The sequence below is a fragment of the Nelumbo nucifera genome, chromosome 4 (assembly GCF_055504915.1).
Source record: "Nelumbo nucifera cultivar China Antique chromosome 4, China Antique-T2T, whole genome shotgun sequence".
In the NCBI taxonomy this organism is placed as follows: domain Eukaryota; kingdom Viridiplantae; phylum Streptophyta; class Magnoliopsida; order Proteales; family Nelumbonaceae; genus Nelumbo; species Nelumbo nucifera.
Window position 1 is genome coordinate 16,799,914 of NC_142652.1, and position 130,684 is coordinate 16,930,597.

Below are 130,684 nucleotides of genomic sequence, written 5' to 3' on the forward strand. Positions count from 1 at the left end.
TTGAACCTTAACCCTAGCCAGTTGAGAAGTGGTGCTATGAGAGTCATGTTTATCCCTATAAAATTATACCCACGTTTTATTGGAAAGAATTATAAGAGGTTCAAAGATATTTAAGAGGGAAAGATGAATTTAATGGGAGAGGGGAGATATTACAAACATTAAGGTTGCGTTTGTTTGTGATACAAACATCGAACCGGGGTATTTATGTACTCTGGTTCGCGTTTGTAAGCGTTTGTTTGTGATGCATATATGTATCTAAAATGAGTGCAAAGTTGTATTTTATGACATGAATGTATCGATCGAAGAGTGCATTATTGCATCGATTTTTTCGATGCAATCTTGCTCTCTTCGCTCGACGATGTAATTAGGGTATGCATTTTCTTTCGACTGTGTAAGAAAAATAGCCGTTTCGGGTGAGAGGAGATCTACTGTGCCACCGCCTCCCCCCCCCCCACTGCCTTCTAATGGTACTTTCTCACCTCCATCTCGGTCGGCAATCAGTATCTTGTATTTTTTTCTGACTTGTGTTTTGCTATTTTCATGTTTTCATGTCGTCTGGTTGCGGGGTTCTTGCCGATCTGATAGGAGGTTGAAGATCTTCACTTCGATCTACACAAGGTAATGTTACATCTGTCTTGAGCTTCACAGATCCGGTATTTTGCTTCGACTAATAAAGGTTTTCATCATTTTTTGTTGATTCTTTCTCAGACCTAGCCAAGTTTACACATCTTCCACTTTGTCTTCAACACTCAAGTACGTGCACGGTGAAATTCTTCTTCTTTGTTACTCTACTTCCTAATTAATCATTTTTTATGTTATCAATCTTGTTTGATGAAGATATCTTCTTAAATATGTGTTATTTTCATTTGAAGGTATATGTATGATATTTGCCTTTTGAATATGTGATCCAGTCTTTGCTACAACTAGTCAAAGACCCCTATGGGGCCTTTCTTTTTCCTTGTTCTAATTTTTGTGACACAAAAGATTACGAAACTAAGTACTAACCATGGACCTGGCAATTAGGATCTACATCTCCAAACCAATGGCTTCATTTGGTGGACAAGCCAGGGTATTGGACTCTAATGCCATGCATTCTTTAAGGGATTGAAGGGAGAGATTGAATGTTCAAAATAATGCAATATTAAATTGATTTGTACTGAAAATAATGCAATATTTAATTAGTTCATGAAACTTTACTCATGGTTCACTGTACCCAATTATTTCCAAATTAAATTAAAAAGTTTGGGCCAATGATAAATTAGATATTTGGGATGACAATGCATCAAGTTTTATCTAAGCACATTAGCAACACTGGATTATTGAGAATTTGTTCAAGTTTTATCTAAGCACATTGACAGCACTACAACCCATGAATTACTTTAGGAAGGTAATTGAGAATTTGTTCCATGTTTTGTTTCACTACAATCCAAAGAATAGTTTTTTTTTTCCTCGGCATATTCTTTGTAGCCTTTGTATAAATCTTTTAATTTGTCTACCAAAACGGCTGCACAAAGCTAAGCTGTCCCACTAGCAACATCTAGTCCATTCCATTCCAGGAAATGGACTGAGTTTGGAAACCAACCTGGAAAAAATTAAGAAATAAATATAAAAGTATGCAAACAAACTAATGGATACACCACTATAAATTAAGGACTTATGATGCATATCTAGGTCTTCATAAATGATCTAACCTATCTTTCCACAATCTATGTAATCCAACACTAATTAAATCATTCATCAGATCATAGTTTGGAGCAACACTACTGAAAATATTACCAACCAATTTACTCTTTTCTTCTTCCTTTACCTCATTGACATAGAAACTGATGCATTTTTATAAAGATAGATAGTCTAGCCCCTACCAAATAAGATGCATTTTTTAATACCAGTCCATTGCATCAGAAAAGTCCCTTTCTATCTTCATATGATTTTGATGTTTGGATCTAGTGTATGAAGGTGAAATATTAAGGAGGGGGTGGTTTAGAGTGGGTTGGCTGCTGATGTAAACATCTTGTTCCACTTGCTGCCAATTTGGCTAGGGGGGAGGCATGGATAGAGCCAATTCTTGTTGTTTGTTGGAACATTACACAGATATGTCCCAACAAATTAAGGTCCCAACATAGATATGTCCCAAGATATTTATATCTTGAAGATTTTAGGATTAAAGGACCTAAAGTAAGGGTCCACTGGTACCCAGGTAACTGTTGGTACCTTCACTTGAATATTGAAAATATAATAGTAGCCATGATAGCAATAACTGAAATACTCAAATTCTATGATACTTGAATTTGATAGCTTGGTAATGAACCAAACTAGGCCCAAGACACAATCTGCAGTTGTCCTGCTTCTCAGGCCAAGCTGGAAGCAAGACAAAGATTAAACTGAACTCCCCATTTGCCTCTGGTTTTATCTTTGTAAAAATTCCTTACTATTGAAGTTAGTTGTGGTAGATCCAATTTTTTAATAGGGTTATTCTTAGGGTACAGGCTGAGATCTTATTGATATGGGTCTATCCATATTACATACATCATACAATTTACAAGTGAAGAATCAACAACAAAATGAAAAATAACTCTACTTCTAAAGGATAGAGGTTGATCATATACGGTTAGACTTCTACATAAGCATTGGCTTATCAGATATAGTGGATAAGTGTTGCATGATTCAATTTTTCCCTCACAGTAAAGATTAGATAGAACTAGGGGTGAAACCAACCCTAACCTATATAAAGCCAATCTGCATAGGCCCACACCAATTTTAAGGTTTATATTTGATCGGCTTTAGCCAACTTAGTTGGCTACCCTTGGAGTGGCTAATAAGCTTCAACCTGAAATTGCAGTTCATAATTGTTTTGAACTTTATCTGACAATTCTTAATATAGATCACAAATTTGGTAGGGTCTCATGAATTCAGCAAGGGGGATACCTCATGATGCAACATTTACAGCTTGAATGTGCAAAGTTTACAGCTCTAAACAGTGCTTTCATTGTAATAGTACTCTAAACATTGCTTTTTCCTTTTATAATGACCGGTTCCTTTCATAAATATATTGGATAATTCTCATGGGCTCTTTTGACTTGTCAGTCAAGCATGGAGGTAACACATGACACTATGGCCAAGCATAGGCGGATCAGTGCGGCCATTAATTCCATTATGACATATCTTGCAGTGGTTGTCATCGTCAAACAATATACTGAATCAGCGAGTTGAAGGGTGTGGGAGGTCAGAAGCCTAGGGAAGGGAGTGTTTCTTAACATTGTATTTAGTAGTGAGTCATCTTTTTTATCTCATATTAGGATGAGAAAGCCATGTTTTGATTCCCTCTGTCATTTACTTGTTACCCATTGTGAACTTCGGCCAACCATTAACACATCTGTCGAAGAGCAAGTTGCAATGTTTTTGCACACTATAGGGCATAATGAAAGGAATAGTGTCATACATGTTACCTTCGGGCATTCACAAGAGACTGTAAGTCAATATTTCCACAAAGTCCTGCATGTTGTACTTAGATTGTACATTTTGTTGGTTATACAACCTACTGGAGAACAAGTACCACTAGAGATTAGGAATGACTCCCAGTTTATGCCATATTTTAAGGTATGTAATAGATTACTACATTTTTTACCTTAACACCTCCCTAGATCATGAAATTAACATAATTTAGTTAAATGTGGGACTGTATAAGTGCAATTGATGGGAGCCATATCCCATGCAAAGTGCCTGTTGAGGAGCAAAGCAAGTTTCGTGGTAGGAAGGGGAAAACAACACAAAATGTAATGGCTGCAGTGACATTCGATTTAAAATTCACTTATGTATTGGTTGGATGGGAGGGTTCACCCATTGATGCCACAGTCCTATATGATTCCTTGCGAAGGGAATGCAAATTCAACATCCCAAAAGCTAACTTAAATTGATACTTCATCCTTTCTAATACTCAAATAGTGGACTCCATTGTCTTAACTAATTGCTTATTGCCAATGATCACTCAACGGAATATAAAAAAATACTACTTAGTAGATGCCGGATACAGAAACATGCCAGGCTTCTTAGCTCCTTATCGAGGCATCAGATACCACCTCAATGAGATATGAGGGTGATTGCCGGAGTCCCTTCGGGGGTTTTCAACCATAGACATTCATCGTTGACAAATGTAGTGGAATGTGCTTTCGGTGTTCTGAATAAGCGTTGGGAAATTCTTAATGCAACACAACATTTTGACTTCGACACACAGGTCAAGATAGTGATAGTTTGTTATGTGCTTCACAACCATATCATGGAAGTTGATCCACATGACCGGTACACTCGAGAAGGGATCTGTGAGGCAGACAGGCAAAATACATCCGATGGGGATGAATTTGTGGAAGAAAGTGCCAATGTAGATTCTCTTGCACTAAGGCTACAAAGAAATGAACTAGCAAGGTGGTCCACATTTAGGGACCAGATTGAGTGAGACATGTTTCGGGACTGGAGGAGATTGCGAAGATGATTAGGAGTTGTAGTATTTGGATTAATTGCACATCATCATTGTTAGAACCAATTTGTGTCAATTGCAGTTCTTATAATGTTTAAAACATCCAATTTATTTGTTTTATTAGATATCCATGACTTACTTGTTAGACGGTTTAATATATCAACAATATTGTTTAAACACCATATTTCTGTATTGCACATGCTTACTTTTATGTTGTTGATTACTAGAGGTATTTTCAGTATTTCTTTATGATGATGTATGTACATGTCTATGTGTTATTTATTTACTGCATGAAATTGAATACTTTTGACTAAGGATGGTCTCTAGTAAAGATACAATAGGAACATCTATCAGTAATAGGAAAGATGGCAATAAGGGAATGATGTGTTGTCTGTCTCTCAAACTATGTCTAGCAAGGGTGATCGAAGTCAACAAGTAAGATGGAATGATGCCATGGACAAGGCATTGATTGAGCTACTTGCTGAACAAGTAACATTGGGCAATAAGATTGATAAGGGGTTTTGGACATCTGCAAACACATCAATATGCAGGGGGATGACTGTCCACTTCAATATTGATATGAGAACACCCCATATTAAGAGTAGAATGAGAACATTAAAACCCATATACATGGAAGCCAAGAAGCTGCTTGAGACTAGTAGTTTCGGCTGGAATGAATCCAAGAATCAAATCATAGCTGACCCAGTTGTTTGGGAAGATTACATCAAGGTAAATGTGGCATATTTGTTTTTTCTAATTAATGTTTAAAAATTAGCAACTGGTAATGATGCCATCTACAATGCATGCCAATCCACTTGCACTGTGTGTTAAAGGCAGGGTGATGGAGATGTTTGAGGAAATGCAAACAGTTTTGGGAAATGATCAGCCTACGGGTGATAAGGCTATGGCAGGGTTTGAGTCCATGATTGAGTGTAATGCTGATGTTGATGGTGCTGAAGAGGATGTCCCTGAGTTCAATGATGATGCAACAACCCCACTAACTGTTGATGAATTCATCTGTGAAGATGGCACTCAATCAGTCTCCAACAACAACTGGAGGGCAGGTTCCTCAAGCTCAAAAAAATGAGTGCATGGATCAAAATCGAAGCCCAACCAAGACTTTATTGATGCAATTGACAGAATGAATATTACAATGTAAAAAATTGCATCTGTACTTACGGTGGAGACTGAGATAGATTTCTTAAACCGTTTATCGAAGGAAGTTATGGACTTGGAAGGATATGACATCCAAGTCCAGAACACTGTCTTTGAGTACCTAGGTGAATATGAAAATGAAGCAAAGATTTTCCTTGCGAGGGACAAGCCATTTAGGGCTCAAATGGTCCCATCCATCATATCTAAGATGACTGGTTTTGGTGGAATGTAGTAGTACATCTTCTCTTATTATGAAGTTTAGACAATGAAACTTTAACACTTCTACCCTTTTTGTTATAACTTAGGTCGATGCACTTGCTGATAAAACATATTAACTAGTTGGTGGCAACTATAGTAGCTTTTAACACTCATTTTAATACTTACTTATACACTGATACTTTTGACTTATTGATATAATGAAAATTTCTTATTATATCTCTTTGTTTGTAGTATGTTATAATCTGTCTGTTGCTTTGCAATGTTACTCACATAAGTTTGTCAAAATGATGAAGTGTATAGGATGAAAAAATCCTATGTTGTGTTCAAGGGGAGAAAGCCAGGTGTGTATGACTCATGGCCCGAGTGTCAAAAATAAGTTGTTGGGTTCAAAGGGAATTCTTATTGTTCATATAACAATTGAGAAGAAGTTGAAGATGTATACTATAAGTATTGTGAAGTATAGTTGGATACAACATATTCCTCTGAGAAATTTGTTGCAGAGCCATCCACATCAACAATTAGGCCATATTTGATAGGAGGCATCATTGGATTCTTCACTGGGATTGTGGCATGGAGGTTGTTTAATTAGCCAAACCGACCCAACCCAATGATGCCACAATTAGTCGTCCGCCGCCACCTCCAGCAACGTTGCCAGAGGTGGCCGGAGGTAGAGGTGGCGGCGGTGGCACTGATGGTTTCTCTGTCCAACGCCGCCACCTCCGTCTACCTCCGCCTCTGCCTCCAACAACGTTGCCAGAGATGGGTGGAGTCAGAGGTGGCAGCGGTGGATGGTAGAGGAATGACCACTAGTGCCGTCGCCGCCACCTTTGCCTTCGACCACCTCCAGCAACGTTGCCGGAGGCGGAGGCGGTGGCAGGTGGTGGCGGGCGGCGGCTCAGATGAACAAATGGCAAGAAGAAGAAGATGAACAGTGTTTTTGCCTTTTATTGATATTATTTTTAAAAAGTTAATCTATTTTTTATTTTTTTTAAATATATTACTTTAATTGATATTAAACTCCAAAAGTTGCCCTTATATGCTATTACCCCTTTTTGCAAAGCATGTTAACACTCAGGATCACCTGCCAACATAACAGATTCCAACCCTCTATCAGCATGATCTCACACGACACATCTCATATATAGCAGGTCCTATCTTATGGTGAAATGTGCCGTATTAAATCAAGTTAACAGAGGGTTGGAACGTATTTTGTTGGGGAGATTGATGGTTCAGCTCAAGGTCAAAATTTTTAGGCCCAAAGTATCGTTGGGAGTAGGTGCCAGCATGGAATTGATGTCAATTCATGGGCGGGCATTAGTGTATGGAGTGGGGGTTTTGGCATTTTGAACATCAGTGGAATTCAAAAATCTACATTGGCCCTGTCCGTACTTTTCCATATTTTGTTGGCAAAAGTTCTTCACTTGCATGCTAGAGGGTAAATGGACCTGCATCCTTATCTTAGTGATGGGTTGATTAGTCCAACCAGCTTGATCAATAAGGCTGTGTTTGGTTTGAAGGAAAAAGTAGGGAAAGGAAGGGAAACCTTTACAAAACTTGTATAATTCTATCCAGATCCGACCCGCTGACAGTACTACCGTTCAGCTTAAAAAAAGGACCGTCCAGCAAGTACTCGTGGCAGTTTCAATTTACAACGGTCAGCGTGTAGTGAAAAGAATACATCCGGAGACCGGGATAAGATAAGCTTTCTTCTATGTTGGCGCCTTGGCGGTCTCAGACTCAGACAGAAGGGCACAAGCAAATACCACATCCCGCCACCATATTTCTTAATTATTACAGGTTTTGCACATCAGTACATCACTTAAACATAAGAAGCTTAATCTAATGGATAACGTCGATTTCAACATTGCTTAAACCCTAATCCCTCCCTCCCACTTTCTCGTTATATTACATATACTCTAAAGATTTACCTGGATTTCTTACAATTGTTACCGAGATGCAAGTGTTAGCTTGCAATTCTCCCCTGCAATATCGGCGTTTCGAAAGTCCGAGACGTTTTGGTCGAAGAGAGATTTGCTTCGATGGAGTTTCGTCATTTTATTCTCAAACAGATGCGCAGACTGATTCTGTCGACAATGTCTCTTATAAGCCTGTCCATATTCAGAGGTTATCCGATTCTGTTCTCAGAAAAAGCCCCAATTCGCTATTGCTTAGCAATTGATATTGCCTATTTTCGTTTTTAGTTTATCGGTTTGCTGGATTGTATAGTCCTTGTTTTGCTATCTGAAACTGGGTAATAGCTCTTTTTTTTTTTTTTTTAACTACTAATTCATGGCCCAATCTGAACTTGAAGTAGAGTTACTTGAACGCTTTATTTTTATCATATGCAATTTTTTAATCGATTCTTATCTTCATTGAGTTTTAGTGGTGTTGCTTAGTATTTTGGTCATAGATGTGTGCATGAAGAGACCGCTGATGTATGTAAAGCACAAACATCTATGCGTATGATGAACTTGTAGATAGATGGGTATATAGGCAGAAGGACTTAATAATCTTTTCTTTTATAAGATAAAAGGTGGGTGGGCATTTGGTGCAGGGAGATTATGTACGTGTACCTGCAATTGTATAGGTGTTCTCACTTCTATCTCTTTAGTAATGAATGCACTTACGTATGTAAATGAGTGTACTAACTACTAACAAACATGACGGATATGTTTATATGTAGGCTGGATGAAAGTCACACTAAGGATTTCGGTGAAGTAATATGCAACAGCATTCCTTTCACCACTCGGCGCATGTTGTTTGCAAGTTCATTTATGTGCTTATTTTCTCGTCCTTCAAGGTATTTCTCAGGTTCGCACTGTTCGGTACCTAATTCACATTGCATTTCCTTTGTGATTAAAAGAAAAACATTATGTAAAACAATCATTTATTTTTATCTTATGTGCATCTTGGTTAGCATAAATTATGTTGAATGGTGAAATTCATTATTAAGCAGTTTAAAGTTTTCTTTCAAAGGTTCATAGTTTGTTTTTCGCCAAATCCCAACAACATTAGGTTTGATTTGGAAATAGGCTACAATTATACTTCCCAAAACAGATATACCACAACCTTGAGTAGGATTTCTCTACCTGGTTTGTGCCCATAAAAAATCAGTTCCCTCTCAAGACATAATTGATTTCCAAAGCTCAAAAACGTTTATAGGTCATAAGTAACAATTGTAAGATAATGAATTGCAAGGAAAACATGCAAGTGCTGTTATAACATAGAGGTTCTCATTGTACAATTTTTTGTTCAAACCTTCTGAGCAGTTTGCTCCATCTGGAAGATGTCTTATACAACTAAGTAAGAACTTCCTAGTTTGACAATTTGACCAACTTTATTCTTCGGACCTATAAAAATAAGTCAGAGCAAAATCTGGAAGAATGTTCATTTGTCTGGTGATTAAGACAATCTGACTGGGCCATAGTTGTCAACACCTTATGATTTATGATAAGATTCATGATTTGAATCATGAATTCTCAGGGTTTCAATTCAAATCTCATGTCTTAATCCTTTTCTCAAAAAAATTTACAAGTACTACTTGAATCTTTTGGTATGATTCATGAATCTTACTGATTGTATGGTTCATGTGATTCAAAATTTCAAATAAATCCAATTGAGACCCGGTCCTCTATTTTCTCATTCCTCTGCTTCTTTTATTCTTTTTTCAATGCTGTGTTTTAAAATGCTTATTTGAATAAGAATTATTTATGTTATTTAAGACATATTTAGAAACCTTGTTGAAATTATTTTACATCATATGTTGCTTAGTGAGCCATTATATCCGGGTCAGTTTATTTTCAAGTTAAATTTAATTATATCATCTTACTTTTCTAGTGTTTTTTAATTTTTTTGACAGTTTTTTCAAAACAGAAAAAATATTATGGTTTACGATAGTATTCATTCTTTGATTCAATTCAACCTTCTCTACGATTTACAATATGATTACAATTTTCATAACATTGGGCTTGACCAATTTCTTTTCTAAGATGTTTCGTATAGGCTGCTGAATTTGCATTTTTGAGTAGATAGCAGTGTTTGACAATATATGGAGGAATAATCATTTCTAGATTATTTCCAATATTCTTAATTAACTTCAATGGATGGATGAGATCCCAGCATACTTGTTTTCCATGGATTAAGCACTTCTTTTGCCTGTATTTGATGTGTTGGTCTAAGTTGGACTCCATGCATATTTTACTGAATGTATAGATGAATTAATCAATATTGAAAATCAGTTTATGCCTTTGCATAATTCTTTTATCTTGGGCTCCATGGGGCTACACAACAGGGGGTACCCTATCCCTCAAACCCATAATCCCCAACCCTGGTTAAGGCGGTATTATAACCAGGGACCTTGGTACTGCACAATTTGAGTTTCAAACTTTGCACCTGGTGTTCAGAACCTGCAATGCGCAGCAGCTTGGGTAGTTCTGTTTTGATGATCAAGTTTTTTTAAGAACTTATTTTAATCTTGGAAACCGCATAAGTGCATGAAGGGCCATATGCATATTTTACTTCTAATTTTTCTATTTGGATTACAGCCCATGCTTTAGGAGATCCATCTATGACGATTGAAGAAGTAACACCTCCCATATTCTCATCTGGGATGCTCTTTCCTTCTGAGGTTCATTCAGAACTATATCAGTAAATCATTAGAATGCTTATTTTTATGGAATCATACTACAACCCTATGGTATCTTGCTTGCATTTCAATGGAAGGTGTTACTGATATATAGCTACTTGACAGGAAAGAATTGTTAAACTCTTTGAGAAGAACACTTTCTCTGTTGTCAACATTTTTGATGTAACGTTGCGCCCTCAACTTAATGTAACAGGCGTTGTTGAGGTATTTCCTTTCATTACACTTAAAATCCCCTTTATTGCCTTTCAATGGTATTAAGAAAGATCTGAGTAACCAATTCTAGTTTGAGTTGGTTGTATAGGTTTGTAGCTGTGTATCCTTATTCTGCTACATGGAGTGATTTCATGATTTAAAACCTTGACATTCTCTCCTACTTATTTTCTTGTACCAACATCTATCATTCTCATAATCTCATTATGCATTATGCCAGGTTCCTGAAGGAAATGGTTCTGGAGTAGTCTGGGACAAGCAAGGGCATATTGTGACAAACTATCATGGTAAGAGCTAACTGAATGAGTAAATACTTTATCATGTACGAGTATGATAAAAACTCATTTATGAGCTCCATTAAATCAGCATGCATCTATCTATGGTTCTTTGGTTTGTCCTTTCAACTTATGTGAAGTCCTGTGTATCTGGTTAAGTTCTTCAATAATGGCATATAAGCCCTTTCTTCTTTTACCAACTTACCACCTAGTTACTGTGTTCATTTTGTAATTTATTATCAATCTTTATTAGTGGGAGAGAATTTCTCTTGCAGTAAGGTTTGTCAGTCTGTCATTTTCTTTTGTTCTATCTGAAAATTAGGCAAAAACTGATTGATCAAAAAAAAAAAAAGACAAAAATTGCAACTAAGTACATATAGTTGTCTCTGTTTTAGCATACAAATCAATGGTAAGTTTGACTTTTAAGGTGGTTATCAACCACATCCTATTTCTATGCTTACTCCATTTGTAAATTAAGTGGCTCTAGGATAATAGATTGACTCTTCTTTTTCTTCACATGATGTAGTGGTTGGTAATGCTCTCTCAAGGAATCCAAATCCTGGACAAGTTGTTGCACGGGTTAATATCCTTGCATCTGAAGGGTGAGCCTTACAGTGCCCTGAGTTTCTTTCTGAAAAAGCTGAACTGTATTTAAGTTGATGATTTCATGAGGTAGAATATAATTTTCATTTGTGATTCTAGTAGTTTCCAGTTTTCTCACTGATTTTGCTTTTTGAAAGGGTGCAAAAAAATTTTGAGGGTAAGTTGATTGGAGCAGACCGAGCTAAGGATCTTGCTGTCTTGAAGGTTACAACTTCTCTTTCTAAAAAAACTTGAGAATTTTCATGATAATTTAAAATGCCTGTTAAACAGTTTGTTCTTGAGCTTTGGGAACAGTTATTGAAATTTTGTTACTTATCACTGATAATCGATAAAAATGACATTATTTATTACTCATGTTAATCAACTCAATGATTCACAGCATCATTGAGTTGCTTGATGTTCTCTTGCTATAATTGTTTTTATTTATATATTTCCCCAAACTTGTTTGACTTGGAAGTTTGAAAAAGATCCCTTCTAAGAGGGCATAAAATATGTTATTCAATAGTGTAGAGAACATTGATGTGGGCCCCACAGCTGTGGTACCACTCTGTCCGTAGGGTAGAATGTATCTAGTCACAGCTGTGGTTATTTTGTTGTTCTGTTATTTCTAGTTTCAGTTTTATATTGGTTGCTATTTGTTAGCAGTTATGATGTAAACACCAAGGGCAGATATGTCCTTTCATGTAACTAGCATAACCTATATATATTAACTTGACGGCGACAGAATATTGACATTCTGTTCTTCTCCTCAAAATCTGTGTTCTATTGCTCTTCCATCACTCTTTCTTCTACATCTTCACTTTCTCTTCTCATCGAACCTAAAATCTCTTAGTGATCAAGACTGAATAGCAGTCTTGAAAACCTACATGGTATCAGAGTCAAGTTAGGGTTTTTCATGTGAGTCTAATACCAGCCGACCACATGAGAATCTCCTAGGACTGAAAGCTGAAAAGGAGGAGTTCGCAGACTGATTCTTGGAGATCGCCAGAGGTACTAGCAGTTGTTGGAAACTTGCTAGGGTTGCAGAGTGTTGGTGGTCAGGAAGGATCAGAGAAGACTAGGGTTCAGGTAACCCTAGAAGGCAGCGAACTATTTTTTCCTTGTAAGTTGTTACTTTTTAATAGAAGTTCTTTCAGAGAAGATAGGTTGGACCTATCTGGAGGGGAAGGCCAAACCATTCTAGCTCTTTCTCTCTTCGATTTCCTAGGGTTTTACATCAAACCCTGGACCGAACTGTGTTTCTCTCTACTCTAGGGTTTGAAAGTGATCTGCGGCAAGCTCTAGTGGTTGACTGAACTCTGTGATCTACCTAGAGCTACTCTTAAGTTGATTGGTAGATCCGATCAGATTCTAGGGTTTCTTATTAATCCTACTGCAAGCTCATCTATACAGTTTGGACTGTGCGACTGAATTGCTTCCTTTCAGGACTGATTAAAACCCTAACTTTCCCTAGCATATCAGTTTTGTTTTAAAGCTGTTCTCAGAGTTCTAAGGGGGTTAGAGATCTACGGACAGCTACTGCTGTGTTGGCTAGTTGGTTTTAGATCAGAATTACTTCGGTTTTGTGCACATACACTGAGAATACAGATCAGGCTTATACTGTTTTGATTGTGATTGGTGATTCAAGTACTGTTTTGAGACTTGACAGAAATGGAGTCTAAAATTCAGGCAGAAGGCAGTCTTGGGAACATCAGTTATGGTGGTCTTTCTGAGATGGGTGGTCAGATTACGACCGTAAAGTTTGATGGATCAAACTATTTGGAATGGGCCCAATCAGCCATGATGGCTATTGGTGGAAGGGGTAAATTAGGGTACCTCCTGGGAGATATGAAAGAACCTTCCAAGGGAGACCCGACATATACCAAGTGGATGCAAGAAAACTACTTGGTTATGACATGGCTGTGTAATTCTATGCAGCCTCGTATTAGCCGGAATTATTTGTGGGCAAAAACAACTAAGGAGATATGGGATGTTATGAAAGAAACTTACTCCCAACCCCTTAATGTTGCCAGAGCATATGAATTGAAATGTGAAGTGAACACCCTTAAACAAGGAGAGAAACCGGTATCGGTCTACTTCTCTACCTTGAAGTCCCTGTGGCATGAGATTGATCACTTAGAGACTCTTGAGTGGGAGAGTCCCAAAGATGCTCAGACCCATAGAAAGCACATCGAGACAAACAGAGTGTTTGAGTTCCTGGCGGGACTGAACTCAGAATATGATATTGTGAGGCAGCAGATTTTGACTAGAGACAGTGTGACTCTCTCTCAGGCTTACTCATTTGTACACAGTGAAGAAACCAGAAGGAAGGTTATGATGCAACCCATATCAGCCTTTGTAGCGGCTACACCCAAATCAGGGGGTGATTCAGAGAAGGATAGGAGGAAGGAAGACAAGAAGGATGTAGTATGTGAATATTGTAAGAAACCCAAACATACAAAAGAGACATGTTGGAAACTGCATCCCCACTTGGTTCCTGCGAAGTTAAGAAACAAGAAGGGCACTGCTCATGTAGCCATGAACACTGATTCAGCATCCTCATCTGGCACAAAAGGAACATCTTTGGAGACCTTAGCTGCAGTTCGGGCTGCCCTAATATAGCTAGAAAAGGAGGTTGGAAATTCAGCTCAGCCACCGCAACCTCCATCAGCCCCTGTCACATCTGCCTTCGCCCATTTAGGTACTCGAGCTTCAGCCTATCATGCCTCAGCTCCAGGTACTACTGAACCTTGTTGGGTAATAGACTCAGGTGCATCTGATCACATGACTAGCTTGCCTTCACTGTTTACTACTTACCATTTGTCTTCTGGTAGGGATAAGGTATCTATTGCTGATGGCTCCCTGGTTCCTATTTCTGGGAAGGGTGACATCAAGCTTTCAGATACTATCTCCCTATCATCTGTTTTGCATGTGCCTAAGCTTGATACTAACCTTCTTTCAGTCAGTAGTATTACCAAGCATATGAACTGCTCAGTAACCTTCTTCCCTGACCGATGTGTTTTTCAGGACTTGGAGACGCAGAAGGTGATTGGGACTGGCCGTGAGACGAATGGGATCTATCTGCTCGGGGAGCGGTTTCGTCAGGGAGAGTCAGTAGAGAAGTTGTCTTTTGTTTCTAAGAGTGTGAGTCCGGTTATGCTTTGGCATAACCGATTAGGTCATTTGTCTTTTCGATCTTTACAGAGTCTGTTTCCTACTTTATTTGAGTCTATTGAGTTGTCTTAGCTACAGTGTGAAAGTTGTGAGTTTGCTAAGCATTGTAGAAAGCCTTATTTATTGAGTAATAAAAGGAGTGATAGTTCTTTTGATATTGTGCATACTGACGTTTGGGGGCCTTATCATATCCCTTCCATGGGTGGGTACAGATATTTTTTGTTATTTGTTGATGATCATACCCGCTTTTCTTGGGTTTATCTCATGCGTTCACGAGATGAGGTACCTTCCCTGACCCAAAATTTTCACCAAATGATCCTAACCCAATTTGATGCCAAGATCAAAGTTCTCCGATCTGATAACGCAAAGGAATACTTTGCTAAATCATTGACATCTCTTCTTCATCATGGGGTTATCCACCAGAGCTCTTGCCCTCATACACCTCAGTAGAATGGAGTTGCCGAGAGGAAGAATAGGCACATTTTGGAAGTGGCTAGAAGCCTCATGTTTACTTCCAATGTCCCTATTCGCTTCTGGGGGGACGCTATCCTCACGGCGGTATACCTTATTAATCGGGTCCCTTCCAGGGTCCTTGATATGCGATCTCCTTTTTCGCTTCTACACCCACGTGAGGACTTGTTTTCTATTCCCCTTAAGACATTCGGTTGCACTTGCTTTGTTCAGCTTCTCGGACCCCATCCCTCCAAGTTCGAACCCAAAGCCTCCAAATGCATCTTCCTTGGTTATGCACAAACTCAAAAGGGTTATTGCTGTTATGATCCTGTCTCCGGGAGGAAGTTTGTCTCCATGGATGTCACTTTCTTTGAGGGGACACCCTATTATCCTCGGGTTGCCCCTCAGGGGGAGAGTAGTGAGAGTGGGGGTTTGAGTTCTTGTCTTCAGGGGGAGAGCAGTGAGAGTGGGGAAGTTCCTTTACCTATTCCATTGGGTGATGAGAACTGCAATGGTGAGGGTGGTCAAAGGGATCAGGAGTTGAGGGAAAGCTGCAATGGTGAGGGTGGTCAGAGGGATCAGGAGTTGAGGGTTTATCACAGGCGGTGCAGGCAGGTTGATCCTAATCATCAGCAGTCCAGACCAGCTCCAATCTCATCTGCAGCTCCAGGTCCAGATACTTCAGTCCCAGAGCCCACAGAGACTTCCCCTACAGATGATCTTGACCTTCCAAATGCAGTCCGTAAAGGGAAACGACATTGTACCACATCCACAACCCACTGTATTTCCCATTTTTTATCCTATGATCGCCTATCTCCTACCTACAGGTCCTACCTTAGCTCCATTTCCAATGTCCCTATTCCAAGAACAGTGCAAGAAGCCCTATCCGTCCCTGAATGGAAAGATGCAATGCAAGTTGAGATGGATGCTCTGTTGAAGAACAACACCTGGGAGGTAGTTGATTTGCCAAAAGGAAAGAAACCAGTTGGATGCAGATGGGTATTTACGGTGAAGCATAATGCAGATGGATCTATTGAGAGGTATAAAGCTCGGTTAGTTGCAAGAGGGTTTACACAGACTTATGGCATAGATTACTTGGAGACATTTGCACCGGTAGCCAAGATGACTACTATTCGAGTTCTCTTGTCCCTTGCAGCAAGTCACACTTGGCCTTTATACCAAATGGATGTGAAAAATGCCTTTCTGAATGGAGATCTGCAGGAAGAAGTTTACATGCGTTTGCCTCTTGGCTTCTATGATGCAGAAGTAGGTAAGAAGGTCTGCCGGCTCAACAAGGCTTTGTATGGTTTGAAACAGTCACCTAGGGCTTGGTTCGATAGATTCAGACTAGCACTTGTGAAGTTTGGATATGTACAGGCCCAGTCAGATCATACCCTATTCATCAAGAGGGTGGAGTCCTCTTTGACACTGTTGGCAGTATATGTTGATGATATTGTGGTGACAGGGAATGATAGCCATGAGATTGAGTCTCTTAAACAGCTTCTTCACCAAGAATTTGAGGTGAAGGACCTTGGTGTACTCCGGTATTTTTTGGGTATTGAGGTTGCTAGATCCAAATAAGGGGATCTTTATATCTCAGAGGAAATATGTCCTAGACCTGTTGGCAGAAACTGGAAAGTTAGGTGTCAAGCCTGCAGATACACCAATTGAACAGAATCACAGGATTAGTGCCGAGAGTGGGGAGCTTCTTGAAGACAAAGTTATGTTTCAGCAATTGGTAGGAAAGCTCCTATATCTCTGCCTCACTCGGCCAGATATTACTTATGCTGTTAGTGTTGTTAGCCAGTACATGCATTCTCCTAGAACCACACATCTTCTTGCGGTAGAAAAAATCTTAGCCTACTTGAAGAGATGCCCAGGTAGGGGTATACTTTTCAAGAACAACCATCACATGAAGGTGGAGGTTTATACTGATGCAGATTGGGCTGGGAGTGTTGATGACAGAAGGTCTACCTCGGGATATTGTGCCCTTGTGGGAGGAAACCTTGTCTCCTGGAGAAGTAAGAAACAAAGTGTGGTCTCCTGGTCAAGTGCTGAAGCAGAATACAGGTCCATGGCCAATGGAGTGGCTGAAATCCTATGGCTAAGATCTCTACTTGAGGAGTTGGGTATTGAGTATGAGAAGCCCCTGATGCTGTACTGTGATAATCAAGCCGCCATTAATATAGCACATAATCCAGTACAGCATAACAGAACCAAACACATTGAAGTTGACCGCCATTTTGTGCGAGAGAGGGTCTCATCTCAAGAAGTATGCCTCCCTTACATCACATCCAGTATGCAACTAGCCGACATTCTTACTAAAGCCGTATCAAGAAAGAAGCTAGAGGCGGATCTATCCAAGTTGGGAATGATGAACATATACTCCCAACTTGAGGGGGAGTGTAGAGAACATTGATGTGGGCCCCACAGCTGTGGTACCACTCTGTCCGTAGGGTAGAATGTATCTAGTCACAGCTGTGGTTATTTTGTTGTTCTGTTATTTCTAGTTTCAGTTTTATATTGGTTGTTATTTGTTAGCAGTTATGATGTAAACACCAAGGGCAGATATGTCCTTTCATGTAACTAGCATAACCTATATATATTAACTTAAAGTGGCGGCGGCAGAATATTGACATTCTGTTCTTCTCCTCAAAATCTGTGTTCTATTGCTCTTCCATCACTCTTTCTTCTACATCTTCACTTTCTCTTCTCATCGAACCTAAAATCTCTTAGTGATCAAGACTGAATAGCAGTCTTGAAAACCTACAAATAGTTTTTTGGGATTTTGTTTTTGCACATATGTTATGGTTAAATATTTAATTGGGAAGGTCAATGGCTTGAGGTAGTGAGAAAAGATGTGGAATCTTGTTTTGACAAAGGGTGTTGCTTTCAATGGAGAGGAATTTGAAAATAGGGTTCTTTTAACTATTCCATATGGTTGGGGTAAGGCTCTTTCTGAGTTGCGTTGAGTTATGATTAATATGTTGGTAGTCTTGGGTAAACAGTAAAGAAATACCTCCCTTGACTTTATTTTAGAGAACATACTTATCTCTCATCTATAACTTGTTATAAGTTTGTCATTCCTGTTGCAGTTGTTTGTACTTTTAATGAAGAACCTTACTTTATGACTCATGTTTAAAATAAAAGAAAATGATGTTGGTGTCTAACTATTACTTGGATTATATAAAGAGATGTTTGGGAAATGTAGATATTTTGTATTCTTACATGCTTGGAAATGAAAGCCTATCATATAATATTGCAAATATCATAGATACATTTTGGGATATTGCGGTCTTTGTAAGTGCTGTGGAGTTTGTGATACTCCCTTAGTGCTAGGCCTTGTCTTAGTTGAGGCATCTTTGATTAGGCAAGTTTGAAGGACTCCTCACCTAGCTGAAGTTATATAATTTTTTAATCTCATTTTTCTTTCATTGTGTAAAATATCTAGTTATACATAGTTTTCAAGGCGCCGAGGCAAGGCTAGGTGATAGGGGGCGCCTTGTCGCCTAGTTGCCTAGGCAGGCATCTAGGTGTTGCTTAGACGATGAGATTTTTTTTTTTTTTGAATTATAACCTAGGGTAAGGTAATTCCCTAGGTTCCATAGCAAGCAATAGCCATCTTTCACTATTATTTGTCTATAATCTTCATAAAAATGTATAAACTTCATTCAAAACATAGAAAGTCAACATATTGATAAAAAATGGAAGAGAGAAAAGAAATTTCAGAAAAGAGTAAAAGAAAAGAAAGGATGAAAGAAGAAAATCACTATGTGTTGATTGGACAATTTTGAGTTCTTCCATGCTTATTAGTTCAGGTTTTGAAGTCTTTGAGGGCTCAAGATAGTATACATCTTGATTGAACCCTAACAAATAAGAAAAATAATAAAAGGAAACTAGTATTTTAGCTCAATTTGAATAATTTAGCTTAATAATGTCCATTTTATAATTATAATCTTGATTGAACCCTAATTACCTAGGCATCACTCTATATTTTAACTGTTACCTTAGTATTACCTGATTGCCATAGTTAGGTAGTATATCATAGAAGTAGTCTCTATGTTATATGATCATGGTTTGTTCTTGTATCATTTGGTGTAGCAATAAAATGCATGCCTTTGTTGGGTTATTTGGTTTTTCATTTGATTGATAGCAACATGTTTGTGTTTTATTGGATGATCACAAGAAATTCTTATGACTATGTGGACTCTTGAAAATCATATCACCCAGTCATGCACTCATGGGTGATTATGTGAACTCATCCCTCCACATAGGCTACCTTTGTATTTTTAATATTCCTAGTAAGGTAGTGGATCCTAGAGGTAGTCTCCATTTTATCATATGATAGTGGGTAGTTCATGTATCACTTGGGGTAGCAATAGCAAGCATGCACTCATTGGGTAATTTTGTTTTTCATTTGAGTGATAGAATGTCTATGTTTTATTAGAGGGTTGCAAAAAAGTGTTGTTTACATGTGGGCCAGTTGAAAGCAAATTGCCTAGGCATGACTCACAAGGTGATTTGGTTTTAAATTTGATTATTAGCATGCTTGTGACTTATTGGAGGAGATGGGATGAGGATGGTGTTAACCAAGAGGAGGTGTTTATAGGGGAAGATTAGTTTCTTTCCTCTGCTAGACTCATCTTGCACGTGTTGCAGCTGGCATTTGTGGAGTTCGTTTAGGATCTAGTTCCGAAGGAGTTAGTTTTTTCTTTTTTTTTAGAGTCTTCTTTTTTGCTGGCTTCTTTTGTTAGTGTAAGAAGTGTCTAAGTTAGTCTGTTCTTCTATCCGGTGATTTCTTATCACCTTCCTTCTGCATTCTCTTTTTTAATGGATTTTCTTATTTACTTTCAAAAGTAGTGTGATCATGTGAACTCGTTAAAATCAAATCACCCAACCATGCACTCACTGGGTGATTTGCTTTTCTTTTGATTGATAGAATGTTAGTGTTTTATTGGAAGGTCACAAGAAAGTATTGTGACCATGTGAGCACATCACAACACATGCTAGGCTACCTTGGCATTTCTTGATTGCCATAGTAAGGTAGTAGACCTTAGAGGTAATCTTTATTTTTTTTTCATATATTTGGGGTAGGAAAATGGCATGCACTCATTGGGTGATTTGATTTTCATTTGATTGTGAGCATGCTTGTATTTTATTGTAGGGTTGCAAGAAAGTGTTGTGACCATGTGAACTTATTGAAATCAAATCACCCACACATGCACCCATTTGACTTTTCATTTAATTGATAGCATGCTTGTGTTTCATTGAAGGTCACATGAAAGTGTGTTGTGGTCATGTGACTTGTCATTCAACATGGTATTTCTAAATTGTCATAGTAAGGTAGTAGACCTTAGAGGAAATCTCTATTTTTTCATATATTGTAGGTTGTTAGTGTGTCGTTTGGGGTAGCAACCATAGAATGCAATCATTGGATAATTTGCTTTTTTGTTTGATTAATAGCATGTCTGTGTTTTATTAGAGGGTTGAAAGTAAGTGTTGTGAGTGTTTGTTAACAGGTGTATTATATGTACTGTACACAGGCTTAGTACCCGCAGGGGTATTTTTGTAATTCTGTAGACATATTGTTATGTACGGCCAGAATAGTATAAATAGAAAGCTTCACTCGACTGAAGCTAAGTTTTGTTGAGGCCTTAACTCAGTTGCCTCTTATTCTTCTTCCTCTTCTCCTTCTTCTTCTTTTCTCCTTCTTCTTTTCTTCTTCTTCTTGGTCTCCTGCTCAACATGGTATCAGAGCAGGCCCGTCCAGGCTTAGAAAACAACTAGCTGAGGTCTCTCTCAACTGCTGCGAAGGAGCTATAGTATTGATGCTTGAAGACAAGGAAAATGAAGCTTTTCTAGTGTTGCGGTTAGTCTTCACTGCCGAGGGGGCTCTGCTACAAGTATGCTGACTGTTCAACTTCCTAGCACAGAAAAAGGGTTCGGCTACATGTATTTTTTGTTGGTAACTGGGTTGCTTCGGCTAAGAGGACTGTAGAAATCCATCCCAGATGTTCGAAGGAAGGCTCTGACCTGAAGGGAAGTTCGAGTTCATGACTGTACTGCCTATTGCTGGTACAGAACCTTTTTTTTCCCTGTTTATGGCTTCTTGCACGACTGTTAATGTCCCAGAATCTGAGTAGGGACTGTTCCCCTTCCTCCGATTGTATGTTGCCCTAGTCTGCTTTCTAAGGGGCTGTTGATGAACCTTAGAACTTGAGTGACTGTTCGGTTGCCCTGGAAAGTGGATATCAACCGATTAGGTGTGGTGAATCACCACTTGTATTGCTGTTCCTACTGTGGTTTTTTTTTTGGGTTGAGAAGCTGTATCAAAGTTGTGAACTGTAGGTCATTCAGACCTAGTTACACTGCATGTGCAGCTCGTATATTGTTCTGTGGACTCCTACACAGTGTAGGTCATAAACCCTAGTACTGCAGCTGCAGTGTTTGTGCTTGGTTCTCTGTGAGGCCGAAAATCAGCAAGTGTCTAGTTGTGGACTGTTGCAACTCTGTAAGACTGTGCTTTGATTTTGTGTATTTCTAAACTGAGAATCATGAGTAGTGAAGATTCAGCTACATCCGAAATCTCCACAATGCTGAATGGAATGAGTGGGAACAGTGACCTATCCTTCTCTATGGCTGTTGTTCCTCTTGACGGGTTAAACTACCTAGAGTGGTCAAGGGGGATCAAGCTATACATAACTGCAAGGGGAAAAGTAGGCTACATAAATGGAAGAATCAAAGAACCACCTTCTGGAAATGTAGAACATGATAGATGGGATTAGGAGAACAATATGGTTATGTCATGGCTTTTGATCTCCATGCAACCGCAAATAAGGAAGAACTTCATGTGGGCTGAAACTGCAAATGAGATCTGGGATCAGGCAAAGTGCACATATTCTGAACTTCGGCACTATGCCAAAATTTATCAATTGCAAGCAACTTCATCTACTTGTAAACAAGGGGAGAGGAGTTTATCAGTTTATTACTCTGACCTGACAACTGTTTGGAACCATTACCAGAATATTGAGTGGAAGTGTGAGGAAGATGCAAAATTGTATAAGAAACTTGTCTCACAGCAAAGGGTGTTTGCCTTTTTACATGGTCTCAATCCTATCTATGAACCCATCAGAGTACAAATTCTAAGTTCTAAGGATCTTCCTTCAATTCAGGAGGTTTATGCACTTGTCCAGTCTGAAGAGAGCAGAAGGAACTTGATGAACAGCACCGGAGGGGATGCAATTGTGTTGGCGGCAAAGGGGGGTCCCTCTACTAGTGGTGGACCTTCTTTCAAGAGAGGGGATCTCCAGAAGAAAGCAGAAGATAAGGAAAAATTGTGGTGCACTAATTGTCAGAAGCCCCTACACACCAAAGATACTTGTTGGGATCTCCATGGGAAACCGAAGTGGGCTTAGGATTTACCTAAGAAGCAAGGCTCAGATGGTATTAGAAGATCCGGGCAGCAAGGTACCAAGAAACACCACATGGCCAATATGGTTACTCGAGAGAATCAGCCCTCCACCTCCACTGTGACTCAACCACCACATGGCCAACATAACTACTTTGGATCCGATCCAAGGGAGGATATTGTCAACTCCTTCCGTGACTATTTGGAGCTTTATGGTAGAACAATTCGCCAGATGGATGCTCCTCCCACCACCTCTCTTGCATCCACATCAGGTAATCCTGCCACAGCTTTCCATGTTGCTTCTCACGACCTTGACGCTCCATGGATCATTGATTCTGGAGCGTCAAAACACATGACTGGTATGTCTTCTTTCTTCCAAACTTATCACCCTCTTTCCAGAAGAGATAAAGTGAGACTAGCTGATGGATCATACTCTCCCATAGCTGGTCAAGGAACTCTCTCTCTTCCCCTTGGCCTTACTCTTTCTAATGTTCTTCATGTTCCAAAATTTCCTATGAATTTGTTTTCAGTCATTAGTGTTACAAATTCCTTAAACTGTTCTGTGACTTTTTCCCCTTCCTATTGTGTGATTTAGGATCTGGCCTCGGGGAGGACGATTGGTAGGGGTCGTATGGTTGATGGACTCTATATGCTGGAGAATACGGCTGGCCTTCTTGGTACAAAGTCTATGAGTCAGTTCAGAAGGATGTATTTATGGCATTGTCGTTTGGGTCACTTGTCTTTTGAGTCGTTGAAAGTTGTTTTTCCAGAACTGTGTAAGTCCGTGTCTGTTTCCAATTTTTCTTGTCAAACGTGTCAGTTAAGCAAGCATTGTAGAACTCAATTTCCTCAAAGAAATAGTAAATCTGAGTTTCCTTTTCACATTGTGCATTCGGATGTGTGGGGTCCTGTTACTTTACCTTCTGAGAGTGGCTACAAGTACTTTATTACCTTCATTGACGATTATTCCAGATACACTTGGGTATATCCAATGCGAACCCGTGAGGAAGTACCAAAAATTATCCAAGATTTTCAGCGGATGGTCTTCACCCAATTTCAGACCGAAATTCAAATAATTCAATCAGACAATGCAAAAGAATTTTTTCATAGTGACCTCACGGAGTTCTTTGCTTCACATGACTCACTTCACCGGAGCTCTTGTGCCCACACGCCACAACAAAATGGTGTGGCTGAACCGGAAGAACCGTCACCATCTTGAAGTGGCACGGGGTTTACTACTCCACATGAATGTTCCCAAACGTTTTTGGCTTGAGGCCGTCCTTTGTTCTACATACCTCATTAACCGAATGCCCTCTCGTTGGTTAGAGTACAAAGCTCCACATTAGCTTCTCTTTCATAAGGCCCCTCTTCTTTCTATTTCTCCTCGTGTTTTTGGTTGTCGGTGCTTTGTCCAAAACCTATCCCCCACCCGGGGAAAATTGGACTCTCGTGCTATCCCGTGCATATTTCTTGGCTACTCATTTTCTCAGAAAGGGTATCGTTGCTTTGATCTTGTTTCACGGAAATTCTGTCTCCATGGATGTTACCTTCTTTGAGGATGAGCCCTTCTTTCCTGTTCCTCCTCAGGGGGAGTGTAGGTATGAGGAGAAACTGGTTCAACTTCCTCCTCTCCCTACTCCTTCTCCTTCTCCTTCTCCCCTTTCTCCCTCTGATCCTCCACCTTTCCGTGTTTTTTCTCGTCGTCGTAAAGGCCAATCAGGTTCAAGAGTTGAGGAGAATCCAGAAGCCGTACCTCAAATGCCATCAAATTCCTTGGGGGAAGATCATACTCACTCAGGTAACTTGACTCCTAACCTCCCTGTTGCTAATGATCTTGACCTTCCCATTGCCCACAGGAAAGGGGTTAGGTCGTGCACCACCAAACACCCAATTTCCAACTTTCCTATGAGAACATCTCACCTTCATTTCATGCTTTTCTTACCTCCATTGACAGTATCCCTATTCCCAAGAATGTGGCAGAAGCTCTCTCGGTTCCAGAATGGATGAAGGCCATGAAGGAAGAGATTGATGCTCTTCATAAGAATGGCACATGGGAACTTGTTGGTCTCCCTAAGGGAAAGGATCCAGTTGGATGTAAATGGGTGTTCACTGTTAAGCATGGGGTTGATGGAACCGTGGAGAGGTATAAAGCTCGTTTAGTGGCAAAGGGTTTCACTCAAGTATATGGGGTTGATTATGCAGAAACCTTTGCTCCTGTTGCCAAAATGAACTCTATTAGAGTCATTTTCTCTCTTGCTGCCAATCTGAATTGGGATCTACATCAGCTCGACATCAAGAATGCCTTCTTGAATGGTGACCTTTAAGAGGAAGTTTATATGGTTCAACCCCCCGGTTTTTTGGCTCAAGGAAATAAACAAAATGTGTGTAAGTTGAAGAAGTCTTTATATGGGCTGAAGCAATCACCAAGGGCTTGGTTCAACAGATTTTATACTGCAGTTTAGGAGAGGGGATACAAGCAATGTTAGTAAGATCACACACTGTTTGTAAAAAGAGTAGAAGGTAAAATGGCTGCCCTAATAGTATACGTGGATGTTATAATTGTTACTGGTGACTGGAAGGATGAAATTCAAAGTTTGAAGGGCTTCCTTGCCACTCAGTTCGAGGTGAAAGATCTAGGACCCGGCAAATACTTCCTTGGGATTGAGGTTGCCCGATCAAAAAGGGGTATCTTCATCTCCCAAAGGAAATATGTCCTAGATTTGCTCAAGGACACGGGAAAGATTGGGGTTAAACCAGCTGACTCTCCCATTGATCCCAACCATGAGTTAAGTGACAGTCAAGGTGAACCACTTAAGGATGTGAAGCAATTTCAGAGGCTTGTAGGGAGATTGTTGTACCTCTCTATGACTCGTCCAGACATAGCATATGCTGTTGGTGTCCTCAGTCAGTTCATGCATGCACCTAGGTCCACCCATCTTGAAGCAGCGGAGAGAGTACTACGGTATCTTAAGAAGTTCCCGGGTGTTGGTTAATTATTCCAGAAACATGGACACTTGAGAGTTGAAATTTACACAGATGCGGATTGGGCTGGATCTCAAAGTGACAGAAGGTCTACTAGTGGTTACTGCACCTTTGTAGGAGGGAACCTTGTTACTTGGAGGAGTAAGAAGCAAACCGTGGTAGCTAGATCCAGTGTTGAAGCTGAGTACCGTGCAATGGCACACGGAGTAGCCGAAGGTATGTGGATAAAGAATCTATTGGGAGAGTTGGGTTTTCCAGTTGGTAAACCCATGACTCTACTCTGTGACAACAAGGCAGCTATCAATATCGCTGCCAACCCGGTACTACATGATAAAACAAAGTACATTGAAGTTGACAAGCATTTTATCAGAGAGAAAATCATCACAGGCGAAGTATGCACTCCATACATCAGCTCTGAAGACCAACTTGCAAACTTATTTACAAAAGGGCTAAACCATTCCAGACATCAAGGTCTCTGTGACAAGTTGGGCATGATTGATATCTATGCTCCAACTTGAGGGGGAGTGTTAACAGGTGTATTATATGTACTGTACACAGGCTTAGTACCCGCAGGGGTATTTTCGTAATTCTGTAGACATATTGTTATGTACGGCCAGAATAGTATAAATAGAAAGCTTCACTTGACTGAAGCTAAGTTTTGTCGAGGCCTTAACTCAGTTGCCTCTTATTCTTCTTCCTCTTCTCCTTCTTTTCTTCTTCTTTTCTTCTTCTTTTCTTCTTCTTCTTTTCTTCTTCTTCTTGGTCTCCTGCTCAATAGTGTTTAAACACATCGAAACCAAATCACCCATACAAGTACTCACTAGATGATTTGGTTGATTGCATGTCATGTTTTATTGGAGGATCAAAAGAAAGTGTTTGTGACCATGTGAACTCATTGCTCCACATGTTAAGCTATCACTGTATTTCTTGATTTGTCAAAGCAAGGGGTGGACCCTAGAGGCATATTTTCCAAGGTGTCAAGGCGACACTAGGTGATGGCTTTTTTTTATAAAACCTGTCTTTAACTAATCACTATTAATTGTTGCCTAGTTGTCTTGGTGATTTTTTTTTTTTTGAATAAAAAACATGAATCCTGGGGTAATTCCTTAGGTTCCATAGCAAGCGACAACCATCTTTCGCTATTAATTGTCTATAATCTTTATAAAAATGTATAAACTTCATTTGAAACACAGGAAATCAACATATTCATGAAAAAATGGAAGAAAAAAGAAATTTCAGAACATAGAGGGGTTGAGCCTCTATTTTTGTCCTATGAAAAGAAGAAAAGAAAAGAAAGGATGAAAGAAGAGAATAATCAATATGTGTTGATTGGATAAAATTTTGAGTTCTACATGTTGATTGAACCTTAACAATGAGAAAAGTAATAAAAAGAAACTAGTATTTTAACTTAAACTGAATTATTTAATTTAATAATGTCTATTTTATTCTAAGTTGGTCCTTTGCCCCATCTTGGGGTGCCTTGGGTGGTATCCTCATAATCTGGAAGAATGAGGAAGTGGATTATCAGGAGGAGTTGATAGGACAATACTCAGTATCAATAAAAGCCAAGAGGATGAGTGATGGAAGGATGTGGGTGCTGACTAATGTGTATGGCCTGAACTCATATAGAGAGAGGGATACATTATGGGGAGAGTTAGCTGCAATTAGGGGCCTGTGGGATGGTCCGTGGTGTTTGGGTGGGGATTTCAATGTGATAAGGTACACAAGTGAGACAAACAATCCCAATCAGACCATAACAACAAGTATGAGACATTTCAACTCCTTGATTGAATCCCTAGAATTGAGAGAACCTATCTTGTTGCAAGCCTCCTTCACATGGTCAAATTTTCAGGAAAGTCAAGTCTTCTCAAAACTGGACAGGTTTCTTTTCTCTTTTGATTGGGAGGAGTTGTGGGGAAACTTAACACTAAAAGCCCTCCCTAGAGTAACCTCGGACCATTGCCCTCTAAGCCTCTACCAAGAAAACCTTATTGGAGGCCCCACATCCTTTAGATTTGAGAATGTGGCTGCAAGTTCCAAATTTTTTGTGAAAGGTAAAAGATTGGAGGTCAGAAGGTGGAATAGGGGCTAGAGAGAAGGTGGTGAGATTCACCAAGAAGTTTAAAAGATTGAAGGAAAAGATCAAGGAGTGGAACAAAGAGGAATTTGGAAATCTTGAGGTATTAAAGGAGGATTTAGCTAGGAAAATAGAAAAGTTGGATCAAAAGGAAGCCAATAAAGAATGTGGGCCGGAGGATAGAGCCGAAAGATGGAATTTAAAAGTGCAACTAGAGGAGATCCTAAGGAAAGAAGAAATTTCTTGGAGACAAAAATCAAGATGCAAATGGCTTTTGGAGGGGGATGGAAACACTAGATTTTTCCACTCCCTAGCAAATGGGCAAAGAAGGAAAAACCAAATCTCTAGTATAGAGGTGGAGGGAAGAGAAATCAACTCAAAGGAGGAAATTGAAAGGTGCTTTGTGGATCATTTTAAGTCAATCCTAGGTTCCTCTATTGAAAGCAACTTGGAGTTGGGAGAATTATAGTGGGATAGAGTGCCAGAAACCAAAGCTGCTATCTTAGAAAGAGCCTTCAGTGTAGAGGAGGTCCATGAAGCAATCTTCTCGATGGACAGATCAAAGGCTCCAAGGCCGGATGGTTTTTCAATGGCTTTCTATCAAGAATGTTGGGAAATCCTGAAGGATGATTTAATGGATGTCTTTGTTGAGTTCTATCAAAATGGGAAACTCTCTCCAGGAGCAAATGCAACATTTATCGCTCTAGTGCCAAAAAAGAAAGAGGCCAAAACCCCTAAGGATTACAGACTGATAAGTCTTGTGAGTAGCATGTACAAGATCATTGCTAAAGTTCTGGCTGGTCGGTTGAAAACAGTTTTGCCATTTGTTATTTCACAAAACCAATGAGCTTTTGTAGAAGGGAGACAAATAGTGGATCAAATCTTAGTGGCAAATGAATGTGTGGTAGCTAAGAAAAAACAAGGTGGCAAAGGTTTGGTTTGTAAATTGGATCTAGAAAAAGCTTATGATATGGTGGATTGGTCCTTCTTGTTGAATCTCATGGAAAAGATGGGTTTAGGTGAAAGATGGAGAATGTGGATCAAAGAATGTATTATCTCAGCACACTTCTCTATTCTCCTAAATGGGGTAGCAAAAGATTTCTTCTTGGCTAAAAGAGGACTGAGACAGGGTGATCCCTTATCCCCATTCTTATTTACTATTGTGGCTGAGGTTCTAAGTAGACAAATCATCAAGGCTGACCAAGAAAATCAGTTTAAAGGCTAGAGGATTGATAGTTCAAAAGTGGTGGTGTCTCACTTGCAATTTGCAGATGATACAATCATTTTCTATGAGAGTTGTGGTGAATCCAGTTTGAGGAATCTGAAAATTTTGGTGGACAAGTTTCAACAGGCCTCCAAACTAAAAGTAAATTGGGGAAAACGTTTTGTAGCTGGAATAAACATAGGGGAGGGTGACATCCAAGCCATGGCAAATTTGCTAGGTTGTGAAGTGAAAAGCTGGCCCTTAGAATACCTAGGTTTGCCATTGGGGGGAAACCCAAAAACTGAAAGTTCTTGGAAGCCAATTTTAGAGATTCACAAAGAAGTTGGCAATGTGGAAGAGAAATTACATTTCCCGTGGGGGTAGAATCACCTTGATAAAATCCACCCTAGCAAACCTGCCTACCTATTTCCTTTCCACCTTTAAAATCCCGGTGAAAATAGCAAGGAAGTTGGAGAAGATAATGAGGGATTTCTTCTGGGAACCTGGTGATGAAAAGAAGGATCATTTAGTGAAGTGGGAGCAAGTCTGTAAACCTAAGGAGCAAGGTGGCCTAGGTATTGAGAACATCTTACAGAAAAACAAGGCCCTTCTAGGGAAATGGCTATGGAGATTCCCTTGTGAAGAAGATAGGTTGTGGCACAGGGTCATTAAGAGCATTCATGGTGAAGCAGAAAACAACTAGGATGCAAAATTAGCCTCCAATGCAGCTTTGAACTTCCCCTAGAAGGCAATCTTTGAGGTACTACCAACTTTTCTTCAATTATTCATCTCGGTGTTGGGTGTGGCAATAAAGTTTTATTCTGGGAAGACCTTTGGGTTGGGGATTTGCCTTTTAAGGATAATTTTCTGGACCTCTACTCTTTATCAAACCTTAAAAACAAACCTGTTGCTAGGGTTGGCATACTTTCAGATTTGGGTATCTCTTGGGACTTTGGCTTCAGAAGGGGGCTAAGGGAAAATGAATGTGAATCCCTATTGCTTTTGCTTTCAACCCTTGAGAAGGTCTATTTAGACCAAACTACAGCTGATAGTAGAGTATGGTCCCCAACTCCTGATGGTTTATTTTCTTGTGCCTCTTTCTTCGGTCTGCTCACTCATTCTAATCCTTTGGGGGTGAACTTTCCAGTGAGAGAAATCTGGTGTAAACCGATCCCTCCTAAAGTGCAAGCCTTTTGTTGGGAAGTGTTCCTAGGGAAGGTTAATACTTGTGATGTGCTATAGAAAAGAAGGCCAAATAAATGTCTCTCTCCTCATGTGTGTGTCCTTTGTATGGATTGTGGTGAAACCCTACCCCACTTACTCTTATCCTGTTCCTTTGTTTCTTGTATTTGGGAAATTGTTTGTTCTCTCTTTGGATGCAGATGGGCTCCTCCACAGGATGTGGTAAGTCTATTCAATCCCTCCCTCCTGAGGCAACAGAAGAAAAGAGGAAAGTGCTTATGGAAGGCAGCAAGAGCTTCTGTGGTTTGGACTATATGGGAGGAAAGAAACCAAAGAATTTTCTTTGGAAAAAGTAAATCAAAGGAGGAAGTCATTGAAACCATAAAAATCAGAACTGCACATTGGGTGATGACCATGGATCTATTCAAAAACTTCTCTACGAATGAGATTCTAAGAAGCTGGACTGAAGTAGCACAGACAGATGTTCCCAAAGAAGTTGTGAGAGCGGAGTGGAAGCCACCTGCACTGAACAAATTAAAACTAAACTTTGATGGGAGTTCCTTTGGCAACCCGGGAAGGGCAGGTATAGGAGGTGTTATTAGAAATCATCTAGGTGAAGTTGTGGCACTCTTCTCGGGACCAATAGGTATTGGTGATTCAATACAGGCGGAATCGTTGGCTCTACTTCAAGGCTTAAAGATGGCTGAGCAGATTGGTACAACAGACTTAGAAATAGAAGGAGACTCACTGCGGGTCATTTCTTGGGCTAAAAAGATTACATCAGCACCTTGGAAGCTATTTACATACAGAGAAATTAACATAATTGCAAGGAAGTTCAACACTCAGTTTGGCTGGATCAAAAGGACTGCAAATGGGTTGGTGGACACTCTAGCAAAACAGGGGGCTAATAGATCTACCTTGTACTGGGCAGAACTGTAAATGCTTTGTAGTGTTTGCAGATTGGGTTAATGCTTTCTGCAACCAATATCTATTGTATTTCAATATTTCTCTGTTATTAATAAAATCCTTTTGCTGATAAAAAAAAACTAATGCCTATTCTATTATTATAATCTCAAGAAGTTAAGAATATAAAAGTATCCAAGAGCAACATGTAAAAAATATCTTGGTGATTAAGTGAGGCAACCCTCAATGAGTGCCTTATCGCCTAGGTGGTTTCCTTGACAATGGTTATACTTCAGTGTCATTTGTTTTTGGATTTGTACAATTTTTAATTCCATTTGTTAATCAGCTACTTCCCTGCCTTATTGCTATAACAACACCATGCCATTAATTCCCTAGATAAACAAAGAGGATTTATTTTAGACTATACCAAGCTTTTAGCTATAACATGTCAGAGTTTTATAGCATCATTACCATCTCATGCAAAGAGATATGTTTTTTATCCATACATGTAATTTTATAGACTGAAAAGCTATTACTTTCATGGATCTAGTTCTCTTTTATCATGAATACAAATACGATAGTTACTAATGAAAAAAATAAAAGAAATGATGTATAGCATCTCACTTGTATCTTGGGTTATAAATATTTGAGTAATATACTGAAAGTAAATGTTGCAAATGTTTCTTGACATGTTTGTGATACCATATTAAATTCTCTTGCAGATCATATAGAGATTCCTTTTCCTTGTATATCAGGAATTTTTTGTCCCCTAAATTTCCATTTTCCCTTTTCAGTTATTGTACAGGGGTGATTTCTCTGTTGGGTGCCAAGTACTAGGATTAATGAGGATTACTTCGTAAACATTGATCTCTTTATATTTGCAGTTCTTTTGGTGGATGAGTGTTGCCCTTTCTATATCATTTCTTACCTCTTTATATCCTTTTTTCTTGATAATCTTTTAGTGGGTACTTGGCAAGAAAAGAGGAAAACTTACATATGCTTAATCATCTTTCTGTCAAATCAGAAGAGAAGCATATCCACAGTTGCTTCTGGATTTGATGAAAATAGCAAAAAAAAGAAAAGCATATTTTGTCTGTCATTTACATCAAAGGAATCACAGATTTTGACTAATTCTTCAAATGTTATCAAGAAATGCACTAATTTTGCATTTGGTTTGTGGTATGGAAATGGAACTGATTATGGATATCATTTTGTTGTCTTGGTGTTCTTATCTTTATTGTTACAGGTAGAAGCACCTGAAGATTTGCTAAGGCCAATCATTGTGGGGCAGTCAAATTCTCTAAAAGTTGGCCAGCAGTGTTTAGCAATTGGAAATCCATTTGGTTTTGACCATACCCTTACTGTTGGAGTTATTAGTGGATTGAATCGTGATATTTTTAGTCAAACTGGAGTAACAATTGGTGGGGGTATTCAGACAGATGCAGCCATCAATCCAGGGAACAGGTTTTCCAGGAAGCTCTCATTCTGATGAAACTATATATATATTTTGAAACTGAGAATTGAAAAATTGAGTTGCTCATCTTCATGTGACAACAAGAATTGTTCATATTCCAAAAAAGTTCCTAGGTTACATGATTTGCTAAAGATCCCATTATTGACTTGCTTTTACCAAAATTTAAGCTTTTTCCTGCAGATTAAACTTCAATTTCTGTTAGAATTAGGATGGCCACTTACATTTTACAAATTTAATCTTTGACAATCAATTTGTCTCTCACATCTTGAGCATCATTCCTTGGAATTATGGGATCCTTTATTTGCATTTGCAAATGAACATTTTTTCTGTGTACATGCATTTGCCTATATCTGTTTCTTATCTTTCATATTTTTTGCAGTGGAGGCCCTCTACTGGACTCAAAGGGGAATCTGATTGGGATTAACACTGCAATATTTACTCAGACAGGTATGGTTCTGATTAATCAGTTATTTATTCCTAAAGTTCCATTTATTTCACTTTAAATTGCTAGGGAAGAAAATCAGATTGAAATATTTGAGCTATATTTTTGCCCCTTTTATGGGGGAAAACTCCGTTTTCTATGCATTTACAACAAGACCTGCTAAAAATGGTGGAAAACAGTTTTTTTTTTTTTCCATAAAATGGGTGAATATAATAGCAAAAACATTTCAATCTGAAAAAATTTCTAGTCCCTTTTACATTGTGGCCCCGTTCGTTTGCAGGTAAATATGCATGGGAAAGTTGGTCAATGGGCAACTTTTTCCCATTGACCAACTTTCCAATATTCTTTTTGCATTAAGCAATGGGCCCCACAGTAAACCCTTACTTTCCTGGGTAAAACTTACGCATCTCCCAGGTGGGTAACTTTCCCAGCTGGGAGAAATTTTTACAAAACCTGATGGGACCATTTTACCCATTTTAATAGTTACTTTTTGTGGGTAGAAATGTCATTTTATTATTTACCTGGGAATCCTAAAAATCAAAAGAACCTGGGTAAGTGCACTTACCCAGGTAAGCTGCACTGTTACAAACAAACTGGGCCTGAAAGAAACAGAGCCTAAGACTTTAGGCTGTGTTTGTTTTGAAGGGAAAGGTAGGGAAGCCTGTACAAACCAAACATAGCCTGAAGGAATAGAATTTTTTTTACTCTGAAAAATCTCAGTTAAGTTTTTGCCCTTTCTATGGCAAGAAGTTTTCTGCCCCTTCATTGAAACAAGTACAACCTAATTTAAAAAGAAGTTAGAGAAACTGCAACTTCAACTCATTTATAGTCATATTGAGGGGAGTTAAATCGGCGCCAGTCAATTTTGCAAATAAATTTGCTCTAACAGGATGGTTTGTTCTGTTAGGTGATGGGTACTAACTGCCCTAGCATTCTCACCAAAGATACTTAATGAGGGACTTTCCAACTGAAAAGTTTCTATAAACCTAGGGACTAGGGACTACTACTTAAGATACTCAATTTTCCATTTTTGTTGATATGGCAGGAACATCTGCTGGTGTTGGTTTTGCCATCCCATCTTCAACAGTACTTCAGATAATACCTCAGTTGATACAGTTAGGCAAAGTAAGTTAATCCCCCTATCTAATTTGGCAACAATACTTCAGATACCTCAGTTGATCCAGTTTTCCATCCCATCTTCAGATAGGCATAGGAAACTGATTTCTATTTATTGATTTATTTGGAAATTTGAGCTCCTCTGCTTTAATTTTGCTTCACAAACTTTGCCTCTTGGAACTATGGCTACATTTTGCATCATGCAGTTGGGCCATTATATGTATTCCTTATGTCTTGCACGAGGTCTAAAAGCTGTGGTTGTTTTGTGGCCCATCTGTGTTTTAGGTCATTCGAGCTGGTTTGAATGTTGAGGTTGCTCCAGATCTAATTGCAAATCAACTGAATGTTCGAAATGGGGTTCTTGTTTTGCAGGTATGTGCAACATTATAAATTCTATTAATCATCTTATCATTCTAGAATTAACGGTTCTATTTGACAGGTTCCTGCAAATAGTCTTGCAGCTAAGGCTGGTCTACTTCCAACAACAAGAGGCTTTGCTGGCAATATAATTATTGGGGATATAATTGTTGCAGTTAACAGCATACCTGTAATTGCCTTTTATTCTATCTCTAATCTTTAGTATAAAACTTGGTTTATTTTTCTGTTATTCTTGACGAATTCTTGCATTTAGATAGAGGTCGGCAAGAAGGCAGACCTGGAACTGTGTCCTCTGGCTTTTCTACATTAGAGGGTCAAGACCAAAACTCTGTCAGATCTACCTGAAAGCAAGGTTCAAAGTATCAATACTTATCGGCCTGTATCGACCAATACGTATTGTGCCAATGGTTTCCCGATACGCCCCTCCAGGGGTTGTATCGATACGTATCGACCTCGCTTAAATTGAGCCCTTCCAAAAAGGCCTTGACTATTTTTTTTTGCCAAAAAACACAACTAAATTTCATTACTAGAAATATCAAGTACTTACATCCTGTCCTCCATCAGTACCTCCTTCTGCAAGTAGTTCTTTTGTAAACTGTTTGGAGGAAGGGCGTGAATTTTAATGAATATTGTATGTGCTTTTGGCTGGACAGGTTAGAAACAAAGCAGAGTTATCCAAGGTTTTGGATAACTACAATGTGGGGGATAAGGTCCTACTCAAGGTTCAGAGGGGCAGTGAGAATTTAGAGTTGCCTATAATTTTAGAGGAGAAAAGTTCCTAGCAGAAGCGAAGGCTGGTTCCTCCTTCAGAATCTGGACAGTTGATTCCAACAGATGGAGGGTATTCGTTTATCATTATTCTTTCGAAATGTATTCAATTGAAGTTTTGAATTATACAGAGGATAAACGCCGATTAATGGGTAATGTAAATTTGGAAGATGGGCTAATATAGTAATATGAAGAAATTGCTGTTTGTTTTTCTGTCATTAAGGTCTCTAATATTGAAGTGATGTCTTCTTATAACGTCTTCACCTTTTGCTTGTCAGTATATCTCTTTTTTAGGTCTATATACTTCCATTTCCTCTCGATGAAATGGACCTCTGGCTCTTTGATATCGTCGAGCTTTTTGCCATCTTTTTTCTTCTCAGAGATTTAACGCAATGCTGCCTGCAAGCAAAATCAACCATTAGGGCATGGTTAACTATATACCGATTGATTAAGTGGAGTAATTTCTACTCTTCAATTGCTAAAATTAGTTCGGTTGTCAAATTTTCGGTCTAAAGTTCGATGGTTTCCGCAAGCCAGAGAGGTGTAGTTGATGCAACGAGTTATGTACCCCCCCCCCCCCCCTCTCAATCTAATTTAAGTCGGAAGCACTCTGTCTCTCGCATGAGAACCCAATCCAATTCATGTAAATCCCTATGTGGGAAAAGCTAAGTCATCTTCTCCGGCGAAAAACTGATCGTTTCTCTTATCGGGACCTTCTCCAAATCCACGCCCAACTCATCACCACTGGCTTCCATGTGTACCGGTCATGGCTTCTCGCGTTCTTGGAACTATGTGCATCAAATCCTTCAGCATTGGATCATGCAACTGCTCTTCTGCGCCACATAAAACACCCTGATGTTTCCCTGTGGCGTGTTATGATCCGGCGATATGCTTCGGATGTCAACCCACACCACTCTCTCTCCTTCTTCAGAGACATGCTTCGGATTAAAGGGGATGCCCATCTCGATCCATTCATCTGTGCTTCAGTGATCAAAGCTTGTGGAAAAGTAGCAGCAATTCGAGAAGGAAAATCGGTTCATTGTCAAGTTCTTAGGATTGGACTGGATTCTAATGTCAACATACTGAACACTCTCATTCATTTCTATTCAAATACAGCAAACTCTATTAGCAGATGCTATACCCTATTTGATAGGATGCCTCAGAGAACCATCGTGACAGTCAACTGCATGATTTCTGGGTGCATGAAAAACGAGCTCTTCGAAGTGGGTTTGAGATTATTTAATCAAGTCCAGGGCGGTTCCTTTGAATTGGGAATGAAGCCGAATGATGTTACGTTGGTGATTTTGCTATCTGCCTGTGCTGAATTTGGTGATTTGGGCATTGGAAAATCCCTCCATTCGTACTGCTGCAAGGCAAACCTCTGTTTGGAAATCTCAACCTGTAATGCACTGATTAATCTATATTCCAAATTTGGTTTCATGGAGGAGGCTACAAGGCTGTTCGGGGAAATGCCCCAGAGAGATTTGATCTCATGGAATACCATAATCAAAGGGTATGCCGAGAATAACGATTGTAGAAAAGCATTAGCATTGTTTAGGGAGATGAGAGGTGGAGACCTTGAAGGTGATGGTATAACTCTGATTAGCTTGCTTTCTGGTTGCGCTCAGAGTAGAGATCTTGACATGGGTAAGTGGGTGCATGCTTATCTGAAGATACGTGGACTGGCTATCACCATTCCTGTTGGGACTGCTCTGATTAACATGTACTCAAAGTGTGGTTTGATAGATTTTGCTAGAAGAGTTTTTGACGAGTTATCACATAAAAACATTGTATCATGGAATTCAATGATACATGGTTATGTGGAATGCGGGCTTTTTAAAGAGGCTTTCGGGCTTTTTGATCTGATGCGATGCCAAGGGCTGAAACCGGATGAAATAACAATGCTAGCTCTGGTATTGGCTTGTCGGAATTCTGGACAACTGAATCATGGCATTCAAATCCATTCTTACATAGAGAATAGTGGACTTAATGGGAAACCCCTTCTGGATAATGCTCTTATAGACATGTATGCGAAATGTGGGAGCATGAACAGAGCTAAAAGAGTCTTTGATAAGATGAAGATGCTTCAAAGGGATGTATTCTCATGGACATCGATCATTGTGGGACATGCCATTAATGGTCAAGGAGAAGAAGCTCTTAATGCTTTCCAGCAAATGCGTGCGGCAAACATTAATCCAAATGCTGTCACGTTCATTGGAGTATTGTTAGCATGTGATCATGCTGGCTTGGTGGAGGATGGGTTTCACTTGTACCAGAGTATGCTTAAAGTGCATAAAATTGAGCCCAGCATAGAGCACTATGGGTGCATGATCGATATGCTGGCAAGAGCCGGCTTGCTGGAGGGGGCACATGAGTTTGTTAAGAACATGCCAATCGAACCAAATGCAGTTGTGTGGAGGATGTTAATTAGTGCTTGCAGGATTCATGGGGAGGTTGATCTTGGATTGAGCTTGGTGGATGGGCTGTTAGAGACGAAGAAGTTGCGAGGTACTGAAGAGTATGTAATTTCTTCTAATGTTCTTGCTGAAGCAGGCAGGTGGGATGATGTTCTACGTGCTAGAAGGTTGATGCTAGCACAACAAGTCATGAAAAAACCGGGAAGAAGTTCAATTTCAGCTGTGACAGAGTGATTCTGGTCTTGTATATTGCCTCTAGGCTCTAGCTATGGTCAAACACTTGAGCTTGTGATGGTCGCCATTGATCGACTATGCTTCTCGTTACAAATTGATTTCAAAAACTGCGGTGTATAGTTGGAATTGTGGTACCCCCCACAGCATTGGATGCTTTTAACCATTCGGTCGGTCGATCGGTCGGTATTTGGACATTGCTATGAAGATTCTGATCTGAGAACAGAAATGGTCATGGTTTTTAAAACCGAACCGGTCAGGGGTCCGGTTATCGGTTCGAATGGTCCAACCCTTCGACCCGAACAATCGGCCCATTCGACCTGAACGGTCGGCCCGTTCTGACAAAAAATAAAAAATTAAAAAATTGAAAAACGGTCAAAAATGTTCGAATGGTTTGAACGATTAACTGGCTGATTCAGTGGTTTACTGATCAAAATCAATGATTTTAGGAAAAAAACAATTTTGAGGAAAAACGGAACTGGTCAAGTGACCGGTTTCCAGTTTTTCCTGTCCGACCGTCCGGTCTGATCCGGTTGTGAAAACCATGGAAATGGTTATGGTAAAAGCATAATCACATTTACTTGGACCCCTCCAAAAGATTCTAGTCCTAACTGGACACAAATAACACTTTCGACTATTTTAGTGACATTGGGACTTAAAGGTGGATAGAGAAGGGAGAGAAAAATAACACTTTTGACTTACTTTTAATGTAATCATTTTTTCTTGTTAATCGTCCCTTTTAAAAACATAAAGTTGAAAATTTTGTTTGAATGTTTCAAAAACCATGGACCAATGTAAAATCTCTGAATGTCAGGCTTCAATTGGAAAATTTTTAAGCAAATACGCCTTAATATTCGTGCTCTGAGTGCACTTCACTCCATCAAACGCAGCTAGAGTATGCTTGGATACCATCTGTAGAGGAGCAGAGGCAAGTCATGAAGAGTTAGCATCATTATCCATAAGACTTCATTGATATATCCTTTTCAAAAATAGAATAGAATAAAATAAAAACTTCATTGATATACGTATTTCATTGTCAGTAGACTCTTTCTCCTTCGTAGCCGTAGGTGAGAAGTGTAGTGAAGATTTTGAGGAAGGTTGGTTTCAAAAGAGGTCTCATTACATCACTTAAACCGAACTACCCAAGCTAAAGAACGTAAACACCCTTGTGTTGCAACTCTGCCATTTAATCCATGTGATCACCAGTAGTTTAAACATTTTTTCAAACAGACGTGGTTTAGTTATCCAACATCGGAAGGATTTTTTTCCCTCCGAGAAAGGAGCCAAAATTTTCCCGTCAGGCACCTAACCAACTGTATTCTTGGAATCGGTGAAATAAAAATAAAAATAAAAAACAGTGTGAGAAGAAGTATTTGGTTGCAGTGCAATTTTATTTGCACTGGTACAAATGCATGGGAGTGCAAATTCTCGTTTAATTTTGTTTTGGGTTTTATTTTATTCTGCTTTATGTTTTAATTTACTTCACTAGGAATGACTCCCGTATTAAGTATGAGACCACTAATCTGAACTATTTCAATTTTTTAAATTATTTATATTAGACATTTAGGTTAGGCTTTTTATTTGATTTAAGAGACTTACCATGTTTTTATCTAGAGAATGACCATACTAAGAGGCAACTACAATATCATTTAATTTGAAATTTACTATTTCACTATAAAAAATTAAATTAGAAAAATTAATATGGATCTTACATCTTTGTAATTGATAATTTATTTTGATTTACTTTGTTTGAAAATCACTATTAATTTATGTTGTTTTTAATATGATTTAAGAGATTAAATGAGGTTTTATTTGTAAGCAGTAACCCACTTTAATTGGTATTTACTATAACCCACTTTAATTGGTATTTACTATTTATTTGATAAATTTATTTCTAAAAGCTAAATTAGGTTATGCTTCCACAAGAACTCTGTCCATGTCTACCAATATAACATCGCATCCATACATGGAGAACATCTCATCCTCGTAAATAATATTATACACGGGAAGATACTCCCAATACACGGGGGGTAGTGTGCTGTGGGTAGAAGATCCGAAGTTGAAACTCACACCATTTGTATTAATTGTTTAGCCATTTTTATGAATTTCATTTATTTTTATTTTTATCAATTTAATATTTTTAAGTTAAATTGTTTGTTTGATCATTATTTTTGAAATGGTAAGTGTTTGAATAAAATTCCATTAATACCATAACATTTAAAGTAACCACTTTTTAGGGATTAGGATGCTACGTGTTTGAATTATAAAAAAGTGGAGTTATCACTTTTTTCATGAATGGACAATGACATGTGTCTTAAGGATGGAGGCTGTTGCCCGAAGACCTTCCTTTAATATATATATACTGCAATCAAACAAAATAAGCTAAAATTTAAAACAAAAATAGGTCAGAATTTATACTCTAATCATTTACACTGCCATAGTTTTGCATTGCAACCAAAACGCAGCCTTAGGAGGTAAACATGGTTCAGCCATCCAACTGCATTTTACCCTCCTATCGAAAGAAAAGCTTGAATGTAGTAAACATTTTATTTTATTTTTTACGTTCTTTGCATTCTAATTTAAGATACAAAAACAAAATATTGCTAGCCAATTGGACATACAAAAAGCACCATAAGTTTATCTTCTTTAGAATATATAGAATATGAATGAAAGTTCTCATTCCCAAATCATGGTAATTACATCTCTCCCGAAGAAAATAGTTGTATGGAGACCATTCCATCGTCAACCTCAAAAACATTGCTTTCCTTTCAACTATAATATGTATTTGTTTTTTTTTTTTTTTTTTGAAAAAAGAACCTTCTCTACAGAGTTGCAATGCATGCATTAACGATAATCAAGAAAGCACTTGTTCTCATCTTCCACACCTGAACTTTTGCTCACTGATGGCTCCCACGAAAAACTCCCATTAGAAGCACCACTTTGCATACCTTCTGCCATAAATTGTTGTAGTTGGCTGCTTTCATGTTGCACCCTCCCACTTATCTCCAAGCACAAGCCGTTACTTGGTCTGCTGTTCTTTTGCTTCCCCACAGAGGGCTTCCTACCAGGGCCAGGGTCTACAAAAACTGGTTGAATTCTGCCGGTTGGGTTTGGTTTAATACGATTCAACTCTCTTTCATCACGTGGCCGTAATATTCTGTTATCCAATTCTAATTCTGAGGCTTCATCTTCATTCATCACCACCTGCAAAAAAGGACCAACATAGTCTAAATGATTCAAGAACAAGATGTGTTTGTACAATTAGAGGAAAAAATATGTTTGTGCAGAACACAATTTTATATTGTAGATATCCAATTGGCTCTGAAAGTAAAAAGCTATGACAAATATATTTATATTGAATATCTTTCTCTGGTCATACTCAATATCACCTATTACAATTTCCACCAAATTTTCTGGCCAATTAGTTACATGTAGGTTATTTCAGTAGATAATCACAAATAACATGGAGAAAGAAACAAGAAAAAGATGATTTTGATCCAAAGGCTGTGCATTGGAAATTCAAAATATTAGCAAGAAAGAAGGTTTTGCAACACCAAAAGAAAACACCATACTCTAGTTTAATAGTCCATTTGGCAAAAGGAAGAAAGATCACAAGATACAACCTTACGGCCAACCAAGTCAAATGTCACAACTACTTTACTACGTCGAGCTCGCTCAGCTTCTTCAATCTCCTGTTGTTTCTTCTTTAAAATTTCCTTTTCCTGAAACCAAGGATAAATAAACTAGTATCAAGAAAACCTTGTAGCATGTATATAAAAAGAAGAGCACATAAAAGTTTTAAGGTTTAACATGATTTTCTTGCAGCCATAGATAAAATTAAGACTTGATGAGGAAAAATTAAGCTCCCTACCAAAAACAAGAAAAAAAAAAAAGTTGCAAACATTAAGAAATTCCCTGTATATATATACTATATACATGCAAACATTTATAGGCCTAAAGCCAAGAGGTCTCCAAGTAAGCTTAACCTATACCAGCAAGTTCAGATTGAGGAGAGTTGAAACTAGTTGTCCAGCTTATATGGGCTTCATATGGTACCTAAAAGACTTTTTCCAATCAAAGCTTTACAAGATTTGACTCTAAAAATAATTTTCTATACACACTGCAGGTATTATTACACTTCAATAGGAATTATGAGAACTCTATATTGAACCTATTGACTCGATAATCGGAGCCTTCTTATTTCTCCTTTATTTTGCCTAGTAATTTCCATGCCTACACCCTTATCTCCATAACTAAAAGTTAGCCTTAATACCCTTTCAGAACCTAGTAACAAGACCCTCAAAATCACTTATCATTTTCATCTAAAATCTTCTGCTTTCCCACTATCGGGTTATGTGATTATTTCAGAAGCTTTAACTCTCACAATTCATCTAGAAGAGAGGCTATGTTTAGCAGTCATCATATCAAGCCAAAAACCAACTTGAAGTCTTGAACTAAGACCATTTTTGGAATCTGTAACTCATCTGTGTATTTGTGAGGTGGTAGGATATTCCAATTTGTGAGGTTTAATCCTCATGAAATCTCATTCTTTCAAGAAAACATAAAAAAAAAATCAGAAAAAACATGTATTCATAGAAGAAGTGTGTGTATAATATATATATATAAAGAAGAATCTGTGGATGAATTAACCATCATGTAAACAAGGATCACAAAATACTAACAAAACAAGAAAGCCAGTAATTTAACAAAACCTTCAAAACATATAAAAAAGCAACTAAATACATTCTTACAAATCCTTTAAGAGTAAAGGATAACTCTTAATATAAAACAAAACCTCAAACAGTGTGACAAATCCTTCAAACGAGCCTCAAGGCCAAACACTGACATGCATGTGTATGTATTGTGAAGCAAGTGAAAGCATAGAAGATCAAGAATTTAGAATGTTTAGGGAAGTAGTTGTCGACAGTTCTGGCTTGGAACACTATTTTGTTAACTGATATTTACAAATTTGTTTACATAATATACATACATAGGTGTGTGTGTGTGTGGTATTGGTGGTAGTACAGTGGTCCTTAAATTATGTTACTGTAGTATTAATTGGTGGTTGGTGTTAAATTAGGTGACCTGAGTATGAAGTTGGCAAAAATCATGGCACAATGCTTTTCAGGAAGATGCAGTTTGGAATTGACATCCAATAGATATTGACACTAATTCTGAAATGCATCACATCTCATTTTCCATTATTAAAAATCTTTTTTTGGATGTAAGTTGGGAAGCTGCCTTGCAGTTCTTGTACATGCAAGGCATGTCACAAATACGTGTAATTATATAGGGTACAACAAATTAAATACCTCCGGTGATAGCCAGCTATTTCCCTCGATCTCATAATAGTCACTTTGGTCATCAATGACTGTAGTACGTGCAGCAGAGTTACGATCATATTCCACAAGTTTCTTGGCAAAGGCTTCAGCTGCTGCCTCAGCATCTGTAGCGGGAAGAACAGCTTCATCTAGGCCAGCATATGTGCTTCCTTCCCTCAGTACAAGAGCCCCACAGAAACTGCATGGGCCCTCACCTTCTTGTTCACAAACTATTTTGCCACAAGATAAGCAATTGCCCACTAGCCTATGCCGGCGGGCTTGGCATGAACATGGCTTTCCTTGCTGAAATACAACTGATCCTTTTGCAGCCTCTGCAAGTGAAATGACTTTTCCAGTCTTTTTCCTTCTAGAACCTCCTGGGTTTCCTTTATGGGAACTTCTGGACTCTGAGGTTTCAATTGGGATTTTGTTCCCCTGATCACTGGCCACCATTAGCTCTTTGGATGTTCGAGATAACTTTTTTGTTCCACTATTCAAACCTTCATCAGGAGGCGGTTTCATGTAGGCATGCAATTTAGTACTCTGCATGTTCAAGGTGCTGTTGCTATGATCTGTGTAACCCCTCCGTTGTAAGTATTCCTCAATCACACTTTGGCCAGTTTCCTGACCAATGATATTCTGCATTATAACATGATAACTTTCAGATGTAACCATTTCTATCATAATATTGAATCAATATAAACAACTGTTCATTATTTTTATTTTCTTTCTATCATGAACAACAGATAAAAAAAATTATTTCAGTAGTTAAAAAACAGAAAAGTAAAACAACTATTAATTTCATGCAAAGAAAATGACAAGGAGGTGCATGGAGCAGAATTACTAGAAAGTTTCAACAACCAAATTTTGTAGTCATATATGCTACATGATTGTGTACCATGTATGCTTCAAATGACCCATTAACCCCTCCCTCTCCCCACTTCACTTTGATAATTTGACGGAGACAGTTTCTTCTCACCATCTCCTACCTGCAACTCTCAACAGAGTAGGTAACTATGGCCAAACGATCAATAGAGCGAAGTGAGAAAACCACTAACGCCATGGATTGTTTGAGAAGTCTCAGGTGTGGCCTGTTGGGGCTGGCAAACAAGACCAGGTGTGGCCAAACGATCAACTCTCAGTTGTTTCTTCTCCTCATCTCCCTCTCCCTTCCTCATTTTATCTTTCTCCATCTTTTTCGCTGCTTTTTAACTTGCAAGAGGTAGCATGGAGAAAAAAAAAAGAGATAGCACCAGGTTTTGTCGAAGACAAATGGGTTTTGTGGCAGTCCAACTTCTGTCATTCAAATCTTAGCTTCTACCCTTTGTAGCCATTCAAGTTCTTTCATCTCTTGCTTTCTCCGTTATTTTTTTATCTCTTTTTTTATTTTTAGATTTTTCAGGTGTTTTTTTGCTTTTCTTTTCTTCTTATTCTAGTCTTTTGAGGTTGTTTCTTTTTTTCTCACAAGTCAGGTTTTTTTTTTTTTCTTGTATAATGATTTTTAGATTTAGAATTTTCAATATTTATAGAATAGTCGAATTCGAATCGATTTGAATATTTGATATTTTAAACAAATTCGAATTCAATTTATATTTTTGAATGACTGACGGATATCGGATCGAATTTGAATAAGCTCTTCTTTAATCGGAATCGAATACGAATATCGTCTGATTCGATACAAATTCACTCCGTTTAAGTGTGCAGTCAGCACAAAGAAATTGGGTTTAAATGAAATTCTTACAAGCTAGCTCTAACACAAATGTTGTAGAGAGCAGAATACTAGGCAATCTAAAAGTAACACTTTCCATTGTTATGGCCCTAAAGGTTAAGCAGCCTAATTTGATTGTTTCATCAATCCTAGGGCATTCAGAATGAGTCAACCATGTAACATTTGGTATCAAAGCCTATCCTTTGCATTTGAGTTCAAGTAACACAAAGGACTACCGGAGATGGCTGAGAACTGCCAAAGGGAACATGCTACCTATCACTAGAGTGGGATCCATAATGGAAATAGCTATCTGCCACTGGCTGGCTGTGGAGTACAATGTGTTCTGAAAATTGTAATCATATCGTAAATCGTAGAGAAAATTGAATCGTGAATCATATCATAAATCGCAAAATAATTTCTATTTTTTACAAATTTGTCTAAAAATTAAATATATATGCTAAAAGGTTAAATATATATAGAAAAGTCTATCCTATTTTTAAATTATATCTACCATATATGTACCTAAACCAATAGAATTTACCACTTATACAGTAGAAGTCTAAGATGATATAATCACGTTTAACTTGAAAGTCAAATAATGCACATGCAATGACTCTTTATTCAACATATGACAGAAAATAAACTCAATATATGAACTTAAAGTCATTAAAACAAGTCACCCTTGCAAAACTAAATACAATCAAAACAAAATGACAAAGTTGAAAACTAATTCTTAATTGAATTGATTCGAATCATAATGAATCGTATAAATCGTAAGATTCAAACAAAAATCATAAGATTTTTGCAGAAAAGGATTCAGAAAACTGTAAAGTGATTTCATTAAAAAATCAACTACAAAAACCCCTGTACAAATCATATCGTAAATCATAAGACTGGAGTATGGTGTTAAGTTTATGTCCAAAAGGTTAAAATGTTAAATGGCTTGATTTGATGTGTTCCATCAGTCTTGGGGCTTTTGGTGTTATGGGCCCGGGCGTAGGATCTCGTCACGGGTCGGTCCACGGGGAGAACCTCTAGCTTCCCCTTGCCCCTCCCTTTGCGTACAGACCCTATTGTGGCAACCTAATGGGTGATTTGTCCAAGAGATCACCCGAACTCTCCTCACTCTTCCTTTGACTGAAAAATTGAATGCCTTTATTCCCAATTCACAGTTCCTTAAATAGGAGATTACAAGAGGTGACTCCTTATTGAATTCGACTAGGCTAGGATAATCCAACTTTAAATCAAACTCCTACTTCTAATAGGTAAACAACTCCTACTAAGAACAGAACTTAACTCCTATTTCTAATAGATAAAGTAAGAATAGATGGGATAAGGTAAGCTGGTGGAGAGCTGGCAAGATAAGTTGTCGCGTGGGCCCCTCCTCATTGCTGCTACCGGCGGCGGCGGTATATCTTTCCCACGAATGCATCCATAACATCACACCCCTCCTAGGCAACGAGCTTGTCCCCAAGCTAGAGATCTGGATAGGCGTTGTGAAGATTTGATCAGGGAATCCAGGTGGTCTCAGTTGATGGTAGTTCGTCCCACTCCACTAGGACTTCTAGGGTACCCCGATTGACGCGGGACCGGAGAAGAGCCCGAGGTTGGAGAATGGGTCTGCCGTCCTTTAAGGGTGGTAGGGGAGGTACCTTATCAGAAGGAGTCCCTGTAAATGGCTTGAGTAAGGACACGTGGAAGGTATCATGGAGTCTGTTGTGTTCTAGTAGCTCGAGTCGATATGTAACCTTCCCGATCTGCCGTAAAATCTTGAAGGGCCCGTAGAATTTGGGAGCTAGTTTAGGGAAAGCTCTGCGTCTGAGGGAGTGCTACCGATAGGGTTGGAGCTTTAGCCATACGAATTGTCCGGGTTCAAAGGTTACTTCTCTGTGGCGCTGATCGTAGGCGTTCTTCATGCGTGCCTGAGCTTGCTATAAGCGTAGGGAGACTTCGGCTAGGAGGGCATCGCGGTCCTGTAGGCTTCGATCCACTTCCAACTGTGTTGAACCGGGTTTGTAAGACAATAGACGGGGAGGGTCCCGACCATAAACAACCCGGAAGGGAGTCATGCCAAGAGAGGAGTGATAAGACGTGTTGTAACAGTATTCGGCCCACAGAAGGTACTCCACCCAACGCCATGGCTGGTCTCCCACAAAACAGCGGAGGTACATCTCTATCGTTCGGTTTACAACCTCCGTTTGGCCGTCAGTCTGCAGATGGTAGGCGGAGGAGAAGGCTAGGGCTGTTCCCTGTAGTTGAAATAGCTCCTTCCAGAAAGTGCTAGTAAAAATCAGGTCCCTGTCACTGACGATGGATTCGGGTAGCCCATGCAATCAAAAAATATGGGTGAAGAAGGCGTGGGCAACTGAAACCGTGCTATATGGGTGGGATAAAGGAAGGAAATGAGCATACTTGGAAAAACGATCCACCACCACGAATAAGACCGATTTCCCGCCAACCTTGGGTAGGCCCTCAATGAAGTCCATGTAAATATCGGCCCAGATCTGAGTTGGGAGTGAAAGTGGTTGGAGAAGGCCTGCTGGGTGCAAGTTTTCCCACTTTTGTTGTTGGCACATAGAGCAATTCTGAATGAAGTCCCTCACCGAAGCCCTCAGCGTGGATGCGGTGCAATGTTTTCTAGACACCTTCATGCGTGGAGTTGTGTATGCTGGAGATGACAAAGGGAATTAAGGGATAGTCGGCTGGGAGATATATTCATCCCTTGTATAGTGCCAACCCGCCGTGCATGGACCAGTTTGGGTTGGTCGTTCCGGACTGTATTTTCTGGACAAGATCGTTCCACTTTGGTGATTGCGGCAGTGTGTTCCGGATGTCTTCCAACAGGGTGGCTCGAGGTTGGGAGATCGCATGGAGGAGCATATTGTCTTCTTCTCGGCGAGACAAGGCATCTGCTGCACGGTTCAAGGTTCCCGCCTTGTAGTCCACTCGAAAGTCGAAACCAAATAATTTGCTAACCCAATGTTGTTGCAGCGAAGTGGTAAGCCGTTGTTCCAACAAATATTTGAGGCTATAGTGGTCTGGCTTGACGACGAAGGACCTTCCCCATAAGTATGGCCTCTAGTGCTGCACTGCCTTAGCCAGCCCAATCAGTTCACGTTCGTAGGCGGGTAATTTAAGGTGGCGGTCAGCCAGTTTGCGGCTGAAGAAGGCGACCAGATGTCCTTGCTGCTGTAGTATGGCGCCAATGCCAGTGCCAGATGCATCGCATTCGACTGTGAACTCGAGCTCAAAGTTTGGCAACTGTAGAACCGGCGTGGAGGAGAGGGCTTCTCTTAAACTCGCAAAGGCTGCATCGGCTGTATTATCCCAGTGGAAGGCATTTTTCTTTAGCAGATTGGTTAGTGGGGCTGCCAAAAGTCCGTAATTCTGTACGAACTTGCGGTAGTAACCCGTCAACCCTAGGAACCCGTGGAGAGCCTTGGCAGATTGCGGTCTGGGCCATTCCTTGATCGCCTGAATCTTGGAGTCATCCACAATGACCCCTTGCCCGCTGATCACATGTCCTAAGTAAAGGACCCGGCATTCCCCAAAGGAGCATTTGGATCGCTTAAGGAAGAGTTGGTGTTGTCGCAGGAGTGCAAAAACGATCTGTAGGTGCTGCACGTGTTCTACCCACGACTTGCTATAGACTAGGATGTCGTCAAAGAATACCAAGACAAATCTGCGGAGGTGGGAGTGAAATATCTCGTTCATCAGGGACTAGAACGTGGAAGGAGCGGTGCTGAGGCCGAATGGCATAACTAGGAATTCAAAATGGCCATGATGTGTTCTGAAGGCCGTTTTCTCTATATCTTCGGGAGTCATCCGGACCTGGAAGTAACCCGACTGGAGGTCTAATTTTGAGAAGTATTGGGCGCCATGGAGTTCGTCCAATAGCTCATCTACGATGGGGATAGGAAATTTATCCTTGACCGTCCGGCTGTTAAGCTCTCTATGGTCCACACAAAATCTCCAAGTCCCATCTTGCTTGGGTACTAGCAGGACCGGAGAGAAGAAGGGGGAGCGGTTGGGACGGATGATCCCCTGTTGTAACATATCCGCACACTGCCTTTCTATTTCATCCTTCTGTCGGTGAGGGTAGCGGTAGGGTCAGACGACGACGGGATCTGATCCGGCTAGCAGAGGGATTCGATGATCGCAGGCTCTGGATGGTGGGAGACCCTTGGGTTCTTGGAATACTGCAGAGAAATCCGTGAGAAGCCTCTCCATATCCGTTGTGCGCAAGTTCTCACCTTGAAGTGTATGCAACTACGTCTTTGTTCTTATCCTGGTTCCCTGCCATGTAACCGGTTTCCCATCCAGGTGGAATGTCATTGTCAGGGCGCTGAAATCCTATAGGATTGGCCCTAGAGTAATCAGCCACTAGACTCCTAGAACGATGTCGAATTCATCCAAGGAGAGTACGAATAAATCAGCAAGGAAAGATTCTGATCCGACCTGAATTTTGGTGTCCTTGCAGATTCCGGGGCTGTGAACTCTTTCCCCGTTTGCCACGGCTACCTGTAATTGCGGCCTGATTTCCATCGGTAAGTCTAACTGGCGGGCAATCTGTTCACTGACAAAGTTGTGGGTGCTTCCGGAGTCTACGAGAATGCGTACTGGTTTCCTTGCTACCAGCGCCCTTAGTTGCATGGTTTGTGAGGTTTTGATCCTCGTGATTGTGTGGAGGGAGATCTCGGGATCTGATGCTGCAGGTTCATCCTCGTCCTCTTCGGGTTCGTCTACCAGAACACATAATAGCTTCTTGCACCTGTGCCCAGAGGAGTACAGATCATCGCAGTTGAAGCAATGTCCTTTTGCGCGCCGTTCTGCCATCTCGGCTCGGGACAGTCGTCTAATGGGGGGTGTTGTCCTGCTACTCCCTATACTTGATGCCGACCTGGAAGGGATACCGGTCGGAGGCCTCTGTTCCCTGCTGGCAGTTGAAGAAGGAGACACTCCTGCTGGCTTCGAAGGTGCCCAGGTTGTTGTTGGCCGACCTATACTGAGGGTTCCGTGGGTGAGCTGCAGTTTCCATTCGAAGACGCGTGCGAGGTTCATTGCTGTGACTAGGTTGGGAGGGTGTTGCATCTCCACGTCCACCCTTAGGGGTTCTGTTAACCCCGCGGTAAACATATCTACTTGCTGATCTGGGCGTACCGAGGCTGCCCTGGCAAGAAGGGTTTGGAACTGGCGTTGGTATTCTGCCACGGTTCCAGTTTGCTTGAGGTTAATTAACTCGCCCAGCGGGTTGCTTGTCAACAGGGGTCCAAACCTGAGGAGGCAATAGGATTTAAATTGCTCCCAACAAAGCCTTGGTTCTTCCTGCTCCAGACAGTAGAACCAGAGTTATGCCTCTTCCGTTAGGTGGAAGGCAGCCAAACTGACCTTGTCTTTGTCATCAGTGCGCTGGTTACGGAAGAACTGTTCGCAACGATATAACCATCCTAATGGGTCTTCGGTGCCGTTGTAAGATGGAAATTCTAGCCGACTATACTTGGGAATAACTGTGGCTGTCGGGGCAACGATTTGATGTCTGCTGGACGTCTCTGCCTAGTCCGGTCGGCGACTGTTGGTGGTGGCGGTTTCCTCGGAGTTCCTTTCTTTGTTAGAGAGAAACGTTTCCAGCAAGCGTCGCAGCTCCCGGACATTGTCTTTGACCTCACGAACCTCCATGCTGGTTTCTGTGAGCCTATGCTCCAGTTCGTGGACCCTGGATGATAGCGGCTCCAGATCTCCCATGACGGTAGGTTCTGATACCAAGATGTTATGGGCCCGGGCGTAGGATCTCTTCACGGGTCGGTCCACGGGGAGAACCTCTAGCTTCCCCTTGCCCCTCCCTTTGCGTACAGACCCTATTGTGGCAACCTAATGGGTGATTTGTCCAAGAGATCACCCAAACTCTCCTCACTCTTCCTTTGACTGAAAAACTGAATGCCTTTATTCCCAATTCACAACTCCTTAAATAGGAGATTACAAGAGGTGACTCCTTATTGAATTCGACTAGGCTAGGATAATCCAACTTTAAATCAAACTCCTACTTCTAATAGGTAAACAACTCCTACTAAGAACAGAACTTAACTCCTATTTCTAATAGATAAAGTAAGAATAGATGGGATAAGGTAAGCTGGTGGAGAGCTGGCAAGATAAGCTGTCGTGGCAAGATAAGTTGTCGCGTGGGCCCCTCCTCATTGCTGCTGCCGGCGGCGGTGGTATATCTTTCCCACGAATGCATCCATAACATAATGTCCATAAGATTAGCATAGTGGAGACGAGGATGTTGAGCTGGATGTGTAGTTAGCTAGAAAGAATAAAATAGAAATAAGCATGTTGATGGGAATTCAACGGTAAACTCAACAGGTGAAAAATGAAAAGTCAGACTAAAAATTGTTCCCTTTACATGCATATAACTACCTATTGTAAGAAAGCTTTGTTGCTTCGGAGGCATCCAATAAAATTGGAATATACAGAGAAGATTAGCATGGATGATTCTAAGCAAGGATGACATATACAAATCGAGAAATGAACCAGTAAGAAAGGTTGATCTGATGTAACATCCAAGTTCAGGGTTCTGAAAGAGCTAAGGATGGCCAGAAAAAGACATGAACTGAAGAAGTGCGAAATGGTCTGAGTACTCCATGAAGAATATGACCATTCATAGACTAGAATGACAGTATAAGATTTGTATGTCTACCCCTGGTAGATGATATAAGACTTTCTTTAATTGAGAATAGTTTGGTTATTATGGGGTCCAACTAATTCATAGGCTAGCTACTAAAGGTGGGAAAAAATGGAAAATTAACATGATGACGATTAACTTCCTAATTAATTAAAAGCTAAAGGATACATCAGATGCACGGAAGAACTTCGAATCAAGTTCCTCTGGTTTATAAATGAGTAAGAAAAGGAGGATAAGGAGGATAAGGAGGAAAGTACCTAAAGATATACAAGCTAAAATCTATCCCTCAGTAATTATAAATAATAGAGCATACACCAATATCCCATAAGTTCATAAAAATAAAAAATTTCATCACAGCTCTGGGAAAACAGGAAAATACAGAAGAGCCATAAGACAACAACAAGACCTCATTAAAAAAGCATTTGGGAACTAATAGGACGAATCAGAGAACTTCGTCAATCACTTCTACAAGCGAAGGGAAACCTCAATCCGCATTCAAAGATTTCAGAGGAAATTATATCAATGGATTCAGGTACAATACGGACTATCAAGGGGACCCATCAATTTACAGACTAAAAACTTCTTGGATGACAAATTAGTAATCTATTAAGGAATCCAATCAAAAAAGGAAAAAGAATAAGGAAGCTTGTACATATAGAACTGTAGTATCAACCACGAAAATAGTAAAGGAGACCCGAGAAATTACGTTGAGATACTCTTTGGCATCTTCCGGGGGTGCCAGTTCACAGTACGAGACGAGGCCAGATATAATATCGCCATCCAAATCTAAACCAGACTCCACACTTCTGCAGAGTCGCAACAACGCCTTCTCCAGCCATTCTCCCGATCTCTGAGAATTCATTCTCCCTCTTTCTCTCTCACTCTTAGAGTTCTCGACGGAACAGCCACGACTGTCCGTCTCCGCGCTCAGAGCCTCAGACCGTCCTCAGGTCAAGTGATTTCGTAATTTACGCAATTACGCCCCCCCACCCCAACAAAAAAGAAAAAAGGGAAAAAAAAAAAAAAAAGAAAATGCAAAGCATCAAATCAAATGGCCGGTGTTGAACTGATCCGTTTACCCAGACCCGAAATAAATTATGTTTTTGCATGATTGATCCGCAGCCCAGGGAATAGAGATCAAATCAGCCCCCACAATGTCCCACAGCATATCTCCTCCGTGTATTGGGAATATCTACCGATGAAAAATGATGATGTCATCATTGAGAGATGTAACCAATACACAGTGGAGATGTGTTGTGGGACGTTGTGGGGGCAATCTTGTAGGGGGCTGATTTGAACTCCACTGGATAGGCGTTGCTTTCAGCTAATCCAACTCGGAGACCGGATGTTGTGGGGGCAATCTTTCATCTGTTTTCACAATGCAAAAGAAGAATCTGACGCCAAGTTTCGAGGAAAGGTAACTATCAAAATTCGATTTTACATGAATTTCTTTTTCTTTTTTTTTTCTTCTCTCTTCTATGATTGTTATTTCTTTGTTATGCTTGTGTTTCTTAATTTGCTTGTATAGTGATATAAGTTTAAATTTACATCTAGTCAGGTCTTTCGTGTAGGTTGAAAAAGGTTTTTAATCTAATTTTGACGAGAACTTAGTATAAACTGATCAAATGATATCCCCCACCCCTAATGATCCTGTAGTATAGCGTAATCATTCCACTTCTAAGAATTCAAGATAAAAAAAAAAATGTTCAAGAAATATAGAAATCTTACCTGGATGATAAGATAGTTTTCTGAGTAGTGTTGTTTTGTGAATTTCAAGTATCACTTTTAATCCATTTGTGCATATTTAAGGAAATTGGACCAGACTGGCCAATCCTTAAGCGATGGGATGTTCCTTGGAAATGGCAAACGGTTCTCCTGATCATGGCTTCATGTGGTTTAAGGTGCACTCTTTCTGTTTTAGTTCACAAAGAGGTCTTGTCATGAGGATTTTTACTGTATGCTACTAGGCTATGTAACGATTTCTATTTATCTTCATTTATTGTATGTTACTCGTTCATGAAAGATCTATATTTATCTTCATTTCCTGTTGCTTTGATAGCATATTAAAGTTTTGTCATAGAACTGAACTGATTCTTTTTTCAGGCAGTTTTGTTTTGACAGGATTGGTCGAGGTAGCACTTACACCATATCTAGGATTCCAGATTGGAGAACTGAGTTTGGATGAGAAGGCAGAAGTATTATTTGTGGACCAAGCGTATGGATCACTATCCCTGCTTCTTTGTAATTCTCATTGTGGTTTATTTTCTAGGATACCTCTGTAAGGCAGTCTGCCATTTGGCATGGTACACATGGATTTTCCAGGACACCTCAACTGTAATATGACCTTATAAGACAACAATAACAAGCTTTTCTTATTGGTTTATAGTACCAATATTTTCTCTTGTCCTTATTCTGGAAATATCTTTCATATTTTTTTTCTCCGAGGAATACTAATTGAATGAATGGTTATAATCATGGTTCAAAGTATTGACATGCTTGATACTCAACTTTTCTTTATATATGTTTGTTAAGATGAATATTTAACACTTGAATCTATTAAACAGGCCTAACCCTAAGTATTCAATGTATCAATGACCCTGAAATGATGAAATCCGATATGTATCTTACAATACACACCAATACATTGCAATACTCTAAACCTTGGTTATAATGAAACAATTTGATCTTTTGTGCATAGGATCTCCTTAGTGGGTTCCATCAAATACCCACCTATTTCCATGTACAAATTACAAAGTACATGGTCTATGCCTCTGGTGAACTGTGTTTGTAGTTCACCAGATAACTACCCTAAACTCCCTTCCCCCTCCAGTTCACCATAGACGAAAGTATACTTGTTGACTTCTATTTCCTGCATTAGTGTTTGAAATCTTTAAGTGTATGATTGCTTCTTTTTTCTATCCGCAATATGGCAGCATTACCACTGCACTTGTACTTGGAGTTGTATATGGTCTCACCAACACTTTCCAGCCTCTTCCAGACAATCTTTTCTGCTATATGGTACATCTATGAAAATCCTGGGACTGGCACTAAAACTTTGGCAGGCGATGATAATTATTATTTTATGTCTCAATTAAGTCAAGTTCCTTGACTTCCAAAATGTAACTTCATATGTTGAGACTTGATGCTTCATGCACTCAGAGGCCCTGATATCTCACATTCATGCCCCATGCTTCATATTGCAGGAATAGCAGAGGAAATATTTCCTTTTCAGTTTTATTCATGCATGGTTTCTAAAAACATGTGATTTTAATATTCAAGGCAGCCATGATAAATCTTTGGTTTCATGTGATAATGTGATCTTATTTTCCTTTTTTGAGAATAATAATTATATGCTTATAGAGATATTAGGCTGAATGGGTAGTCACTTTTCTTTATTTGTTCTCTTATTAGTTATTCTTTTGTTAGTGGGCCTTATGCTTATGAGCCTGTTTTTTATTTCTTCTTTATGTTATTGAGTTAGCCACCCTATTAGGGGCATCTTTGTAATTATACATTTAATTGAGATTAGATCTAATAAAATATACTTAGGGGACTGGAGAGAGGATTGATCAACTCTCTTCTCCATCTCCCTCTTCCTCCATTCTCTTCTCAGTTCTGAACCATTTTCTTCCTCCTCTTCTTTTCTATTTCTTTTGATTAAAACTTATAATTTGCAGTTTTATCTTCCTTCTATTCTGATTCAACATAATATGTAATTGTTTAAGAGTTGAAGGAACCTTTCAATATACAGAAAGGGTGGCTTTATGGGCAGGAATTGGTCTTGTTGGTGCTCTTATTGCTATTGTGTTAACACTTAACAGGAGCTGCTATGGCTTTGTTTAGTGGGGAGAACCCAACCCACAAAGAGAGGTTAGAATTGGACATAAATTTGTTTCTAATTGGCTTCCAGGATAGTCTTCAGTTGCTTGTTTTGAAACCTCACAATTAACTTTTTGTACTTACATCAATGTCTTGTCATATTCCAAGTAAAAAAGGATAATATAATAAGATAGTATTTTCTGTATTCAGCTAACTGGGTGGACCTGACAATTTCTTGATGGGAGTAAGAATTAATTATTTGAACTTTTATTTTTATAGTAAATTAATTGATTGGAAAAGAGAATCAATTAAATGTAGAAGCATAAATAATTGCAAATAGTGCTGAATTTATTGTAGTTGATTATATTAAATATATCAAATATAACAAATATACAATTCATGCTAAGTTCTGGTCTAAGAATCATAAATCTAGTAACATATCACAAACTCGTGAAGAGAAGATCCCTTTAAGTGCCCTTTTCATGTACACGCATGTATGCTTGCTATCACTTATGTATGTGTTTATCTAGGACAAAGAAATAATTCCTTTTCTCTTTTTAACATATGATTAACAATTTTACAGCTTGCATGTGCTCTCTACTTTATTTAACTCTCTTTGTCACTTATTTGTTTTCAGGTTGATGCTCCAGTTAGCTTGTTGCCATTGATTGGCTCTTCAAATATCAGGTATGGTATTAATGCCATTAACTTTTAGCAATATTGTGGGTCTGAGTTGTAACTTGTTTAACTCAATGTAACTCCATTTAAGGCTTCATAATTTAAAAAAAAAAAACAAATTAATGACATCCTTATCTGTTTGCATTCTAGTACTGCCTGTTTAGTGGGAATAACAGGTGTTTTGGCTCCATTACTTGAAGAGACTGTATTTCGAGGATTTTTTATGGCGTCCCTGACTAAGTGGTAAAATGAATTCCTTTTATCTTTTCTAATGTGTAATTGTTTTATTGAATTTTTTAGTAGCAATATTAAGCAATGATCTTGGATAACCAGGACCAATTTTGGGTCATGGCCCTTTAAGTTTCTTGGTATCAGAGTGCTGGTCCAGGATCAAATGTTTCTATGTAATTGCTTCTTATACATTATATTTATTGAGGAACCCTGCTATCTTCGCCTAGATTTAAAATTCCAGTCCATTTGACTGAAGACTCCATGAAGTAAATAGAAGCTTGGCATAACTTTTATTAAATCTCAGATGAATGTACACTATAGATTTAATGGAATTTGGTAGCTAAATGAAGAAAGCAGAAATAAATGCAAATAAAGATAGAGCCAAAAAGGACAAAGTATCTTACTGTATATTATATTTTGCTGAGAAACTATACTATCTTGACCGGGATTCAAAAGCTCCATATGTTTGACTGAAGCCTCAATTGAGATGAAGGCTTGTTGGATCTTCATCAAATCTTTAATACATGCAGAGTAGATTGTAATATAATAGAATCAGAAAACCATAGGCACCAAAAAGAAAAGAAAAGAAAAAGAATAAACTCAAATACTCAATTAAGCCAAATTGGCAATGCCTTATGAGTTATGCATATACTTGAAGAGCTTCTAGATGCTCCAGTGCGACCTAGTTGGAAAGGAAAAACTATTAGGCTCAGTTTGGAAAGAGTACAAATACAAATATGTACAGTGCAAATTCATACTAAATGATACAAGAAACAAGGTTTTGCACTCTACATATTTGTATTTGTACTATTTCCAACTGAGCCTTAAGTGAAATTGATTGAATCCTCAGGAATACTCAACATACTCATCATCATCATCATCATCCAAGCCTTATCCCAATTATACGTGGTCAACTAATCACGAGAGTTTGGCAAAAGTTTTAGTGCCTGCTGCAAACCTGACACAACCCTCCTTTATCCAGGCTTGGATATGGCAGGAAATCTTTTTTTCCTCCTACAGTATGAGGGCTAACTCTATGAACAGTTGTACCATATTATATTTCGTGCTACTCATATTCACTGAAGCTTTCTCTTTAAACAGTGGGTTACTGTTACTTCTGTTTGGAGTTCATGATATCCAATTCTTTTGAGATGGTTAAAATTTTATATTCACTTTACCATTTAATTTTAGGACATTTATTTTCTTCTTTTCTGTATGTCTTTGGTATCATGTGGTGATGGCAGCTAAGCAATGATTACATGGCACTATTTTTCTTATAAATATTTGCTAGTTTCTGAGCTCTGCATTTGTGCTCTAAACTTCTAATTATCTATATCCGTTCTACAGGTTTCCAGCACCAGTTTCTGTCATTCTAAGTGCTGCAGTTTTTGCTCTATTCCACCTTACTCCTGAGAGTTTCCTCAGCTATTTGTATTAGATTATGCATTTATATCCGTAGTTTATTGATTTTAGTCATGCTTATCCCACCGGATATGATATATCATGATGCTTACATGGTTGAGTAATGGTAATAATGATACATAAATATGTTGGCTCTAGTTCATAATGTACAAAAAGTACTACGAGTAGTACAAATATTAGAAGTTACATAGCATACTTTGGTGGGTGTGTTACTTATATGTTATATCCTGTCACACCACGAAAGTTTCCTAAAATAATACAAGTTTTATGGATGTGAATGAGGAAATTGGTAAGCCCTCTGGATGTCCTGCTGCAATTCTTCTCTTTGGTTTTTTATGGAAGGTCAATCCCCTTAGCCATGACCATGGTTGTAATGGATGTATGTAAAGGTCCTTTTGGATGAGGGTATTTGTGGGTGTCTAATAGTGTCCCTGATAGCCAAGAGGAGGAAGGGATGCCAATGAGTGACTTGAAGATCAATTAATGTATCATTGAGGAGTGACTGGGTGTATTTGAAGCCTCTAAAAGGGAAGAATGTGCTAAAGTTCATTGATTGAAGTAATGAGAGGGGAGTTAGATTTGTGTGACTATAACAATATATAGCCTTAAGTAGAGTGAAATAGCATATTAGGATTTACATGGTATCCCCCAAATAGTTGCTATAATGATTTATTTGGTGGGAACTAGTTAAGGATGAGAGACTGGAGAACTATCATGTGTAGTGGGAGAAAAGGAGTTGTCTTACTGTGACTTCCAGAAATATGAGGTCTGCTTGAAGCTTAGTTTTGATGGTAATCCATGGTAACCTCAAATTGTAGATCTACAATAAGAGATGGGAAAAAAAGAAGGCTCCTCTTAGTTTTATAAACCTCAATTTTTACTGTAGTCTATGGAAAAGCTCACAATAGAAAGATATTGCGCGGGGGGGGCTTTTTACTTTGATATCAGAACTTCTGAGGTTTTGGTGTGAAGCTCAAGTCTGATTATAGTCTGGGAAGCCCAGCCATGAGGCATTTACAAATTATTTTTAAGTGTTCTTGGATAACCATCACTGAAGAGATCTTTTGAATGGTATTTGTGAGTAATGTGAATGCTACTAACTTGTCAAGCTTGAAAGATCAAAATGCTACCAGCTATGTACTTATATGGTAACAGAAAAATATTAATTGATTATAACACCAAAAGCAGGTTATATAGAAAATAATATGTTTAGATTTGGGGAGAATAGGGGTTCAGCTGCATATGACATAATAATTGATGTTTCTAAAATCCTATAGTTTGTGGTTTAGTTCATAGAAGTGAAAATTTGGAAAATAATACTAGATCACAACTTAACAAGTTTGAGACCCATTGTGAGTCAAAATTGTGAGATTCAAATACCTATAATAGAACTCAAGTTTGAATCAAGAGGGTGGAGAAAGAAGAAAAAACATTTGTTTGAGTTGTAAGTTTCATTTTGGGTATAAAACCATGACTTCCAAAATACTCTTTTTTATTATGACTACAAACTTTAGGTACATGCATATGTATCTACATCGAAGCTTTTCCATTAGCATTATCAGTTATCTGTTTTGGGATTCTTCTTTTTATTAGATGGGAGATGTTTGTTGTTATCTTTAGCAGTCTGTTGTATCTTTCTTTTGGAGTGACCTACCCGAATTATACGAGTGTAAACCAGTACTGACCAAAAATTTGGCAAATCAATTATAAATTAGTTTCTTTTTAATCAATTATAGATGACTACTCACTCCTCACATTAAGTAGCATCAAGGTGTCAGTTACCTTAGGCTATGAAAAGTTGGTGCAGGTTTAAACTTCATGTCTTCTCTAGAAAAGTTAACTTGACCATCTATTTATTGAGAAACCAACTAAATGTATTGGTTCATACAGGGACTGCACTGGGACTTTCTTATGCTCAAACTCGCAATCTTCTAACCCCCATCAGTATACATGCTCTCTGGAATTCAGAGGTGATCCTAGTTCTCACTTTTCTTCAGGTACACCAATTATATTACTTTTGGGTATTGTTTTGCTTGATGTGGGCCACAATCAGCATTCAGCACTAAACACCAACAGGTGGTGGATATGTATCCGTACTAAAGGGCCATTACCCACTGTTGGTCCTGCCTATTCAGGGTCTTCAGAGGGGTAGGCTGGATATGGTAACCTATGGCACTTTTTGCATGAAATAGCCCTTGTCAGACTTGAATTTGCATTCTCATGCTTGTCAGACTGAGGTTTTACCATTGCATCAAGCAATAGTCCCTGGATATGTATCAGCATGGTACTATGAGACAAATTATTTGGAACTAAGGGTCTGTTTGGTTTGCAGTTGGAATCGGAATCAAAATCCTCCAGAATCGGAATCAGAATGGTCCATTCCCATAGTCTGTTTGGTTCTGACAGGAATGGAAATGGGAATTGAAATCAGCAGGAATGGGATTTCATTCCCAAGGGGGGGGCAGGGAATGGCCATTCCCTCAAATGGGGGAATGCCATTCCATTCCAGCAGGAATGGGAATGGTATTCCGATTCCATCCAACCAAACAGTTGGAATCGGAATAGCAAATTCTGATTCCGATTCCAGACCCTTATTCCCACGAACCAAATGGGGCCTAAGACCTTGTGATTAAGAAGCTTTTTGGCAGACCATTGATTTGATGGCCTTCTAGGTTGAAGATCTCCAAATCATTGTTCATCTGATGAATCAAAAGCGATCTACCATATTTTTGTGATGACAAAATTTGCTTAAGTTGTTTTTTTTTTAATCAATTTTGCTTAAGTTGGTAGAAGAGCCCATTTGATCATTTGGTTAGTATAATCTCATTGTGACAACTTATTACTTATAAGATCTATGAACTGGTGATATGATATGTTTATCTGGATAGATGACGATGTAATTATACTGCTTCAAAAGAAGATGAACTGAGAATTTTGCTCACTCACTGGAAACTACTTCTTGATGTCAATAACAAGTACTAAATGGAATTCCATTGGTTTTTCTTTTTCTGCTTCTGCAGCTCCAAGGATATGATATCAAGGAACTGTTGCAGGCCTCCTGAATGCAACACAAACCAATCTCTGTTTTTATAGAAGAGGGAAGGGGAGGTTTTGTAGGTGTTTTTTGTTTTTGATAAATGGGGGGGGGGGTGTTGTAAGTTGGCTTCTCCAGTTCTCTTTTCATGTGTAAATTTCTCTCTTTTTTCTTTCATTTCTGCTTTTTATTACAATAATGTAGAACAACAAGAAATAACTAGTGAAAGCCAATGTAGAATTTAGTATGTAATTATGTATTACCTTAATTCAATCACTGAAAATAAGAATGCAGGAATGTTTCAGGTTGACATCAGTTATGTTGCAGGCTGTCAATATTTTTACATTATTTCTCATTTAATGGATGTGACTGAAATATCTCCAAGTACTAACATCTTAATAATATTGACCAATGTCTTGAAAACTGGAACAGAAACCTAACTTGAAAGGGATCCAACTATAGGTTTTCCCAGTTAAATTGAGTGGTTTAACCTCAAACAACCAAAATTGGCCAGTTATAATTGATCTGGATTGGTCCAGTTCCTGGTTTTTCTGTTCAACAAGATACACTTTAGTTAAATTAAATAATCAGAAAATAACAGTATCTATTCTCCTTGTTTATCTGAAGACGCAGAATTAATGGGTTATAGATTGAAAAAGTGGAGATAACCACTGATATAAACTTAATTAATCAGAAAATAATCAGTTATGTTTAGACTGTTGACAAATGTCTGCAATAGAATGCTGAAAAAGCATGATCAGAATTTCAGATGGTTATAGATTGAAAAGGTGGAGATAACCACTGATATAAACTTAATTAATCAGAAAATAACCAGTTATGTTTAGACTGTTGACAAATGTCTGCAATAGAATGCTGAAAAAGCATGATCAGAATTTCAGATGGTTATAGATTGAAAAAGTGGAGATAACCACTGATATAAACTTAATTAATCAGAAAATAACCAGTTATGTTTAGACTGTTGACAAATGTCTGCAATAGAATGCTGAAAAAGCATGATCAGAATTTCAGATGGTTATAGATTGAAAAAGTGGAGATAGCCACTGATATAAACTTAATTAATCAGAAAATAACCAGTTATGTTTAGACTGTTGACAAATGTCTGCAATAGAATGCTGAAAAAGCATGATCAGAATTTCAGATGGTTATAGATTGAAAAAGTGGAGATAACCACTGATATAAACTTAATTAATCAGAAAATAACCAGTTATGTTTAGACTGTTGACAAATGTCTGCAATAGAATGCTGAAAAAGCATGATCAGAATTTCAGATGGTATCCACGCATGTCAGACACCAGAATCCTTTTCATGGTGATCAGGAGTAAAAACTCCATCCAGGTCCTAGGGTGGTGGCTTGCGCACATTGCCTACTAAAAGTTAGGTGCTCTCTTAAAAACATAAGTATTTTCCACATATTAAAGATTAGCATTAACATTAGTAATTGTAGATTAGTAGATAGGGATATCTTCTATTGTCTCCACCTGGAATGTGTCTGGCCTAACAAATAAGGGATGTACCCAAATCAGCAACAAGCTAAAATTGCTAAATTTTCTCTTAACCTCAGGAGTGATTTCTATTCTTGCCCTTGGAGTCCTGCGCTAAAATCGATTGGTGCTTGAGGTCTTTATGAATTTGAGACAACACAAAATTGGCGCAGTCAGATAGCCATGTATGAGTTATGTAGTTTCCTGTATATTTGAAGATTTAATTTAGCTATAAATTGATCGAAGATATACAACACTTCCCTGACTGAAAGGCTTCACTCTTGCACCCATCCGATTTTATTTGTGACTGGATGTCTGGATCTCTTTTATTTTTCCATTTTGACGAGTCTGATATGATCTAAGATCCTTGTTATGCTTTCAGATTGACACCTTTTGTTGTTACACCAGCAGCAGCATTATTACCACTACTAACTTAAAAGCTGAGGAGACAAAGTACAGACAGGTTCAAGAAGAAGAAGGGAAAAAATGCTGGAGCAAGAATAGCCTTTCTACAGTGTACACTATTTGTTAACAGTAATAAAGTAAATGCCTCATGGGTAAAAATTATAAAGCTGCATAATAACCCCCCATAGGGTCGTTTGGGTAGCGCAGCACCACACTAATAACCCCCTCTCCAAAGTCTGTAGTTGTAGGAATCGAATCCACGTCAAGCCACTCTCCTATTGAATTGCTGTGCTGTCTTATATTTGATTTTATCATGTATCAAATATCATACGCCTCTATTGAAAGTGCTGTCTTATTTATTATATGTCACCTTTGCTTCTAGGAGTTAACAACTGTCACAGAAATCTTGAGCTTCACAAATCACAATCAAATGGGTGGTTCGTATATGGATAGTTTTATTAGTCTTGCAGTTGAAATAAGAATATAAGATGCCCTCTTATTCATGAATTTGCAGCCTCTATCAATTTCAGCAAATAAATCCAAATATTGATTGATTAAAGCAAATTTCAATGATACTCTAAATTCATCACGAAAAGCAAGACAAACCCGGATTGATGTTCTCTGATCTCTCTCTCTCTTATGGGATTAGGGTGGTTGGCCACGCTTGGACTTGGAATTCTATTGTGGCCTTACATTACATGCACAAATAAAAGATAAAAGTCATAAGATTTTAAATCAAAGGTAGCTTTCTGAGAGCAACGAATAGACCCACCAATAGATGCTTGAGTGAATTGAAAGAATGATAATTTAGGTGATAAGACTCAAAGCCGGTTGGGAAATTTAGGGGCTCTAAGAATATATTTGAAAAATAATTTCAACTACTAAACTGATACGAGTTGGTTTTTTGTTTTCTGGGCTCACCATTCACATAAAGCAAAAAGCCAAAAACAATTATATAATGAGTGAGTACTGAGTACTTACTACTTAATTAGGTGTCGTTGTAGTGGTGGGGTGGCAGGTTATATGGTCCAGAGGTCTACCAATGCAATACATATAATCCTTGTATTGTAAGAGGAGGGCTGGGACCATCTTATTAAATTTTCAAAGGTATTGTGTTAGATCAAGCGGTCAAATTCATTTGTTGGTTGGGACGGTTCCTAACCTATTGGCAATTGGTCGAAGTTGAACCCAAGGATGGTAGACACCGAACTATCACGAGTATGGCACAGAATGGTTGGTTGCTCAGTAATGTATGCTCCATAAATATTCTCAATTAGAATATATGTTTTTAAGTTGAGACTTGAGACCAGATGTTTTGAAAATTGCCTGGATTTTCTACATAGGAAAGATGGGTTTTCTTGAACGTATGAACAGAATTAAAAGCATGATGTATTAAATCATAGGCGGAATTCAGGGCTGATTAATATATAAAATAATAATTGGAAAAGTGTGGCCAGCTAATTGTTGAGATTTAATTAAGGAGATTTGTAATTTGTTAACGGCTAGAGGTGGACTAACGACATTGGGGAAGTATTATATTTATTGTTCAATTTAGAAAGAGGTGGGATAACTTGGACTTTAAGTGTTGGACCCATTTTTTAACTTATTGGGTTGCAAAACCAAACCCTAGGGTCAAGGAACAGACAAGAAGGGTTTCAAACGAGGGCTAGGTTTTGGGGTTTTAATTTCTCTTCCAAACTGGGTCTTTGACTTAAAAGGATCTTCCTATTTATTAGATAGTACTTCATTTGTTCTCCATCTACCAGACATGCTAAGCTAACTCAAAGTAATAGAATTAGCTTAAATATATATATATATATATATATATGACGAGTTTTATGAAGATATAAGATCTATTTCTCAGGGAGAGAGAGAGAGGATATAATAAGTGATCTGATATCATAATAAGTGATATAATAACCTTATTTGGCATTACAAAAAAAGAATCTCAATTTCATCAGTCTTAAACAAGTGATCTGATATCATAATTGACCTCCAATTCTGCTCCTAAAATTTTGGGAAGGGCCGGCTTTTAAGCCTTCACTTGGCTGACCATCATAAACCCACTTCATCGATATCATTAAATTTCAGAAATCTTGGTATTTCTGGACCCTTCATCGATATCATTAATATTAATTGCTGCATGCACAGAGCTAATATTAATTTACTGGCCCATTATATTAGCTAGGTACACCTAGGGTTAATCCATTTTACTGTGTTACGTGAGAAAAAAAGTGATTACTGGGTATTAGCTCATCAGCTCAACACAATGGTTACTAATCCAGTGGACGTGCATATAAGATAAGTGGAGAGAGTAAAATATAAATGGAATGAAGTTTGGATGGTAGTCTGGACATGAGGACACGGCAATAAGTATCGGCATTCATACGTTTGGACTTGGGAGATCGAGGAATTTCCATTAATATACAAATAATTTAGACCGAAAAGTCAGAGGCCATATCTCCTCTCCTTTAGTAGGTAGGATAATGAGGAATAGAAATGGGATTTTTTGGTCCTGATGATGATGAACTGGTCATGAAAATAACAACTTTATTGAAGATATATTAAAGGGCTTTAAGAGGAATTTTCAAACAATCTTTGGGATTGAATATAAATTTGAGCTTTTAATTTGCACCGGAGGTTGTTTAATTTCAGCTGCCTTCATGCCTTCAGCCCCCCATTTACGCACAGAAGACAAGTAGTCAAGTAACGATTATTTTAAAAACTAGAGTAGAACTGTAGAAGAAGTTTGCTTTGTATTGATTAAATATTATAGATACAACAAAGTTTCCATGAGATGGGCATGAGAACTATGAAAACAATTTGATTTAGAGATCCCCAAAAACTGCTGATTTTGTAGTGTCTAGAGATCCTTCGCCTCGATCGGAATTAAACAAACACCCTATGCCTATATATATGTATGGGTTCGAGAAGGGAAGTGATGACAAGAGTTCAAGAGTTTCCCTTGAAAACGCACTCCTCTTGAGTCTTGACTGTTCTTTGGCGGTTATTCTTTAATTAGAGCTAGCTTTGGCATGCATAATTAAGCTTCTCTCGGAATCACCGCGATCCTCGCAAAAACACGCACTCCAACACAGTCACCCTGAAAGGGCGGCCGGAGCTTCGGAAGCAGACACCTCCTCAGGAAGCATATAATGGCTTTGAACGAAGTGAGCTGGGCTGTGAACTTCGTCTCCTGATGAGCTGTACGTTTTACTTGTTGCAATGACTACTTAGAGTTATCGTCAGTGTTGCTGATATTCCTTGTGCATCTCTGAGAAGTTTCGAGCTGAGGAAAAGAAAGGCAGGTTGCAGCCTTACAGAGACGAGAGAGAGAGAGAGAGAGACAGATGGATGAGAAGAATGATATGGATAAGATGGATGAAGTGATGCTGCCTGGGTTTAGATTTCATCCAACTGATGAAGAGCTTGTTGCTTTCTATTTGAAGAGGAAGATCCAGCAAAAAAATCTCTCCATCGAGCTTATCAAGCAACTGGATATCTATAAATACGATCCCTGGGATCTTCCAAGTAAGATCATTCAAATCTGGTGCATGGCAGTTTCTTTCGAGTATACACTTATTGGGTATATAGGCACTGGGAAATTCTGTAATTCTCCTTAATTATTAGTTCCTTTCAATAGTGGCTTTGGGGTTGGTTTAGTTTAGTTTCTCTTTATTATAAGCTTCCTTATAGTTTATAGCTGCCAAGCAAAATAAGTTATTGCCTTGTGATGATCATTCTCTATGGAGGTATCTTATATATATATATATATATATATATATATATATATATATATATATATATATATATATATATGCTGCCATGTCTGGAAAGATATACTGTTTGTGATTATTAATTAATTTCAGCAACTACTGTTATATATATATACTATGTAAACTTTTTTTATTTGAGAAAGATATAAACATTTGTTGTTTTCACCTTATTAATCTATTGAAACTACTTATAGAAATAGATCTTTAACTAAATCATTAAATTAATCAAGAAACCCACAGCTTTTAGTTCTTCATTTCCTTTGCAATTTGTCTGAAAAGTAACATACTTGTTGTCATCTTTTTTCATTCTGCATGAAGAGTTGGCAACTACGGGAGAGAAAGAATGGTATTTCTACTGTCCAAGGGATCGTAAATACAGGAACAGTACGAGACCTAACCGAGTGACAGGTGCTGGATTTTGGAAAGCCACAGGAACCGACCGCCCTATCTATTCCTCTGAAGGAACCAAGTGCATTGGTTTGAAGAAATCCCTTGTGTTCTACAAGGGAAGAGCTGCCAAAGGTATTAAAACGGACTGGATGATGCATGAATTCCGGCTGCCATCTCTATCTGACTCGGTTCCTCCTAAGAAGACGACCCCTATGGATAAAAACCTTCCTGCCAATGTAAGCCCGAGTCAACCACCTAGCTAAGCTAGCTTCTAATTAAAATCTGTTATATATTCATAGCTAGCATTTTCTTGGATATGCAGGTTTAGATTGATTAATTATTAGTTTCTTTCTCTGGTCTGTATGTAGGATTCATGGGCGATTTGCAGGATTTTCAAGAAAACGAACTCCATAGGACAGAGAGCTCTCTCTCACTCCTGGGTCTCTCCGTTACCTGAGACAGCCAGATCTGATATACGCAGTCAAGCTGCCGCACATTACCCTCAGTTCAGTCCAGAGAATATATCTTGCACAACTGAAGCGGGATCATCAGCTGTTCATCAGTTTGGTTTTAATAATGACCTGCACCAGTCCTCCACTACCTGCAGTAGTCACTCTGCTCTAGATGCACCATCTTACAAATCCATTAATCAGCAAGCGTTCTCTAAAACATCCCTGCTTCCCTTTTCAAATGGAGATCTTCCTTCAGGCTTCACGTTCTCACCACTTGAAATTTCAGGAGCTGGGAAGTGTACAATTGATGCTGCTTCTATGCTTTTAAATCTTTCACCTGTCATAATGGGGGATGTTGGTAAAACCTCCGACAGTATAGATTTTGGAGGAACACAACAACAGCTCAACGGCTTCTCGATCTCTTTACCACAGGAAATGCAAGGGCACATGGGCACAGGTGTAGAAGAGACATGCTTGAGGAAGAATTCAAATATTTCCTATGTTAATAACCAGCAGTGGGAAAATGTTCGAACCATTGGCTTTCCCTTCAGTTTGCCTTCAAGCACGTTTGATGCATGGAAGCCCAATTTTCCATGGGATTCTTCCCCATGTCCTAGTGAGATGTCAACCAGTTATTCCACAAACAAGTGCTACACTTGATCAATTAAATTGCTTTACAAAGAATACCTATATTCTAGCTTTGAGTCAGTTAGTATGGAGCATTTCTTAGAAACATTTTTTTACAGTATTTACTGTACAGTCTTTCCTTTAATCAAAATTATGTTAAAATAAACCCACCATGTTAAATGTTTTGTTCCATGCAGCCTAGACTTTTTTTTTCCAAGGCTGAGATTTAATGCTAAAATGCTAACTTAAAATATGATAACATCAAAGAAAAGTTAATGGAAGATTATTGCACATGTGTACAGAGAGATTTGAATGCAATACAGAACAAAATTTGTGGTTCAACAAAATCATATTATACAGAGAGAGCCACTAAGAGGTTTTCTATTCATAAGAAAGGAAAAGGAAATATAAGAAAAAAAAAGATTATTCATTTTGGTTTAGTTTGCTATTTTGACAAAAAAAAAAAAGAATTGTTCGTCACTGCCTCAATTTCCACTGCACTGTTCAAATGATTCTATGCAGAAGAGCATGTCCATGAACTTCTTTGCCTTTCTTCAAGAACTGAAGAGAAGAACATGCAGTGAGGATTGCAGTTAAGGAAATTTCGTCAGGTCTAATTTCTTCAAGCACCATCTCACGGAATAGGTGAAACGCCTGATCTGCACAACAATGTTCTACAAAACCTGTAATCATTGAGGCTCATAAAATTGCATCCTTGTCATGGATCTATTCAAAAATTTCGCAAGATTCCTCTAAGAAACCGCATTTGGAGTACATTGAGAAAAAAGCACTTCCAACAAGAACATGAGAAATCAACCCAGCTTTAAAAATGCAACAATAGATCTGTTTCCCAAAGATATAAATGGTCAACAATACTTAAAATACTAGAACTACAAAATTCATCTTAGACCTCCCTGAACCATCCTCCTAAATAATTCAATTGTCCTTCCTGGACTCTAGTTTCTGAGCGAAAGCAGATATAACTCAACTGCTCCTATTTTTGCATACATGTTAATCAAAGATCTCCTCACTGTGGAATCTGAACAAAACCCAGTTTTTATAATCAATGAATGGATTTGGATGGCTTCTCTCACCATTCAAGGTTAGCACGAGCCATGTGTAAGTATTAATTTCTTCCCCAACTACTCTCATTTCTTTGAAGAACTTAGAGCAGAAATGCAATCCTCTTTCTGAACAACACCTGAAATTATGGCAGTCCAAAGAATCTACATTATGGACTGGCATACATTAAAATTCATTTACATGTTCATCAATATCACCACACTAGAAATAAAGATGAACAATAGCAATTCCCACAAAGATATCTTATACGCCACATTTGATCACCCACCCATGAACCCTTTGCCAATCCCTTGTTCGATCTCCAAGTGCAGTATAAGTTCTCAAAATGCTTGAAAATGTAAAACTGTTTGGCATCGAGAGAACTCACCTAGCATTTCAAGAAAAATATCTAAAGCAATCACGCTTTCCCCATTCTTAACAGCACCAGCGATTATAGCATTCCAACATGCGATATTCTCACATAAAACATCTTGAAATTCAGTCAAAGCATATTTGAAACTCCCACTTTTGAAAACAAATCTATCATTCCGGTCCGAACATAAACATACATTAGTAAAGCACCCTTTACTAAGCGAGAACGAATCTGGTGACCATTAAAAATAGCCTGAGAAGCAGTGCAAGCTGAAAGAACACACCCGTGAACTGATTGGGGTTAAACCCAAAAGAAAGCATTCTGCAAAATACTCTCCAAGAATCCTCATGTTTAAGGTTTTGGTTGCAACCTGAAATGGTGATATTCCATGAGATACCATTTAGATAAGGGATTTCATCGAACAATCGGATGGCGGATGGCATCGTCCATTGCTGCACATTCACAATAGCATTCAATAACAGAGTTGGCAACGAAGGAAACGGACTAAATAAGGGGCGTTTTGATGATATGGGAATGAATTGATTTGATCTATCCGGCTGTGGGAACTTGCATTTCTTGGGTCACTAAAGTAGTCAACTGGGTTAAAAGATGTACGATATTTGTCATGCTCACCTTGAAATGTTAATGGGATTTCAAGGAGGGAGAGGGAATATATACATCTGATAGGGAAAGATTGGAATTTTTTTGCAGAAAGGGTTTGGTCGTTGAGGAAACTCATTTGATTCATGTCGGATTGTCGGAAGGAGAGAATTCATTTTGTTTAAAGTTAACACACGAAGTAGGTTTGATTCGCAGGCATGGCCGTATGGGAACGTCCGAACCGAACGTGCGAAACCCGCAATTGATGGTATACATCTCCGCCCCATAGCACGTCCCGCCGTGTATTGTGAATATCTCCCGATGATGACATCATCGGGATTAGTACTATCGGCGAAAAATGTCCACAATAAACGGCGGAATGTGCTGTGGGGCGGAGATGTAAGCCTATTGGAATGGATGTTGTAGGCCAAGCTAAAAGCCCATATTATAGAATCCGCCAACAATTTACACCAACGTACCACTCCGGATCTGCCACCTACTATTTGTTCCCATATCTATGCCCACCGAATACATCTATACCCGCCTCCCTGTATTGAAAACATCTCCTATGAGATATTCCTAATGCGCGCTACTTTATGTCCTATGGATTGAGATGTGGGAACAAGTAGTGGTTTGAGATGTGGGTACAAGCTCTGAGCCCCCAATGTATAATCCCAACGCATAAGTAGTCGATTTGTACGTTTGTGTGTGGAATTTGATTTGAGGAAGCCACTACATACAAGGATCCAAATTGATGGTCAATGGTTGCATTATCATATGAAAAATTACCAATGTGGCTGGGTGGGTCATCGAAAGGACCAATGCCATTTCCAAGTTTCGCAGACGGATGCATCGGTGGTTGAGAACACGCAAGGGAGTAGTGGAATTACTCCAAATGCTGATCAAAATAATCACCTTCAACGTAAACTTGGTCCATGGATACAAGTATCTTCCCGACGGCTGCGGAAAAAATCAGTGCAACCAAACGGTAATCAACCCCAGCTAGAGGACACTGGTAACATGCATCATACAAGTATAAGTAGTTTTTCCCATCCAAACACATTCCAAGTATTACGAAGCAGTACGAGGTATCAACCCAAGGCAGCTATGCAATCAAGCATCTCTATACAGAGGAAATCTACTGATGATCCGACGATCAGAAAATCTAAATAGGTGGCCATTAACCATGAAGAAAATCAGGCATCGCAGGTGCAAACCATCCATGTTGAGCAATTTCGATCTAATCTCCCGTCAAGTGAAGAGACACCTACATTAAGGTGGCTTTCTCAGCCGCCACCAAAGGACACGAGGAACAAGCAAGGTGCTGAACGTGTCAATAATTCTCTGCAAGAATATCAATCTGATGTGGCTCAATCTACACATTCAAAGGTGATTACAAACACATCATTTGTAAACTCTGATGATCAAGATATGGATCAGAACGGTAGGCACGTATATATGGACATAGAGCACGAACAAGAGCACAATCGTCTGAAGAGCACAAGAACAAAAGGTCTTAAGCATTCCAATGGCACAAGATCGGGAACATCTACTACAGATACAAAGCAGCGAGAGTTTAATCATCACAGGTCAACCAATGCAGCTGACCGCATTCCTGGAACCCGCCCTCATATGGAACACAATGATCAATTTATGGAATTTGGTTCTTCCAGTATCCCCACAAATACTAATCAACAATCAACCCTTCCTACTACCTAGTCCATAACCAACCCAACAGCTACCTGTCATACTAAATCATCCACCAACTAGTCACCAATCCTCGCAAGCAACCCATGAAGCCTTCGTGTCCGAAAACCAACCAATTAGAATATTAAACCCATATGCCAACCCCGTAATCCAAAGGTTCTTGCTAGGAGCAAGCAACTTTACGATAGCCATGCATCAGCTCCAGAATGATGTCTTCCTTCTCACCCTGCACCGATCCATAGTAATGATAAAAATGAAGATCACCAATTGCTTAAACATACATGAGAGAATTATCATGAGGATGTTAAAGATTAATGTAGAAACTATTTACTGTTGAGTTGGTCAAATAATGACTTAGTCCTTTCAATTGGGCTGTATTTGCTATTTTTTAGGAGTCATAGGGGTGTTTGGTACTAGAATCTCTGATAGTTTGTTATGTTTTCTTGCTATTTAAATGCCGGTTATGCAGTGAATAAAGATATGCCCTTTCTACTAATTTCGTTGTCTTGTTACTATTCTTTTCATTGTGTTAACCATCCTTTATTTTTTAACATCTGGTATCAGAGCTATTTCAATCCAGATGGCCAATAATCACATTGGAGTGAACCCATCACAACCTTCAATTCCGATTTTCCAAGAGAGTAATTATGATGTATAGAGTACCAAGATAAAGACCTTGTTTTTATCCCAAGAACTATGGGATTTAGTGGAGAAGGGCTATACTGAAGACGGAGTGGCAGCTGATACTCTCAGAGACATCCGAAAGACAGATGCCAAAGCTTTATTCTTCATCCAACAAGCTGTGGATGACGTGATTTTCCGACGCATATCTGCTGCAACAAGGTCCAAAGAAGCCTGGGATGGATTGTATACAGCGTATCAAGGCACTGCAAAAGTGGTAACTGTTAAACTTCAAACTCTTCGTAGAAAATTTGAAAGTTTGCTTATAAAAGATGGAGATGTTTTGTCTGATTATATTTCCAACATGATTGATGTTGTGAATCAAATTAGAAAGTATGGTGAAGATTTGAGTGAGCAAAAAGTGGTTGAGAAAATTCTTATGAGTTTGCCTAAGAAATATGATCATGTTGTGGCTGCAATAGAAAAATCAAAAGACTTGAGTATGTTAACTCTTGATGAGTTGTAGGGTTCTCTTTTCTCTCATGAAGATAGGATGAAGAGATATGATGATGTTTCTGTTGAGAATGATTTTTACAGTAAGATGCAGCTCTCACAAGGTGAACCAAGAAGTCAAAGCAACTCCAAGTCGCATGGTGGTTCTTCGTCACGAGGAAGAAGAGGAGGCAGAAGCAGTGGTCGTTCCAATGAGTACGATCAAGGTTCAAGAAACTATGATAAAGGTGAGAATCGAAGCCCTAAACAGTGTTACTACTATAAGAGATATGGCCATATAGAGAAATTTTGCTGGCGTAAGGAGCAGCATGCCAATCTAGCCCAGGAGAAAGGGGAAGATGATACCGAAAGTCTGTTTCTTGCATGTTTCTCTGCCAAAGAATGTTCTCCAAAAGCTTGGTACATCGACAGCGGCTGCAGCAATCACATGACAAGTGATTTGCATCTTTTCACCGATTTAGATGAATCTGTGACTAGTTAGATCACAATGGGTGATGGAACGGTACGTGAGGCACAAGGAAAAGGTATTGTGATGTTGAACTCTCTTGGATTGAAATATATTCAGAATGTTCTATATGTTCCTCATCTGAATTCAAATTTGTTGAGTGTTGGGCAATTTATGTTGGATGGGTATTCTCTTGCCTTTGAAGATTCCATTTGCTTTGTATATAAAGACAAATAAAAAACGCAGTTGGTAGTTGAAGTACCCATGTCAAAAAACAAAATTTTTCCCTACATTCTCACCTCTACTGATCAGCATGCTTTGAAAGCAACTGTGAGTGACCAAACCTGGGTTTGGCATTATAGATATGGGCATCTTAATTTCAGAAGTTTGGCTTTTATGTATGAACAGAATTTTGTTGATGGTTTGCCTGTAATTAAAAATGTTGATGATGTCTGTGAGAGTTGTGTAGTTGGAAAGCAGCACCGTGATTCTTTCCCGACAGGCAAAGCAAGAAGAGCTTCCAAACCTGCAGAACTGATTCATGCGGATGTTTGTGGGCCCATGACAACATATTCCCTCAACAACAGCAGGTATTTTCTAGTCTTTGCTGATGATTTTAGCCGAATGACGTGGGTATATTTTTTGAAAGAAAAATCAGAAGCCTTTTCGGTGTTCAAGAAGTTTAAGGCCTATATGGAAAAGCAAAATGAGCAGCAATAGATAAAATAGTTCGTATAGTATCAAACCTTACTACTGGAGAGAAGGTTTCTTCGAAGTCTATCCCCTCTCGCTGCATGTACCCAAGTGCAACAAGCCTTGCCTTATACTTTTGAACAGAACCATCAGCCTGGTACGTAATCTTATAGACCCATTTTTACCCAAGTGCACAATTCTTTCTATCTGGAAAGCACGTAATGATGCTATCTTCAATTCTAATCCGCAAAACCCTGTTAGATAATGGAAGGAAATTTAAAGTACTCATCAGCTATATATGATGATAGCTAATCCAGTTTCCAAGTGTAATGCAGAGGTCATTGGATGGGCAGATACTCAATGCAAATTAAACAAACTACGAATGATGTGACTGAGCTATGGGCCATCCATGAAGGCATCATTCAAGCATTGGATAGGGGGGTTTCAGGCATCTCATCATCAAAGCAGACTCTCTCTCTCTCTACCATAATCTCTTTGCCCAACGTGGAAGATGGACGGTCCTTTTTTATAACATTTTGAATATGATGGAAGAATGTCAAACAGTCCAAGTCAAACACTATAATCGGGATGCTGATAGATTTTTCAAGATCAGAGGTCTACAGTTTTTGTAATCCCCCCAATAGAATTGTTACACTTCATCTGGGATGATATTTCGGGTGTATCTTTTGATAGATGTACATGTACTCATAGTATGTAAGCTTTATCCTTTTTCTACCAAAGAAAAAGAAAAAAAAAATTATAGACTCCATTGGAAAGATTGTAAACACAGAAAGCACAGGCCCAGACTTTGTCTTTTCTGTATTTTAAACTACAGAAAATAACAAGCCCAATGCAAATTTCTGAATTCCACTGCAGAGTTATAAATATTTAAAATGTTAAAAATCCTCATTTTATACATCAATGTTATTTATAAATTGGCATCAATTCCGAGCTGGCACCCACCTCAACTGTACTTTGGGCTTAAAAATTCTGACCCTGGGTTGAACCGTCATTCTCCCTTTTAAAAACAAATTAAAAAAAAATAAAGATGCATAGTATCGATGCTTTGAATCTTGGTAGATGAGGTGGATAACTTAGATGGATGGTATTCCCATCTCATTGGATTGAAGGAAATTATAATTTACCAGTTTTTATGAGTGGTAACAATCCTGGCGGTGCGGTTCAGGTAATATTCCTGATATTCTAAATCCTAATTCAACGATTTCAAAATAAGAACATCAACCTTCACATCATTAATACGTGATAATAGCGAGATTTGAATCCGTGTCTCTGCTGGGCCAGTTAATATGTATACCAATCGAGTGCATATGGATAGATTATAAAACTATTTTTTTATTTTCTTTTATTTGCTTTAAATTAATTTTAATGTTTTCCAAGCCAACCCCAAAACTGCCATCCGGACAATAGTTACATTGTCCATCAATTTGCTGATCAAATCAATATTTTTTTTATAGAAAAATAAAAAATAGGTAAGGTGAAAAAACAAGATAAAAAATATGAACTGTTTCTGAATTGAATGGTTCAACCACCCGGATCAATTGCATTTTTAAAATACTACCATCTGGATTGAACAATTCAACAGTTAGACCGCCCAGCAATTTGCTGATCAAATCAACATTTTTTATAGAAAAATGAGTCAAGTGAAAAACAGGACAAAAAATATGAACCATTTTTTAATTGAACGGTTCAACCGCCGGGTCAATGGCGTTTTTAAAACACTGCCTCATAAGATGGAGTGTATGCAACCACCGATCTACCAAAGAGGCCCTCTGCCTCTGGTACCCATTTGATCAGCCAAAGGAAGTGTTTAATGTTTATTGTCTTACAGCCTCTAATAAGAGAGGCATGCCTGGCATTGTGTATGAATACGATTGTACAGTATGCAGCATTACATCTGTCTTGATTAATCTTCCATTTTCTTCTCTTTGGGGACAACCCAGTAAGTAGTCAACTAGTCATGGGCCATGGCTGTTTGAAAACTGTTTTTAACGTTTCTGCAGATGACACGTTACCCCATTTAGGTCCTTGATTGTCTTTTTCTGATTAGAATATTAATTGCAAATATTTTTTTTAACTCTACAACCCAAGATTTATTTTTTGGATTTATAGTCAATAAGGGCAACTTTTGGGCCCTAATATAAAAAAAAATAATCTTTTTAATATAATTATTAAAATAGGTTAATTTTTTTACAAAATATCAAATAGGGGCAGAAACGCTATTCATCTCCTTCCTCCTTCAAACCATCAAATAAATCTCTCACAATCCTGATTTTTAGGTTTTAATGGTGTTCAAACTACTTCAAATACCTCTAACAGGCTTCTAAGAGGCCAGAATATTTACATCCCCCTCTACGCCGCTTACGTCATTGGTTCCTACACTATGAACAAGGTCGAGTTCGCAGAGGAAACTGTAAAATCTAGCGTAATTTCACCATTGATGGAGCTTCTTCGAGGGAAGATCATTTGGGTCGAGCAAAGAATCGTCGTTCGAGCGCGGGGTCACCTGACCAGTTACAAAAGAACATTCGAAGCCGTTGCACAACACAAAAAAGAGATAGTCCAGGTAGCCATGCAGTTAGCTTCCGCCTGCCTTGATGTGGTGTATGTTAAGTTCGCCTGCAGGGCCGATTTGGTTGAATTGCGAAATTTCACGGGAAGATCAAGAGTAGGAGACCCAATTGTAGAAACACTCTTAAGGCTTGGTTTGAAAGGAGTACAAATGCAAATTAGTAGAGTGTAAAACGTTGTATTTTGTATATATTTGCATTGTACATATGTATGTGTACTCCTTCCAAACTGAGCCTAATGGATTACAAAGAAAACAAGAAGAAGAAGAAATGAGAGATAGAGGTGGATGAACAGTGTTTCTACCCCTATATGGTATTTAAAAAAAAATAACATATTCTAAAAATTATATTAAAAAATTAAAATTATTTTTATTGATATTACGCCCCAGTTAATTGACCTTATTCCCATTGCCTAGTTTTTTAAAAAGGATGAACTCGTCAACAGGTCTCACACAGTTCATTCAGCATCAGCACTCCTTCTGCCTGCTGGATCATTGCTTCCTTTTTCTTGGTTTACAAACTTTTAATGATGGTCGTTCCACCCTTTGAGTGGATTAGCCCATCCCTCCGTGATTTGGGAACATCTCCCATGACAAGTACGACGGAAGATGTTTTCAATGCATGGTGGATGAGCTGTATGGGGCGCGCTCCGTGGGGGCCCATCCGTTCGCCTCTTGAGATACTATCTTCTGGAACATCTGTCTATCTTTTCGTGTGGATTTTTATGTATGGGTGAGTTTTGATTAGTCAAAACTCTTTCCATACTATATCTTAGATTTCCCATTTTTTATTAGTAACTCCCTATGACTATGAACAATCTGGGATAAACATAATTGACTCACCTAATCTCGACCACTGGAAAAGGCCACACCTCGACTACAAGCTTATTTATTACGTTCAGTAAGTGAGAGGAAAGAGGGAGAAGAAGAGAATGGGGGAGGTGAAGTTGTATGGGGTGTGGGCAAGTTCCTACTGCAACAGGGTCCAAATGGCCCTCAAACTTAAGGGCATACCCTACGAGTATGTGGAAGAAGATGTAAGCAACAAGAGTCGATCGCTTCTCAACTACAACCCTGTTCATAAGAAGGTCCCTGTATTGGTACATAACGGTAGACCCATCGCTGAGTCTCTTGTAATTCTGGAATATGTTGATGAGTTCTGGAAGAAAGCTCCCCTACTACTGCCGGAAGACCCATACGAAAGAGCTAAGGTCCGCTTCTGGGCCAATTTTTACGATCAAAAGGTAAGCTCAATTTGTATGTTTGGTTTGATAGAAATGCCATGATGTATTAATTAATTTGTGCGTGCCTTATTCTTATTTCAGTTGAGCCCGAGTATCAACTCAATTGTGAAGACGGGGGGCGAAGAGCAAGAGAAAGCCATAAAAGAGCTCCTGGAGAACATGAGAGTGATGGAAGAAGAACTCTTTGAGAAAGAGAGTACTGTAACAGCAAGGTCACCTTTCTTCAATGGAGATTCCCCAGGATTCCTGGACATTGTCATGGGATCGAGTATGTGCAACCACCGTGCTGTGAAGGAGGCCCTGGTGGTGGGTACCGACTTGATCAACCTAGACAAGTACCCATTTTGCTATTCCTGGCTCACCGCTCTTGAAGAACACCCTATCATGAAAGACACACTTCCACCCCATGACAAACTGGTTGAACTCATTCGGAAGTGGAGAGAGAAGCTTGCTCATTAACCTATTAGCTAGAAGGAGATAATATTATATATATACTATGAGGGAAGGCTTGCTTGCTTGTGTTTTATGAATATCAGAATATGTCCATGTACTGTAGCAGAAGTATTTCACAATTTCAAATACATGCATGCTTACTTGCACTTTGATAATAATTTGTCTGTTCTTGGTCAAGAATTTTATACGATATCTAGGGCCTGATTGGTAGCCTTCACATTCTTTTCTTTTCTTTTCTTTTACTTGGTTATTATTTTTTGTATGCAACAAAAGTAACAGCATTTTGGAGAGTCCCCCCTCCCCCCCCCCGCCCATATATTGTTGTGCTCATTTGGATCTTCTATTGACCAAAAAAATAATGTACAGAAGTTCATGTTTCTCATGTATTGAGGACAGGTAGTGCAAAGCTGTGATATGCCTTCGCGTTGTTTTGTTAATTTCGAGCTGTTGGGTTGGTTTAGCCCGAGATGAAAAGTCATTCTTGTTTCTAGATGCCGTTCTACTAGTGACTTGCTAAAAAAACAAATAACTGTTCAGGTGCCCTTGGTCAGATAGGCGTTCTAATTAATCTTCTCTTCTCAAGTAATTCCTCTCTTTTTTTTCTCGTTTTTGTACTTTTATTCCCGTTCACGTAAGTCTGGGTATAAACCCTAAGTGTGTGTTTGGTTTGAAGTATGGTTTTCAAACCCAGATCAGATTGGACGGTTGGATTGAAAAAACCAGGAACCGGTCAGATGATTTAGATGATTGAATCATTCGAACCGTTTAACAGTTTTGACCGTTTTTTTATTTTTTTATCAGAATGGGCCAACCGTTCGACCCAGGAACCAAGCCCCTGACCAATTCATTCTTTGGGCTAATTTTAAAAACCTTGATTTGAAGTAAAGAATAAGGAAAGGTAGGAAAACCTTTACAAACCTTGTATAATTTCCCTACCTTTCTTTTCCTTCAAACCAAAGATAGGCCAAAGTCTTTGTAGTGACCAGTGAATAAGCCAAGATGTGATTTTTAATTAGCAACAAACATATTTGACTCACCTAAAACATTACATTAAAAAAACGCAAAATAACAAGGTGTAATTTCTAAGATGCATGGTATGCCAAGATCAAAGACATGGTTGAAAACTTCAAAGTCCAAGTAGAACTTTCCAGTTTCCACAACAAATTATTAATGTATGTAATATGCAGAGACTTTCTACAAACATAAACTTCAAACCCAAGAAATTGGGTTATATAAACTTCAGGATCAAGAAATGTGTGTATGTGTGAGAGAGAGAGAGCATGGAGGAGCAAAGAGCAGTGAAACTGCATGGTACATGGTTTTTAAAAATGAATCGGTGACTGAATCGGTCAGGAATCCGATTATCGGTTCGAATGATCGGTTCATTTTGATAAAAACAAAAAATATAAAAAAATTGGAAAACAGTCAAAATTGTTCAAATGGTTTAAACAATTAACCAACCAGTTCAACAGTTTACTGACCAAAATCAACGATTTTGAAAAAAAAAACGGATTTGAGGAAAAACGAAACCGTTCCCGTTTTTCAGGTCCGATCCAGTTTTGAAAACCATGGCATGGTATGTATGGCAAGCCATTACTGCAAGAGGATTGAATTGGCCCTAAAAGTTAAGGGCATACCTTATGATTATGTGGAGGAAGATTTAAGTAACAAGAGCCAGTTGCTACTCCAATACAAGAGCCAGTTCCCGTACTCGTCCACAACCAAAAACCGATTGCTGAGTCGCTAGTTATTCTTGAGTATATCGATGAAAACTGGACGACCGCTCCCCGACTCCTCCCTGAAGATCCATACGAAAGAGCAAAGGTCCGCTTTTGGGGGTAACTTCCTTCATCAACAGGTGAGGACATTCCATAAAATTTGAGTTGCTGTTTGTATCAAAACTTTACTTGATAAGTTTATATGTAGTAAATTGGTACTAAAAAGTGTAAAAAGAAAACCCAAAAAAAAAAAAGTAGTCTAAAGTTATAAAGAATCTTTTAAAGATCTATAATTTGACCCATAAAAACAGGATTCTTAATAGATCATAATGGCATGACATGATTGATCGTATGATGTTTGGGGTTAAAGCTGAGTCGAGAATTATAGTAGGTTTGAATTAATCTAATTTGATCTTCCGGTTGAATCTGATTTGTACTGAATTTTTTTTTCTAATTTTGATAGTGAAAAAAAAAATCTGCAACACTTAAAAGTAATACTGATTTTGGGCAAAGTTGGCTGAGCTTGGATTTAATTTTTGTTTTATTTGTTTAGGAGGAAGTAAAATGAAGTAGTCACCACTTTATACAAAGAAAATAGATATAGGAGAGTTGTCTGTTTGGTAATGATGTAACCCCACATTATACGAGAGAGAGAGAGGTAAAAGGAAGATGGTGCAAATTTTTCATCAATTTTTAGGATGCAAAATTTGTACTGTTAGTAAATGCTAATGAAACAAAAAGTAAAATTTTGTATCTGATAGAAATGCAAATCATAGTTACAAACAAATGGATATAAAATTGAACCATGTGATGCAAATAGAGCCTAAGGTGAATGAGATCAAATTAGCTGAACATATATAATGGTTGTTTAGTAGGCTGTGGAACCAACGAATGCCCCATATCAATCATAAATACATGCGGCCCACAATCATTCAATCTCTCACTTAGCATCTATGGCTGGTATTGGACATTAATACTTTATGATTAAGGGTGTAATTTGGGTGGGCTCAGGTTGAGGCCATGGGCTTTTACCAAAATTTGAATGAGCCCAGCCTAAAGGCTCAAGCCCGAAACAGTGTACAATGCTAACTTGGGCCAAACCTGATGATAGCATCTATATTTGAATAAATGAATGAAGGGGAGTACAGTCTACTTATCCTTAAGGTTATGTTGGTTTGAAGGAAAAAATAGAGAAAGGTAAGGAAACCTTTACAAATAAATCTTGTATGGGTTTTCTTACCTTTCCGGAAGGGGGGGACTAGTTTTCTTTTGAAAAGGTGAGAGAAGGTTTTATAAGAAGGGTTCAACTATGATACCGAAAAACCTTATAATCAATCAATTAGTACCATAAAATTGAAAACCAATCAGATGGTTATTTATGAAAATTCCGGGGAAGGGGTGCTAATTGGTCAAAGCTCTTCTATCCGGGGATATTCCGGGGGAGCTAGAGGTTAAAGGTACAAATTGACTGAGTTGGTAATAAGGTTCCTGGCCGATTGTTGTGGAGACTTGGGATTGATCGATCACGATTTCACCAGGGTTGGGGGCTTATGAGTTCGGGGATGGGCTGCTCCCACCCTGTGTTGCCCATAAAAAAAACAAATAAAACAAACCTAAAGGAGGTTCAAGGATGCTTCCAGAGAAAAGAAAGAAAGAAACTCAGTAGATGTATCTAGCTTTTTTTATTGTACCTGTTTAATTTTTACTGTTAGCAACAGGTCATGTTCCACACTTCCACGCACCTAAATCCAAATATAAAATACCAACCAACCGAATAGAAACTTTATATAAGGCATCATCAGGCTGAGGTTCACGTTGAAGAGAGAGAGAGAGAATGGGCGAGGTAAAGGAAGTAAAGTTATTGGGGATGTGGGCAAGCTCATATTGCAAGAGGGTTGAATTGGCCCTGAAGCTCAAGGGCATAGGCTACGAGTATGTAGAAGAAGATCTGAGTGACAAAAGCCAAATGCTACTCCAATATAATCCAGTTCATAAGAAGGTCCCCGTACTCATCCATAATGGAAGACCTATCACCGAGTCGCTCGTAATTCTCGAATACATCGATGACAACTGGAAAACCTCCCCGCCACTACTGCCGCAGGACCCTTACCACAGAGCCACATTTCGCTTCTGGGCCAATTTCTTTGATCAGCAGGTAAACACAATTAATTTCCTTGCTAGAACCACCACCCATATCCCTCCTTCCTCATAGCAGTTTTAACACAAGAATGGATTGGGGGCAAAAAAGCGGAAGCAGAGGAAGAGCTGAATAAGAAACTGAAGGTGTTGGAACAAGGAATTCAAGACTGTATTTCAGTTGGCATGCTGTCGTCGTCCTTTGGTGGCAGGACGCCCGGATATCTGGACATCGTCGTGGGTTCAGTACTGGGTCTTCATGAAGCTTTTGAACAAGTGAGCGGCAGCAAGATTATTGACCCAGCAAACAACCCACTTGTCTTCTCATGGATGACCTCTCTACTAGGCCTTCCTTTAGTTAAAGAAACACTCCCACCTCACGACATGTTGGTGGAGCATCTTCGCCACCTGCTGAAAAGGGCTTTCCCGGCCGGTCAGAAATAATTAAGGCAAACTAGCAACGGAAATAAATGGAAAATTTTCATGGTTTCTTTCTTTGTCCTACTAATGAAATTAAACAGAGAACATGGAGTTAATATTTACTTTCAGACATTTTATTTATTTATTTGTTGCAAACAAGTAGGTTGATTTTATTGCATATGAACTTTAATGTGTTTTCTCTTTTATCAATTAAAAAGAAAAGGAACTAATTCTTCAAGATTTGTTCTATAATATAAGTTTATTATACTGTTGCTAGTCTTCAATATTTGTTCTCTACCTTCACAAGCATTTTCTCTATCTAATTTGCATTATTTCCTCAACATTTCTGATCCCAAAGTTTGGATGCAATCTTTTACTCTTCACACTTAATATAATACAACAGATGAAAATAAGAATTAGAACATCACAATTGAATCCTGAAAGTGAATAGAACTTCTACAATTACAAATGTTTTAAACCAACCCATTAATGCAAAGTGTGAGATTAGGTCATACGCATTCAATGTAGCACAATGATTGGGTACATGACAGATTGAAGGAAAAACTTTGGCTGTTTTAAAAGACTATTGTGAATGACGTCACATAATTAACTGTGTAAAATAGTAGTTAGAAAAGAGAGAATATTTCTGAATTCCACTGTAGACCTATAAAAATTTAAAATGTCAAATACCCCATTTTATATATCAATGCCCGCTTATAAATTGACTCATTCTCCACACTACTTTTTAGTCGAAAAGAAAAATAAAGATAAAAAATAGTTAAAAGTGTCATGTGTAGAGGCTCCCAAAACAGCCCAGCCAAAAGAGACTTCCAGATGTTTCCATGGTTATATGGGGGAATATTCGACAGCCTAGGCTGACAACAAGGCTCTACTAATATGCAAGCTTAGCTAATTACGTATATTCGTTGTACGGAATCAGTGCTGGATAATTGGTGCCTACGTCATAAACCATTTAGTGCGTGATCCATCTGTGACAGACTCGCTCTCAACGGGAATAAAGTTAGAAACCACCTCTTCCCATAAACAGGTTATCAATAAAAATGCTACTAATACGGCCCAAATTTTATGGTGGCCAATTCAGAGAACAATTTCAATCTTCAACGCCAATACCATATATGCTTCGAAATTTCAATCGTAGGTGAATCACCCAGAGGTGAGACTTGGAAAAACTAGCTGGATGGTTTTTGGTTTATCTCCAGCAAAAACATGGGCTTAAAATGTCGCTATGAATAGAATGACATACAACCGCACTTTGGAAACAGGATGCCTTGTAAACAAAAACCATGCCCAGTGCTAATGGTAAAAGCAGATACTATGCAAATAATGCATCCAGCCACACATTGGGCATCTCCTTATGAATTTAAGTAATTAACATACGGGTATGTTAGATATTTGTAATAGACATACTCCCAATGTGTGGTTGATTTCCATGTGAAAATAGATCTCAGCACAGAGGCTTCTTTTATTGTTTGCAATGGATCACTTCCATCCAAGTCACAACATAAAGGATCATTTCATAGAATCCCCCCAATGAGGTATCTAAAATTTGGGGAATTTTCACCTTCTAATGAAGGGAAAATTCCAGATTAGTATTCTGTACTTTAGGTCTAGTGCCACTTTCATCCTGAACTTTAAAACACAACAATTCAGAACTCAAACTTTTAAAATTTGTCAATCTAATACCTACCATTAACCAGCCCGTTAATCAACCGTTAAGTGTCATTTGAAAAAACATAAATACCCTCCAAGTGTCATCTAATTCTCTTTATCAATCATCCAAATATTGACAAAAAAAATAAAGTCTCAAATCCTTGCCTCTTCAAGTGTCATCTAAGGTTTGAGACTGCTCATTTTTATAACATGTGGATGGTTGATAAAGAAAATTCAAATATCACTTAACAGCTGGCTAAAGGATTGGTTAACAACAGGTAATGCATTGACACATTTTTAAAAATCGGATACTGAATTGTCATGTTTTAAAGTTAGGGGACCAAAGTGGCACTATTCCCAAAGTACAGAGGGTATTGGGAATTTTCCCTATACTGTATTTATGTAGATGCAAACACACATAAGAAACTAATCTAAGTAATTCAGATAAATGAAATTGTCAACAACCAAAAAAACAATTAATATTCAGTAAACAAAACCTGGGAGCAGATTTGCCAACATAGTAGTACTAGCAACATCGTCCGAATTCCAAAACCAATGCAACCGTTTCATTAATAGACAAAATCAAACTAAACCAAAACTTGAAGCCCCTCTTTGTCACTTAACTCCTTGCGGCTTGCTTTTCCTTTGCCTTCTGGATCTTCAACACCTTCTTCACTATCTTTTGCTCTTCCACCAAGAAGGCCCGAATGATCCTGTTAAAACAAAATATCCAAATATCAATTCATAACTTTTACAAAGTACAGATGCGATAGCAAAAGTTAACTGTCATGTAGAGAATAATAGAAGATTGAACCCACCTCTCCCGCACAGCACTTCCAGACAATACGCCACCATAAGCACGATTTACTGTCCTTCTGTTTCTAGATAATCTAGATCTCTTGTATTCCGCAGGTCTCAAATGAGGAATCTGAAGCAAGGAAACACATTCTATTAGGATTGAGGCCCGCTGAATTTGAAACTGGAGACTGAAAGAGAAATTGGGTCTGAAGCAAGGATACACACACAAGTATTGCAATACCAAACAGAAGATTATTCCACTTTGCAAACAAGACAATGAAAGAAACGGGGATGAAGATCAACCCATGCAATATCATACAACCAATATTGTATAGTATAGTTTAGTAAAAAAGTCGTATCCTTGCAATAGAACAAATTTTATTGATTGAAATAGCTCAAATCGTGCAAAGGCTCCACAAAATCCATTATCATTTCCAACCATAAAATGTGTGCATGGTGTGCATGTAACATGTTAAGTCCACATTTAGCTGCACCTAAAATGAATAACAATTTATCTATTAAAAATTCTATGAGACAGTGGTTGGTTGGAAGTAAAATGAATGCAAAATAATTATCATTCCTGGCATTTCTATATTGAAAATTAGACCCTATTTTACCTTTAAAAAATGGCATTCCTTCTAATTACCAACAAGTAATTCCCCAAACAAAAGTTATTCCATGATCTTACAACACTGGTATATTTCTTAACCATTGAGGTTACTATTCTAATTGAGTAACATTTTACGAGGAAGCTACTGAGTCCATCTGTGGCACCTCAATCTGAAACAACAAGCAAATTAATTGTGTAAAGTTTATCTTGTGGAGTAATAAGTTGTTTCAACTTTTAACGGGGAGCACTTGTAACAGGACTTCACAAAAACTTATTGGCTTGAGGGTTTAAGAATCATTAACTCGTGTTTCATTTGACTCAATTATCCAAGATACATCAGAAGATAGCCTAAGAAAAATAAAAGGAAAATGAGAGCATAAATGCCATGAATGACCATCTGATAAAAAAACAATAGAAAATGTCATCGATGAACTCCACAATATGAAGTGAAGGTGCATTTTAACAATTAATCTACTTTTACCACAACATTCAGACTTTTAAGATTCAACCATTATTGTCCTGAACAAAATGGTGAAATAAAATTCAATACGGCTGAATGACACTAATCCCCAATATCCATTGCAATATACGTGGGATCAATAGGAAATTTAATCAAACGAAAACAACGCAGCATTATGACACAAAGGCGTACCCCTTGAATTCTCTTTCCGGTAACAGGACATTTAGGGCCGCTGGCTCTCTTCTTGGTGCTCTGGAAGACGAGCTTCCCACCTAAATTCAACATAATATGCATAAATAAGAGAACATCAAATAAATTAAAATAACTAAAAAAGTTTAGGAATACACTACAAAAAATTAAAAAAAAATAAAAATAAAAATAGTCTAAGGCAACGTATACGAACATTTAAATGCAATCAAACGAATATGAAGGAAACACCGGAGATCCAATAAATAACCACCAAAGGCAAGCATCCAACAGCAATGTGTTACGAACAGACACAAATAAATCACGAAAACATAAAAAGAATATAGCGAAAAACTACATAGAATTTTATTTTATTTTTCGAAAGGTATAGTACCGCGAACAAAAATATTTACTCAGATTTCGATTTCCAGTGAACCTTGATAAGAACAAGCAGGTGCCTAAACTATACCTCATAGCTATAGTTTTGAAATGAGAGAGAAATATGGAAGCAAATTAGGGTTTTGTTAAGTTATCTCGAAGTCTGAGAATCGATTGATACCGGGTGTTTTGACGACCCTCGTTTGGTTGGATTTGGTGGCATAGCTGTGCCGTTTCCGGTAGGTGAGGCGCTGAACCATTTTCGAGCGCTAGAGTCTTCCCTCCCTTCTAAGTCTCCCGCTTTCTCTTGCGAGACGAGAACGACTGAAACAGGGGTTTCTCCTCCTCCAAATAAAACCATAACAAAAGGCTTCCAATTTGCGATGCCCTAGATCCGACGGCTTTAAGAATCTACTCTAACGGTAGAGATTAGTTACACGGAAATTACAATCTGCCCTTATACTAAAGGCTGGGCCCAGGCCGGCGGGCCGAGTTTGAGAGCAGAATCTAAGAGGGTGTCGAACATCAGGCTGGGCTGGGGCTAGACTGGCCCATCCAAACTCAGACAAGTTCGAGTATGAAAACTTTGGACTGAGCCGGCGGCCAAGGCCAGATTTTGAACTAATGTGAAAAACCAAACGATTCCGACCAAAACAGAAATTCAAATTTGGCATGGCTCCCTTGTTTAAGTAAATGAAGCGACCAAGCCTTATCCGATCTCCCAACTACATGAATCATGAACCATGTTTCACAGTTCAGTTCAGACCTTTTACACCGTTGGAGTTATACACCGAGTGGTGTAATAGTGTTAAATGTAGAGTGTAAATCCTTATATTTTATATACATTTATATTGTACATATTTATATTTGTACTTCTTCCGAATTGACTCATGGGAATTGTGAGTATCGATGTAAACTTGTTATCGAAGTTACACTTACACAATGTAAAACTCAATATACGTAATTTTATATCGATTTTCGGTGTTTAATTATATTCCACATAAAGGGATACAAAATCTGATCAGAGTGCAGTATAACACCGATTCGGTATTTATAGTTTTATACCACAAATAAATGCAGCCTTAGGGATGCAATTTGCAACCAAATTAATATCTTACATTGATTTGGGTTCGGACCTTTGCATCAGATTCATTTAAATTTGGACAAATTGGTGCAAAGACCCTCTTTAAATATTTTGATTTTAGTTTCTTCGGATTATACTTATAGTATAGGTTGTTGAATTGGATATTAAGGCAATAACAGAAAAATACTTAAATAAAATTACAGCTCTGCTTGGGGTTCATACTTTATAATAAGGTGTTATATCATATTAATATAAAAAAAAGGAGGTTTTATGTTTCAGTCCACCCTTAGATGGAGCTATGATTTCTTAGGGGCGGACTGAATCCTGTCCGTGGATTGATGTCAAATTTACGGGCAAGATGTGGTTTATAGAAGGGTTATTAATAGACTAGGAGGGGCTGCAAAAAAAATTCTGAGGGGGATTTTAAAAAAAGGCTGTACAAATGGAGGGAATAAACATAAAAGCCCAAAAAAAATCTGGGCATTACAGTGTTTTTTACACATCCATTCTATTAACTCTATTTTTTGCTAATGTATCGGTTAATGAATTTTGATATCTTGGGACCCATCTAAGAGAAGCATTCACATAAAGAGCAAGGACCTCCTTGACTTGTTCCTAGCGAATCACCCACTACTAACAATGGAGAGAAGTCCCCCATTCATTGCAATTCTTAGCTTTGTTAACACTTCCAAAATCTCAGCCTTGGTTGAAGTAGCCTCCCCTATGGGCCCACTGTAAATCTATGGCATACTACCTTGTCTTTAACACAAAAACAACACCAGACCAGGATTTTTAAATGAACTTCTATCAAATACATAGAGTAAACTGTGCTCACACATTCAATGGCCAAGTTGGTGAATTAGAAACTAAAGCTGTGTTTGGTTTGAAGTAAAAAGTAGGGAGGGAAAGGTAAGGAAATCTATACAAGTTTTTTAGAGGTTTTCTTACCTTTCCCTCACCTTTTCCTTCCCTTCCCTTCCCTACTTTTTCCTTCAAACCAAACATAGCCTAAAGGAGAAGTAAGAAGATACATAGGCTGCATTTCCTTTTTAGTAAGTTATTTACCCATGTTCTTTTATTTTTCAGGTAAATAAGTCAATGACCATTTTAGCCATAAAAATCTACCATTAAAATAGACATTTTTGTCCCATCCAAGTGTTGATAACTTTTTCTCATGTGAAAAAATTATTTATCCACCTAGAAGATGGATCTACTGTTTTATTCTATAAAACCCTCAAACCCTTTACAAGCTGAAGCCCAAGAGTGATACATGCCCCGCCCATGTTAATCCCTGAATTTATTTTTAAAAATTCTGGAGTTTCTTTTCCTCCCAAACTCCCCGCATAACAGCAACATTCTACCTCTTTTTCCAAGGTCATCGCTATTGCCAAAGAAGCTCATTTACATGCTCTGGGCCTATCCATGCCAAACCAACGAGATTGCAAAAGTGTTAATTAACCAAATCATACTGCTAACGGGGAAATTTAACAAAAGATGGTTCACCGACTCACCATTATGCAAGCACATAACGCAAACACGAGGAGAAAGATATGCTCGTTCCAATCTTTTTCCCACAAAAAACAAAAATTTTATGAAAGGTACCCTATGGTTCCAAACTTCCTTAACTTTAAAATGGGAACTCTGTAAAATCAACATTAGAGCCTTCTAATCAAGAATTGGCTTGAAGGGTGGTCCATCCTAACTCTACAGTCAGAACCGTTAGAGGTGACATACACTTCAAACAAGCAAGAAAGGGGATCGGTACCCCATAAGAGGTCTATGCAACTGGAAATTCCAAGTGATATAGGGGCTAGGAGAGTTGTACATGTTAAATACAAAGGCTTTGGGTTGAGACTTGAGAGAGAATTTGAACAATCGAGGGAATTGAAGAGATAAGATCTCTCTCCCCACCAAAGTTATGTCTAAAACTTGACCCGATTCCATTTTTTAACAACATATCTAATATGAGATATAAATAACAAGAAATAAACAGCAACAATACCTTTCCATGGAGACTGAGAACAAACTCTAAACTCTAAAGGTTCAGTTTGGAAGGAGTACATTTGTAGAGTGCAAAACTTTGTATTTTGTATACATTTATATTTGCACTCCTTCCAAACTGAGTCAAAGGAACAAAGTCTACTATCCCACCATTTGCATGCACTCCATATTTATTATTGAGGATCGTGGTCCACAAGCTGCCTTTTAAGAGGATACCTCCATAACCATTTTCCTACGAGAAGTAGAGCTGTGTTCTTGAAGTTGATCCTCTAGATACCCAAAACTCTAGCTTCCTTGGGCTCCCACACCTGGTCCCAAATAAAAATCACGTTGAAGCTTCTCAGTCTTATCAGTCATTTCAAACTTTGACAAGTGTCCTAATTCCTAAACACCAAGGCTGTGTTTGGTTTGAAGGAAAAAGTAGGGAAAAGAAGGGAAAGGTAAAGAAACCTATACGAGGTTTATAAAAGTTTCCTTATTTCTCCCTTCCTTTCCATACTTTTTTCCTTTAAACAAAACATAGCCCAAGAGAAAATAGGTTAGAAGATTTGCAAGTACTGCTTTTATTAAGGTAACCCTACCACCACCTCTTAATTAACAAGTAGCTATTCTTCCACATGGTCAATCATTTTTCACACGTTTCAATCACAAGCTCCTAGGGTTCCCACCCAATGACCTTCCCAAATAACAAATAGGCAATTCCTCAATTTGATCTCTACAAGCTGCCTCAATGTAGAATCATCATGAATGTCGATTTCTAATCAAGTTATTGTTGGCTAGGTTAATTTGGAGTCCAGTTACATTCTTAAAACACATACTATATGTTTGGTTCTGTTTATGTTTATTGGCAGTGCCACACAGGTGCCCCATCGGCAAACGCCTCATTAGTTGCATTTGTGTGTATTTAAGTTTGCTTTAGTTTTGCAAACTTTTGTTTCTGTGCACCTCTCCCATTTTTGGAAGCTTCATTTTGGAGCTTCCTAAAACAGGTAGGCATTTATTGGCATTTTGTTTATGTGGTGCCTAATGGCGCATGTGTCATAAACGCCTTCATTAAATGTATTTCTTGGTTTTGAAGGCACACAAATACAAAATGTTTACAATATAAATGGAATCAAACACCTTCATAATTATCCCTTTTAGGTGTTCCAAGACTATGCCTCGTTCAACTTCAACAAAAAGTATTGTGTTATCCACATGCCGAAATGAATAAGCACACTTTATCTTTACCTACTTGCGTCACTTCAAAACCATGAAGTCTCTACGAACCAATAGCCTTCTCATGGAAATAGTTCAAAACATCTCCCAAAGTGTGAACAAAAAAGGAGATAGGAGTGCAACCTTTTTGCTCCCCATTAACTAAAATAGAAAAGTAAGGATTTTTAATGCATCTCAACGCCATTTTTATCCACTTATCCCAAAAGCCTTTCAATCTCAAGACAACTTCCAAATTGTTCAAGTTTGCTCCATCATATGCCTTTGTAAGTCCATTTAACCACTATGGCACTATATATCCCTTGCCTGCTACTACTACTCTTCATGTCTAAGGCTGGGTCGGTCTAGGCTCAGGTTGGGCCCTCCCAAGTAAGGATGTCAATGGACCGGTTTTGGATTGGACCCCATTCAGTCCAAAATCAATTTCAACGAATTGGATGGATCAACAAGATATTGGATTGGACCAATCTGGTCCAAAATATTTATTAAATTGGATTGAACCTGGCCCATCCGTAATAATTTTATATTGGATTGGGTTGGATTAAGCCAATATCTGATCTATTGATATAAGATAAGAACATAGGTGTCAATGGAAAGAGTTTGGGTTGAAGCCAATTTAAATCAAAACGAATTTGAGCATATTGAACGGTCCAAACATTGAATTGGACCGGTCCAAATTAGTCCAAAATATTCATTGGATTGGATTGAACTTGGTCCATTTATAGTGGACTCACATTGGACTGGATTGGATTGTACCTGATCCATTTATAATGGATTCACATTGGATTGGATTGGATTGGACCTGGTCCATTTATAATGGACTCACATTGGACCGGATCAGATTGGACCAAATCCTAACACCCCTACTCCCAAGTTGCACCCTTATTCTCTACTTACCTTTATTGTTATTGCTTAGACTTACCTATGTGCATGTTCATTATACGAGCCAATTTTGGACGATGATCATGATAGCAATAGTGCGTCCAAACCTTTCTAAAACCATTTATATTTATATGTGTATAAAAAATAATTCTTATCTATAACAGTTATTTTTTGTTTTATATGACATATATATAGTATCAAAGATGTGCCCCCATGTTTCCTACAAAATTTAATCATAACTTCAACGGTTGATACATTTGACCAGAAAGGTTGAACTATTGACCCATATCCAAATAGGAAAACATTTTTATTTTTGGGTCAGTTTTAAATTTTGTATTTCATGCCCAATTAATTATTGTTCATCACACTTATTTTTCTTTAATTGATTAATATAATATTAGGGATGTATCTAAATTTATCTATAATTTTTTATACTTTTTGTATTTATTTATCATGGGTTGGTCCATTTAACTTTTTTGGGGTAAGGAGTTTGACCCATTTAACTTGGATGGTTGAATTCTTTACCCATTACCGAGATAAACAACGGCTTTGTTTTTGGGTCGATTTTAAAACATGGGTTTTCATATTGTTAAAGAATTGGATATAGATTTAATTAATATAATTTATTGGTGAAAAAATACCTTAAATATACAAACAGATAGATAATAACAGTTAATATCTTAAATATAAAAGTTAACGAGAGATAATCGATTAAGGTGAAAAGTACTAGTTTAAATTACATTGTCTACCCTCACAACTAGAGAAGGACAAAATTCAAAAACAAGGTTTTTTTCCAAGGCCTAACAAGGTAAATTCATTATTTGTTTAGAAGAATATCATTTTGGATAAAATCATAAACAGTAACAAGACAAAAAGACCAAGTATGACCATGTGTTACAGTAAGATCAAACTTAGCAATTAGGTGAGCTGCCCTATTTGCAATTCTGCGAACAAAAGAAACTGAGCAATTGGATATTGTTGCAATGAACACTCTGAACCAGCTACTAGAAAAATAAAGGTATTTTAGTCAATAAGAAAGTTTCACACCCTCATTTGTGATGAGTATAAGTATGGGTACAGATATTCACATTCAATAAAAAATATATATTTGCTAGAATAGAATTTATAGGGATTCATTCTCTTCCATGTGTGAACATAAATTTCAGATTGGGCTCTTTGAAAGTTTGTGTTACAATAATTTACCATCAAATTAAATAGCAAACCATGGTTAATATTTTACATTCTACGTCATACTCTGATGAGAGTGGATCTGGCCCTCCAATGACATTGTGACACATGGCGTCTCAAAATAACTAGATGACACCTAGACACCACCTAAGTGATGATTTGGAGTCCCATATCGCAACTCGTCTTTACCCCGACCTGGCAACCGGCTTTTACCGCCAACCTAGCAACCTTCCTTCACCGCTGACCTACTGACCTGCCTTTATGCCGACCTAGCAACCTCGACCACAACTTAGGCCAGCTTGTAGCACCTCATCCAAGGTCAGCCTGTAGCACCTTGTCACTGGCCAAAGTGACCTCGACGCAAGGAGAGACCTCCCTTGAGGGCTTTCCGACCTGACTGGAGACCAGGCGACGACCTGCGAGATGTGTTCGCCGACAAATTCGGCATGCATATCCCGATGCTCCCAGGTTTCTCGGAAGTTGTCCCACGTACTGAATGTTCCGGAGGATGGTCAACGTGCATGGTGGTTACCTCCGAGGATCTCAGGCCAATTAAGCACGACCTCTCAGAAATCTCAGATGTAGTGTGTGAGGCCCAAACCAAACAATGTCTATATAAAGGCACCAACCCCAATGACACAAGAGAGAGGTGAGTAAGCACATTCTATCTCTCATACTTTATGTATTTTTAGCCTGCGTTCTACTACGAGAGTACTAACTTAATCATCGGAGCGACCTCGCCGATTTAGCCACCCCGGGTCCTCTAACATTAATTCCTTGCAGGTTTCTCTAAAGAGCTACCTAGCTCAGCAATCAACCCAGCTCGGCACCTAATCTACCCCCAGCTCGGCCTAGTCAGCTCGGCATCCAAGTCCTCATCCAGCAAAAATCCTCCACTTTGGCCTCTGAGTCATCAGCCACTTGGAAGTAATCCGAACAACAGGTGCTGCCAAAAAACCCTTCACCAATTGGCGCCATTTGTGGGAAACGCTACAAGAAGCTAAGTTCTCACCTCCAAAAAGCTAAGTCCTTCACTTCCAGAAAGCTAAGATCTCACCTTTTAGAAATTAAAGTTCTCACTTTCTAATTTCCATTTTTTATGAACTCAAAGGCACTTTTGAGCAGCATCATCACTCAGAACGAATACCAATTGCTGGGGGGCAAAAACATCTATGATGAACTTGGAGAACTCCCCTATGACAATCAGACAAATTCAGGCCGAAACTCAACATCCCCAGTGCTCTAGATAAATACCCCGCTACCGCATGTGAACGCCCCTCTCCCCGCAGTAGAGCCATCAGTAGTTCCCACTAGATCGAAGCGCGGCAGTTCCATGAGATGAAGCATGAATTTCCAGATGTGAGCATTGGAGCAGCTCGACGCATTCATGTCAATGCAGAATAGGCAGTAGTAGAACGACCTTAACAACCAGCAGTCTAGCGACAAGCACCTCGGAGTAAGGCTGTCCCCGCAGGTTGAGCCGGTCATGGTTCCCGTAGGAAGTTGATGGCCAACAGACTAAGTAGCTCTGCCGACTTTATTTTAGCCCGGATAGGCCTCATCAGTCCTCTTTGCAAGGTTTCCCCTACAGATTGAACCCTTTGCGGCTCTCGTAAGAGTTAGCGGCCTACTAACTATGTGAACGCCCTTACGGGTTGAGCCCCTCAAGGCTCCTGAGTGAGTCGGTGACCTACAATTAGTAGAGTTACTCCCGCAGGTTGAGCTCCCAGTGGTTTCTTGTAGGAGTGGACGACTAGTGTCATTACGAGGCTGATGTAGTGCAGTCGTGGCCCTGAACTGCCGACTCACACCAACAACAACATTATGCCTCACAAGGGGGGGGGGGGCAGAACATGTACGTCGTGGTCTCGCAAGCATTCACCCAAGAAGATAATCCCACGAGATGACGTAGAAGCAACCATATGAGAAGTTACTACATAATGACCACCTGCGTAGGCGGAAAGGTCAGGCCGCACATCGGCCAAATAATATTAAAGAGAGTGGACTACGGAGTCGCTCCCAAAGCCTAAGGGCTAAGGTGCCGAGCTGATAAAGACCTTGGCACAACCTGAGACCCAGTCGCCCCTTCAGCATGGGCAAAGTCAAGAATAAGGAGAGTGGACTACAAGTTGCTCCCTAGGCCTAATGGTTATGGTGGCGAGCTGACAGAAGAACTCAGCACCACACAAGACCCAGTCACTTCAGCATGGGCAACTTAAACCCCAATCGCTTCGGCATGGGCGAAATAAAAAAGCAGTTCGCGTTCATCGGTGTGCAAACATGTCGGATACATTTCCTATAGTGTTTGTGCCCCTCGCCTTACATCGACCTCGGATTATTCCTAACTATGCCCAACCCACCAGTTCAGCACCTCGGGTGAATCCACACTTAGAAAATTTTTTGGGGAAAAAGAAAGAGAGAAAAAGAAATGATGGGAGGAAGATTAATTTAGCACAAGAAAGAAAAACAAAGGAAAGACTAGTTCGCTTTCAGCATCATGATGGATGCAAACTTGGTTGATCTCTTCACTGTCAACCTCCACCTTGGTTCCTAGCTCCGCATCGAACTTGCCGGCTACTCTTTTGAGAACCAACTCGAGAAACACTGCGTCGAAGTCTACCTAGGTGGAGCGACCTGATAAAACAACCACACAGAACCCCTTCTTGAGGACAGAATGATGAGCTTCGCTCTTGAGGTACTTAGTTGGACTGTAGAACCTATTGATGGCCGCATCCCTAATAAGGTAGATGCCCTCGGGGTACCTGCTCCACCTCTCCTCGAGAAGATGAATTCGCTCTCATGCCCCGATAATCAAGACGATGAGGTCCTACGTAAGGCTGCAAACACTTGGACTTGCCTTTACCGCCGACCTAGCAACCTGCCTTCACCACCGATGACATTGTGACACATGGCATCTCAGAATAGCTAGATGACACCTAGACACCACCTATGTGATGATTTGGAGTCCCAGAACGCAACTCGTCTTTACCCCGACCTGGCGACTTGCCTTTACCGCCGACCTGGCAACCTGCCTTCACCACCGACCTGGCGACCTACCTTTACGCCGACCTAGCGACCTCAACCACAACTTAGGTCGGCTTGTAGCACCTCGTCCAGGGTCAGCCTGTAGCACCTCGTCACTGGCAAAAGTGACCTCGACGCGAGGAGCAACCTCCCTCGAGGGCTTGCCGACCTGACTGGGGACCAGGCGATGGCCTGCGAGGTATGCTCGCCGACAAATTCAATATGCATATCCCGATTCTCCCAGGTTTCTTGGAAGTTGACCGACGTACCAAATGTTCCAGAGGATGGTCAATGTGCATGGCGTTTACCTTCGAGGATCTCGGACCAGTTAGGCATGACCTCTTAGAAATCTCGGATGTAGTGCGTGAGGCCCAAACCAAACAATGCCTATATAAAGGCACCAACCCCAATGACACAAGAGAGGGGCGAGTAAGCACATTCTAGCCCTCATACTTTATAATTTTTTAGCTCGTGATATACCACAAGAGTACTAACTTAATCATCAGAGCGACCTCGCCTGGTTAGCGACCCCAGGTCCTCTAACATTGATTCTTTGTAGGTTTTTTTGAAGAGCTACCTAGCTCAGCAATCAACCCAGCTTGGCACCCAATCTACCCCTAGCTCGGCCTAGTCAGCTTGGCATCCAAGTCCTCATCCAACAAAAATCTTCCACTTCGGCCTCTGAGTCATCGACCACCTAGAAGTAATCCAAACAATAGGATGCTGCCAAAATACCCTTCATCAATATTTTACATTCTACATCATACTCCTTTGTATCTTCAATAAAAAGTTTTAATGAATACTAAACAAGGTCCTCCATGTGCAAATCTTGCATAATTTGAATGATAATGGAGAAAAACATAGACCAGCTTGCATTTAGCAGGTTGGTTTGATTTTGGCTGGGCCAGAATGATCAAATTGATTGATTGGCCGTAAACTGGAACTGAAATTCTTTTCCGATGCACTCATTACAGATATTAGAAACTAGTGACTAGTGAAATTGATTATGTGTGCATAATCTGAATGATAAACGAAAAATGAAAAAACAAAAATCCGAATGGTCAACACGGGGGAAGCAAGCCAATATATGTTGTTTGTTTTCTATGATTATGAAGTATGAACACTGTGTTGGGGCAGAGCCGCCAGACCTGACTGATTCTGTCCAAACCCAGCCAAAACTCAACTTCATGGGCTAACCTAAATTAGTGACCGGGACCTCATATCATACTCAGCCCATTAAGGCGTATTTCACATCAGTTTAGACTAGTTTTGGGCAGCTAGCATGACCCAAAGTTGCACTCCGTCCTTTCTTACACACTTAGTTGAAAATGGATCTCTCTCTCTCTCTCTAGTAAACATTGTACATAGCAGAGGGGCAATTGTTCATTCAAAATATAGTATTTTGTATATTTCTTCTCTCTGTGTAACTGTATATATGGATCTGCAGACCGCAGATAAAAGATATGTTACAGTAGGGATAGGTAAATAAATTCAACATGGAAACAACAAAATTGAAGGTTCCCTACGAATCTTCCTGTGTACAAAATTGATCTTGTTTAATTTCTTATGACACCATTCTAGTTGTTCACTTGTTATTCTGGACATGTTTAGAACTCTAGACACTAACTTCAAGTCAACTTGAGAGCAGAACATAACTTCATCAAATCTGCTTTCTTGATGGTGCTTCTGCAACCTCTTCACAATGCAGTTTCCAGTTCTCAAAAGGTCTTTGAGCTTTTTCTCCTTCTGTATTAGAGCAGGAAACCAAAGCAAATGACAATGATATAGTTAAAACGATCCCTTTCACAAACATACAAATACAAACTAAAAATAATAACAACTATTATATAAGAAAATGAAATTAATTAGAAAGCCAAGTAGCCAACCTTTTGAAGATTTGTCTGTACATCCATCAAAAGTGCAGAGTCTGCAGAGTTTTGAAGTCCAGCTTGGGTTCCAAGGAGGCCCTTCAGAATCACATTAGCTTCACCCTTATCGGCCCGAATAAATTCCCAAAGAATCTGCATCGACTTCTGAATGGTCTTTGTTAACATTGATATTGTGATCACGTCGTCTTCTCCTCTTCTACCTTTTCCTTTCATTTTGTTCTTCACATCCTCTGCAGTGCAATAAACCTTCATGTTATCAATTGCCGCTAAAATAAACTTAGTATCCTCTGCTTACAATGCAAACAGAGGATTAATAGTATTCCATTTTTTTAAGAGAAGAGAGTCAAGCAACCAATTCACCCAATAAAATCAAAATCTTGGTGCATTATATATTACTTAGTCTCCATCTCCATTACCTTTTATGACTGGAACTTGAAGAAGGTTGCGAAGGACGCATCGATTCTTAACGTAGTTTTGAACCCTAGGTCCTTCAAAAGGCTCGTTCTCCAGGAATCTTTGGATGATGACTTGAAACTGTTGAAATTCTCCACCAACATGGTTGTATCGCCGGATACCATCTTGGTCAGTTTCCTGCAGCTCCTGGGCCTTCTTGTATTGCCAGTAGAGGAGCTCCCAGGACAGACATGTCTGTCCCACATACACCATTTCCAAATCGCACTGCAACTCTCCAGCAAACTTCATCGCAGGGTCAGCTTCAACTCTCCCACGTTTGAATAGTCTGAAATTATGACAGAGAAGGGACATGATTGCTGGAGTAGTTGATTTTCGGTTTGAAATTGATTGATGTGAGTCCTTCAGCTGGAGAAAACCTAAAATATACGAGGATTTAGGAAATCCAAATCAACTTGAAAAATAAAAAAATAAAAACAAAGTTTTATATATTCATACGAATTTGCATGCTTAATTAAGTAAATATTGCTATAACTAGGTAAATGAGAATTGAGAAAGCTAGAGAGTTATTCTCATCCATGTTTCCTTAGTTCCAACTTCCAACACTTGTTAGCCTCTAAGAAAATGCATAATTTAATCATGAAAGGTGCTGGCATCATGGGCTACCTGGTGACGGAACCTTTATATTTATTAAATCACAGGAGGACAAAGAGTAAACTGTAAACAGGGGCTTTTGTGTGTGTGTATATAATATATGCACGAGTAATGGGATGTTATGTTACCATTTGGCCTTTGATTTGGGACGAGAAAAGCTTCAAAAATCATTCTTGATTGGTCTATAATAGGTTTGTAACTTATGTAGCTTTTCTCCTCTTTGTCTTTATATCGTTAAGGCAAAAATTATTCATCTTAACAATGTTTTCTTTAATCTAATATTACTTAGTGAGCATAATTTTTAAATGAGAAGTACAATGAATGTGGGCCTCTTTGTTCTTTTGTTTTTAGGTAATAGAACTTTACCTAATTTTACTATATGCGATACATTTTGGGACATCTATAAAGGTTAAAGAAACAATTAGTGCTTATTAGACAAAAAAAAAAAAAAAAAATCATCAGCAACTCATGGTGGGCAACCCACCATAAGTAAAAAGTCCACTTGAAAAAGATCCCTCTCAATATTGAATATTGTAGGATTACGTAAAGCGTCAACGTGAATAGATGTGGTTCAAGTCCTCAACCATTTGATAAATTGATTGATGACATTAGGAAACATACTGACAAATAGAAATAAATAAAAAATAGCTTTAACGTTACAGTTCCTAAATAGGGATGTAAATGAGCTAAATTTTGGTGGGCTCTGCTTAGTTAAAGTTCCACTCAACTCTCTTATATACTATAAAGTACTATTAATATATTACATAAAATAGATATAAATATTATCAATTCTATATATTTTTAATAATGCGTATCTATAACTAGCAGTTTTTAGCCTTGAAAAAGGGTTCTATATACTGGCTTTAATGGTCCTAATATCAGAATATTGTGTTATGCTCAAGTATTAATTTATGAACCACAGCCAAAACTCAAACAACTGCATTTCTATACTTGTTGTGTTGTATACATATATGCCTAATAAAAATAATGACACAAAACTTTCCAAGTATTAGAAGAGTGTATAGTCATACTCAAACCTATATAGAAAATAAATTGAGTAAAAGAAAAATTGCCTACTCATCACTCATCAGGAATAAAAAACGAAAGAAGTATTGTAGCATATTTGTATTTGCCACGGCTTTTCGGCCCACTTGTTAGCTTTCTCCTACCCAATCAAAACTTTGAAAAGAACAAGAAAACCCGAATACCTGAATTGACTTTTGATCAAGTCCATGATAAAAAGAAAGTGGGGCCATTAGGAAGACGAATCACCGACCATCTCATATTCTATGAACATGTTAGACAAATCTAGGGCCGTCTTTTATGGGCCAAGTGGGCCCAAAAAGAAGTTGCACCATGCAACTATTCAACTATTCCGCAGTAATGGCGGTTTAGTCTAGAGTTCACACAATCTCGCAAGGGCGTAAAGTGCTGCCTCTGTAATCGCATCAGCAGATATGATTTGAAGAGTGCAACAGCAGGAATTATTTCTTAGGAAATAAATGTAAAGGAGTGTTGTAATTTGGACTTACCAATTGCATACATCTTCTGATAATTCAAGATGTCCAACTTTCGCATTCGTTCACTGTAACTCTTGTAGAACCTCTGTAGCTCCTCCATTCTATCCTCGTGTTGGAACTTCTCATCAATCTTCCACGGCTTCAGATCATCCATTATCTTGGGAGACTCATCTTCCTCTAAGATGGTTGGAAGTCCACCGCCTTTCACCTTTCTCAACTCCATCCTCAACTGTTCTATCAATTCCTCATGTTCCCACAGAATTTCCAATTCGTCTGCATCATCTGTTTCCGATACGGATGAATTCTGTATATTGGGTTGTCCATATATTTCTAAACCATCAACTGCTTCCCTCTCCTTGAAGTTGCCTAAGACATCCGGTCCTGGATTGTCTTCTTCTTCTTCTTCCTCAAAATCATTGTCGGACAGAACTTCTGTATCCGCTGAAGTGCTTGGGCTCGGCAAATTGGATTCTTCAGAAGTTTGATCGTCTTCCATTAATTCTATGTCATCATCCATAGAGTGTACTCTGTGTTTGATAGGTTCCCAAACAGAGGAAGGGCCCTCACTGATCTCGATGGTTTCATTGTCCAACAAGTAGTTTGTATTCTGCGGATGGGCCGCTTCGCAATTTTGTGTTTCTTCCCTTAATTCTACCTTTTCTCCATCAAAATACAACTCATTTACAGTGTCTGATCCTCCTCCAAAGTCTCTCTCGAACAAAAAATCACCACTATTGGAATCAATTGTATGATTCTTAGGAGAAAACACATCGCTTAAACTAGCAGATTCTGATTCTAAATTTGAAGCCTTGAAATCTTTTTCAGACAAAAACTGGAGTTCACGAGAGACGTCGTCCTTACGGGGAAAATTAATTTCTGAACTACCTCCGTCCTTCTCAGTTAGCGGATCATTAGTAAATGACCTAGGTTCTGTTTTCCCTGGTTTTTCTTCTTTACTGGGATCAACTGGACTGTAATTCTCTACTGATGGTTCACGAACAGCTTCTGTATTTGAATTCAATTGTTGGAAATCCTTCTCCGACAAGAATCCGCCGTGAATTATCTCTCTATTGCTGAAAGAACCATAATTTGAATCGGCATATAATTCTTTGATGGTGAAGCTCACCACCTCTGGTTCTTCAACAAAACCATATAAATCTTTCCTGGAAGAAACTTGATACTTACTCGTGCTCACCATGGGCGCTTCTTTGGGGCTAATGGAATCTCCGGATTCTCCTCGAGTTTCTTCGTAGGTCTGGAATTGGAACTTGAAACAGAATCTTGATTCCTCTTTCTTGGCAGATTGATCGTGATCGGAATTCTCAAAGTTGGTAATTTCAGGTGCACTTTCCGGCTTGAAACAACCTGAAGCACTTGGATAATCCACCTCGGGGGTAACAGTGTCTCCATTTGCATCGTCAACGGCGTTGCTGTTAGTATGGTCGCCCCCGGAACTGTTACCTCTTTTTAATCTGCAGGAAGAAAACGAATCAGGTTTAAAGAATCCATGATATATAGTTTCAATTCATGAATGAGAAAACTAAACAATCCCACTAATTATCAGTCTTCCCATTCTGCTTACCTGAAGACGTATATACCTAAGAGACCGATCAGGTAAAACATGTAGCCGGTGGCAGAAAACCAGAAAGAACTAACAAAAAGAAATATTTTGGTGAACAAAAACTCATTGACAGATCTTTTGTTCACCAAATCGAAGTGGGTACCGGAAATAAACATCTTTGGGCTTCCAATCAATTCAATCCACCTCTCAGCCACTTGTGGTTGAAGCAAGAACTGAATAACCGTCCTTGAAAGTCATTGCAAAATTTGGAAAGGGAAGAATATGAAGCTCACTGGGAAAATCTAGAACAAAGAGGTTGAGATTTGACCTAATCAACGAGAAAAAGGGGAAGAAGATCAAAACTACTTGCCAGAGGGGAAAGGAACCTGTGAATGACTTAAACTCTTTGCTGGTCTTTTGGGTTGGAAGCTAGAAATTTGGTCAGAAGAAGATAATATCAGTTGAGGACTCTGCGTATTCTCTACACGTTTTGAGGACGAGATATATATCAGGTTAAAATTGGAATGTTACGCAATATATATGATATTAAACTTGCTAATTAAAAATTGGACCAATTAATCTCCATTCCTTTCTTTTTCTTTCCATAAAAAAGGAAACTGTTTACGAAGTATTAACGACGTGGTTTCACTCTGATGAAGGAAACGGAAATACCAGCTCCAGCGGTTCATCACGCTTCAATAATTGGACTGTTTGGTTCAGTGTGGACCGTTGAGTTAACCAGAATGGGCCTCTTACCTCTGTGGGTTTCAATTACCATTAGCCAAGTCTATAATGCGCGCTGTGCCATGGACCAGTAGATCATTAATGGAATGGAAGTATGGAACATGTCTTTGACTATTGACACTTTGATAGGTAACGCACCTAGCATAGACAAATTATTATTTGGTGTGACGCTAGGCTCCAAGTACTATACGTCGTATTCTCTTTTTCCCTCCTATTAAATAATTGAAATAGAAACACAGAATGAAGTCGGGGCAAGTTTGGTTCACGGGAATAGGCCAATAAGGAGGGGTTTGGAATTGGAACCAGGATGGGCCATTTCAATTCCAATTTTTGGTTGGACAGAATCCAAATTTCATTCCGATTATTGGTGGAATGGCATTCATCCATTTAAGAGAATGATCTTTTCCTCCCTCTCTATTGGGAATGAAATTCTATTCAAATTTATATCAATTCCTATCTAAATCAAACAGATTATGAGAATAAACCGTTTCGATTCTGAGGGATTTTGATTCTAATTTTAACTATAAACCGAATAGACCCTTAGAGTTCAAACCATATTGATAAGGGCAGATTTGGCCCTCCAACGACATTATGACACCTGGCACCTCATGCCAAATAAGTGCAGCCCCTTGACAGCTAGACAGCTCGACCTTGCCATAGGCAGCTCGCCATCATGCAGCACTCACAGGCAGCTCGCTACCATGCAACACACAGGCAGCTCGCCACTAGGCAGCTCGCCATCATGTAGTCTGGAAACTCATGACAATGTAGATGGCAACTCATCAAGTATCAGCTCGCTATGGAATGAGCTCGGGTACAATAATGTTCCGAGCTAAAGGTACTTCAGGACGAGTTCATCCTAGTTCGCGAATTAAAAGGATCAAGTTCACGATAGTCTAGACCCAGGCAAGTGAGCCACCTCGGAGACAACTCACCTCAGGCAAAACCACCTCGGCACGTCACCAACAGTTTATCACAAGTAGCTCGCAACAAGGCTGCTCGTTATCGAGTAGTCCGGTGTCCCGCGAGAAGCTTCCTGCCTGACAACCATACCTGCCGCATTGCTCCCATGTCCTTTGTCTGGCGGCGCAGCACCTGCAGATTCAAAAGGCTATACCCACGTCTCTCGACAGGTGGCATCGTGACTTGCGGGTTGTCTCTTGATTGGCGGGACCGTACCAAGCAATTATCATTGTAGCTCGCCTGCCTTCAGTCCTGACAATAACGGTCAGCCACCTCGAGATGCTACCTGACAAGCATATCCCGCCACAGCAGGGATACATGGCTGACTCAGCCGAACTTGTCAGAGCATCGGTATATAGACACTTCAACTCCCCAGGGACCAAGGTATCGCATATTCACCACTCTCTAGCTTTCTCATATTCTTGCAAGTTTATTCTCTTTCAGCTCGCTACCGAGTTCTAATTTAAGTATCGGAGAGTCCCCGCCGAATATTCAATCCCGGATCCCTTCATCCTTCTTGCAGGTATCTCTTGCCCGTCGCCAACTAAAAACCTCATCACTTCCAGCTAGGAGTGACCGGATTGCGCATCATCACATATCACCCCAACATTTCAATTCTCTCGGTTTTCTCTCTTTCTATGCGTGTTAGTTTTTAAGAGGCTCAAGAGAAGCACCTGCTTTACGCATAAGGTAGGAAAATGTCATTATATGCTCAAATTTGTAAGACAATGAGGGAAATCTCCATGTGCTACAGAAGATTGGTGTGTGAACACTAAATACTGAAAAAGCCATGGCGTTGAACTTGGTCCAGATTTTGGTGGCTTAATTGGTGCTGATGATTGAGATTGAATGTAATTAGGTGGTAATATAACTTTCAGCTGATGTAATAACTAGTTTTGTTAATATCAAATTTGAATTTCACGTGTGGTAGCTTGACCGGATTAGGAAAAAAAAAAAGAAAACGCGAAATTTTCTTAATTAATTTATGAAATGGAAAATTAATGTTTGATATTAAATAAAAAAGTTGGTTAAAGTGAAATATATAAATGAGAAATGAGGGACATTCCATGTGAATTTGTAGCTTAAAGTAAAGTAAATGTTACATGTGCATGTATAGAGATGTCTGAAATTTGGACTTGAGAAGAAGGCAAAGTGGACGACGTCAAGATACACGCGCGCCCTTTTGTGGACTCGCGTGATGTGGGAGTGAGGGACGTGGCTTCTTTGAAATGTATGTGTCAACCGTGAACTCTACTTTTTCTGTTGGCGATATGTGTTTTGTTTCAGATGGAAAATGCTTTTGTAGTTGTAACACGCCCATACCATTTCCATTGCCTCATTTTGGGTCTAATATACGTGCCTAAAAACCGTAAACCTCTAAAGCTTGGTTTCAGTCAGTCACCCTTCTACTGGTTCAAGTGTCCAGTCTAGCCCATTAAAAAAAATCCAGAAAATTAATCTGGTCAATGTTTCATCAGTTTGACTGTCTTAGTCCGATTTCAGAACTCAGAACACTGTTTTGATCAGTACAGCGGGGAGTGACACTGTCATTTCCAATTAAGCCAATACAATGGGGAGAGTTGAGGCTTGACTTCTTGAGGGTGTTCCTGTTATACCAACAGTTTTAATTTTAGGTTGTATAATGGGTTCGGAGCTTTTATATATATATATATATATATATATAATAGCGGGACTCATGCAATGTACAGATTTTATTGAGTGAAAGTGAAAAAATGGAAATACATAATAGTAAATATTTTTTTTTTTCATTGTAACACTATGAACTAATGTTTAAATTATATAATTTATAATTTACACGAAAAAAAGAAATGTATTTTAAAAATACTATGAACTAATTACATTTACTTCTTGAAGATTATTGATAATAAGTACATATTTTCAAAAGTAATTTTAATGATTACATTTTTTTATTTTTTGGTAATTTATGGAAACCATGTTAATCCTTTTTTGGTAATTTTTGGTAATTATGACAAAATTATTGGTACTTTATTTTTGGTTATTTTCTTGGCTAATTTCTGTTCATTAAATGTAACTTTCTGCTATTTATAGCTTAAATTATAGTTAAATAAATAATTTAAATATAATTACTTTTAATTATAGTACAATATTTAATTATATTACTTACAGTTTCAAGTATAATATTTAAAATACAATTTAAATTATAACATAATTAATTAACAATTAAAAAAAATTGTTAACTAATGAATTAATAAAAAATATTAATATTTTTTAATAAGTACAATATTTTAATAAACATCCTTAATTAGTAAATACTGGAATTACTGAAAATACTTAAAAATACAGATAATTATTAATACTTTAATAATTAAAAATACATTATTTATAATAAATAGTGTTAATCAATTAAAATATTGTAATTATTAAAAATACTATATTAATTAAAAATACTGTTAATTAATAAATTCAGTATTTCAATAAATACTTTTAATTAATTAATAATACCATAATTATTAAAAATACTATATGAATTAAAAGTACAGTTAATAATGTTAATGAATAAAATATTGTAATTATTTAATTACTATTAATTAATAAATACTGTACTTGTTAATACTTTTTTAGTAAATTCTAATTTACATCATATTAATTAATAAATACATTATTTAATACTGTTTTTGAATAAATACTGATAATTATTTAAAAATATTGTTAATTAATAAATATGATTAATACTGTTAATTATTAAAAAATGTTGTAATTATATTAAAGTACTATATTATAAAATACGGTTACATCTCCCTCTCTCTCTCTCTCTCTCTCTTAAATGTCTTTTTGAAATGTATTAATAACATGCATTAAAATAAGAGGCATTGAAAAACCCAAATGTCTCTCTCTCTAATAGTGCGTAGCTTTATTAATCTAATAATGATAAGCAATGATTATCTTTTTATATTAAAAAAAAAGAAAATAGGAAAAATGCAAAAATTTTAAAAAATAGATAAATAGCTTCTCTTAGAAAGTAATTTTAATGATTATATTTTTTAATTTTTAGAAATTTATCATATTTATTAGAAATCATGTTAATCCATTTTTTGTTATTTTCATCGATAATTTCTGTTCATTAAATGTAAGTTTCTACTTTGTATAGATTAAATTACATTTAAATAAATCATTTAAGTGTAATTACTTTCAATTACTGCTTAAAATTTTAATTATATTACATATAGTTTCAAATATAATTTAAATAATATTCAAAATAAAATTTAATGTTAATAAATTAATGAATGTTAATTAAACATAACAAAATTTATTAAAAATACCCAAGCCAGAAAATTTTGAAAAATATTGAAAATTAATAGTACTTTTATTAACTATGGCATTTATTTATTTATTTAATTTATTTTTACTAGAAGCAAATGAAAATTAATTTTGTAGTGACTAATATGCAAGAGTAAATGCTGAAAATACTGAAAACTATTGAAAACTACTCATATTCAAAAATTACTGAATAATAATGAAAAATACCAAAAATTCTGAAAAACCTAAAACTTAAGTAAAATACTAAAAATAATTAGAAAATTAAGTTAATCGTATTTTATTGCAAAACAATTCTGAATAATAATGAAAAACAATGAATATTAATTATTAACAGTAATATAATTAACAATAATTATATTTAAACTGTAATTAACAGTAACTATAATTTAAGCTATAAATAGCAAAAAATTACATTTAATTACCAAAAAAATAAATTTAATTACCAGAAAATTACATTTAATTAGTTTTAGCCATGAAATTAGCAATATTTCTGAAAATATGATCATTTATACAAATTTCTATATTTTAATTAAATACATAAATTTAATAATTACAATATTTTAATATCTAACAATAATTTAATAATTAATAGTATTCAATAAATTCGATTTTTATTAAAAAAAGTATTAATAATTACATTAATAAATAATGTATTTATTAATTAATCAATAGTATTTATTAAAAATAATGTATTTATTAATTAACATTAAATTAATAATTACATTACTTTTAATAATTAACAATATTTTAACGAATATAGTATTTAATAATTAACAATATTTTAACAAATATAGTATTTAATAATTAATACTTTTTAGTTAATTACAGTATTTATTAATTAATAGTATTTAATTACTTAGCAATATATTCAATAAATATAGTATTTTAGTAATTACAATATTTGAATACTTATTGTATTTTAATAAATGCATTATTTATTTATAGTATTAATAATAATTATAGAATTTTTAAAATAATTAATTGTATTTATTGAAATATTTTATTGATTAATAAATACAATTTTAAAATGGTTCTGGCTCTTCTAGAAACCTATAATGTGCAATCTATATATAATTTAAAGCATAATAAATATAATTAATAAATCACTAAAGTTAATAAAAGAACTAAAATTTAGCAAGGTTTTATCTAGCAGTAATTAAAAGTTATGAAATTAATAAAAAATAATTAGTACTTTTAATAGTATTAATAATAATTATAGAATTTTTAAAATAATTAATTGTATTTATTAAAATATTTTATTGATTAATAAATACAATTTTAAAATGGTCATGGTTCTTCTAGAAACCTATAACGTGCAATCTATATATAATTTAAAGCCTAATAACTATAATTAATAAAGTCACTAAAGTTAATAAAAAAATTAAAATTTAGCAAGGTTTTATCTAGCAGATGTTAAAAGATGAAATTAATAAAAATTAATTAGTAGTTTATAAATTAAAAAAACTGAAATATAATTTAATAGGATAATTGAAATAAATATAAAAGATTATGAAAAATAAAAATTAAACCATTTGCATAATGTCATAAGACTCCTCCTACTTAGGATTGATCATTTATAGCTTATCTCAACCTTGGGCTCAAGCAAATATTTTATTCCAAGCTAGGTCTAGCTTAGATCTATAGCAAGCGTACATATAAATTATTGATAGGATAATTAAATTTTAATAGGTTTATTAGGGGTGAGCATCATTCGATTAATACCGAAAACCAAACAAAAAATTTTGGTTTATGTTTTTTTTTTCAATTTTTGGTTAAATCAGTTTTTGGTATTAGTTTTTAGAATTAGAAATTCGGTTAACCAAATTAACCAAACTTTCTATTATTATATGTAATATATGATACATATAATATATAATATAATGAAATTTGATTTCATAATATATATTTTATAATATATAATGTATATTATATGTTATAATATTGATAATAGAATATATATTTTAAAATTTGGTTTTAATCAAAATAACCAAAATTTTTGGTTTCGATTAATTCGGTTTTTATTTTTTTAGCTCAATTTTGAAAATTTGGATTTTTTTTGTCTGATTTTTAACCGAATAAACTGAATGCTCACCCTAGGTTCTATCTAGCACTATTAAAAATTAGTATTGATAAGATAATTAAAATTAATAATAAAAAGTAACAAATCATTTATAACGTAACCTAACCTGATTAGATCTATTAATTTACAGGCTCAAGCAACTATTTTCTTTTGAGTTAGGTCTAGCTGAGATATACACCAAGCCTACACATTATTACTAAAACATTTTTGTAATAAATTATTAAAATAAAGATTTAATTATTTTAAACAACATTGTATTCTTTCCTTAGTTATAAGTATTGGTTATTACACTTTTTTTGATAAATCTCATGCATCGCATGGGTCCCTACTTGTGTGTGTGTGTGTGTGTATTCCTGATCTATGATGAGTCTAGATCTAAGTAAATATAGCATTGTAAGCACATTCAACGATTACTTAATAAATATTTTGAAAACTATCTCAAAAGATGTGTTTTAATCTTTTTCAAGGATAGGTTGGGGGTATTTTAAGGAATAGGTGTCAAAAATTTTCTAAGTGCTTACTCAATGTGCCCATTATGTGTGCATAGTTGATCCAGAGATTCCAAACTGATCTACCACAAACAAAATATGTAAAACAAGCTATTAACACCCAATTAAAAACAGGCACTTTAGCAGTTATAAAGAAACATATACTGAGAAGAACTTGGAAAATGTTAGGATAGATAGATAGAATGCATATTACATAATTTATGATCTAGTTCCATGTGGAAAATGCACATGAACCCATTATGATTTTTAAAATGACAAAAATTATTTATTATTTAAGATAATTTATACGAATTACTCATACTCAACACACAAAATACATAATAACTAAACCCATTACTGTGACTTAATATGTACGAATTCATAACATAGATTTGATATAAAATTCTATCTAGCTAGATATATATAGACAATACAAATCAGTTGATTGTGTCATGCCCATCGATTCAATATACACATCGCTCAATATCATACCATATGTTTAAACCTTGCTTCCACTTGAAGAAATGCCCAAAGATGACTACTAGCTACGTGATATCATCAATTGCTTTCTAGTCTCCGGCTATCATAAAGAAAAGAAGGCTTCTATGATTCTATTAATGGGTTCATGCATGAGACTGAAATCGACCGATTGGAATTATCATCGTTTTCCAACCAATAACTATTAATGGGTTCATGCTAGATTCAAATTCCACTTTCATTACTTCCCTTGTCATCTTGATCATTGAGATTCTCTTGTAGTCACCCCTTCAAGCTTCAACTTGAAAGGTTATTCGCTCCCGGTAGAAGCTCCAACGACAAGATTGTGAAGATGAACGTGTCTGATTTTTGTGTTAGAATCCGGAATCCCCATCAATTGGAGCTCTGGCGACATGTACCCTTTCCTAATTTGCATTCTCAAATCTCAAGGGCCCAGTCGTCTGTGGTGAAGTGTAGCCGGTGAGGTTTGCACCATCGACATAGTCATAGAATAGACTATGTCGCCAGAGTGGTGGCCGGAGATGAAAGCACCAAAAAAAAAACTTGATGTGACGTGGTATCTTTTGGAAATCATGGTGAGCCATATTGTCATTTGTCGGAGCTGCCATGCCCATGCATGCTTCCACTTGATGAAAAAATTTGTGTTAGAGAATAATACATATGCATTCCACCTAACTGTAATGTTTTTTTCGGTAGGGGCATGTATGTAATGTTTGGTGCTAAGCTACCATATTTTTACTTCATCAAACAAATCAACAACAATTATATATATATATATATATATATATATATATATATATACAACAACAATTATATATATATATATATATATATATATATATATATATATCATAAATTGAGGCCCATTTAAAATTTGAAGTGTTTTAACTTTTTAAGACAAAAAAGGCAAATTAAATTTCATTCAACCATAATAAAAGAACAATTCCTAGGTCTTTTTGAATAACCAGAATTTGCAGCTATATATAGGAATGTGATTGGCTTGTACCCGGGTGAAGCCATTTAGCAGCAGTCCTCAATAATTAATGAGAGTTTGACTTGTACCCGGATGAATGGACGTTCCAAAATCAGCCTCTCTTCACAAAACCTGAGGTAACTGTTGCGACAATGTGAGCTTAAAGAAACTGCAAAAAAAAAAAACTTTGGGAGGTGATGAGATATATGAGACAACACAACCCAAACATCTCTATCTAAATTCTAGATGGCGAAGATATAAATAAACGAAAGAACGTGCGATTCGGGGATGGGCTATTTCACTGTCTGCGTCATTCGGCCGAATTGAGCCTTCCCAGCACCGACTATAATTATTATATAATAGACTTGTTAATTCATATTTTGCATATAAGAATAAACATTAATGATTTGGCTTAACAATTTTAATGACTGTTAATAAATATTGATTCTTATTTAAGGTTTAATTACTGTATTTGGTAATTATTATGGGGCATGCTTTGAATAAACATTAATGATAATTGATGATTGTTATTTCGTTTTTTATTATTTACTTAATTAAGTACTTGATGATTGTTATTATTATTAATTATTTCTATAAATAAATGGTTGTTATTATTATTTACTTAATTCAGTAATTTTCAGCAAGTAATTATTTGATTTAATTTGAATTATTCTATTTTTTAATTATTTATAATAGACATTTAGGGTAGTCTATTTATTTGACTCCATACTAAGTAAGGGGTAATTACAGTATCATTTAATTTGAAATTTACTATTTAACAATAAGAAATCAATGTCCTGTTGAGCAACCCACCCCCAAAAAAGTATCAATAACTTTGAAATCATTAATCTATTTATAAAATAGTAAAATTAGATGGATATTTACAACAATATCACCAATACTGCTTTATATTTAGGGACATATGAATGGATAAAAAGCATTTAAATGATATCCATTAAAAGAGGCAACGAAGGAAAAAAATCATTCAATAAGCTGCTAAGAAAAATAATCCATACCAAACAACATTTGCAGATGCATCCATCCTCTGAAATAAGAGATGAAAAATATATGACTACAATCAACTGATAATATAATTAGGACTTCAAAGCCCATCCAATAGAAGAAACATGAAAGAAAGAATAATAATGGAACCATCCTAAGTATGGAAGTCACCTCCAAGTTCGGTGGCAATGCTTCTTTTGATTGATCATGGTTACGGATTTTAAGTCTAAGCTCCCCACAACGCACATAGGCTGACTAGAATTTATCTTTAGGAAAAATGTAGGAAAACCTGTACATAACATAATGGTATGTTTGAATTATGAGAATTGAGAGATAGAAATATGAAATGTAGGTTGAAATTATAATTTTGGGCATGTTGGTGTGTCAAATTCAAGTCAATTAGAATACTCATAGTTTTTTACTTCATTCATTTCGTAGCAATTTGAATAGATTTTTATTCCATGTCTTTATTGCATAATATAGATTAATAATTATGAAATCAGTAATAATAATATTATTACTATTATTTACTAATAATATATTCTTATTAAGTGTGTATTGATTTTGAAATCAGTAATATAAATTATTATTATTATTATAATTATGAAATAATTAATTTGTTATAATTATGATTTTTAGTTAACTCCTGAAATAATAGTTGCTTTTATAATTCTTTTACTTTAACAATAATGGATAATTGAAAGTTTATAATTTAACTTTAACCAAATAAATATTTATTGGAGAATAATAATAATATTAATTATAATAATAATAAAGTAAATAAGTAACACTAATTATATATTTATAGAATAATTAATATGAATTAATATAAATATAAAATGATTTTATTCCGATTAATAATTATCATTGTTATAATTAAGGAATTAATTATCAATAAGTAATTATAATCAGCAATTAAATTTTATCAGAAATCATTATTGTTAGAAATAATTATGTCGACAGAACCGTAAGTCAAAAGCGCGCGACGGCATTCTCACACTTTGTTCTGCGTCAAAAGATTGTTATTTCATCAAATGGGAAATAAGATAGAAGATGATTGTTGTCTTGTCCCCATTCTCCACTAGAGTTGGAAAATAAAAGGAAAAGGGAAAATCTATGTACACGACTTTTTTTACATTTTTCTTAAATACATCATGACTTTTCAAAACATCCATCGCTCCGGAGAGCTCCCTATTAACGAGTTTTGTTGTCTAAAATTCACATTTGAGTTCATCATTAACGGTTATTAAGAGAAGTTGTCCACATAAGCATTATAGTATTTTATATAATTAAACTATCCCTAAATTGAAAATCAAGCTTATTATATTTTTATAGCAAAATTATCCTTCACTGAAACTAAATTGTTAGTTCAGTATCTAGGTAGGAAGATAATAAACAATGTCTTTTTTGAAAGGTAATTTTGACATTTTCAACAAATAACATGATCGGTAAATGATACAGACCCATTTGACACTTTTTGAAAATTTAAGTACTGCAATGACATATTTAAAAGTTCCAATACTAACTTAACACAGCCCCCAAGTGAAAATTTTCCTTTGAAATAAGACAACATTCATCACCTTCTTCCTTGAGATTAAACCAAAACAGCGCAACAGTGAGGGATATGCATTCAAAGCAATGGTGAAGGGTTTTCCTTCACATTTTGAAGGAAACAAGTTAGTATGCATTATTATTATTAAAGCCATCAGAGAATGTGAAACAGTAGAGATAACCGTTCTTGGACCACAGATGGTTTGAACACCCAAGCAAATTTAGATACTGGAATGATTATAACTTTATAAGCTATAACCCAAACAAAATCCATGGAAATTTAACGAATCCTACTTATGGTTGTCGCCACCACGTCCACGAGAATCCCTCCATTAGTCATCCAATTTCACTCTAAATTTAGACACATCTCTTTGTATTTTGTTGGTCGGGTTGGCTGAAAACAACAAGGTAATTTCGTCCCTGGGTTCTGGAGGTGGGCCGAAGGCTTCGAGGATTCGGGGACGAAATGCTAAGGCCGAGGACTGGAAGTCGAGGCTATTGGTATGCCGAGCTTCAAGGAAGCCGATGGCTGGTAGCTGAGGTGCTGCAAGACAAAGGATGTTAGAGGCCCTAGGTGAGAACCCGAGGCAGAGACTTTGAAGGTCAAGTCAATACGAGGGTATGAAGAGGGGAACTAAGCATAGACGAGGGCTCCGAGGAGGCTACCCGTAGATACTAAGTTCCCAATGTAAGGATACTCAAATTCTGTGGTAGGACCAGACTTCAGGATCAGGACCCCTCAGCTAGAGGGGGGTACCCCCTATTTATACTTGAGCCGCCTAGAAGTTGGTGGAGATAAACGCCTGAGATGGGAGTTGTACGATGGCGGTCAGCGAGCTTTGCGAGGACGTGTGGGCGCTTCACGATTGACTCCGTACGAGTGGTGCAGGGTACCCCCTGTTGTGGTTAGTCGCATCCCTGGTTCTGGCATTCATGGACTGGGCCTCTTGGGTTGGGCCACCATACATCACTTGCCCCCCATTTTCAAGGCCAAGGTGAAGACTTCAGCTTCGGCTGATGGGAGTAGTAATGGTGAGCGCCAGTGGATCCGACAGCCGAGGTGTACCCTGCAGTGGCGTTCTCTTTTGCGTCTCCACCTGGTTCGTCTTCATAAGTTGGGCCAAATCTGCGAGCGATCTGCGACACTACTGCTTCAAATAGGCAATCGGGGGCCGTATTTTGCACAAGTTTATGCATTGGGAGAACACCCCATGCATGGGACGGATTTCCAGTCAAACCGGTATGCACGTTTGCGCAGCCGGGTTACATAAACCGATGGGTCACAGTGGGCAGACATGCTAGTTCGGCCCGTGCGTGGGCAGACATGGGTGCTTAGGGGTGCGGCACGGCTGGATCGCATGTGCAGAGGCGTTTTGCATCAGTTAGATCTGAGATGATCCAAGTCGTCATTAGTGTATCGTTTTGCCTTCCGAGGACGAGCGTTACACAGTGTGCTGCGGTTGGGTTGTGGTGGCGGTGGCTCCTTAGCCATTGGATCTCGAGATATTTGGGCCATTCATTCTCCTTTAAATAGGGGCCTTGGCGGTAGCATTCTTGTCGTTTGCCTCTAAGTGCCTTTGCTTTTGAGTGAACTCAGCTCCCAGACTCTCACACTTTCCACACTTCGTTTTCACTTCTTCTTCCTCTACATCCCTTTAGGTAATTTTGAACGATGTCTTTCTCAGATTCTGGACCTGAGTGCTATGATCTTCCAAATGAGTCAGAGGGGAGCCCCACCTGAACCCCTTCTCCCTTTCTCCTTTGATTCCTTCTACCCTTGTTCTCCTTTGGCAAGAAGTTGAAGTGCTTCGGGAGAGGGTAGCCTCCAAGGTTGCTCAAGGCAACCGTCAAGGCGATGACCTTCCCTGCGAGAGTGCCGCCTCCGTAACGTCGAGGGAGGCTGAGGGGTCCTCCAAAGTCGAGGGGGAGGAGACCCCAGACCCTGTTCTCGAGATGAGGGCTGCCCAGGCAGTAGCTGAGACCGATATCCTTCGCCTAGGATTTGAGAATTCTTTGGACGGGGATCAGGTCAAGGCTCTAGCGAGGCAGTACTTCATACCCTCATCCTACGGTATGAGGGTACCCAAGGTGGGCAATCGGCCGTGGACTCCTAAGGAGGGGGAGATCTGCGTTTACCAATATTTTCTCCAGTTCGGTCTTTGGTTCCCCATTCACCCACTGATCTCTGAACTGTTGAGGGCGTATGGGATCACCCTTAGCCAGCTGGTGCCCAACACCGTTAGGACCATAGTGGTGATGTTGGTGGTGTCTCAGTTCCAGGGGGTGGAACCAACGCCGAAGCTCTTTCGAACGCTATTTGTGCCGAGGAAGCATTCTTCTGAAGACGGCATGTACTACCTTCAACCCGTAGACCAAGCCAGTAGACAACTCCTCTTCCGTGCATAATTGGAAGGGTAAATTTTTCTTTTTGTTCTGTTCCGAGGGTTGGTCCTTCAGGTCAGGGTGCAGAGAGGTTAGCTAGGTTGTGGAGAAAAGTGTCCCCCTGCTCACGATTGAGGAGAACGATAATCTTTCATGGTTGCTCGACCTAGGGAGAGTCCAAGCCCAACCTTTGGTGGAGGAGGTCCCACTAGTCTTTGCGGGGTTCAGCCCTGCTCCCCTTGGTAGGAGAGGCCCAGTAGCCCCTTAACACGTCCCCTCGTCCTCTTCCTTACACTGTGTTCTAATAGTTTTGCTTTGTTTACAGAGGTGCCGATGGACGCTCGGAAGGTTGTTCTAGAACGTGCTCGCGCAATGCAGGAGCAGGTGAAAATGCCTCAAAGACCTTCCGATGGGGCGCCAACACAGAAGGAGAAGCTCCCTGCCCCTGCAAAGAGGGATCTTCTCATCAGGTCCCTGCCAAAGGGACCACTCCAGCAGCTCCCACGAAGAGAGCAACTTCATAGGTCCCTGCTAAGGGGAAAAGGCCTCTCGAGGAGGGCCAGTTGATGCGGGAGCAATAGGTGCCTCCGAAGCCGACCAACGGGTTGAAAAAGCCCACTCAGGAGACCTAGGCGGGGCAAAAGAGGCCGATCGAGGAGGATGTGGGGGATCAACCACCGCAGAAGGTGGCCCTTGCCGGGAGCTCAACGGGGGATGCCCGGAGGGGGTCCCATAAAGAACGGATGGGGTCGTTTTCTGCCCCCACACCCCTGGAGGAGCTCGCCAAGCGGTCCAACCAAATCTTCTGTCCCCAATGGAACGTCCGCGAGGAGGGGGTTTGTCAGGCCCAGGTGAGCGGGGCCCTTCTCTCGAGGGATCGCTTTCAGATGCTAGGGAGCGCTCCAGATAAGGTAGACCCAGGGTTTGGAAAGCCTAGTCGAGGTAACACTTGTCCCTTTTCCTTCACAGTTACTTATTTTTCTGTGTAATAATAAATGTTCCTTCGCTGCAGATCTACCTTCACTTTGTTGGCCTTGGGGATCGGTTTAAGCTAACCTTGGCCCAAATGGACAAGCTGGAGGAGAAGGGGAAGCTCCAGCAAGTTTCTGGCGCTGCCAAAGAAAAGTACCACAAGTTCCGGCAAATCCTCATCGATGAGTAGAAATTCCGAATGGAGGCTCAGGTGCAGCTGAAGGAGGCATAGGGGAGCCTCTCCAAGGAGCAGATGGAGAGGGCCTGCATCGAAAGCCTTCTCTCTGAAGCTGAACAATGACTCAACCAGGCCGAGGGGGACGCTGCCGAGGCGAAGAAGCGAGTTGCCGAGGCAGAGAAGAAGGTCGAGGAGGCAGTGAAGCATGCTGCGGAGGCTGAGCAAAAGGCTACCGACGACGAGAAGAGGGCCCAAGAGGCCGAGAAGTGGACCAAGGAGTTGGTCGATCTCACCTCCGAGGCTTACTTGGACGGGATTGAGGATACTAAGAAGGCGCTTGCGGTGGCTCTGCCTGAATTCGACGCCGAATCTTTGAAGGTGATCCCCGACTCTCCCGAGGAGGCTGCTAACTCCTCTCTTCCCCCTCCGACAAGCGGTGAGGCTTATGCTAGGTTTATGTTTTCTTTTGTTTTCTTTATACTTGTGCATGTGTTCAGCCTTGGAGGCCGTGAATGAATTTTTGTAAAGCCCATTTTTTGAATATAATGGAAATTGGTGGCATTTTTAATCTCCTCTCGAGTACTTGATTTATGCTTTCTGTTGTGTTCTATTTTCTTTTGCTTGCTTTTCTATCTTATTTTTCGCCAGGGGGCCCTTGCCCCCCCTTAAGTAGAAAGATCATAGCGTAAAATAGTCCACTTCGGCTTGTTACACGCGTGCCCTGTGTGTGTGGCGGGGGGCAGCTGAGGCAAATCCATACAATCGAATTGTGGCTCATCTGACTTAACTTCCATTTAAGTGTTCACTTAGGCGAGGCTGAGGTGGCCTGCGACGGGGGGAGGAGGCCGAGGTGGAGAGGGAGCTTGCTTGGCTCTCTTCCTCCGGATATTTAGGCAAAGCTAAGTTGACTCGTCGAGCTGTGGGCGAGGCCAAAGCGGAGCTAGGGCTCGCCTGGCTCCCATTTCCCTAAGTGTTGGCTTCGGTGAGGCCGAGGTGTCCTGTCGCCACAGAGGTGGGGCGTTGAGGGACGTAAGGACTGAGAGGGCACGGTCCTCTAGGGAGGCCATGCGCCCCTGCCAGTCGCGAAGCCGAAGAGTTGTAAGTACTTAGTAGGTATACGCACTGAGCATTGAGCCGAAGGGGAACTTTGCTTCATTCATTCAATCATTACAAATAGATATTACAACTACTTGTAGTACATCCGAAGATTCACTGAGTTCCATGTTCGAAGGGCGGGTCTTCCATCTAGATGCTCCAAGTGAAAGGTGTCGGGGCCAATGACTCACTTAATCTTGTAGGGGCCTTTCCGCCTTATTTGTGCTTGCTCTCGGGCTTCTTCCAGCAGATCCAAGTTTGCTCTGAGGGCTTTGCTATTTTCGGCTTCGCAGTACACCTCAACTCAGGGTGTCAGTTGGCTGATCTCTGCTGGGATCACTACTTCCATGCCGTAGGTTAGGCTGAAGGGTGTTTCCCCGGTGGCTGTCCGAGGTGTGATTCGGTAGGCCCAAAGTATACTATTTAGTTCATCAGCCCTTAGGCTTTTTGCCCGGTCTAATCTGGTCTTTAGCCCTTAGGCCTTGTACTCGCCATTTACTTGATTCACCCCCAGCTAAGAGTCACTGAAGGCTTCAACGTGTGAGGAGCCGAGGTCTCTAGCAAGCTGTAGGCCAGCGAGGAGGGCCTCATACTCGGCTTCATTGTTTGATGCTGGGAATTCAAATCTCACCGCATACTCTACAGCAACATCATTAGGGGTGAAAAGGATGAGGCCCACTCCGCTTCCTTTAGCATTGGAGGAACCGTCTACAAAGAGTTTCCATCGGGTGAGCCTTATCGTCCATGTGATCCCTTTCGACGTTTTCTGGGGTCTGGTGGAGGGCTTGACTGAAGGTACATTCCACTATGAAGTTTGTTAGGGCTTGTGCCTTGATTGCGGGCCCCAGCTAGTACCGAACATCAAACTCGAAAAGCTTGATGGTCCACTTTGTCAGGCGTTCCAAGGTCTCGGGCTTGACAAGGACAGCTTTGAGGGGCTGGTTTGTCAGGACCACTACTGAGCGAGCTTGAAAGTATGGTCTGAGCTTTCTATTCGAAACCACGAGGGCGAAAGCCAATTGGCTTTTGAACTAACTGCTTCATCCCTGACCGATAGGTATAGGTACAAGGTTTCTCCCTCACCGGCCGGGCGCGGAGGGGAGGTGAGGTAAGGTACACCTTGAGCTTCTTGATGGAACGGAATAAGGGTAGGCAGCAATCGACTGACTTCGACATGATGCGATTGAGGGCTGCTATTCGACCGATGAGTCTCGGAGTTTCCTTCCCTGTCCGAGGAGGTGTCATATTCAGTATGGATTGTATCTTCTCAGGGTTAGTCTCAATGCCTCTCTGAGTGACGATGAAGCCCAAAAATTTGCCTGATGTGATGCCGAAGGCGCATTTTCTATGGTTGAGCTTCATGTTGTACTTCCGCAAAGTGTTGAAGGTCTCGACTAAGTTTGAGATATGGGCCTCGACTTTCAGGATTTTTACTACCATGTCATCCACGTAGGATTCGACGTTCCTCCCCATCTGCTCCTTGCACACCTTGTAAACAAGGCGTTGGTTGGTGGCCCCAACATTTTTTAGGCCGAAGGGCATCACCCGGTAGCAATATGTGGCGTGATTGGTGATGAACGAAATCTTCTCTTCATCACCCGGGTGCATTTTTATTTGGTTATATCCAGTGAAGGCATCCATGAAGCTGAGTAGTTTGTACCCTGCAGTGGCATCAACGAGGTGGTCTATCCTTGGCAGAGGAAAACTGTCCTTAGGGTAGGCTCGGTTAAGGTCTGTGAAATCAATACAGATCCGCCATTTCCCGTTAACTTTCTTTACCATAACCACATTTGACAACTAGTTGGGGTAGTGTACCTCTCGGATAAAGCCGACATCAACAAGCTTCCCAACTTCCTCTTCTATGACCTTCCATCGTTCAGGTGCAAAGTTCTTATTCTTCTGCCAGACTGGCCTAGAGCTTGGGAGCTCGGGCCCTCACTCAACCAGTTCGGACAGGCTCTCTGAGGGAAGGTTGGACCCAACGCGGACTACTTTTTCGGGCTCATCCTCGTCTAGAGAGACCGGGACGAGGTTTTTGGCCGGCTGGCCTCGGCTCGCTGGTTCCTCCTTGAGGTTGAGGCCCTCTAGTGGCATGGTTTCTTTGTTCTTGCCCTTCAGCGCTACCACGTAGCATTGGTAGGCGACATGCTGGTTCCCCCAAACAACTCTGACACCGTGCTTGGTGGAGAACTTGAGAGTGAGGTGATAGGAGGAGATGACCACTCAAAGTGCATGAAGGGTTGGTCTCCCCACGATTGCATTGTAGGGTGAGCCTATTGTTATGACCAGGAACTCTGTTATCCTCGTCACCTACTAGAGCTCTATCCCTAATGCGACTGGTAGGGTGATCTTGCCCTCTGGTTTGACAACATTGCTAGAGAAGCCAACTAGTGGGATATCTACTAGCTGAAGGCGCTCCGGTGCTATCTTCATCTTCTTGAATGCTTCGTAGAAGAGAATGTTGGCCGAAAAGCCATTGCCAATGATGATCCTCTTGACTATGAAGTTTTCTATTATGGCTGAAACCACCAAAGCGTCATTGTGGGGGGACTTCTACCCCCTTCAAATCCTTGTTCATAAAGAAAAGGGACTCTTCCTACTTCGGCTTCTTGGGGGCCAACCCCTAGACGTTAAACTGCCTGATGTAGGCTTTGCAAGCTGAGGCTGAGGCTCCGCCCGAGCCCGTGCCTTCGGTTAAGATGTCGATGACGTCGGCTTCTTGCTGATGCTACTGCTGCTGTTGCTGTTGAGAGGATGAGGCGCTAGCCTCGCCTCCAACGTACTGCTTGAGGTGGCCTCGGCGTATGAGGAACTCTATTTCATTATTGAGATCATAGCAATCCTCAGTGTCGTGACCAGTGCCTCAATGGAATTTGCAGTACTTCTTTGGGTTCCCCCTTCGCGGATTCTTCTTCAACTTCTCAGGCCACTTCATGAACTTCTCCTCCCCAATCTGCATCAGAATCTGCGTGCGGGTGGAGTTGAGTGGAGTGTACTGTTTGTAAGCCAGGGCCGAGGCTGGTGGCCTCCTGTTGTTGTTGTTGTGGTCGTGGTCTCCATTCTTTCTCTTCTTTTCCAGGGCTCTGTCTCAGTGCTCGGTGCCCCTTTCTTGAACATCACCAGCTGAAGCCTCTTCGATTGCAATGTACTTAAGGGCCGAGCCAGGGAGGAGTCCGCTGATGGCAAGGTGCATGGAGACCATGGGGTCGAGGTCACGGACCTCAAGCTCTTCCTTCTTGAAGTGGTCAATATATGATCGCAAACTTTCTCCTCACTTCTGCTTAACCATCATTAGCGAGACAACACTCTTTCGGGGTCGTCGGCTGCTAATGCAGCGGGCAAAGAACAACTTGGAAAACTGCTCCCACGAGTTAATGGATCGAGGTGGGAGGCTTGAGAACCACCGTCGAGCGGCTCCCTTGAAGGTTGCTTGGAAAGTTCGGCATGTCAAGGCATCGGAGTATCCATATAGGATCATGAGTGCCCTGAAGCTCTCTAGGTGATCGTCCAGGTTTGTGTTTCCGTCATACATCTCCAAGGTGGGAGCTTTGAAGTTTGGGGGCAATGGCTCGATGATGATGTCGGAGGAGAAGGCATCCATTCTCCCCATAGAATTACTCGGTCCGACTGATAGTTCGGCCTTCCTTGATTTGTTGGAGCTCGGCTTTGACAGCACCAAGCTCCGCTCACAGTTCGACGGACTAAGGGTCAGGCATGGACTACGCGCTATCCGGCCTTCGCAGACCCAATGGGGTCGGCACAGACCCCGAGGTGTTCTGAGGTGAGACCGCGCGCCCTGCGCTTGGCGCGATGATCATTCAAGACATCTCAGAGATCCAAGACATGAGGGGAAGAGGCTCGGCATCGACCCTCGGCCCTAGAATGGGCATTGGGGTGACCACGACGCTTGCCTTCGTCCCTCGTGTTCGCCCTTCGGTGCCGATGATATTGTTCGGAGGGATAGCGGCTATCCTCAGATTGTGCTGGTTCCTCCTCCCTTTGGCTAGGTGGTCGGGAGTTCCCGGGTAGGTTGGCTGGGCAGTTGCTGCCGGACTCGGAGGGGTTGATCTGTGGCACGTGTCCGGGGCCGAGGGTTGGCTGCCTTGTGCTGACTCCTTGGCGGGGCAGTTCCCCTTGGGAGGACTTCCTGCTTGGGGGTAGCTCTGCTCGACTCATTGGGTTAAATACTCCAGGCGGTCGAGCACGACCTGGAATTGTTCAGTAGTGACAAGGTTCTAGGTGTTCTGGCTCTTCGCACCATGGTGATTGGAGCTTAGGGACTTCTTATTTTGTTACAATTCTTTAGGGGATCGTCTTAGCAACGTTCCCACCGACGGCGCCAATTGTTGGTGCTCGGGTGGGCTGAGGACAAGAAGGTAATTTCCCCCTGGGCTTTGGAGGTGGGCTGAAGGCTTTGAGGATTCGGGGATGAAATGCTGAGGTTGAGGACTGGAGGCCGAGGCTATCCGTATGCCGAGCTCAGGGGAAGCTGAAGGTTGGTAGTTGAGGTGCTGCAAGACAAAGGATGTTAGAGGCGTTGGGTGAGAACCTGAGGCAGAGACTCTGACGGTCAAGTCAGTACGAGGGTACGAAGAGGAGAACTAATCATAGAAGAGGGCTCCGAGGAGGCTACTCGTAGAAACTAAGTTCCCAATGTAAGGATGTTCAAATTCTGTGGTAGGACCAGACTTTAGGATCAAGACCCCTCACCTGGAAGGGGGTACCCATATTTATACTTGAGCCGCTTGGAGGTTTGGTGGAGATGAACGCTTGAGATGGGAGCCGTACGAGGGCGATCAACGAACTTTGCAGGGACGTATGGGCGCTTCACAATTGGCTTCTTACGAGGGGTGCAAGGTACCCCACTATGGCTAGTCACGTCCCTGATTCTGGCGTTTGTGGGCTGGGCCACCCTACATCACATTTCATCTAGAAAGTACATGGTTTTAACTAGCTATGGAGATTAAACTTTTTCTTGTGCTTGTTGGTTATATTGTTGGAAAACCTCGGAGTTTTTTTAATTAATTAAAAGCATTGGCAAATAATATCATGGGTATTGAGGATCTACGTACTCTGTTTCACAAACAAGTACCCTAATTTTGATTAGGTAGGTATTTGAACATTTGTTACTGACTTACTATTCAAACCATTGGAGAGAGTTGAAAATAAATGAAAACCATAATCCTGCTTTTGTCAATTGGCTAGGACAATGAAACGAGTTATCTTGGTCCTACTACTAACTACTGTAGAGAGAGAGAGAGAGTTATGGTTCGTTTGTGATATAGAAGAAGACGATGAACAGTGTTTTTCCTAGCATCATGAATTATAAAAATAGATATCAATATTTGGAGGGGTAATCTTTGATAAAACTGTTTATCTTTTAATGGTAGATTACGGGGTTTTATGGAGATTTTAAAAAGGTTTGGCGAATTTAAGGGGGTATTCTTTTTTTTTTGGATTTTGAGAGGGGGAAAGTTGGTCAATGGGATTTTGATTCCCATTGACCAAAAAACCCATGTTCATTTTTCAGATTTATATGGGGACCAGTGAAAGTTTATTTTCTGGGTAAGTGATACTTATCTCCTAGGTGGGTAAATTAACTTTCCCATATAGGGAAAAGTTGCCAATACTTGGATGGAACAAAAATGCCCCTTTTAATAATGGAATTTTTATGGCGAAGATGATAATTGCCTTATTTACATGGAAAATAAAAGAACACGGGTAAATACACTTACCCGAATAAGTCTTTCCTGAGAAACGCGTACCCAGATAAGTACATTTACTTGGATAAGTGACTTACTGAAAAACAAACGAGGCATAAGAAAAATGTGAAAAACCTCATGGTGAGTTTTAGATAATATCCCTTTAGCAAAGGTCAAACACTAGATTGTTTGGTTTGACAAGCCTTGATATCATCTCAATTAAGCTGTTAGCTAGGCAAGGTCCTTGAATATGTTTTTATTCACATGTCCCTAGATTTTCTCCATCCATCATGCAAATTTGCACAATTGATCAGTCCCATATTACTGATGCTGACAAACATTAATTTGAGCCTTTCATCACAAGATCACAGCAAGTTGATTAAAGCATAGCGTGGATTCTTTTTGTTGTCTGAATTTGTGTCTGATTGTCAATGAACCATGAATCTATTTCAAGTGATCAATTTTAATTCGTGGATCCGTGCTTTGAGTTTGGAAATTATAGCCTCAAATTCGATCGAGATTCCACACCATAAGGGAAAGTGATGGGCCATTCGACTCAATTATCTAACCATATAGAGAAAAAGGAAAACATAAAAACATACGTGATTTGAATCGGTTCAAATTAGTGGGCTTGACTATTGCAGCTTTAGGCCTTAGGAGCTCAATGAGTACAATTAGTTAAGCCAAAGATCCTAGCTTACATGACCAAATTAATAACTACAAACAATGTGTATTAATTGCTAAGTAAATAACTTCCAATGTTGTAAACGCAGTAAAAGTAGCCAAGTGATCTGATTTATTACCCAGCCGGCCGGAACAGTAGGTGTTCAAACCTTCTTATATAGAAGATATATACATGGTAAGTTTCAGGATTTATCTCTTTTCTTCATAAGATAAGTTTTGAATAGGGTAAAAACGAACTCATCATCTATGCCAAAACATGCAATAAAAAGAAAAAGGAAGCACACATGGATTTAATTTACATGCAGAAGACCTGAAGTCATGTTATTTCTGTACATGAAGCAAGTTTTAAAAAAACAATTAATGACATTTTCACCTTCAGTTACGTATATAGAAGAATGTTAGATGGTTGGTGAGTTCAGATAGACGTGTATCTACGCTCATGTATACAGAGCCTACCATCCAGTACTAAACTTCTTTATTAGGAGACGATTTGACGTACGATTAATAGACATGTGTATGTTGTTGGAATCAAAGATGATGTTTCACTTTTCATTTCATCATGTGTGGACTGTGTATGTATGCATGGTTTCAATTTAGTTATTTGTTGATGCTTTCCTTGTCCTTTCTTGCCGACGGTTTTCAGTGCAATGGGTTCAGCTTTCTTTGACGCACAGGCTGCAGAATGATATATTTTATTATTTCCTTTTTGATGAACCCGCTGAGGTAGATATAACTTACAACCTACAAGTTCAACTACCATTCCCAATCCCAAATCGATCACCGTCATCCTGATAAACATTTGTGGGTGAAGGTAACGCCTGAGCCTCGTGTGAGTAAATGGGTAGTACCTAGAATCGAATGGAATCAATCTTATAGGGGGCGGATTAGCTGGAGACAAAAACATATACACCCAGCTGAATTACCTATCACGGTTGAACATAGTAGTGTTCAGTAAAGATGGGTTCCACGATGAGCATTGGTGTGTATAACCGTCATAGGTGGTTCCGCCGGGTGTATATAATTTTGTCTCTAGCTCACCGGGACTGAATTTTATATCGGTTTTGAATCAATCTTACCCAATTTGTTATAGGACAGGGTCTGGTTGTAAAATCATGGAACCAATCTTCATTCAGGTTGGTTCTAGGGTCTAGGAGTTTACTATATTCGAACCAGTCTGGTAAATTGGTCTTGATTGGCCTTGGTGGAACCGGCCTGCGGATTGAACTTGCCTTAAAATAAACCCTACAATATTTTTAAGGATGTGGAGATTTGAAGTCAAACACCCATGATTACAAAAGTCATGGTCTCATTCGACCATTGAGTTACTTAAGTGATCTAATAATTTGTTTTCATTTCTGGGTGTAGTTTTATACCCATGTTAAGTCCAAATGCGCGTAAAAAATACACTCACCATTTACACTGTTCTTCCAAATGCATAACAGTGAAAAATAATATCTGACTAGTTCAACTTTTGTATTTACACATCTGACCATTTTTCATTTACATTAGTGTATTTTTGTATTTACACCTCAAACAAAGGAAGCCTTAAGATTGATAGAAAAAAAAGGTAGGAAAAGAGAAAAATGTCCTTAATTGTTTAATTTCTTTAAAGCGGGCGTTCTTTTTCTTGATTTTGAGAGGGGGGAAAGTTGGTCAATGGGATTTTGATTCCCATTGACCAAAAATCCCATGTTCTTTTTTTTTTCAGTTTTATATGGGGACCAGGGAAAGTTTATTTTATTGGGTATCACTTACCTAGATAAGTGATAACTAGGTAAGTGATACCTAAGTAAGTAGGGGTGTAAATGGATCAAATTCGAATCGGTTCAGGCAATATCTGAATCGAATCCAATATCCGACAGATATTAAAAATTAATATCCGAATTCGAATCTGATTAAGTATTCGAATATTCGATCCAATTCGAATTCGATTAAATAATTGTTTTAGATCATTAATAAATATATAAAATACATATTTTATTGATGTAAAGTCTATAAATATATAAATTATCTATATAACTTAATTATTATATATAAATTATATAATTTATTTTATATTATATATAAGAACATTTGTTACTGACTTACTATTCAAACCATTGGAGAGAGTTGAAAATAAATGAAAACCATAATCCTGCATTTGTCAATTGGCTAGGACAATGAAACGAGTTATCTTGGTCCTGCTACTAACTACTGTAGAGAGAGAGAGAGAGAGAGAGTTATGGTTCGTTTGTGATATGGAAGAAGATGATGAATAGTGTTTTTCCTAGCATCATGAATTATAAAAAAAGATATCAATATTTGGAGGGGTAATCTTTGATAAAACTGTTTATCTTTTAATGGTAGATTACGGGGTTTTATGGAGATTTTAAAAAGGTTTGGCGAATTTTAGGGGGTGTTCTTTTTTTTCAGATTTTGAGAGAGGGAAAGTTGGTCAATGGGATTTTGATTCCCATTGACCCAAAAACCCATGTTCATTTTTCAGATTTATATGAGGACCAGTGAAAGTTTATTTTCTGGGTAAGTGATACTTATCTCCTAGGTGGGTAAATTAACTTTCCCATATAGGGAAAAGTTGCCAATACTTGGATGGAACAAAAATGCCCCTTTTAATAATGGAATTTTTATGGTGAAGATGATAATTGCCTTATTTACATGGAAAATAAAAGAACACGGGTAAATACACTTACCCGATTAAGTCTTTCCTGAAAAACACGTACCCAAAGTGCATTTACTTGGATAAGTGACTTACTGAAAAACAAACGAGGCATAAGAAAAATGTGAAAAACCTCATGGTGAGTTTTAGATAATATCCCTTTAGCAAAGATCAAACACTAGATTGTTTGGTTTGACAAGCCTTGATATCATCTCAATTAAGCTGTTAGCTAGGCAAGGTCCTTGAATATGTTTTTATTCACATGTCCCTAGATTTTCTCCATCCATCATGCAAATCTGCACAATTGATCAGTCCCAAGTCCCATATTACTGATGCTGACAAACATTAATTTGAGCCTTTCATCACAAGATCACAGCAAGTTGATTAAAGCATAGCGTGGATTCTTTTTGTTGTCTGAATTTGTGTCTGATTGTCAATGAACCATGAATCTATTTCAAGTGATCAATTTTAATTCGTGGATCCGTGCTTTGAGTTTGGAAATTATAGCCTCAAATTCGATCGAGATTCCACACCATAAGGGAAAGTGATGGGCCAATCGACTCATGTCCAGGTCAGGGTTGAAAAAACGCCCGTTTGTAGCCAGCCAGCCTCAATTATCTAACCATATAGAGAAAAAGGAAAGCATAAAAACATACGTGATTTGAATCGGTTCAAATTAGTGGGCTTGACTATTGCAACTTTAAGCATTAGGAGCTCAATGAGTACAATTAGTTAAGCCAAAGATCCTAGCTTACATGACCAAATTAATAACTACAAACAATGTGTATTAATTGCTAAGTAAATAACTTCCAATGTTGTAAACGCAGTAAAAGTTGCCAAGTGATCTGATTTATTACCCAGCCGGCCGGAACAGTAGGTGTTCAAACCTTCTTATATAGAAGATATATACATGGTAAGTTTCAGGATTTATCTCTTTTCTTCATAAGATAAGTTTTGAATAGGGTAAAAACGAACTCATCATCTATGCCAAAACATGCAATAAAAAGAAAAAGGAAGCACACATGGATTTAATTTACATGCAGATGACCTGAAGTCATCTTATTTCTGTACATGAAGCAAGTTTTAAAAAAACAATTAATGACATTTTCATCTTCAGTTACGTATATAGAAGAATGTTAGATGGTTGGTGAGTTCAGATAGACGTGTATCTACGCTCATGTATACAGAGCCTACCATCCAGTACTAAACTTCTTTATTAGGAGACGATTTGACGTACGATTAATAGACATGTGTATGTTGTTGGAATCAAAGATGATGTTTCACTTTTCATTTCATCATGTGTGGACTGTGTATGTATGCATGGTTTCAATTTAGTTATTTGTTGATGCTTTCCTTGTCCTTTCTTGCCGACGGTTTTCAGTGCAATGGGTTCAGCTTTCTTTGACGCACAGGCTGCAGAATGATATATTTTATTATTTCCTTTTTGATGAACCCGCTGAGGTAGATATAACTTACAACCTACAAGTTCAACAACCATTCCCAATCCCAAATCGATCACCGTCATCCTGATAAACATTTGTGGGTGAAGGTAACGCCTGAGCCTCGTGTGAGTAAATGGGTAGTACCTAGAATCGAATGGAATCAATCTTATAGGGGGCGGATTAGCTGGAGACAAAAACATATACACCCAGCTGAATTACTTATCACGGTTGAACATAGTAGTGTTCAGTAAAGATGGGTCCTAGATGGGTTCTACGATGAGCATTGGTGTGTATAACCGTCATAGGTGGTTCCGCCGGGTGTATATAATTTTGTCTCTAGCTCACCGGGACTGAATTTTATATCGGTTTTGAATCAATCTTACCCAATTTGTTATAGGACAGGGTCTGGTTGTAAAATCATGGAACCAATCTTCATTCAGGTTGGTTCTAGGGTCTAGGAGTTTACTATATTCGAACCAGTCCGGTAAATTGGTCTTGATTGGCCTTGGTGGAACCGGCCTGCGGATTGAACTTGCCTTAAAATAAACCCTACAATATTTTTAAAGATGTGGAGATTTGAAGTCAAACACCCATGGTTACAAAAGTCATGGTCTCATTTGACCATTGAGTTACTTAAGTGATCTAATAATTTGTTTTCAATTCTGGGTGTAGTTTTATACCCATGTTAATTCCAAATGCGCGTAAAAAATACACTCACCATTTACACTGTTCTTCCAAATGCATAACAGTGAAAAATAATATCCGACTAGTTCAACTTTTGTATTTACACATCTGACCAATTTTCATTTACATTAGTGTATTTTTGTATTTACACCTCAAACAAAGGAAGCCTTAAGATTGATAGAAAAAAAAAGGTAGGAAAAGAGAAAAATGTCCTTAATTGTTTAATTTTTTTTTAAAGCAGGCGTTCTTTTTCTTGATTTTGAAAGGGGAGAAAGTTGGTCAATGGGATTTTGATTCCCATTGACCAAAAATCCCATGTTTTTTTTTTTTTTTTCAGTTTTATGTGGAGACCAGGGAAAGTTTATTTTATTGGGTATCACATACCTAGATAAGTGATAACTAGGTAAGTGATACCTAAGTAAGTAGGGGTGTAAATGGATCAAATTCGAATCGGTTCAGGCAATATCTGAATCCGAATCCAATATCCGACAGATATTAAAAATTAATATCCGAATTCGAATCTGATTAAGTATTCGAATATTTGATCCAATTCGAATTCGATTAAATAATTATTTTAGATCATTAATAAATATATAAAATACATATTTTATTGATGTAAAGTCTATAAATATATAAATTATCTATATAACTTAATTATTATATATAAATTATATAAATTATTTTATATTATATATAAGAAATAAATAATCGGTCGAATTCGGACATTTATCGAATCAAATCAGGTCATATCCAAATTCGAATTTGATTAACTATTCGGTATGAATAGGATATCCAAATTCGATCGATTAGATATTTGAATTATCTAAATTCGATTCGATTGTATTGAATATCGAATTTGAAATCGAAATCGAATTTTCGAATACCGTTGACACCCCCTACAGGTAAGTGATACCCATCTCCTAGGTGGGTAAATAATTTTCACACCTTGGGGGAAAATTGCCAACACTTGAATGAGACAAAAATGCCCCTTGTAATAATGGATTTTTATGACTAAAATGGTCATTGTCTTATTTGCATAAAAAATAAAAGAACATGATTAAATGCACTTACCCAGATAAATATTTCCCAAAAAATTACCCAAATAAATAACTTACCAAAAAATGAAACTTGACTTGTTTGAGAATGGCTCCACAGGGAACAGGAACTCGTAATGTAACAATATACAGCCGATGCCTGGGCCGTAAATTTGTTCAGGATTATGGCCCCCGTTGGACACGAAGCCCGAAGTATTATTAAGGCATACAGCATCTATGTTTTCCTATTTTCAATTATAAAGTATTAATATCATCACTTACTAAATTATGTTTGACACAAAATATGTAGTTAAAAAATATCTGACGATACCTGAAAACAAT

The 130,684-nt window shown here is 38.6% G+C and overlaps 9 protein-coding genes and 2 pseudogenes across 21 annotated transcripts; 7 read left to right on the forward strand and 4 right to left on the reverse strand.

The window, feature by feature from the left end:
* The first annotated feature begins 564 nt into the window (after positions 1-564).
* On the forward strand, positions 565-6,032 carry LOC104598211 (uncharacterized). The gene is made up of 4 exons (XM_088903465.1): positions 565-618; positions 709-753; positions 4,885-5,200; positions 5,309-6,032. The coding sequence occupies exons 3-4, from the start codon at positions 4,925-4,927 to the stop codon at positions 5,324-5,326; spliced, it is 294 nt and encodes a 97-aa protein (XP_088759591.1). The 5' UTR covers positions 565-618; positions 709-753; positions 4,885-4,924; the 3' UTR covers positions 5,327-6,032.
* Positions 6,033-7,490: 1,458 nt separating this feature from the next.
* On the forward strand, positions 7,491-35,336 carry DEG8 (Trypsin family protein with PDZ domain-containing protein). Of its 3 annotated transcripts, none has more exons than XM_010260069.3 (13): positions 7,491-7,642; positions 8,529-8,656; positions 10,390-10,472; positions 10,596-10,694; positions 10,921-10,987; positions 11,502-11,577; positions 11,716-11,782; positions 32,187-32,404; positions 32,794-32,861; positions 33,902-33,981; positions 34,258-34,344; positions 34,412-34,519; positions 35,004-35,336. In XM_010260069.3, the coding sequence occupies exons 1-13, from the start codon at positions 7,557-7,559 to the stop codon at positions 35,130-35,132; spliced, it is 1,296 nt and encodes a 431-aa protein (XP_010258371.1). In that variant the 5' UTR covers positions 7,491-7,556; the 3' UTR covers positions 35,133-35,336. The 3 variants fall into 3 exon arrangements, with proteins under 3 accessions (XP_010258371.1, XP_010258370.1, XP_010258372.1); XM_010260068.3 differs by lacking the exon at positions 7,491-7,642 and adding an exon at positions 7,662-7,969; XM_010260070.3 differs by lacking the exon at positions 7,491-7,642 and adding an exon at positions 7,985-8,096.
* Positions 35,337-35,771: 435 nt separating this feature from the next.
* Positions 35,772-37,769, forward strand: LOC104598142 (putative pentatricopeptide repeat-containing protein At3g05240). The gene has a single exon (XM_010260067.2). It carries the CDS (start codon positions 35,772-35,774, stop codon positions 37,767-37,769), a length of 1,998 nt encoding a protein of 665 aa, XP_010258369.1.
* A 2,608-nt stretch (positions 37,770-40,377) lies between these two features.
* Positions 40,378-52,449, reverse strand: LOC104598141 (transcription regulator/ zinc ion binding protein). Its single transcript, XM_010260066.3, has 4 exons — positions 52,181-52,449; positions 43,079-43,726; positions 41,390-41,488; positions 40,378-40,970 (listed from the first exon to the last, which is right to left on the reverse strand). Exons 1-4 carry the CDS (start codon positions 52,334-52,336, stop codon positions 40,611-40,613), a joined length of 1,263 nt encoding a protein of 420 aa, XP_010258368.1. The 5' UTR covers positions 52,337-52,449; the 3' UTR covers positions 40,378-40,610.
* Positions 51,223-51,332, forward strand: LOC148792042 (U6 spliceosomal RNA; annotated as a pseudogene).
* Positions 52,450-52,595: 146 nt separating the features above from the next.
* Positions 52,596-60,972, forward strand: LOC104598140 (uncharacterized). Of its 11 annotated transcripts, none has more exons than XR_016085758.1 (8): positions 52,596-52,891; positions 53,284-53,375; positions 53,578-53,689; positions 55,200-55,344; positions 55,931-55,980; positions 56,122-56,214; positions 59,515-59,621; positions 60,645-60,972. XR_016085758.1 is itself a non-coding variant. In XM_088903999.1 (7 exons), exons 2-7 carry the CDS (start codon positions 53,478-53,480, stop codon positions 60,656-60,658), a joined length of 534 nt encoding a protein of 177 aa, XP_088760125.1. In that variant the 5' UTR covers positions 52,601-52,891; positions 53,284-53,477; the 3' UTR covers positions 60,659-60,972. The 11 variants fall into 11 exon arrangements, 3 of the variants coding, with proteins under 3 accessions (XP_088760125.1, XP_010258366.1, XP_088760124.1); XR_016085759.1 differs by having other exon boundaries at positions 55,226-55,344; XR_016085753.1 differs by adding an exon at positions 54,408-54,492 and having other exon boundaries at positions 52,606-52,891; positions 53,284-53,689.
* A 4,283-nt stretch (positions 60,973-65,255) lies between these two features.
* On the forward strand, positions 65,256-67,989 carry NAC094 (NAC domain containing protein 94). The gene is made up of 3 exons (XM_010260063.3): positions 65,256-66,096; positions 66,660-66,967; positions 67,100-67,989. The coding sequence occupies exons 1-3, from the start codon at positions 65,916-65,918 to the stop codon at positions 67,841-67,843; spliced, it is 1,233 nt and encodes a 410-aa protein (XP_010258365.1). The 5' UTR covers positions 65,256-65,915; the 3' UTR covers positions 67,844-67,989.
* A 167-nt stretch (positions 67,990-68,156) lies between these two features.
* Positions 68,157-70,243, reverse strand: LOC148792043 (pentatricopeptide repeat-containing protein At1g74600, chloroplastic-like; annotated as a pseudogene).
* A 7,100-nt stretch (positions 70,244-77,343) lies between these two features.
* LOC104598210 (glutathione S-transferase U9) lies at positions 77,344-78,399 on the forward strand. Its single transcript, XM_010260132.3, has 2 exons — positions 77,344-77,655; positions 77,737-78,399. Exons 1-2 carry the CDS (start codon positions 77,344-77,346, stop codon positions 78,112-78,114), a joined length of 690 nt encoding a protein of 229 aa, XP_010258434.1. The 3' UTR covers positions 78,115-78,399.
* A 6,073-nt stretch (positions 78,400-84,472) lies between these two features.
* On the reverse strand, positions 84,473-86,845 carry LOC104598138 (large ribosomal subunit protein eL34). Its single transcript, XM_010260062.3, has 4 exons — positions 86,667-86,845; positions 86,114-86,193; positions 84,872-84,981; positions 84,473-84,766 (listed from the first exon to the last, which is right to left on the reverse strand). The coding sequence occupies exons 1-4, from the start codon at positions 86,743-86,745 to the stop codon at positions 84,673-84,675; spliced, it is 363 nt and encodes a 120-aa protein (XP_010258364.1). The 5' UTR covers positions 86,746-86,845; the 3' UTR covers positions 84,473-84,672.
* A 10,413-nt stretch (positions 86,846-97,258) lies between these two features.
* Positions 97,259-102,401, reverse strand: LOC104598137 (uncharacterized). The gene is made up of 5 exons (XM_010260060.2): positions 101,936-102,401; positions 100,366-101,825; positions 98,185-98,598; positions 97,766-97,998; positions 97,259-97,625 (listed from the first exon to the last, which is right to left on the reverse strand). Exons 1-5 carry the CDS (start codon positions 102,088-102,090, stop codon positions 97,371-97,373), a joined length of 2,517 nt encoding a protein of 838 aa, XP_010258362.1. The 5' UTR covers positions 102,091-102,401; the 3' UTR covers positions 97,259-97,370.
* Between the last annotated feature and the right edge of the window lie 28,283 nt (positions 102,402-130,684).

Excerpts from the sequence above, each read along its gene's own strand:
- LOC104598211 (XM_088903465.1), top strand. The coding sequence starts at position 4,925 with ATGGACAAGGCATTGATTGAGCTACTTGCTGAACAAGTAACATTGGGC.
- DEG8 (XM_010260068.3), top strand. The coding sequence starts at position 7,800 with ATGCAAGTGTTAGCTTGCAATTCTCCCCTGCAATATCGGCGTTTCGAA. Across the intron at positions 11,783-32,186 it reads AGGATCTTGCTGTCTTGAAG|GTAGAAGCACCTGAAGATTT; the intron begins GTTACAACTTCT and ends TTATTGTTACAG. Across the intron at positions 33,982-34,257 it reads AGTTGATACAGTTAGGCAAA|GTCATTCGAGCTGGTTTGAA; the intron begins GTAAGTTAATCC and ends TCTGTGTTTTAG.
- LOC104598142 (XM_010260067.2), top strand. The coding sequence starts at position 35,772 with ATGTGGGAAAAGCTAAGTCATCTTCTCCGGCGAAAAACTGATCGTTTC.
- LOC104598141 (XM_010260066.3), bottom strand. The coding sequence starts at position 52,336 with ATGAATTCTCAGAGATCGGGAGAATGGCTGGAGAAGGCGTTGTTGCGA. Across the intron at positions 41,489-43,078 it reads ATAGCTGGCTATCACCGGAG|GAAAAGGAAATTTTAAAGAA; the intron begins GTATTTAATTTG and ends CCTTGGTTTCAG. Across the intron at positions 40,971-41,389 it reads TTGACTTGGTTGGCCGTAAG|GTGGTGATGAATGAAGATGA; the intron begins GTTGTATCTTGT and ends CCTTTTTTGCAG.
- LOC104598140 (XM_010260064.2), top strand. The coding sequence starts at position 53,478 with ATGTTACTCGTTCATGAAAGATCTATATTTATCTTCATTTCCTGTTGC. Across the intron at positions 54,493-55,930 it reads ACAATCTTTTCTGCTATATG|GTTGATGCTCCAGTTAGCTT; the intron begins GTACATCTATGA and ends ATTTGTTTTCAG. Across the intron at positions 56,215-59,514 it reads ATGGCGTCCCTGACTAAGTG|GGACTGCACTGGGACTTTCT; the intron begins GTAAAATGAATT and ends TGGTTCATACAG.
- NAC094 (XM_010260063.3), top strand. The coding sequence starts at position 65,916 with ATGGATGAGAAGAATGATATGGATAAGATGGATGAAGTGATGCTGCCT. Across the intron at positions 66,097-66,659 it reads CGATCCCTGGGATCTTCCAA|AGTTGGCAACTACGGGAGAG; the intron begins GTAAGATCATTC and ends TTCTGCATGAAG. Across the intron at positions 66,968-67,099 it reads ATAAAAACCTTCCTGCCAAT|GATTCATGGGCGATTTGCAG; the intron begins GTAAGCCCGAGT and ends GTCTGTATGTAG.
- LOC104598210 (XM_010260132.3), top strand. The coding sequence starts at position 77,344 with ATGGGGGAGGTGAAGTTGTATGGGGTGTGGGCAAGTTCCTACTGCAAC. Across the intron at positions 77,656-77,736 it reads CCAATTTTTACGATCAAAAG|TTGAGCCCGAGTATCAACTC; the intron begins GTAAGCTCAATT and ends TTCTTATTTCAG.
- LOC104598138 (XM_010260062.3), bottom strand. The coding sequence starts at position 86,745 with ATGGTTCAGCGCCTCACCTACCGGAAACGGCACAGCTATGCCACCAAA. Across the intron at positions 86,194-86,666 it reads GAGGGTCGTCAAAACACCCG|GTGGGAAGCTCGTCTTCCAG; the intron begins GTATCAATCGAT and ends TGTTGAATTTAG. Across the intron at positions 84,982-86,113 it reads CCGGAAAGAGAATTCAAGGG|ATTCCTCATTTGAGACCTGC; the intron begins GTACGCCTTTGT and ends TCCTTGCTTCAG.
- LOC104598137 (XM_010260060.2), bottom strand. The coding sequence starts at position 102,090 with ATGTTTATTTCCGGTACCCACTTCGATTTGGTGAACAAAAGATCTGTC. Across the intron at positions 101,826-101,935 it reads TTAGGTATATACGTCTTCAG|ATTAAAAAGAGGTAACAGTT; the intron begins GTAAGCAGAATG and ends TTCTTCCTGCAG. Across the intron at positions 98,599-100,365 it reads TCAGAAGATGTATGCAATTG|GTTTTCTCCAGCTGAAGGAC; the intron begins GTAAGTCCAAAT and ends CGTATATTTTAG.